At 37.0% G+C, this 126,169-nt stretch overlaps 3 protein-coding genes across 4 annotated transcripts; 1 reads left to right on the top strand and 2 right to left on the bottom strand.

Moving 5' to 3' along the window:
• Positions 1-1,196: 1,196 nt before the first annotated feature.
• On the bottom strand, positions 1,197-7,785 carry MPZ (myelin protein zero). The gene is given in 6 exon segments (XM_003769636.3): positions 1,197-2,712; positions 2,887-2,947; positions 3,138-3,273; positions 4,212-4,425; positions 4,832-4,998; positions 7,621-7,785. Coding segments are annotated over 6 exon segments (939 nt in total). The 5' UTR covers positions 7,688-7,785; the 3' UTR covers positions 1,197-2,418.
• Positions 7,786-15,211: 7,426 nt separating this feature from the next.
• SDHC (succinate dehydrogenase complex subunit C) lies at positions 15,212-71,206 on the top strand. The gene is made up of 6 exons (XM_003769637.4): positions 15,212-15,309; positions 40,929-40,985; positions 56,950-57,051; positions 59,106-59,167; positions 67,957-68,120; positions 70,336-71,206. The coding sequence occupies exons 1-6, from the start codon at positions 15,290-15,292 to the stop codon at positions 70,438-70,440; spliced, it is 510 nt and encodes a 169-aa protein (XP_003769685.1). The 5' UTR covers positions 15,212-15,289; the 3' UTR covers positions 70,441-71,206.
• Positions 71,207-75,787: 4,581 nt separating this feature from the next.
• CFAP126 (cilia and flagella associated protein 126) lies at positions 75,788-79,779 on the bottom strand. Of its 2 annotated transcripts, none has more exons than XM_031937401.1 (5): positions 79,626-79,779; positions 79,040-79,102; positions 78,742-78,822; positions 77,613-77,726; positions 75,788-76,280 (listed from the first exon to the last, which is right to left on the bottom strand). In XM_031937401.1, the coding sequence occupies exons 1-5, from the start codon at positions 79,650-79,652 to the stop codon at positions 75,885-75,887; spliced, it is 681 nt and encodes a 226-aa protein (XP_031793261.1). In that variant the 5' UTR covers positions 79,653-79,779; the 3' UTR covers positions 75,788-75,884. The 2 variants fall into 2 exon arrangements, with proteins under 2 accessions (XP_031793261.1, XP_003769704.1); XM_003769656.4 differs by having other exon boundaries at positions 77,550-77,726; positions 79,626-79,778.
• Between the last annotated feature and the right edge of the window lie 46,390 nt (positions 79,780-126,169).

The following is a 126,169-nucleotide window of genomic DNA, read 5'->3' as shown; positions in this document are numbered from 1 at the left end:
CCCTTCATTCAATTAACAAACATTTATTAAACACCTATTTTGGATCAAGCACTGTTTTAAGATTTACAAGGCACTTTATTGCACTATCTCACTTTATCCTCACAACAACACTAATGAGACAAGTACTAATGAATGATATTAGCCTCATTTCACATATGAGGAAAGTGAGCATCAAAGTGATTTGCTCAAGGTCACATAGCTAATAAATGTCAGGGACATTTATTCAAACTTAGATCTTACTGATTTCAAGCCCAACACAGGTCTGGACCAGTTAAATGCTTATTAAACATTTAACCCTTAATTAATTAAAAATTAGGAAGAGATACATTTATTGAAACAGAGCAAGAGAATATTTTTTAAAAACTGGTATACATACAGAGCCTTCACATGATTCTTTTTCATCCTAGCTGATCTATTGGACACTGTATATATTAGGGATGAAATCTGAATGTAAACTGTAATGATATATGTCTTCCACCATGTTTGAAGCCGAAATCCAGATGAGCTAAAAGAACGAATGGAATGAGAAACGCTTGGGCTTTATTATCCAATGGGAGAAGACTGTTCTGATATACAGAATTCAAGGCCACACAGCTGGGCTGCAGTGAAAGAAACCCATGTTTATGTTTTTGGTAACAAGGGGACTTAATGGACTAGATACTTTCAATTTCTCTGGCGTTATCCAATCGTATTGTCTCTCCCATCCTCAAAAGAGCAGTTTAGAATATAGAGTGATTTTAATTTTAAGGTAATTCAAAGGAATTTGTTTTAACAGAGTTTTGTGAGAACTATCATAATAAAGGAAGATGCTTTAAAATGTTTCAAGGCCAGCGTTGGGACTCACTGCTCTAAATGATTTTAATAACAAGAAGAAATTTCTCTACTTGTCAGTGCTAGCCAGGGAAAGGAAGTGAATTAAAAAAAAAAAAAAGATTTATTATGAGTAGGGGTGGGCCGTAATGACGTTAAGATTTTGGGGGAGATTAGTCGGGTTGTGTAAAATGGGATCATAAATTATCTGGAATGGGAAGACAGAAGTTTGAGATGCTCATGTGGGCAAGAAAGCCCCCTGTTGTCTGATTCTAGTTACTGCATCCTACTCAATGCTTGGAAAATGTCAGATGTATAGTTACCTCTTTTTTTCCCCTTTTTATCATTAAACTGTTCCATATGAAAATGATTTTAGAGAGACAGAGGACCTTACAATAGAGTCTTTAATAACAAAGGTGGAATGGCTATGAGAATTATAAAGGGGATGCGATATATGTCTGATACCTTCACTCCTTTCCAGCCTGAAACCCAGAAACCTTAACAGGGTCGTGAGCAGCTCTGAGGTCAGGCTTTCGGGGCAGGGGGGGGGAAGCTATCTGAGTTTATCTATCTTTTGGGATTAAGGGTGCGGGATTAGGGGACTGGGAGTAGGGTAGAGACTGGGGGTTGTTGCAGAGAGGGAATAAGAGGCAGACCCTACAACTTCTGGAAATGTCAGTGTTTATTAAACATTTAACACATTTGGGGCATCTTAGGGGAAATATACAGAATGTAGAAAAACTCTAGGCATTCATTTCCCTGTGGCTGGGAGTGCATCCTATCTCTCTTTCTTTTCTCTTTCCATTTTTGCTTCTGAGTTTAGTTTTTTAAACATTCCCCAAGGCCGTGGCTTGGCTCACACACCCTCCCTGCTCCCCCCACTTCCCCATTTCCCCTCGAGCCTTCTCCGACAGAAGTCCAGCCCCAGATCCTAGCTCCAAGGGGAAGAGGGAGGGGCACCCACCCTGGGAACCGAGGACCCGGCTTGGGCCAGCCCACGGATTGGCCTGGCTATCCCTGTGTGGACTGAGGATAGAGTGAGGAGGGGATTACACGGAACATCAGAAGCCTCATGACGTCATTTGTTCTCAGTCATGGGGGAGGGGGAAGATGGGGTACCCGAGAAGAGCAGGAGGGGTAGGCTGGATACAGATAAAAAATAGCAAATAGATTATTAAAAAAAACAACAACAGCAACAACAACAACAAAAAACCCTAAATCAGCTCCTAGGAAAGCTTAATCTAGGGTGTTAGCTAGGGACTGGCGATAGGGGACTAAAGAAGGGAGCTGGGTGATGGGTCTTGGAAAAGAGGGTAGAGGGAGAGGGGCAGGCTGAGCGGGAATGGGGGCCCCCCTCTTCTCAGCACCAAACACACAGCCATTATTAGGGTTGTAGGTAGTGGGGAGGGGCGGGCACTGCTGGACTCCCTGAGAGCCAGAGTTGGAGGTGGAGAGTGAGGTACCTGGGGACTATGGCTTGGAATGAAACTTACATCTTGGAGTGGGGTAGGGGAAGGAGAGGAGAGAGAGAGAAGATGGAGATGGGGGGCACTGGGCAGGGGTGAGGGGCCCTAGGCCCCCATATCCTGGCAGGGCCTGAGGGAGTGGTCACTTGTCTGAGTCCAGGCCCATCATGGTCTTGAGGGCATTCTTGAGGCTGGTTCTACTGGGGGACTTGACCGCAGGCCGGAGCTCAGTGCCCGGCTCATCCCCTCGGAGCTCCATCTCAATGACCACTACTTGGGAGCCTTTGGAGGGCTCTGCCCCCGGCCCCCGGCCCCCTGCCCGGCCGGCTAACCGCTATTTCTTATCTTTGCGAGACTCCCCAAGCCCCTTGGACTTCTTTTCACTAGCTGCTTTGGTGCTCCGGCTGTGGTCCAGCATGGCATACAGAACAGGTGTCTGCAATAGTATATATTAAACAGAAGTCAGTTCTTTCCACCCTCGCCCTTGCCCCTTTCCTTTCATTCGAGCGCAGGGGTTTCTTCCCCTCCCCATCTTTCTCTCTCTATGATCCCTTGCCCATCTCCTTCCTGACATCCCCTTGTCCCCAGAATCCTCAGAGCTTCCTCTGACCTGCCGGCCGCGTTTAGATGAATCCTTGCTGGATTTGTGCAGCTTTCCCTTCTCCATAGCACTGCAATGAAAAGGGTGTTGATGTCCAACAAGTCACAAGGGGAGGGCTAGACTGTGATATATGGGGCAGAGACGGATGGAGACAGGAGCCCCAGAGCTGCTGAGCTTTAATAAACCCATTCCCATTCCATAGACCGCCCTGTCCCACCTCGGAGGCCTTCCCTGATGTCCAGGGGTCCACTCCCCCTTACCTGAGCCTTCTCTGCAGGGCAGCTTGCCTCCTAAGCCAGCAGTATCGAATCAAATAGAAGAGGAGGACCAGCAGCAGCACCAGCCCCAGGACACCCCCAATCACAGCACCAAGAACCACCCCGTACCTAGTGGGCACTGAATAGAGAAGGAAGAGAGAAAAGGTTGGGAGGAGCAGGAGGATCTACTGCCTGCAGCCCTTGACTTCTGAGGCCTCCTTCCTATGGGTCATCAGAAAAATGTCAGAAAGATGTCTTACTTCCTCCATGACTGAGCGTGTTTTTGTAGTGTAAAAAAGCCAGGAGCCATCCCCTGATGCCTTGCACTACAACCTGGCAGATCCAACAAGAAGTTGACTTCTTTTCATGAATCTCTCGGATTTTTCTTCTCATAGCCCCATATGAGGTACTACTCACTTTCTAACTCCCCTCCCTCCTGTCCTCTGCACAGTTTCCAACTTTCCTCTCTCCAATATGTTCTCCATTTAGCTGCCCCAAATAAACTTTTATAATGCACCTATCTTGCTAAAAAAAATTTTAGGAACTCCCCATTGCCTTCAGTAAAAACTCCTCAACCTGGCTGTTAAATCTGAATCTTTCCAGCTTTCTTTCATACCAGTCCCCTCAGAAACTGTTCTAGCCCACCTTTCCCATTAGGTGTTCCTGAATGTAATGCTCTTGTTTTCTCTCTTCATAAACTGGGACAAAACATCTGCCAGGTCTAGGTGTCCCCTCGTGGATTTTCCAGAAGCTGCTTCCTCATACTTCCTCTTACCTCCTTGGCTTTTTTCAAGGATCATCTCATAAGCCAATTCCTTTCTGAAGCCTTCTTTGCCCCCTTCATCCTTCATTAGTATTTCCTTCCCTCAGTTTACTTATATTATACTTATATTAGAGCACAAACTCTTTGAGAACAGGGATGATGTTTTTGTTTTCATAATCCCATTGTCTAACAGTGCCTTTTACATATGTTTAGTACATAATTTATGTATTAACATACAGTTTAGTAAAAGTTCATTATTCATTCATTCTTCTCTTTCTTCCTCCATTCCCTCCCCATTCCCCATCCCCCCATACCTTTGTCAAAGACGTAAAGTGTGACCTGAGAAGTCTTGCCAACAATGTCAGGTGGGTTTTTCACATCACAGGTGAAGGTACCATTGTCACTGTAGTCTAGATTGTGGATGACAATAGAGCCATCTTTCCACCGAGGATCCCCAACCCATTGAATCCTCTCTTTGAAGGCACCAACTTCATCGATGTAAGGCTGGCCTTTGGCATAGTGGAAAATCTATGGTATGGAATTCAGATAGAAGTGGTTCTGAGGTTCTGGTGCCTGAGGGCAAGTGTGTGGGAGGGTCATTGCCAAGACTGTCTTTTCTCATCAATGACCTAGTCTGGCATAGGAAAAGGGCTGGAGCAGAGTGGGATGGAAAGAGAGTGGGAATAGGGAATAATGCCAGGAGTGTGGGCATTTAGTCACAATGGCATCCAGGGGATGGACTGCCATCTACCACCCACTGTTCCTAAAATATCTCTGTCCTATTAAAATTAGCATTAGGGCCCCTACATCTTTTACTTCAACCCAAATTCTGTTCCTTCCTGCCCTGTAGGTCCCTCTCCTCTGAGTCCTTTTAATAATCTATAAACCTTCCACTCTTCCTTTTTTATTTATTGTGTAGTATCCAGACCCTCACCGAGATGGCATCCCGGCCTCCTTCAGGTTGATAGCGCCAGGTGAAGGAGATATCCTCTGAGATCCATTCGCTGGACCAGAAGGAACAGTGCAGAGTCACCTTGGAGCCCACTTCGCCATGGACCTCCCTGTCCGTGTAAACCACAATAGCCTGGGCCGGGGACAACACTGAAAACACATGAGCCCCCTCCAGGTCAGAGCTGGCAGGGAACTATACCACACACACACGATCAAGACAAGGAACAATCAATAAGAGAACATGGGAAATCAATGACCCAGGGGGCCACCTGAGGATGGAAAGAGTCAGGCTTGAGGAAATAGGAATGGTGGAAATACAGATTATCTGTTCCTAAAGTCCTAAATAACTGAGATCTCAACTAGATAGATCTGCATAAGCTGTGTATCTGCCTGTGCTTTTCTTTATATACTGTGGGTCAAAAGAAATCAACACCCCAAATGAATCCTCTTCATGCCTTTCAAGAAATAAAGGATGAATTACGACAGCTTTCCCCTCTCACTGTCTAGAGAATCTTTCCTTCCTCACTCCACTTTTATTAAATCTAAACAGGAAAGAATAGCTAAAAAAACAATGACAGAATGTAATCTTTTCCTTGATGTGGGTTGTAGCCATATACCCTGGGTATGGACTTTGTAGGTAGGAACTTTCCAATATTCATCCACTCTGCTGCTTGAAATTCCAAACAGAGGGAATACAATGTGGCACCTTCTCTGCCTTTCCCAGGAGAACAATGTTTCTGGCCCTGAATCTTTTAGGGGGAGGGAGATATCTAGGGTGGACATATTGAACCCAGCTCCCCTCCTGTCCAGGGAACTAAGTTTTGACATGTAGACTAGCTAGGGTCCAGGATTGGAATCAACTTAGTCTTCCTTTGATTAGCCTTAGAGCTTTGGAATCTTGGGTAAAAAAAGATGAAATGGGGGACCATTCACTTTCTCTCACGATGAAATGGGGGACCATTCACTTTCTCTCACTTAGCCACCACCCAGCTGAGTAGGAACTTCTAGCCTAAAGAATATTTAATTAAGACAAAGATGTAGACATAGCCCTTGCTTCCCAGAGAACTCTCCTGAGATACTCAGCACCTCTTTTTCATCCACCTTTGTGGATATTGAAGCAAAAAAAAAAAAAAAAAAATTAACTGGAAGCCTCTTTTAGGTATTCTATCTTTGCTTTCCCCCTCCCTTAAAGCTCCCACTGGCCCTGTGCCCCCACCCAGGGCTGGCACAAGGGAAGTGCTGACAGGAACACTGTGTGTGGGCAGCACCCCAGGGGGTGATCGTGGCTGAAGGTCCCTTTGTTCCCTAGGCTGAATGGCGTGGGGTGGAGGTGGGGTGAGGGATTAACCAAGCAGACAGTGCTCTATTGTCTGGCTGAAATGAAGGGCCTGATCTGGTCTGGGCCTCCCACTCCTTTCCCCCATACCTAAGTGCTCTACCTCAGCACCCAGGAACATCCCAGATGGTCTCTCACCGTGGGGAAGTTCTTCCTCAGGTCCAAATTCTACCTCCCTTTTACCTGGCTAGACCCTAGTCCCTCTGCTTTGGGGATCTCTATCACTCAACAAGAGGATTGTTGTGAACAAAGCACTTGGTAAAACTTGGGAGCTTCAAGTCAACAAGTTACTATAGTCCCTGTCATCTCTGCAGCTCCCCACCCTCAGTTTTTTCTTCCCCCCCACCCTGAGGCAGTTGGGGTTAAGTGACCTGCCCAGGGTCACACAGCCAGGAAGTATTAAGTGTCTGAGGTCACATTTGAACTCAGGTCATCCTGACTTCAGGGCCGGTGCTCTATCCACTGTTGCCCTCTCAGCTTTTTCTTAAGGTGTTCCTCCATGTTCTGGGTTATGAGGCTCAGTGCAATCCACCTAAAACAGCTGGAGTTCAAGCCTCTGGGCTGATGTTCTGACTTGCCCCATTCCATTTTATTCACTTCTCCCCATCCTCCATCCTCTCCCTGGCTCTGGGCCCCCGAGAATCCTGCAGATAGTCCTTCCTTTACCCACCCACTACATGACATGCTAAGTTGGGGAGAGGAAGAGAAGGATGTCAGAATGCACATAAAGGAAGACAGTTGTAAAAGAACAGTCTAGCACCCCTTTCCCTCCCACCCAACCCTCCCAACACACACAGGCAAAGACAGGAGTTGTTCCTCGGAAGAAAGAACCTTGACAACTAATTAGTTTTAAGATCCCTCCCTCGGATCACACTTGACCTTTTCTCATGTATTCAGTTATCAGGAAACTTGTCAGTGTGCTGAGGGGTGGGGATTGGGTGTTGAGTGGGGCCTGGAAACCAGGTATCTTGATCTTGCTTCCACCCTCACCCTCCCTGACATCTGTCTTGGCAGGCTCTCAGCTACAGCTCTGAAAGCAGTCTCTTTTTCCCCATCTGGGTTTTAGCTCTCTATCAATATTCATAGATACCTGCTTTCTCCCTCCAGAATATGTCCCTTCATCCCTCCTCTGACTTACACCATGTTCTTGTTCTCTTGAAAATAGGGATGGTGTGAGCAAAAGAGAAAAAAATCTCTATCAACTTTCATAGAGACCTGCTTTCTCCCTCCAGAATATGTCCCTTCATCCACCCTGACTTATACCATGTTCTTGTTCTCTTGAAAATAGGGATGGTGTGAGCAAAAGGGAAATAAGGGATATGAAGGTATAAGGTAGGAAGGCTAGGAGATAATGGACAGTTCCCATATAATAATATGTTTAAATGTGCCTATAAATGTGTATCTAAAGGGGAGAAAGGGGGCAAATCTCCACTTACCCAAAAAGGAGAAGAGCAGCACATTCAGGACAGGAATTGGGATGGCTGGGGAATCCCCAGGAGCCATGGTTGGGCCTGGGGTTGGGGTTGGGCTTGGGCCCGGGATGCCAGAGGGCCTGGGAAAGTCCTGGGAAAAACAAGAAACTGAGCAGGGTCTCCTGGAACCCGCTTAAAATCCCCTGGGGATCTAGCCTGGGTGGGGGGGCTGGCCTGAGTCAGTGGCCAATTGCAGTATGGCATGTGCATTTGGGGGGTGGTGGGGAGGGAAAAAAGGAGGGGGGCAGAGCTTAGGGTGGAGAAGGAGCATTGTGTGCCCAGGGTTGGGAAGGAGGGCACATACTTCCCTACACAGACTGCTTTGTGTGAAATGGCCTCCCTGCTCCCCTAATTGGAATGTTAAGGGGGTGGTGGTGGTGGTGGTGGGGAAGTAGAAGTAGCAGCAGGGACAGGAATAGAGACACATGGCTCCCAGATGAAGAGGGGTAATAAGGCTCTAGGTCCTCAGGGAGCCCTTTGGAGGGACCTCTGCTTGGTCTTTGACCCGGGGATATATGTGTGAGTGCCTAAGAGAGTGAGGACATTTTTACCTAAAGATGTCTTAAGAAGAGGTCTTAATTTCTTGGGGACTTTTGCAGCCATACAGACCTCTGGAGATGACTAGGTTATTCGACTCATCCAAGTTGCTTCCAAGACAATCTTTCTGGGAAGAGGGATCTCTTGTCTGGGGAGCTCTCCTAGGGAGAAGCTCTTGCCTTCCTTCTGTTCCTCATGCCAGTCATTACTTTTAGCAAACATCAGTGCTGTTATATACTATCATTACTATCTGTTTTCTTCATTCTTGTTGGCCACGACTTTAGGGGTTCTAACTCCTTAAATCTCCCTTTATTCTCACCCCATCTGTAGCTAGGCAGGACTTCTATAGTGTCAGAGTATGTATGCATATATTGGATTTAACATATATTTCTACCATGTTTCATATATATTGGACTATTGTCATTTGGGGCGGGGGGGAGAGGGGAAATTGGAGCACAATTTTTTGCAAGGGCTAATGTTGAAGAATTGTCCACACATATGTTTTGAAAAATAAAAAGCTTTAATAAAGAAAAAAACAAACTAACAATCCTATGCTTTTAAGTATAAACAGGTAATACAGCTAGATCTTAGAAGATATCTCTCTTCTGCAGCTCTATATGTGTGTGTGTGTGTGTGTGTATGTGTGTGTGTGTGTATACACATACACCTTTCTCCACATTCAAATATGTCTGTAGCCCAGTTATGACCCATTTTACTGTTCAGTTTTCTATTTTCCATGACCCCATTTTGGGGTTTTCTTGGCAAAGGTACTGGAGCAGTTCACTAGATGTGACACAGATTCCCAGCTCTCTCTAGGTTCTCATTCTCTTTCCTTTGAGTGGGGTTGTTTGGATCACCCTACTTCTACCTGTCTCAGAGAATCTGGATTAAGGCTACTACTGGAGATTCCTGTGGGTAATCTTTTTATAGGCCATTCCACTAATTCTGTAGCTCATGAGCCTCCTCTGGGATAGTTTCCATTCAACAAATTAGCCACTAAGATTTAATTGATTTTTTAAAAATTTATTTTTAGGATAGGTCTCTCTACTTTATTCAAGTTAAAAAAATAGTATCACTGATAAGTTTGATCCCATGGGTGATCAGCATAAAAGTTTAGACCTTCTAAACCATATATAGTGTCCCTGGGAAGAGTTAACATACAAACAAGTCATTGGGTAGTATTACTTAGAAATAGCCAGGGCTATGGAACTATGGACTTCAGTATCTTTTTTTCTATCAAAGCAAATGAAATAATATTTGTAAAACACTTAGAACAATTTTTGGCACATAATAGGCACTTAAGAAATACTTATTCCTTTACCTTTTCTTGTTACCTCATCTCAGGAACTGTCAAAAGTTTTTTTGATGAGCATGGATTCTGTTAAACGGATACTTCTGCTACTAAGCAGAACTGATCTACACTGTATTTAATTAACACCTGGGCACAACATCTTGGATTGATCAATTCATTGGAGTCCCTCTCTGATACTCTGCTTCTAACTTTCACTCTGCTTAGCTTCTTCACAGCAGAAATTCATATTGGAGAACAGCTTACTACTAAAATAAGTAAAGACAAGTTTACTGTTAAAGAGCAACTGTCACTTTCAGCTTTTGATTTAGCTGATGCCTTAGGCCAAAGTTCTGTTAAGCTCTTTTAGGAAAAAGAAAAGACCATTATCTTAAAGTTGGCAAAAAGTTTTTCTCCTTTATCCTCCTCCTCCTTCTTTTCTTTCTTCTTCTCCTCCTCCTTTTTCTTTTTTTATTTCTTCTTCTTCTTCTTTTTTCCTCCTTCTGCTCTTTCTCCTCCTCCTCCTCCTCATCTTCCTCCTCCACCTCCGAAAATCAATAGAGAACAGAGCATATTCTCATACTCCTTATCATCAGTAAGTCATAAAACAAAGCAGTTTGCGCTATTCTTTATTTTTCTCAGCAGCTGGTGGCAGTAGAGAGTACTATAGCTTCTCATTGGCCAACCAATCTGCCTGACAACAAGTGACACTAAAGAAAATCTTTTATACTGTTCTGAAATCTGTTCTGAAATCTCTCATCTCTTTTCCCAAATCATTTTTTGTTTGTTTGTTTATTAAGTTTATTAAGTAATCATAGGATAATTTTAGTGTCCATATTTCCCTAGTTCTTACCTAAAACTTCTATATGTCTTCATATACAGATTACTAAAGCAGTCTGTGTTCTCTATTTGTTTTAATATTGTACAATTTGTCATTTGCAAATGAACAATTGTTGTGTTAGAACTCTGTATTAAATTTAATTCAATAACTGCTTTTCTTGGAACCTATGCCCCAAACAGTAAGGGTTACCAATAACATTTGCATAGACATATATATATATATATATATATATATATATATATATATATATATATATATATAATAGTATTTTGTTTTTCTTCCAGATACATGACAAGAAAATTTCTAGCATTTATTTTTACAAGATTTTGAGTTCCCAAAATTTTCCCCCTCTCTTTTCCTCCCCTCTTTACAATATACTTTTAAATTTAAGCTGCATTATTGTTTTCTCCATCACTTTCTTAAGTATAAACATTCAACAACATAATCAATCAAGACCTCATTTGTAGTGTTTTGCCTTTCTGAGGAGTAAATGCTCACACTGAAAATTTAACAGTTGGCTCTGGCTATCTAATACAGGTGGCTCCAGCATCTCTCTACTTATGTGCAAGCATAAATTTAAGGTTTTTGATGAGACAAATACATGATTGGAAAAAGATATGGACCAGTCATGTAAGAGTAAAAAATTATTAATGTACAGTTAGGGTACATTAGAAGGGTATTAGGGTACTAGAAATCATGAAATAATTAAAAAAGAAAAAAAGGACTTACAAAAAGACCTCTAATACCTTGGATAGCTCTTTTGTTGAGGATTTGTGAGAGAACATGGATGGATTATAATCTCTGAGGGAAATTGGGGGAATACCCACATTAATGAAATTCATTGACTTTTTTGAGCTATCATATTTCTATAAGAGACTTCATCATATTTTATGAAAATTACCTTGCCCATTTTCTTAACTTACAGCTTTTGAGGCATCTTGTGAAATTTTCAAGCTGAAATTCAATACTGTGAGATCATCAGAAATCTAGAAATCTCTCATATTTTGGGAAACATAGATGCATCTTAGTGTTATTCATTTTCTTCCCCTTGTATTCTCTTTTCTCTAGGTTTTCAGGATCTCTCTCTTCATTTTCATTTTATCTATCTGACCTATACTCCATTGTATCTTCATTCTCATCACACCTGCTAAGCATGGAAGTCCCATGCTATGGGACTTTGTCCTGGGTCCTCTTTTCTTCTCCCTCTATACTATGTCATTTAGTGATCTCATCTACTCCCATAGGTTCAATTATCATCTCTATGTTGATGATTCTCAAATGTTTTTATCCAGTCTTAACCTTTCTGCCGACCTTCAGTCTTGCAACTCTAACTGCCAGTTTGATATCTCAAATTGGATGTCCTATAGACATCTTAAAATCAGCATATCCAAAACCAAACTCATTGTTTTTCCTCAATCTCTTCTCCCTTCCAAACATCCCTGTAACTGTTGAGACCAGTTTTCAGGTTTGCATTTTAAGTGCCATCTTTCATTCCTCAATATCTCTTACCCTCCTTATCCAATAAGATGTCAAGGCCAGTCAATTTCATCTTTGCAGCATCTCTCCAATACTCCCCTCTTCTCTGACATGGTCATCACTTCAGTGTAAATCATCATCATCTTATGCCTGGGCTATCACAATAGCCTGCTGGTGGGTCTGCCTTTACTCTGTCCTCCATTCAACAACCAGAATGATTTTCCTAAAGCTTAAATCTGACCATGTCATCCTCCTACTCGGTAAGCTCCAGGGGCTCCCTGTTACTTCTAGGATCAAATACAACATTCTTTCTATAACATTCAAAGTCCTTCATAACCTAGTCCCTCTCCCCTCTTGCTTCTCTAGTATCCTTACAACATATTCATATTCTTCAATACAGAAATTAGCCTTCTTAATGTTCCTCAGAGAAGATGCTTTGCTGGGAAGGGGAGCTAAACCTTAAAAATATATTGTATTTTGGGACTGGTATTGTGAGATGTCTCAAAAGAATTTGTAGGCTTATTTGGAACTATGCTCAAAAAGTTATCAAACTGTGCATATCCTTTGATCCAGCAGTGTTTCTATTGTACTTGTGGCCCAAAGAGATTTTAAAGGAAGGAAAGGGACCCACATGTGCAAAAATGTTTGTGGCAGCCCTTTTCATAGTGGCAAGAAACTGGAAACTGAGGCCATCAGTTGGAGAATGGCTGAATAAGTTACGGTATATGGATGTTATGGAATATTATTGTTCTGTAAGAAACAATCAGGAGGATGATTTTTAGATAGGCCTGGAGAGATTTACATGAACTGATGCAAAATGAAGTGAGCAGAACCAGGAAATCATTGTACACAATAACATCATTATACGACGATCAATTCTGATGAATGTGACTCTTTCCAGCAATGAGATGATTGATGCCAGTTCCAATGATCTTGTGAGGAAGAGAACCATCCACACCCAGAGAGAGCTGTGGGAACTGAATGTGGATCAGAACATAACATTCTCTTTTTGTTGTTTGCTTGAATGTTGTTTTCTTACTCGTTTTCTTTCCTTTTTGATCTGATTTTTCTTGTGCAACAAGACAATTGTATAAATATGTTGACATATATTTTAACACATAACATATATTGGATTGCTTGCTATCTAGGGGAATTGATGGGAAGGAGGGGAAAATCTGAAACACAAGGCTATGCAAGGGTCGATATTGAAAATTATCTGTGTATATGTTTTGAAAATAAAAAAACTTTTTAAAAAATTTGTAGGCTTAGACCATTTCCAAATCAAAGAGACAAATGTTTTATTATTATACCATTGATGAGTGGACTAAGTTTCCAAAATGGAGTTAAACAAGAAACGGGTACCAATAGGTTCTTTTATAGGAAAAAAAAATTAACCTCTGGGGTTGACATCTACAGCTTGACTTGATTAGATACAATAACTATGGAGTCAAGATAATTTTGTCAATGCAAAGAATTCAACAAAGGCCCACTGCCACAAAGGCTCACTTAAAGTTAACAAAAGGCCCATTTATGGACAAGATAATTCTGTGACTGTTCCTCCCAGCTTGTCTTATAAAGTAGCTTGGCTTCAATTTATAAGAATTCAGACCGTCTTCTGTTAATGCTGCTCCCTATGGCCCACCCAGATATCAAAGACCTTTTATTCACTTTCATTCATCAGCTTCATCTATTGATATTTTCACTGACTCTTGCCCATGCCTGGAATACCTATCCTCACCTTTGTCTCCTGCTTCCCTTATTTCCTTCAAGTCCCTCAAGACTTCACTGACATCTTTATCTCTGGGTATTCAGACATACTGTCTCTGGCTGAGCTTTTAGGATTTATGGTCTCCCCCCCATCCTGACAGAAGTTTTCCTGCTCTTCTTACCCCTTTGTCTCTAGAGGGTATTTAAGAAATTGGTTTTCTTCTATTCAGGGCTGGAGGCTGGCTACTGGCTATGACAGTCTCCTCCAGCCCTGGGACCAACATGGATTCTTTGGTCCCAGTATATCTTTATCTGACTGAATAATTTGAGACAAGAATCCTGTCCAGTCAATTATACTCTCCAATTAATAAAATATTGAAAACTCTCTAATCTCTCTCCTGCCTCAGTTTCTCCGGCATTACATACTTGCTGTTTAGGGAAGAGGGTGTGGGAAAGGGAGAAGAAAAATTTGAAACACACGGTTTTGCAAGGGTGAATGTTGAAAACTGGATGTTTTGAAAATAAAAAATAAAGAAAAATTTAAAAAAAGAACTTTGTCTTAATTACTTTTAAGTGTTTTCCCCTACTAGTACAATGCTGTGTGGTTCAGAAATGGTGAGGGGTCACCATTTAATTAAAAAAAAAAAAAAGCTGGAGAGATCTCTAGAAGCAAAGCAAAGTTTAGTAGACATTCTCCTGAGAAGGCTGTCCCACCCATCGAGCAGATAAGGGAAGGGAGGAAGCACCATTGTTGGGGGCAAGGTCAGCACTTTTAATTGCAAATACCCCCACCACTGACCCTCATCCTCATTGGCTGAGAATCTCTCATTCTAAAGGAGGGAACTACCCAAGAAATTGAACTTGACTGATAAGTACCTAGTTGCCCATATTTGACTGAAACGGAGAGATACTGATGTCATAGGAGGATAACAAGAAGGGGACTTAAGTATGCCCTTAGGGGATAGCAGGGAGGGGGCTTATGTATGCCCTTGACCCAATCTTCAAAGTCCTTCTGGTCTATGCAAACTCTGAAGTAGATGAAGCCTTACTCGATTTTCACCGCTGTCCTGAGAGATCACGCCTCATCTCGCTCAGTGCTCTTCAGTAGGAATGAATGAACAGACGAACGGAGTAGTTTGGCACAGGGAAAGAGGAGGAAAGGAAGACCTGAGGGATTCTGCTGTAAAAAGCCCTGAATCCCAGGACCTAATTAGGTTTGCATCTGAGCAAGATCATTTGCTGCCTGAGCGGCCCTGGGCAAGTCATCTAACGATCATAGCTAGCACGTCTACAGCGCTTTACAAAGGTCCTCACGATGGCGGCGAGAAGGTGCCGCTAGGATCCCCATTTTACAGATGAGGAAACGGAGGCACCCTCGTTCTGACTGGCTCGGGTCTGAGGATGCACTGGAACTTAGATCTTCCTGACCACGCTCCTGCACGCTGCCCACCGGACCACCCAACATCTCCGTGAGCCTCAGTTTCCTCATTTGTAAAAAGGGCGGGTTGGATTAAGTGACTTTTAAGGCTTAAGGGTCTGGTTATTCAGACGGGAGGGAAAAGAAGGAAGGGTCGGTCCACAGCTGTTTTTTTAACGAGATGGCAGCTTTGGCTTGACCTCTGACCTATTCTAAGGGCGGCGATCCTGTTTGACAGTCCAGGAAGAAGGCGGCAGAGGTCACAAGAACCAGGGTCCCCCACGTGACCAAGGAACACCCTTAGTTCCCGAGCACCGTGACCGCGCAGCCGCGTTGGCGTCACTTCCGCCCACTCGAGATCCGCAAGATGGCTGCTTTGTTGTTGAGGTGACTTTAGGGTGGGAACTGGGAGCGGCGATTCCTGGGGTGGGAGAGGGGCGAGGGGATCATGAGGACCCGCCGGGAGCCGCGTCTCTGTCAGTGGGCCGGGGAGGGATCTGGGGCTTTGAGGCTTTCATTCTCTTTGGGCCGGGTCCTTACGGGGCGCGAAGGGCCCGGGTTATGCGCCGACCTTCCCCCGGTCCCCGCCAGCGCGCTCCCGCGAGGTTCAGAAGTCACCCGTCGCTTCCCCGCTGTCCGACAACCCGCCTGAAATTCGACACAAGTTCTGGGACGGAGTTCTCCTCCCTTGCCTCCTTAGTAATTATCCTCGTATTAGGCATAAGCGCACATACGTTATCCTGCCCGTGCCCCGGGTCAGCGACGTTAGCCAGGGAACTGTTTTGTTATGTTTGTCTCCCCACCGCAAGCATTTAAGAAATGTTGAATTTCGTGACGAGAGGGGCTAAGTCCCCAGTAACTGGTGAAAGCGCGGAGGCTTTTTGGTTTGTTTAGACAAGATAATGTGTAAATTCGAGGAGGGAAGGTGGTGGCAGTTAGGGGTGAAGGTCATGCTCTAGTTGGGAGAGGTTCAAGCGAGTGGGGGGTGGGGAAGGGAGACGGGGACAATACGAATTAAAAACATTTATTTAACTCGGTAAACATGTATTAAATGAGGTCGAGTTTAACTTTGAGAATTGCTGAGAATACCTGAATTCAACACAACTCTACTTTTTGAAAAGTTGGGGGGGGTGGATTTTTGCATTCTGCACCAAGGTGCGTGCTCATGAAGCGAGGAGGATGGATGGCATTGCCAAGTTTTGGGAAAGTATTGCTTTATTGGTGGAGTTTTGTTCAAGCTTTGATTTCCGCCCCCTCACCCCACCCCTTTTTTTTTTTTTTTTTTTTTTTTTTTTGAAGTAATCCAAGTTAAGTGACTTGCCTAGGATTTCACAGCTAGTGTTTTGAGGCTCTGTTTGAACTCCAAGCGCTCTACCTTGCTGCCTCTCAGAAAGTATTTCAACCATTACTTTAGTTCATGAAGTGTAAAAATAATCATTATGGTCTTTGATTTTTCCAAAGGAAGAAAAAATTCTCTTTCTCCCTTTTCCCCTCTAGAAAATGGCAAGGTGAGGTCTGCCAAAGCAGACTTGTGTGATGGGTCGTTTTAATTTTTTATTTGAGCTGTGTAGGAGTTACCTGCTGTGCCACGTTATTAATATGGAATTAGTATTTATTTACATTGTTACTGTTACACCAGGGAACTTTGGTGAAATTGACATGGGGCCTTAGTAACCCGGTCAGTAGGTGTATATCTTGGCCCTCCCTCCACGCAAAGGCTATTAGGTTACATTGTTTCCAGGCAGTTTGTTTTGGGGATTTCAGCCATAATTTAAAAGTTGAGGCATAATTTAAAAGATGGCAGTAGATATCTTCGGGTTGTGTCATCTACTTTATGCAGTCCAGGTACCGAGTAGAATTTACTCAGTGCCAATGAGTCGTTTTCTTTCATTTGACAATAAGCTTCGGGGTGACAAATATTATGTAAATCTTGTAAGTCAATGCAGACAGGATAGAAATAACTCAAAAGATTGGAATTTTAAGGTACAAAGAGTAACAGCTCAGGTGAAGAAGAAAAGAGTTTTCCAAAAATACAGATGGGATGCTCTGAAGTTCATTTGGCTTTACTAAAAAAATTAGATGTTTAAAAGTCAAATGATAAAAGTAAGATTAAGATAAAAGATAAAACTAAGAACAACAAAAAGGGTGGATGTTTTTCTTTTAGCTTTATTAGGGAAAAGAAGTCCAGATAAAAGATAGAATTAGGTTCTGTCTATAGGACAATGATTGTAGATTAGAAAAGGTAGAGTAGTTAAATTCATAATTTTGCTTTTATTTTCTTTGCCAAGGTAAATGATCATTTGACTACAGAGGATTGCAAAAATGATCAGTAGGTTTTTGAAATTCAGGATAAGGAAGATAGAGAATCTCTAGTTGTCTTTAATGAGTTCAAATTACCATATTTAGATAGGATGTGATCTCTTATGTGGCCTATATTGATTTCTGAAAAACTATGAGTTGTTACTGGGAAGGGTTCTGTAAAATTGGAGGATAAATGTCCTTTTTGAAACAGGCCAGAGAATGTACTGTAGGATAGTGAGCATAATTTCATTTCCTAGCAAAATTTTAGAATATATATTTTTACTGGGTTGATTAGTGAAAGAAAAGAGCATTACAAAGACTCAACAGGCTTTCTTAATTAAGAGAGGAATCTCCTTTGGAGAGAGTTATTTGAATTAAACAATAAGGTGAGAAACCAAATTGCAGAGATTTGGAAGAGATAGAGGAGAGAGGAAGTAGAGTCTTTCAAAGTGGATGACTTTTTTCTAGGAAATTGGCTGAGAAAAAATGAAGAGATATAGGATGATAGTTTGAGGGGATGGTAGAGTCTTTTTTTGTTTTAAAGGAAGAGGAAAATGCAGGAATATTTGAAGGCAGTAGGGAATTAAAAAAAAAAAAAGCAGGTCATGTCAGTAAAAACTTGTTTAAAAATAAAAGAACAGGTCATGCAATACTAACCTATTTTCCTTTTTTAACAGGGTTACTAGTAAGCAGATCTGGGGATTGACATAGATCTAGTTTGCCTAGATTTTAGTAGCTTTTGACAAAATCATGCTCTTCTTGAGGAAAAAGATGGAATAACTGTGGGATACATGAAAATGGTTAGGAAGATTTGGAACTGATTGAAAGGTTATACCTAAAAAGTAGTTATTGGTTTTGTACTATTTCTTTTATGAAATTCTTCAATAATAAATAAAACAAGAATCTCCATATATTGAGCAGGTTTTTTTTAAAGATAGTTTTTTATTTTTAAAATATATGCAAAGATAGTTTTCAACATTTACTTTTTTTATAGCTTTTTATTGACAAAACATATGCATGGGTAATTTTTCAACACTGACCCTTGCAAAAACTTCTGTCCCAACTTTTCTCCTCCTTCCCTCTTTCCCCTCTCCTAGATGGCAGGTAGTCCTATACATGTTAAACATGTCAAAGTATATTCAACATTTACTCTTGCAAAACCTTGTGTTCCAAATTTTCCTCCCTCCTTTCCCTATCCCCTTCCCTAGGCAGCAAGTAATCCAATATATGTTAAACATGTACAATTCTTCTATACATATTTCCCCATTTATTATGCTGCACAAGAAAAATTAGATCAAAAAGGGGAAAAAAGCAAGCAACAACAAAAAAAGTGAAAAAAACTATGTTGTGATCTAGGGCTACACAGTCCTCTCTCTCTGGATGCAGATGGCTCTTATCATCACAAGTCTATTGGAATTGGCCTGAATCATCTCATTGTTGAAAAGAGCCATATCCATCAGGATTGATCATCACATAATCTTCTTGCTGCCATGTACAATGATCTCCTGATTCTACTCATTTCACTTAGCATCAGTTCATAGAAGTCTCTCCCAGGCTCTCTGAAATCATTCTGCTGATTATTTCTTACAGAACAATAATATTCCATAAAATCCATATACCATAACTTATTCAGCTATTCTCCAATTGATGGGCATCCCCTCAGTTTCCAGTTCCTTGCCACTACAAAAAGATGCTACAAACATTTTTGCACATGTGGGTCCTTTTCCCCCCTTTTTTGTAATCTCCTTGGGATATAGGCCCAGTAGAGACACTGCTGGATCAAAGGGTTTGCACAGTTTGAGAGCATTTTGGGCATTGTTTCAAATTGCTCTCCAGAATGGTTGAATCAGTTCACAACTCCACCAACAATGTATTGGTGTCCCAGTTTTCCCACATCGCCTCCAATATTTATCATTATCTTTTCCTGTCATCTTAGCCAATCTGAGAGGTACAATAATACCTCATAGTTATCTTAATTTGTTTTTTTTTTTTTTTTTTTTTTTTTTTTTTTTTTTTTTTTTTTTTTTTTTTTGTGGAGGATGGGTTCACTCCCTGGAGGACCTCGGGGTCAGCCAGAGAAGGGATAAATTAAAGTCCTCCGTCTTTAGGGGGAGAAGTGAAAGAGGCAGCCAAGCAGAATCCTGGATTCGGGAGTCTGGAGTCACCAACTTCTCTCCTCCTCTTCCTGCCACCAACTGACTCTGACTCCCTCCTCCTCTAATCCTTACCTCTGATTATCTTAACACCAAACATTCAGCAAGCACCAATAGTGAGAAGAGCCATTTATCCAAATATATGCTAATAGTCATTGTCTCACATAGAATAGGTAATTAGTCGGAAGTGCTCAGTTGTCTGTTTCAAGCACACCTTTTTGGAGTTTCAGCCCTCTACATCTTGGGCTTTCTTTTGTTTTAGAACAGAGGTGGTCACGTCCTCCCCTTGACTTCTCAGGAAAGAGGGTGAAAGCACCAAAAAGGAGGTGATCACAAGCACATAGAAATAACGCACAGGCTATTAGTGATGACTGTCCCCATAGCCTGTACAGGCTCAATGTGGTGTAACAAAACCTGAATTGTACATGCAAGTAGTGATATAACAAATAATATGAATCAACATGGTGTTGTAAAAGATTTCCAGAAGTCCTAGAAGGAGGGTATGTAAATAACAATCACACATACGCCTCCTTCAGCAGCCAAGAGATAGTCCAAAACCAATCTATTGTCTGTTGTTTCAGGTGTCAGGGAGTCCAATGATCCCCACAAGTTTTTGAAGTCCTGTAACAGTCTATCATTTCTCAGAAAATCCAATGATTCCTACAGATTTTCAAGTCCTACAACAATCTTATGTCTCAGGGAATTCAATGATCCCTGAGGGTTTTGAAGTCCTACAATAGTTTTATCATGTCTTAGAGAATCCAATGATTCCTGAGAATTTTGAAGTCCAACAATTTTTGATGTCCATGGTCAAATGCCATAACTGCCACACTCTTTCAAGGTGAGCACAATCAGCAACGGAACCACCTGATGTTTCTTGGGTCTTCTCCTTTGTTTCAAGGATCTGCTCTGTCTCTCTCTGATGGACAAGGCGAATACAGCTTGTTGGCACCCATCTGATTCTTTTTCCAACTGTGGAGATAAAAGCAAACCCTCTTCCCCAAGCAGTTAACCTATCTGGTCCCTTCCATTCACCACTTTCTGGGTCTCTCCATATCACCTGGCGATTATCTAAAGATGGTGGAGCTGCTCACACTGGACACTGCCCTTCCGGTGGGTTATAGAACCTGTCTGCTGGAGCCAGTGCATCTTTGTCAAAAATCAAGAAGTTAATAGTATAAAGAGCTAGATTTAGAAGTTCTTTAGGGTTACCTGTGGCTCCCCCTTTCTTTTGTTTTTGGAGGAGCCTCTTAATGTCTCTGTTTTTCCTCTCTACTATTGCCTGTCATTGAGGATTAAAAGGTATGCCAGTGTTGTGTAAAATCTTGTACTGTGTGCAAAATGTTTAGAAGTATATGCAGGACCATTGTCTGTTTTTATTGCTTGTGGTATACCCATAATTGCAAATGCTTGTATGAGAAATTCAGTGACTACTCCAGGCTGTCTCTTTTGCTGCTGGTATTGCAAAAGTGAATCCTGAAAAGGTGTCTACCACAACATGGTTAAAAGATAGGTGACCAAAAGATTTATAATGGGTCACATCCATTTGCCAAATTTCAAACCATGAGGGTTCTTCTCTAGAGGCAGTGTAGGAGTGTGGAAAGGAATGCAAGCTGTACAGGCTTTTACTATGCTCCTAGCTTCCTCTCTTGTTATTCCAGATTGTAAATGTAAAGCTCAAGCAGCCTGATAATATTTAAAATGAGATTCTTGGGCCTCTTGGAATAAAGGAGTATTGGCCAGCATGGTTAGAAGGTTATCTGCCTTTGAATTACCATCAAAAATAGGACCTGGAAGTCCACTATGTGAGTGGACAAGAAAGATATAAATCTTACCTTGGATGCTTTCTCATTTGCTCTTAAAGTTCCTTAAAGAGCTGATATATATTGGAAGCTACAAATTTTATTTGGGCTGTGGCAATTCTTGGTACCACACCTACTAAATAGGCTGAATCAGATATTATATTTATATCTCTTGGGTAATAAGTAAGAGCAAGAATGATTGCATACAATTCCTTCTGCTGAGTGGACTGAAGGAGTTCTGACTACTCTCTTTGTAGTTAAGTCACAAGAGTGTACAGCGCAAATATTATGTTTGGATGCATCTGTAAAGATAGTTGGTCCTTTAAGAGGAACTTTAGAAACCTTTTCTTCAAGAATCCATTGCCAATTATGTAATAGTCTGGTTATCTTTAATGGAGTAAAATTTTGAGCTGTGGCCAATAAAATTTGCTGCTCTGGGATGGTTTCACAGCATTCATTAATTTGTGCATTAGTATAAAAGGTGTATATCTTGTCAGGTCTTATCGCAGATAATTGTACTGCTCACTTAATGGCCTTTAATAAAATTTTAGCTGCAGAATGACAGGGAAAGATAATGTGTAATGTTGGAGAGGATGTGGGAAAACAGGGACACTGATACATTGTTGGTGGAATTGTGAATACATCCAGCCATTCTGGAGAGCAATTTGGAACTATGCTCAAAAAGTTATCAAACTGTGCATCACCTTTGACCCAGCAGTATTACTACTGGGCTTATATCCCAAAGAGATTTTAAAGAAGGGAAAAAGACCTGTATGTACAAGAATGTTTGTGGCAGCCTTCTTTGTAGTGGCCAGAAACTGGAAACTGAGTGGATGCCCATCAATTGGAAAATGGCTGAATAAATTGTGGTATATGAATATTATAGAATGTTATTGTTCTGTAAGAAATGACCAACAGGATGATTTCAGAAAGGCCTCGAGAGACTTGGATGAACTGATGCTGAGTGAAACGAGCAGGACCAGGAGATCATTATATACTTCAGCAACAATACTATATGATGATCAATTCTGATGGACATGGCCCTCTTCAACAATGAGATGAACCAAATCAGTTCCAATACAGCAGTAATGAATTGAATCAGCTACACCCTGGGAAAGAACTCTGGGAGGTGACTATGAACCACTACATAGAATTCCCAATCCCTCTATTTTTGTTCACCTGCGTTTTTGATTTCCTTCACAGGCTAATTGTACACTATTTCAAAGTCCGATTCTTTTTGTACACCAAAATAACTGTTTGGACATGTATACATATATTGTATTTAACTTATAATTTAACATGTATTGGTCATCCTGCCATCTGGGGGAGAGGGGGGAAGGAGGGGAAAAATTGGAACAAACGGTTTGGCAATTGTCAATGCTGTAAAATTACTCATGCATATAACTTGTAAATAAAAAATAAGACTTTGTTGTAGTTGTGCTGGGAAGTTCACCCACTCTATCACACTGTCTCCTTGATGAAGGACTGCTGTGGGTGCCTCTTGTGTAGCAAAAAATGATATTTCCAAGGGTTTTTGAGTGATTCTTTGGACCACATTGGATAAAGCAAGTTCAACTTCTCTCAAAGCGTCTTGAGCTTCTTTTGTAAGCTGGCGTGGTAAATTTAAAGCACTGTCTCCCCTTAAAATGTCATATAATGGTTGCAATTGATTGGTAATCAAGCCTAACACTGGACACATCCATTCGATATCTCCTATCAATTTCTGAAAATCATTTAAGGTGTTCAGTTTCTCTGTTCTTAAGGAAAGTTTTTGTACTGTGAGCACCTTAGGATATACTTCATATCCTAAATATTGAAAAGGAGCATATCTTTGAATTTTTTCTGGAGCTATGTGCAATTTGTAGTCCCTTAATGTTTCCATGGTCTTTTGTAGACATGCTTCTAACATTTATTTGTTCCTCAGATGCAAATTCATGTAATGTAATAACATTACTTTTGGAAATGCTTTTCTTACTGGAGTAAGAGCAACAGCAACATACATTTGACACATAGTAGGGCTGTTTTTCATTCCCTGTGGCAAAACTGTCCATATCTTTTATAAGGCTTGGCTAAGTTAATGCTGGGCACTGAAAAGGCAAATCTTTTCATATCCTCCTTATCTAGAGGGATAGAATAGAAACAATCCTTAATGTCTGTAATCCAAAGAGGCCATTCTCTAGGCGAGAGATGGAAGTCCAGGTTGAAGAGTTCCTATAGTTTCTATTTACTTTTCTTAAATCAGTCAACATCCTCCATTTTCCAGATTTCTTTCTTCCAACAAATACTGTCCAACAGAATTCCAAGGACTTAGAGAAGGTTGTAAGTGTCCTTGGTCAAGTTGCTCCTGTACTATATGTAATAAGGCCTGAATTTTATTGCTACCTAAGGGCCACAGTTCTACCCACACTAGTATATCAGTTTTCCATTGAATAGGAACAGGTGAAAGTGTTGGCAGGCCTTCAATAGCAGCCCTGCCTAAAAAACCGAAGTACTCATTTTTAACTCTAATTGTTGTAAAATGTCTCTTCCCCACAGATTGATGGGGATTTTTTTCAACTATAAAAAAGAATAAAAACTCCTGTTTCACCTTCAAAAATCCATCTCAAAGGGGTAGCACTAACTTCAGCTGCTATTGATCCTCCTACGCCAGACATGTAGGTGTCTGCTTTAATCTTTGGCCAGTGACTGGGCCAGTTGGCACCTCTAATGACTGTACAATCTGCACCTGTGTCTACCAATCCTTCTAATGGTATGCCATTTATACAGATAGTGACCATAGGTCAGTCAGCTGTCACAACTGCTGTCCAGTATATTCCTGGATTTTGTTGTTTGGAGTCAGAATCTGGGTGACTATCACCAGATTGCTTATTAGGAGTCTGTATCAGTAAACTTGATGCTACTACTTCTCCTGGGTGATGTCATACATTGTCTACCTGTATTAGTGACTGGGATGTTATCTACACATTCCCCAGTTTCCCACATCAGTGTGTGGATGGACACTGTTTTGTAAGTACACTCAGGAGGTGAAATGGTCACACCTACTGTGCCTGGAGGCAAGGGATCCATCGGCTGGAGAGGAACAGATTTCACCTCCCCAGGGGGTATCTCAGGAGTCCCAGCTGCATACAACTCTATTCTCCCCAATTGTAATCTCTTTCTCCCATCAGGTTGCTTCCTGAATGGTTGGTTATGTATTCCCTTTCTCCCATCATATTGCTTCTTGGATGATTTAGCAAATAAAAGGAACTGAAAGAATGGTGTACCACTTGCTGGGATTTTGGTAGACAAAATTCAGGGGGAAGCTTAGAGAGGGAGCGATCACAGGCCTGGCAAATACTTCCATATGAATTTCATTTTTTCAATCCTTTGATTTTGATGTTACTGATTGGTTCTTGCCTCAGTTAAATAGAAACCAATTAAAGACCTTAGCTTAAAAAGGCCAAGGTCTCCCTCTATATCCAGGGCCTTCTCCAGTCATCTGATCTATGACTTGCCACTGGACCTAGTGACTCCAGAAGAAAAAATGAGGCTGTTGACTGCAACAGCCCTCCCTCCCTTAAATCCAATTAATTTACATATCACTTCATTACTTCCTTGCTGTCATAGTTCTCTTTCAGAATGAAGGACAAACGAGAAAGACATTGCTTTTTGCTAGCTCTTCATCATTGATTTGTTTGTTCTTGTCTGGCTTGTTATATGGGAAAGATGTTATACTTCCTATCTCTGTTGTCTTTGAATAGATTATTTAGGGTGATCTTCGGAACCAGAGCTCTTGGACTTGGGTCAAGCTACACTGATCACTGCTGTTCCCTAGGACTTTCAGGGTTCCTGCCTGGGACTTTCTGGTTGACCATTCTAGGAGTTTATTGGGGGAACCTCCACTTTTGCTGCCGGTGAAAGGCAGAATCATGCAAATCTACATGTAGCTTCTGCCCATCTCTGGTTGAATGTGGAGGCAGGCCACTGGTGGTGTTTTTGCTGGTATCTCCCTTCTTGACATTGGATTTCTGGCTGTTTTTTTGTGTAGTTCTCTGATAGAACATACTATAAATTGTTTACTATAGTTTCTTTTTGGATTTCTTAATAATTTTTCTGGTTTTTATTAAAGTAACTATATAGGAGCTGAATGGTTGTCCACTCAGTTGGCTAGAAGTTCATGGCTTTCAGTTCCAATTGTTTAATAATGAAGAGAATCCGTTAACACCCAAAGAGAGAACTATGGGAAATGAGTGTGGACCACAACATAGAATTTCCACTCTTTGTTATTGTTTGCTTGCATTTTTGTTTTCCTTCTCAGGTTTTTTACCTTTTTTATAGATCCAATTTTTCTTGTGTAGCAAGATAACTAAATATATAAATTTATGTATACATATATTGTATTTAACATATGTTAATGTATTTAACATGTATTAGACTACCTGCCATCTAGGAGAGAGACGAAGGAGGGGAAAAGTTGGGATAGAAAGTTTTGCAAGGGTCAATATTGAAAAATTATCCATGTATATGTTTTGTAAATAAAAAGCTATTTTTAAAAAGTTCATGTTTTTTTGGTATCCTGTTATCTTAATTTGTTAACTATCCCTTCTAGCTTTATAGGGATAAGAACAGAGACAGAGATTGGGCCTGTTATTCATGGGTAAAGAGAACTCATAGATGAAGAATCTCCCAACACTAATGCAGGCCTGCACTTTCTCTGCAATTAATAATCTTAAGACCGTTGCCTTGAAGTAGAAATGTAAAATTTGTAGCTAATAGGTTAAAATGTGATTGGGAAATGTTTATCAAAATAAATTAAAAATACAGTACAGTGTGGATAATATTATTTTGTGAGTTTCGGAATCAGTATAGAACATTTGGGATCAGTTTCTTTTTCTTTCTTTTTTTTTTAATAATTATAACTTTTTATTGACAGAACCCATGCCAGGGTAATTTTTTACAACATTATCCCTTGCACTCACTCCTGTTCCAACTTTTCCCCTCCCTCTACCCCCTCCCCCAGATGGCAAGCAGTCCTATACATGTTAAATATGTCATAGTATATCCTAGATACAATATATGTGTGCAGAACTGAATTGTTCTCTTGTTACACAGGAAGAATTGGATTCAGAAGGTAAAAATAACCCGGGAAGAAAAAAAAAATACAAATAGTTTACATTCATTTCCCAGTGTTCTTTCTTTGGGTGTAACTGCTTCTGTCCATCATTGATCAATTGAAACTGAATTAGATCTTCTCTTTGTCGAAGAAATCCACTTCCATCAGAATACATCCTCATACAGTATCATTGTTGAAGTATATAATAACCTCCTGGTTCTGCTCATTTCACTTAGCATCAGTTCATGTAAGTGTTTCCAAGCCTCTTTGTATTCATCCTACTGGTCATTTCTTTTTTTTTAAATAATTTTTTATTGACAGAACCTATGCCAGGATAATTTTTTACAACATTATCCCTTGCACTCACTTCTGTTCCGATTTTTCCCCTCCCTCCCTCCACCCTCTCCCCAAAGATGGCAAGCAGTCCTATACCGTTAAATAGATTATGGTAGATCTTGGATTAAATATATGTGTGCAGAACTGAACAGTTTTCTTGTTGCTCAGGAGAATTGGATTTAGAAGGTATAAATAACCTGGAAGAAGAACAAAATGCAAGCAGTTTACATTCATTTCTAGTGTTCTTTCTTTGGTGTGCTCTTCTGTCCATTCTTGATCAATTGAAACTAAAGTTAGATCTTGTCTATTTGAAGAAATCCACTTCCATCAGAATACATCCTCATACCTATCGCTGTTGAGGTAATATAATTTCCTAGTTCTGCTCATTTCGCTCTGCATCAGTTCATATAAGTTTCAATCCCTCTGTATTAGTCCTGCTGGTCATTTCTTTTTTTTTTTTTTTTTTATTATTTAATAGCCTTTTTATTTACATGATATATACATGGGTAATTTTACAGCATTAACAATTGCCAAACCTCTTTTCAATTTTTCACCTCTTACCCCCAGATGGCAGGATGACTAGTAGATGTTAAATATATTAAAATATAATTAGATACACAATAAGTATACCCGACCAAAACGTTATTTTGCTGAGAAAAAGAATCAGACTCTGAAATATTGTACAATTAGCTTGTAGAAGGAAATCAAAAATGCAGGTGTGCATAAATATAGGGATTAGAATTCAATGTAATGGTTTTAGTCATCTCCAGAGTTCTTTTTCTGGGCATAGCTAGTTCAGTTCATTACTGCTCCATTAGAAATGATTTGGTTGATCGTTTGCTGAGGATGGACAATCCATCCGAACTGGTCATCATATAGTATTGTTGTTGAAATATAATGATCTCTGGTCCTACTCATTTCACTCAGCATCAGTTTCATGTAAGTCTCTCAGGCCTTTCTGAAATTATCCTGTTAGTCATTTCTTACAGAACAGTAATATTCCATAATTTTCATATACCAAATTTATTCAACCATTCTCCAACTGATGGACATCCATTCAGTTTCCAGTTTTAGCCACTACAAAAGGGCTGCACAAACATTCGTGACATACAGGTCCCTTTCCCTTCTTTATAATCTCTTTGGGATATAATCCCAGTAGTAACAGCTGGATCAAAGGGTATGCACAGTTTGATAACTTTTTGAGCATAGTTCCAAACTACTCCTCCAAAATGGTTGGATTGTTCACAACTCCACAACAATGCATCAATGTCCCAGTTTTCCGCATCCCTCAACAATCATCATTATTTTTCCTGTCATCTTAGCCAATCTGACAGGTGTTGTGGTATCTTAGAGTTGTCTTTAATTTGCATTTCTCTGATTAATAATGACTTGGAGATCTTTTCATATGACTAGAAATAGTTTCAATTTCTTCATCTGAGAATTGTCTGTTCATATCCTTTGACCATTTTCAATTGGAGAATGGCGATTTTTATAAATTAGAGTTAATTCTCTATATATTTTGGAAATGAGGCCTTTATCAGAACCTTTGACTGTAAAAATATTTTCCCAGTTTATTGCTTCCCTTCTAATCTTGTCTGCATTAGTTTGAACAATTGGAGTGTTAAGCAAAATTGTCAATATGATTAGTGGGATGGACAAATTGCTGTAAAGCAGAAGGGAAGAGAGTGTATTATTGTGGAATTGTTGAGACTTAAAGGAGAGAAGCAGAGTTGGGATTGTCAAGTAATAATTGATGGTAAGAATTTTTCCACCAATGAAGAGGAAATTAGAGAAATAATAAGGAGTTATTTTGCTCAACTTTATGCCAATAAATTTGATAACCTAAGTGAAATGGATGACTACCTCCAAAAATACAGACTTCCCAGACTAACAGAGGAGAAGTAAATTGCTTGAATAGTCCCATTTCAGAAAAAAATAGAACAGGCAATTAAACAACTCCCTAAGAAAAAAATCCCCAGGACCAGATGGATTTACATCTGAATTTTACCAAACATTTAAAGAACAATTGGCCCCAATCTATATAAATTATTTGATAAAATAGGGAATGAAGGAGTCCTACCAAATTCCTTCTATGACACAGACATGGTACTGATACCTAAACCAGGTAGGCTGAAAACGAAGAAAATTATAGACCAGTCTCTCCAATGAATATTGATGCTAAAATCTAAATAAGATATTACAAAAAGACTAGAAAAATCATCTCAAGATAATACACTATGATCAAGTAGGTTTATACCAGGAATGCAGGGCTGGTTCAATATTAGGAAAACTATCAATATAATTGGCCATGTTAATACAAATTAACAAAACAATATGATCATCTCAATAGATGCAGAAAAAGCATTTGATAAATCCAACATCCATTCCTATTAAAAACACTTGAAGTATAGGAATAAATGGACTTTTCCTTAAAATAATCAGCACATCTATTTAAAACCATCAGTAACATCATATGTAATAAGACAAACTGCAACCATTCCCAATAAGATCTGGAAGTGAAACAAAGGTTGCCCACTATCACCATTACTATTTAATATTGTATTAAAACATAGCTATAGCAATAAGAGCTGAGAAAATTAAAGGAAAGGAAATACAATGAAAGCCAAATTATCCTCTTTCCGATGACATGATGTATACTTAGAACCCAGAATTCTGCTAAAAGTTATTAGAAATAATCCACAACTTAGCAAAGTTGCTGGTTATAAAAATAAACCCACATAAGTCATCAGCATTCTTATATATCACTAACAAAATCCAACAGTCAGAGTTACAAAGAAATTCATTTAAAGTAACTACTGATAATATAAAATATTTGGAATCATCTGCCAAGGGAAAATCAGAAACTTTATGAGCAAATTACAGACCACTTTTCACACAAATTAAGTCTGATCTAACCAATTGGAAAAATATTAAATGCTCTTGGATAAAGGGAGCAAATATAATAAAGATGACAATATTACCCTAAACTAATCTATTTATTTAGGCTATACCAATCAGACTCCCAAAAAACTATTTTAATGACCTAGAAAAATAACAACAAAGTTCATATGGAAAAACAAAAGGTCAAAATTTCAAGGAATTAATAAAAAAAAAATCAAATGATGGTGCTTATTACCAGATCTAAAACTATACTATAAGCAGATTACCAAAACTATTTGGTATTGGCTAAGGAATAGATTAGTTGATCAGTGGAATAGATTAGGTTCAAGGATAAAACAGTCAACAAATATAGCAACCTAGTCTTTGACAAACCAAAGATCCCACTTTTGGGATAAGAACTTACTGTTTGATAAAAATTGCTGGGAAAATTGAAACTAATATGGCAGAAACTAGGCATTGATCCATACTTAACGTACACCAAGATAAGGTCAAAATGGGTTCATGACCTAGGCATAAAGAATGAAATTATTAATAAATTAGAGGAACATAGGATAGTTTACCTCTCAGACCTGTGGAAGGGAAGGTCTTTATGACCAAAGAGAACTAGAGATCATTACTGATCACAAAATAGAAAATTTCGATTATACCAAAACTGAAAGTTTTGTACAAACAAAACTAATGCAGACAAGATTAGAAGGGAAGCAATAAACTGGGAAAATATTTTTACAGTCAAAGGTTCTGATAAAGGCCTCATTTCCAAAATATATAGAAATTAACTCTAATTTATAAAAATCAAGCCATTCTCAATTGAAAAATGGTCAAAGGATATGAACAGACAATCTCAGATGAAGAAATTGAAACTATTTCTAGTCATATGAAAAGATGCTCCAAGTCATTATTAATCAGAAATCAAATTAAGACAACTCTAAGATACCTACACACCTGTCAGATTGGCTAAGATGACAGGAAAAATAATGATGATTTTGGAGGGATGTGGGAAAACTGGGACATTGATTCATTGTTGGTGGAGTTTGAGAATCCAACCATTTTGGAGAAGTTTGGAACTATGCTCAAAAGTTATCAAACTGTGCATACCCTTTGATCCAGCAGTGTTACTACTGGGGATTATATCCCAAAGAGATTATAAAGAAGGAAAGGGACCTGTTGTGCCACGAATGTTGTGGCAGCCCTTTTGTAGTGGCTAGAAACTGAAACTGAATGGATGTCCATCAGTTGGAGAATGGCTAGAATAAATTGTGGTATATAAATTATGGAATATTACTGTTCTGTAAGAAATGACCAACAGGATGATTTCAGAAAGGCCTGGAGAGACTTAACCAGAACTGATGCTAATGAAATGGCAGGACAGGAGATCATTAATACTTCAACAACAATACTAGATGATGACCAGTCCTGATGGATCAGGCCATCCTCAAACAGGATCAACCAAATCATTTCTAGTGGACAGTAATGAACTGAACTAGCTATACCCAGAAAAGAACTCTGGAGATGACTAAAACCATTACATTGAATTCCCAGTCCCTATATTTATGCACACCTGCATCTTTGATTTCCAAGCTAATTGTACAATAATTCAGAGTCTGATTCTTTTTGTACAGCAAAATAATGTTTTGGTCATGTATACTTATTGTGTATCTAAGTTATATTTTAATATATTTAACATCTACTGGTCATCCTGCCATTTAGGGAGGGGTGGGGGTAAGAGTGAAAAAATTGGAACAAGAGGTTTGGCAATTGTTAATGCTGTAAAGTTACCCATGTATATATCCTGTAAATTAAAGGCTATTAAATAAAAAAAAAAAAAATAATCCACAACTTTAGCAAAGTTGCTGGTTATAAAATAAACCCACATAAGTCATCAGCATTCTTATATATCACTAACAAAATCCAACAGTCAGAGTTACAAAGAGAAATTCCTTTAAAGTAACTACTGATAATATAAATATTTAGGAATCTATCTGCCAAGGGAAAATCAGAAACTTTATGAGCAAAATTACAGACCACTTTTCACACAAATTAAGTCTGATCTAACCAATTGGAAAAATATTAAATGCTCTTGGATAGGGGAGCAAATATAATAAAGATGACAATATTACCTAAACTAATCTATTTATTTAGCGTATACCAATCAGACCCCAAAAAACTATTTTAATGACCTAGAAAAATAACAACAAAGTTCATATGGAAAAACAAAAGGTCAAAATTTCAAGGAATTAATGAAAAAAAATCAAATGATGGTTGGCTTAGCTGTACCAGATCTAAAATTATATTATAGAGCAGCAGTTACCAAAACTATTTGGTATTGGCTAAGGAATAGTTATTGATCAGTGGAATGATTAGGTTCAAGGGATAAAACAGTCAACAAATATAGCAACCTAGTCTTTGACAAACCCAAAGATCCCAGCTTTGGGATAAGAACTTACTGTTTGATAAAATTGCTGGGAAAATTGGAAACTAATATGGCAGAAACTAGGCATTGATCCATACTTAACGCCGTACACCAAGATAAGGTCAAAATGGGTTCATGACCTAGGCATAAAGAATGAAATTATTAATAAATTAGAGGAACATAGGATAGTTTACCTCTCAGACCTGCTGGTCATTTCTTACAGAACAATAATATTCCATAACATTCATATACCACAATTTACCCAACCATTCTCATTCCCATTGATGGGCATCCATTCATTTTCCAGTTTCTGGCCACTACAAACAGGGCTGCCACAAACATTTTGGCACAGGTCCCTTTTTCTTCTATAGTATCTCTTTGGGGTATAAGCCCAGTAGTAGCACTGCTGGATCAAAGGGTATGCACAGTTTGATAACTTTTTGGGCATAATTCCAGATTGCTCTCCAGAATGGTTGGATTAGTTTACAACTCCACCAACAATTCATCAGTGTCCAGTTTTTCCCACATCCCTCCAACATTCATCATTATTTTTCCTGTCATCTTAACCAATCTGACAGGGTGTGTAGTGGTATCTCAGAGTTGTCTTAATTTGCATTTCTTTGATCAATAGTGACTTGGAACACACTCATATGAGTGGAAATAGTTTCAATTTCTTCATCTGAAAATTGTCTGTTCATATCCTTTGACCATTTATCAATTGGAGAATGGCTTGATTTCTTATAAAGTCAATTCTCTATGTATTTTGGAAATGAGGCCTTTATCAGAACCTTTAACTGTGAAAATGTTTTCCCGGTTTGTTGCTTCCCTTCTAATCTTGTTTGCATTAGTTTTGTTTGTACAAAGGGTTTTTAACTGATATAATCAAAATTTTCTATTTTGTTATCAATAATGATCTCTAGTTCATCTTTGGTAACAAATTCCTTCCTCCTCCGTAAGTCTAAGAGGTAAACTATCCTATGTTCCTCTAATTTATTTATAATCTCGTTCTTTATGCCTAAATCATGGACCCGTTTTGATCTTGTCTTGGTATATGGTGTTAAGTGTGGATCCATGCCTAATTTCTGCCATACTAATTTCCAGTGTTGGGATTCAGAAGTTTGCCAGTGTTTGCTGATTCTACTTTTTTCCATTTTTAAATAGTTGCAATCTTGAACTTCCTATATTGATGGCACCTCTCCCATTTAGTATGAGCTTTCAAAGGTCACAAAGAGTGACTCAGCAGTCCTATCTGCTATTTCTTTTAGCATCTTGGGATATTTTGGGGGGGCCTGTTGATTTGTGGCCAGCTGGGTGCTTTCTTATGTCATTTTTTTTGGGGGGGTTCAACTGCTTATTAACCATTTTTGTCATCTTCATAATCAGATGATTATTCTCCCAGTAGATTAGAAACAGGTAGCAAAACAGAATAAATAATTCAAGTCATACTTTGTATTGTATTATCCCACTATCCTTTCTTCTAGACTCTCTACCTTCAACAGATTTTTTTTTTTAATTCCAAACCAAAAAAATATCTTTTTTGTTCTCAGCTCATATTGGGATTTAGTATTCTTGACACTATTCTTAGAGATTATTCGTTAAACTGTACTAATCCTCCATTATGATTGATGCTTCCATCATCAATAAATGTCTTTTAAAAAATCTTAATTTATAAGTTCTCTCTATATAAATATTGACCTCTTTAGATAGCATTTTAAAGAATTATTTGTGTAATAATAATAATAATAATAAAAAGAATATTTATTTGAAGACTTTCCAGTCCTTTCCTCTGCAACTTCCTCTGTAGAATTTTAGACCATTAAATCCTACCTGTGCTTTCTTTAAAAACTTTGGAATTCGTTTTTATCAAAAGCTATGATATATGTCAGAATACACACACACACACCCTAACTTTCCTCTCCTATATCAAGATGGAGTGGTCACATCTGCCCAAGGTTTCCATCTCTTTGATTTCAAGTAACTATTTTCTTCTGGCTAATATCAGATTCAGAACAGCACCTCATTGCTCTGTATCTAACTTTTGAAAGATAAAATTAGCAATTTAGGAATTTTTCAGCTCTTATGCTTTTAGAAAAATGAGTGATAGCTATTGCCCTTATAAATAAAATTTGTCCCACACTGTTATATATATCTGTTATAGATGTTTCCCCAATTCCTTGTCCATTTCTTTCTTCTATAGTATCCTTCCACATCAGTTTGTTTTGGGTTTTCCTCTGTTGACTGTCATCTAAATGTTCATTAAAGTGTTTGTTATTTTTTTGTCCCTGGATTTGTTCATGAATACCCCTTCTTCATTTGTAGCAGATCCCTTGTTTATGACACTTTTACTCCCTGACCCCCTTTAAATTTGTTGCCAAGCCCTGTTAATTTTACCTTTGTAACATTTCTCCTGACACTGGCGCTACGCTAGTGCTGGTTTTGAGCATTTTATACTTGTAGCAGTAGCACCAGTAATCTGTTGGGTTGGTGTCTCTTCTTCAGGTCTCATCATACTCCAGTCAGCTCCACTCAGTTGCCAAATTGATCTTCCTAAAGTGCAAGTCATTCTGTAAAAACAAAAACAAAAACAAAATTTATTTTTGATTCTGTATTTGGGGGCAGCTAAATCATACAGTGGATAGAACACCAGCCCAATATTAGCTGTGTGACCCTGGACAAATCACTTAACCCCTATTGCCTGCCCCCCTTCCCCCCAAAAGGAAGATTGGATCTGTAAAGTACAAATCATATAATTTCCCTATTCAATTAACTCCAGGGGTTCCTTATTACCTCCCTGGTACAAATATAAACTTATGTTTGTCTTTTAAAGCCTTCATAAAGTCTAGTACCTTCCTTCATTTCTAGTCTTCTTATACCCTATTTCCCTCCATATATTCTTTGATCCAATGTTACTGACCATTTTGCTCTCTTTTACAGACATTCCATATCCTAACTCTGGGCATTTTCATTGGAAGTCCCTTGCCTGTAAATTTTTCATTCTTCACCTCCACATCCTGGCTTCTTTCATGTCTCAGCTAAAATTCCACTTTCTACAAGCAGTATTTCCTGGTTTGTCCTACTGCTAAGGCTTTTCCCTGGACTATCTGTATATATCTTTTATCCTTTATATATCTTATTTGTACACAGCTGTTTGCCTATGGTCTTCTGCATTAAACTTTGAGTTCTTTGGGGATAGGAATGATTTTTACCTTTGTAGCCCCACTGCTTAATATTATGCCTGGCTCAAAGTGGGTACTTAAATTGTATCACAGATTAAGATTTCCCTTTGGTTTTTCAGATCTTTCCCTTTTTCTTTCTTCCTTTCTCTTTTTTTTTAATTGCTTCCTTCAACTTACAAGGAACAGTTTGATTCTCCTTAATAGCGTGATGAGTAGAGAAACATTCCTTCATCTCTTTAATCTGCCCTTTGAGATGTATAGTTGTTAATTGGACTCTATAGGTTACTTCAAAATTCATTTCTTGAAGGTAGATCCTTATATTTTTCTAGTTTTTGTGATGAGCTGATGGGGCATATTGCTGGATGGCCATCTATCTTCCCTGTATTGAATGTCTCCCATTATTTCTGCACATTCATGAATTACGCAATCTTTGCTTAACAAGAAATAGTTTCTAGGGCATAATGCTAACAGAAGCTGCCCTTAGCTGCCTTCTGTTTGAAAGTCCCAAGTAGGAATGTAATTAGGAGAAGGGCTTTATCTACTTAAATATAATTGCCTATATTTTCTCTCCTCTTCATATTAATCAACCTTAGGTATAACCCTGTACTTTTAACTACAGAGTTCTCATTTTGGTACATAGTATTTTCAAAACTAATTTTTTTTTTCCTGTAAAAAGATCTATAATGAATAGTTATAAAACTTATCAGTACTTTATAAATTTTTGACCCTTTTCATTTCTTGATCTCAGTATTTTTTCTTTTTTTAAAAATAATTTTATTGGCATCTTTTCTTTTTAATTGATTTACATTTCTTCCTATATTCCTCCCCTTCCTCAAGTTCTCTCCCTTATAACAAAGTTTTTTTTTTTTTAAAGAATAAGACCAAAAAATTTCAGCAAAACCAATCAACATATTTTTTAAAATCTGATGTCATATGAAGTTTCCACACTTATGGATTTGATCTCTGAAAAGAAGTTGGTGGGAAAGAGTCTTTTCATATCTGTTCTTTGGGGCCAGACTCATTCTTTATAATTTAACAATATCAATTCGTTGCTTTATAGTTGTTGTTCTCTCTGAGTATATTGTTGTAGTCAGTGTGCATGTTTTTTCTTTATTCTGTTTACTTCACTTTTCATTAGTTCAAAAAAGTCTTTCCATGTTTATCTGTTTATCTTTGAAATTTTAATAAAATACCAAATTTAATTTTAAAGGATTAAAAAAATTGTTTTTTCAATTAAGATGTACTTATTTTGTATTTTCCATTGAAGAGAAAAAAATAACAAAACTCTTGTAATGAATATGCATCAACAAGCAAAACCCATTACTACATTAGGCATGTCCAAAAATGTGTCTCATTCTGAAGCATTGAGTCTATCATTTCTTGGTTAGAGATTGGTAGCATGCTTCCTCATTGGTACTCAAGAATTGTATCAAAGTTTTAAAGTTTTCCAAATTTGTTTTTCTTTACAATGTTGTTGTTATTGCATAAATCATTTTTCTGGTTCTACTTACTTCACTTTATCAGTTCAAATAGGTATCAGTTTTCTGTGAAACCTTCCCATTCATCATTTTGTATTGCATAATAATATTCAGTTATATGCATATGCCATAGTTTGTTTAGTTTTTCTCTGATAGATAATCTTTTTTGTAATAAAAAGAGCTACTGCAAATATATTTGTATGTGAGTCCTTTTTCTCTTTTTTGTCCTTTTTGGGGCAAAAGCCAAGTTAAACATTTCTGATTCAAAGAGTATATGTTTTTTGGACCAGAGTTCTAGATTACCTTCCAGAACAGTCCAAGCTGTGTTTATGCAATTAGTTTTTCCTTAAACATAAGTAAAGATATATTACTTTTAATCTCAACAAATTTCATATTGTTAGATTTCTTCTACCATGTTAGCCTCTCTAGATCATTTTCTACTGATTCTGTTATCCGGAATTTTTCCTTCTCCCAAGATGGTATTATTTACAACCTTGGCAAGCATTACTTTTATGTCTTCAGCTTAAACATTAATAAACATGTTGACATATCAATCTATTTTAAGACACTTAAAGGTGTCATAGATAGTAGACTATCTCAGAAGTCAAAAAACAAGCAAGACTATAGGTGAAATCTTTGGCTGTTTATTCCTGAAAAATTTTTCCTTATAAGCAAATAACTGCTCTGACTAGTCCCGTCTATTATAGACACATGGCAGCATTGATCAGGTATGTATAACTGTTGGTGATTTGCATATGCATTTAGCTAAATATGCTTAATGTTACTGGCTAGCTATGTACACATGGTTGCCTGAATGGCTTCTACAGCAGCTTCTGAGTCCTTTGTGAACAGTATATCCCAAGGAGTCCCACTTAGGAAGGGTTGGAATGCTGTGAACACAACCTATATCCACAAGGAAGAAAGGACACAAAGGGACCGGGCCCAACAGACATGGGATGCCAAAGATTGCAAACTTCTACTAATTGCCTCCCCCCCCCCCAAATCTCACCACCTGACTAGGTTGGCTCCTGTTTTTATTGACTGAGAAGTGTTTGCTTGTTGACCTCAGAAGAGTAAGTTTCTCTGTATATATTTATTGCTCACATGGCAACCTGGGCCTATACATCGGCTGGCTCCAGATCTACATGGAACACAATTTTCAGCCTCATTTCAGTTTAGGATAGAGACTTGCTCCTGTGTATGTCACTGCTCTCTGAAAAATAAAGCTTAGGTCTCTGGCAGTAAAAAAGACAAAAAACATCACAAAAAATATATATTGACTAGGAAAGGTCCAAATATTGATGTGTACAGCCTGGCATTAGATAATCTATCTCCAGATTGGCAGATCCATTAGTTCTTTTCTTGCCAAACTTCAGCCTGGATCACTGTCACCATTTATTTCCTCTGTTCTGATTTATGAGCCACTCAAGGATGCTGGAGAGTTTTTACAACTTGGTTAACAGAATATATTACTTATTCATATTATTCAACTCTAAATGGATCCTTAATGCAGTTGTTCTTTTATTCCTTCCTAATTGATGCCATGTTTCACTATCCACAGAAGCTATTCTCAGTCTTCTCATCCTTCAAGGCCTTACACTTCTTTTGTTTTCTCTTCCCTCCCTACCCCCAAATCCTCCTGGCTTCATTCTCTTTAGTACTTTCTCATAGAATTTTTTTTTTTTATGGTACAACTCAGGCATCACCTTCAATATGGAGTTTTTTGCTGAGCCTTCACTCCTCCAAACTTCTAATGCCTTTATTGCCAAAGTACCTTGTATTTAACTACATTTTGTGTATGCATATATTTATTGATTTCATATTTATGTGATATGTATTTTCATATGTACTTGTCTTTCCCTTGAGAATATAAGTTCCTGGGAAGAAATATTATTTCATTCTTTGTTCTTGTATCTCTAGCACCTAGCATAGGACCAGGTACTTAGTGGATACTTGATAAATACTTGTTGATTAATTGCTTGGTAATCTGTAATTGAGGGGTAAAGTTGCTCAACCAGTAAGCAATCTTTCTAGTCATACCATTATGCAGCTTACAGTGAGTCATTTCAACCAAAAGATATCATGAGAGAAATATGGGCAGGGATTTGTATTTCATGTGAAAATTAGAGTTTGTGGGGTTTGTGTGACCAGTTGTTTCTGTAAGAGCCTTGTGGAAAGTTAACATTGCTATTTGTTTGGTGGAAACAATAGCACTAGACAGAGATAGCCATAGATTCCAACCCACATCTGCAAACTCTCACTGGGTGACTGAGTGACGAGGCCCAGCTTGGTGTGAGGAATGCGTGCCCTGCAACTTCAGAGTTACAGTTACTTCAATTGATATAAAAAGATTTGTTCCCACTTCTTTTTTCCTGAGAGTCTTTGGTGCATAATGTCATTGTTCACCTCTTGCCCTTAATGTTTGAGCAAAGTATCTTGTTTTTCAAATTCTAATGTTCCAAGAAAGTTAGGAAAATGTTGGTATATTAGATTTCATGGTGAAAAGGAAATAGGGCAGTGTCAACTATATTGGATAGTTTGGGAATCCTGTACTTTCTTCCCATTATTCATATTTCGTGCTTGGGCTTTGCATCATTCCCACCTTGAAGTACTTTTCAAAGATAGTTTATACTGGCCAGTATATTCACATCTTACTTAACAATATACAAACATGAAATAAATTTAAATTTATTACCTGGACATGTGATGATTTTATAGTTTTTCTCCTTGGCTCAATAATAACATTTCAGTTCAAGATTTGTTTTTCTCGTTTTGCATGTGAAGAAACAGACTCGGAGAATTAAGGTGACTTGTCTATGATCACTCATGTCATAAATACTTGTGTCCAGAGATAGCATGAGATAGTAGGTAGGATGCTGGGCTTGGTGTCAGGGAGATTTGATTTAAGTTCCCACTTCTGATATTTTACTAGCTCTGGTATCAAGAGCAAGTCAGTTTCCTTTTTTATAAAATGAAGAGAATGTACTTGATGACCTATATGGACCATTTGAGGTTTTAATCCATTATCTTATGATCTTTTTCCCCCCCTTTAAAATAGTTTTATTGATGCGCTTTTTTATTGCTGTCACTTATCACCAGAAATCCTTCTTTGTCTCTAATAATTATAGTTAAGCCAAACAAATGAACATATTTGACTATGTCAGTTAATGTATAACTCATTCTATACCTCTAGTCTACCAATAATCTGTCTAGAGGATAGGGTATATTTCACCATTAGTTTTCTGAATTCATGATTGATTATTGCATTTACAGATCAGAATAACCCCAGTACTAATCTGTGAATCTCAGAAATGATGAGTGTTCAAATAGAAAATTCACACTCCCTTATTCAAACATTTTTCTGTTTTGGTAGGAGAACTTGTTTACACATGTTCTTTTCTTCCCCATCCCAGTATTTTCCCAGATAGTCTTCGTATATCAATCAATAAGCATTATTATGTCAACAGGAATTTGACATTCCAAGTGCTTCAGTTTTTTCCTCAGAAACTTTTTTTTTTAATTACACCATTCCCTTCTTCAAGAACTTAAAAGTGCTTTCCTTAACTACATTTATTAATACTGTTCAAGGTCCTCCATTATTTCTACATGCATTCTTTATTCTCTCTTTTTCTCTCCTTCTGCCCTTCTCCCATTCTACTTCCATTTTTATCATATAGATTTTTATTGTTAATTTGTATGTATGTTGCATTAGTTCGACTCTCCCAACTTTCACTTAACAAACATGCATTTTGAATCAGGATTATGTTTTGAACATTAGGAGGAATGTAGTTTATGAATATTTGAAGGAATAAACTGCATCAATTAACATAGTATGTTTTTTTAATCCATAAGGTAAAGAAAAGAGATGGTAGATTGGAAATTTTTTGTGTTGATCATCTTTTGGTCCATCTAGTGTTAAATATTTTTATTTCTTACATTACTGCATTAGGTGCTGTATAGAAGAAGCATTTTATAAATATTTGTTGAAATTGAAATTTCACACTTACCTTGTTGGAGTCGAACTATTTCTTGCTATTTTGCATGTGTCCTGTGTGTATTGTTTTCCCCACTCAACATGTCCTCTTTTCTATATTACCTTATTTAAAACATACCACTTCAGTGAAGCATGATTAATATATGCAATCAGTCTTATTCCTTTACTTTCTGTCATAAGCATTCAGTTGTAGTTTTGTACATATAGATGTGTTTATAATTATTTTCTAATTATTTCATGTTATATTAAAACTTGAGTCTTCTGTTTTTTGTTATTGTTTTTTCATTTCTTCCCATTGCCATCTTAATGCTGTGTGTTCTGGAGTAAATCCTTTTGACCGATTGGTTATTTTTTATCTTGCAGATATGCTGGCCGGCATTGTCTCCGTGCTCATCTAAGCCCCAGGCTCTGTGTCAGAAAGTAAGTATTTGAATCTTGAAGAATTAAATAGTTATCAGAAGACTTTCATATAATCACAGAATTTTGAAATTGGATCAAATGACATAGGATATATCAGTAGTAACTATTATCAGGACTAAAGAAGCCATTTTGTCAAAACCTTATTGAACAAAAATTCATTTGAGAACATATCTAGCAAGTGGTCATTCAGCTTTTGCTTGAAGATATCCTCCATTGGGGAGAAACAAGCAATTTTCTGAGACTTTCTGGGGTAGTTCTGATTTTTAGGAAGTTTTTTTCTTACATGATGCCTAAATAATATTTTCACAATTTCCACCTATTTATCTTTGTTCTCTCTCTCTAGGACCACATTGTCTTGGGGCCTTTCATTAGGACCCAGATGATTGCCCATCTGGATGCTCTTTACCCTATCAATGTCTTTCCAAAAATGTGGCACCTTAAAACTGAGAGGTGTGATATGATATAGACTACATTGAGATCTGTTATCTCTAGTCCTGAATGCTTAGTCAATGCAATTTAATTAACACTGTTGAATCATTTATTTTGCACTCTACTAAAGCCCTCAGTTCTTTGTCATGAAAATTGCTTTACAGCTGTGTTTTCCCCTTGTGAAATGGATTTTTTTAAACCCAAGAATAAGACTTTACAATTATTCATATTTGGGAAGGATCTGTGATTTCCTCAGGTTAGGATATTCATCTATAGGAGCAAATAAAAATAAATCTTAGGGAGTTTCCTGAACTACAAGGTGTTAAGGGAGTTAAAAATTATGTCAGATAGGATTTGAATAAAGTTATACAACTCATACTGCCTGTGTATGCTCTTAAATTTCATTTTTACTAAATTTGACCTAATGTTTTAATCCTTTTAGATCTTAATTCTGTAATCTAGTGTGTTTGCTATTCTTCCTACCATTGCTACAAACAGTTTTGATAAGCACATTGTTTGTATCTTAATTGATGTTATTAATAATATTAAATGTAGTACAGTACCATGGCCAATCATTCCAGCATTTTATTAGGAATCATTTTGTAAATTGATATCAATGTATTGATAACTACTTCGATTTGAATTTTTTATTTGATTTGGTTTTTTTGGACCTAGACATTCATCCAGTTCTGAATTCACCCATTATTGTCTGACCCACATTTCTCCATTTAGGCCACAAGAGTAACATAAGAGACTTTGTCAAATGCTAATTAAATTAAATCTCTGTTATTTTCTTGATATGTCAGGCTAATAACCCTGTCAGAAAAGAAAAGGTAACTCTCGCAAGACTTGCTTATGAGTAAACCACATTCTGTTTGTAATAACTGAATCCTTTTCTAAGAATTGAAGTTGAGCTTACATCTAGGTTGTTGACTGTAACTCTTCCCTATTTTTGAAAATCTTGATGATGTTTGTCCTTTTAAAATCCTTTTCCAGTTTTCATTGATCTGAAAGATTATTGATAGTGGCATGATAGCCATATTTGCCAGTAATTTTTTTTAATAATAGTTTTTTATTTTCAAAATTTCAAAGATATTTTCAACATTTACCCTTGCAAAACCTTGTGTTCCAGATTTTTCTCCTTTCCCCCTCCAGACAGCAAGCAATCTAATATATTTAAAGATGTGCATTTCTTCTGTACATATTTCCACATTTATCATGCTTCACAGAAAAATTAGATTAAAAAAGAGAGAAATTAAAAGAACAAGCAAATAATAACAAAAAAGATGAAAAAACTATCTTGTGATCTACATTCAGTCCCCATAGTCCTCTTTCTCCATCAGACAGCTTTCTCCATCACAAGTCTATTGGAATTGGCCTGAATCACCTCATTGTTAAAAAGAGGCAGGTCCATCACAGTTGATCATCGCATAATCTTGTTGCAGTGTACAGTGTTCTCTTGGTTCTATTCCACTTAGTAGCATCAGATCATGTAAGTGTTTCCAGGTCTTTCTGTAATCATCCTGTTGATTATCTCTTATAGAACAATAATATTCCATTCATGTACCATAACTTATTTAGCTATTCCCCAACTGATTGGCATCCATTCAGTTTCCAGTTCCTTTCCACTCCAAACATTTTTGCACATGTGGGTCCTTTTCCCTTTTTTCTGATCTCTTTGGGATACAAGCCTATTAGAGTCATTGTTGGATCAAAGGGTTTGCACAGTTTGATAGCTCTTTGGGCATAGTTTCAAATTCCTCCCCAGAATGTTTGGATCAGTTCACAATTCCACCAACAATATATTAGTGTCCCAGTTCATTTTTTCCTGTCATTTTAGCCAATCTGAGAAGTGCGCAGTGGTTCTTCATAATTGTCTTAATTTGTATTTCTCTGATCAGTAGTGATTTAGAACATTTTTTCATATGACTAGAAAAGAAATGATTTTAATTTCTTCATCTGAAAATTGTCTGTTCATATCCTTTGACTATTTATCAGTTGGAGAATTTCAATACTGTGGGGCATTTTCTTTGACTGTCACTCATGCCGGTAATACTTTCCCCTTCTTCATTCCAAATACTTACCCCCCTGGCTTCTTTTAGGACACAGATAAAAAATCCTCTATCTATAGGAAATCTTCCCTAATCTCTTAATTCTAGCATTTTCCCTTTTTAAATTATTTCCTAATTATTTTAAATGTAACTTCCTTTGTATGTATTTGTGTGCATGTTGTCTCTCTGATCACTTTGTAAGCTCCTTGAGGACAGGACCTGTCTTTAACTTATTTTTCTACCCTATAATAGATACTTATTGGTTGATTTCATCTGGACCTAGTGATTTGAATTCATCAGAGGTATCCAGGTACTCTTTTAGTATCTCAATTATCTTGGATTTCAACTTTTTATTAATCATCTTAGTTTTTTTTCTAATGAGCAAAATTAAAAGTTTCTACTATATATGGTGTTATTGATTAATCTTTCTTAAACTTTGTTTGCTTGATTCTGGCATATTACTGTAACACTTTTGGTAACACTTTCACAGGTTACCTCCATTGAAATAGGCAGGGTTAGAATTATTATAATTTTCATTATCATTTCCATTTTATAGTTTTATCTATGGATAAATGGAGAATGGATAGTTAAATATCTTGCCTAAGTTATATACTTTATAAGTGATAAACTTAGGGAAAAAGCCAGATTTACTTGGGTTTAATCTAGTGCTGTTTTTACTAACCATACTTGCTTCTTATTCTAGTATGTTCTTTTATTCTTTTTATTCCTTTAGTGGCCACTTTGATGTTTAATTTTAGTCTTCTTATCCCTTTGTCCTGGACCTTCCACACTTGTTCTCTTAGAATACATTCCTTTTCTTTCTTTTTTAAAAAACAACATATTTTTATTGGTATCATTTATGTATTATCTACATTTTTCAATGTATTTGTTAACCCTGTCCTTCAAAAGAGCCTTCTCTAGCAATAGAAAACAAAAAAGGAAAAAAAAAATCGCTCAGTAAAAAAAGCCAACATATTGAAAAATGTTATCCATAGTGTACCATATCTTTAGTTCCCCACTTTTGTAAAGAAGAGAGGGAGAGATCTCATTCATTTTCTTGACTTCAGCTATGGACCTATATATCAAGGATCTCCAAATTTTCATTTCTATCTTTAATTTTTTATCCTGCTTAATTTTTATAGCTCCTGCTACATAAAGCTATAACTAGTTATTCTGGTGCTCTAATCAAGTAGCCTGAAAGGTGCCCCAATTTTTCTTTTTGGTTTTTTCCTTTTTCTTTTTTCTTTCCTTCCCCTACAATTTGTCTTAAGAGAAATTCATTTGTGGTTGGACAAATTTTCATCTCAAGACACATGCCCTATGGAGGGAGAGACTCTCTAGGATACTGCAACGGCTTCTTGAGGAATGGATGTGAGACATTCACCTGGATTATTGCTTGATAACCTCCTGCTAACAAAGTGCTAGGGGTGGCTGGGTAATATAGTGGATAGTGTGCCAGGCTTGCAATCAGGAAGATACATTTTTGTGTATTCAAGTCTAGCCTCAGACTCTTCTAGCAATGTAACCCTGGGACTTCTAGCAAAGTCCCTTAACTTTGTTTCCTCATCTGTAAAATGAGCTAGAGTAGGTGGCATACCATTTAAGGATCTTTATCAAGAAAACTCCCACTGTGTCATGAAGAGTCAAGCTCGACTGAAATAATTGAAGAACATCTAGGAGTTAAGCCTGAAGTATAAGGTGCTATTAGTATCTTAAAAGATAATAAAAGATGAAAGGAATTAGAGGAGGTAATGAGGAAATCAAATTATCACTCTTTGTAGATGATATGATAGTACACTTAGAGAACCCCAGAGAATCAACTAAAAAGCTATTAGAAATAATCCACAATTTTAGCAAAGTTGTAGGATACAAAATAAATCCACATAAATGATCAGCGTTCTTATGCATCACTAACAAAATCCAACAGCAAGAGATATAAAGAGAAATTCCATTTAAAATAACTGTTGATAATATAAAATAATTGGGAATTTATCTATCAAGGGAAAGTCAGGAACTATATGAGTAAAACTACAAAACCCTTTCCACACAAATAAAGTCAGAACTAAGCAATTGGAAAAATAGCATGTGCTTGTGGATAGAAAAGAGCAAATATAATAAAGATGACAATGCTCTCTAAACTAATCTATTTAGTGCTATACCAATCAAACTCCCAAGAAACTATTTTATTGAACTAGAAAAAATAGCAATAAAATTCATCTGGAAGAACAAAAGGTCAAGAATTTCAAAGAAATTCATGAAGAGAAAAGCAAATGAAGGTGGCCTAGCTGTGTCAGATCTAAAACTATATTATAAAGTAGCAGTCATCAAAACCATTTCGTATTGGCTAAGAAATAGACTGGTTGATCAGTGCAATAAGTAAGGTTCACAGAAGAAAATAGCCAGTGACTATAACAATTTAGGATTTGACAAACCCAAAGGCCCCACATTTTGGGATAAGAACTTGGTATTTGACAAAAACTGCTGGAAAAATTAGAAACTAGTATGGCAGAAACTAGGCACTGACCCACACCAAACACCATATACCAAGATAAGGTTGAAGTGGGTTCATGACCTAGGCACAAAGAATGAAATTATAAATAAATTAGAAGAACATAGGATAGTTTATCTTTCAGATTTGTGGAGGAGGAAGGAATTTGTGACCAAAGAAAAACTAGAGATTATTATTGATCATAAAATAGATAATTTTGATTATATTAAGTTAAAAAGTTTTTGTACAAACAAAACTAATGCAGACAAGATAAGAAGGGAAGCATAAACTGGGAAAACATTTTTATATCCAAAGGATCTGATAAAGGCCTCATTTCTAAAATAAATAGGAATTGACTCAAATTTATAATAATTCAAGCCACTCTCCAATTGATAAATGGTCAAAGCATATGAACAGATAATTTTCAGATGAAGAAATTGAAATTATTTATAGCTACATGAAAAGGTGCTCCAAATCATTATTGATGAGAGAAATGCAAATTAAGACAATTCATAGATACCACTACACACTTGTCAGATTGGCTTAAGATGACAGGAGCAGATAATGAAAAATGTTGGAGGGAATGTGGGAAAACAAACACTGATACATTGTTGGTGGAATTGTGAATGGATCCAACCATTTTGGAAAGCAATTTGGAACTATGCTCAAAAAGTTTCAAACTGTGCATACCCTTTGATCCAGCAATGTTATTACTGGCCTTATACCCCAAAGAGATCTTAAAGGAGGGAAAGGGACCTGTATGTGCAAAAATGTCTGTGGAAGTCCTTTTTGTGGTGGCAAAAAACTGGAAACACAATGGATGCCCCTCAATTGAAGAATGGCTGAGTAAATTGTGTTATATGAATGTTATGGAATATTATTGTTGTGTAAGAAATGACCAGCAGGATGATTTCAGAGAATTCTGGAGTTACGTGAACTGATGCTGAGTGAAATGAGCAGAACCAGAAGATCATTATACATGGCAACAAGAAGACTATATAGTGATCAGTTCTGATGGACGTGGCTCTTTTCAACAATGAGAGGATTCAGGCGAGATCCACTTGTGCAATGATGAAGAGAGCCATCTACACCCAGAGAGAGGACTGTGGGAACTGAGGGTGGATCACAACATAGCATTCTCACTATCTCTGTTATTTGCTTGCATTTTGTTTTCTTTCTCAGTTTTTCTTTTTCTTCCTTCTTGATCTGAGTTTTCTTGCACAATAAGATAATTGTATAAATATGTATACATATATTGCATCTAACATGTATTTCAACATATTTAATATGTATTGGACTACCTGCCAACTAGAGGAGGGGGTGGGGGTAAGGAGGGAGAAATTTGCAATAAAAGGTTATGCAAGATTCAGTGTTGGGAAAATTACCCATCATATTCTTTGTAAATAAAAAGCTTGAATAAAAAAAAAAAGTTTGGCACCTTAGGGCAAATACATCAGTCATTCTACCCTAATTATGACTCTCCTGCTATCTCCAGGATGTTGTCATTTGCTTAAATTCAGCATGTCAAGAACTAAAATCATTATCTCATCTTCTCCCCAAAGCAATACTTCTTCCCAACTATAATCACCTGCTATCAATTTACTATTATATTCTTAGTAATTTGTAATATTGGTATTATCTTTGACTTGTCATCCTCAAATCACATAATCTCTATGAATCTCAGTTTCCTCATTTACAGAGGCTGAATAATAATAATTTTCTTGCTCTTTTTGTTTTGAGGATTAAATGGTATAGTTGAATATGCTTTGAAAAGTGTAAAGCATTATATATATTATTTATGTGACAATGCTTGTTAATTGCCTGGTTTTGTATTCTCTCAAGTTTCATCCTTCATTTCTTCAACCATTTTTTGACCTTCTTCATATATATATGTGTATTGTTGTCGAATTAATCTTCTTAAAACATTGCTCTAAAGTTTATAGGGATGCTCTATTGGGGTCAAATTCAAATTCCTTTGTATGACATTCAATTGGACTTTATTTAACCTTATTTTCTTACTGCTTTCCATTCTACTCCTTAAAGCCAGGAAGACTTTATTTGTCTTGTTGCTTCTTTCCTCCTTGTATTTACTTATGTGGTTTCCTTAACTTAAGAGTGTACTTTGTCTTCTGAAACTATTTCTGTAATTTATTTTTAAGACTTAAGAATGAGGTTCAGCAATTCTTTGATTACCTTCATTCATTGGAGAGGTAGTATAGTACTTTTGATACTTGGATGACCAGGATTTATTTATTTGTCAACTCTGACACTGCCAAATATCATCATGGACAAGTCAGTTAATAACCTCTCGGCCTGTTTCCTCATCTGTAAAATGGGAATGATAATAACACTGCCTACTTTATAATGTGTTGTGGACTAAATTAGATTATATATATATATATATATATATATATATATATATATATATATATATAATGAAATATGCTTTGAAATTTTAAAGGATTATATAAAAGTCACTTACTATTCCATAATGATTATTCATTTATTTTAAATTTTTAGGTGATTGATTGATAGATAAATCAGTAGATCCTGCAACCAAGGAGCTTGCGTTTTAATGGGAGAAAGTAGATAATACATAAGAAAGAATTGATAAGTGGAGAATGGAAAAATAGAGACGTCTAGAGAGTTTGGAATGAGCATGACTGGCTTGAGTACTTTCTCAGATGAAAGTTCTGGATTGGAACTCAAACAATCAAAAGAGGGAACCAATAGAGGTAGAGGCACTTTCTAGAGTTAAGAAGGCTGCAGTGCATATCTATATGATTTCTGTGGTACTGTTACATTCTTGCTTATATCTTGGAACTGTACTTTACCATATAAATGTCTTTTCTCTCCTTCTAGAATTCTATAATAGAAATTCTTAAAGACTAGGGGGTAGAGGCCCGTGTTTCCTATGTCCAATATAGTATTAGGCATGCAAGCAATTAATTAGTACATTAATCCATATAATGAACAGATCTCAACTTAAACCTAGTGAAAAAAAGAAATTTGGAGCTATCAGGAATCATTAAGTTGGATCTGGTTCCTTATTTTTGAGACAAAAGTAAAAATATCTGGTAATGTGTGAATAGTAAGTCCAGCTGTTGTTACTTGCCTTTTTTAGGTCAGAGTCCTAGTATTGTCATAATGTAATAGGCAATATAAGGGAGTAGATAGGAAATAGAAGATATGAGTATGGAGACATTGGGAAGGTAGTGGTTAAATGTGAAGAGAACAAACAGAAAGGCAAGGGTAAAATTGGATTGTAGCCTGATGACTAAGTTCTGTAGCATCTGGAAGAGGGTATTTGGATTTGTTAGACTCGGCACCCCACATTTAACTGAGTTGGATTGGGAGATGTTAGGTGGGATCTCCCTGATGAAGAAATGTGTGATATGATTGTTTTAGAAAATTTTTTTTTCCATCTCTGAATATAGACTGTAAGTGGGTACTTGCCTCTGTGGACATCTGGAATAATTCATAACCAATTTCTAATTACTCTTGTTATTTTTAGAGAATATATTTTTTTTTTTCTTCCCTCCTCAGAAGTAGTGGTTTGGTCAATTCTCTGTAAAATGACAGGAGTCTTCACATTACCCCTTTTAGAACCTCCCTGAATAATGAGTTAGGAGATTATTCAAGGGCCCTCATCTTCAACTAATTTTTAGTTAATTATTATTTTTAATTCTAGTTAATAATTGTCCTTTAATAAAGTCTCATTTCTTCCATCTCTTTTTTGTATTTTGTGTTTGTCCACACACTATTGTATTTATTATCACATGTACACATACAGACTACATCTAAAGTGTTTTAGTTCTCCATCTGTCAGAAAATTGTAGGTTTTTTCTTAGCTGCTTCTTTTTCTGAGATATGGCAACCAGTTCCCTCATTGCTGTGATGAACAGTTTCTCACAGGATATCTTCTTATTGCATACATGGAGAAAATTATTGTTTAGACTAGCTTCATTAATAGCTTTCACTGCCATATTTCTCATTTGAGGCTTAACTTTTTACTTTAGGATTAGTGACAAGAGATTTTCACATTTTCTGCTCAAATGTCTTTAGGCTTACATAATGATTATATTTTTCATTGAGCAATGGCTCTTATTGCAGAATTATAGAATAAAAGGATTTCCTATTTGGAAGAGACTTTAGCAGCCAACCCATGGTCCAGCCCATGCCCTAAAAAGAAACCTCACACAAACATGTGACAAATAGTTATTTAACCTTTGCTTGAAGATCATCAGTGAAGAAGAATCCCTCTTTTTTCCTTTCTAATTTGGAATAGTTCCAATAGGAAATTTTTCTTTTAGGTCTAAATTTACTTTTTTGTAACTTTAAGTGCTTTTTCTGAATTGTGCCTTCCTGAGGCTTACATAGAACTAATCCTTCCATATAAAGGGTATTCCATAACCTTTGAGGTACTTGAATACAGCAGTTATACCTCCTGACTGTTCTTTTCTTCAGTTCTTTCAGATTATATTCATGTGGCAGTGATTTGAGATCTCTCATGATTCTTACTGTCCTCCTGTTTTCCTTAAAATGTGCCTAGAACTGAACATAATACTCCAATTGTAGTATGACCCAGGCAATCCAGCAAAACCATATCCCTCATAATAACCACACAATATTATACCTGCTGTTTTGTCTGCACCATTTGTAACACACCTTTGATGTTCTTTAAGCTTGTAGGTCATTAAAATAACTGCCTAACCATGCTTGATTCTTCTTAATGTAGGGTATTTAGGTTTTGCAGTGCAAAGAGCCCTGGACCTGGACTTGAGAAGATCTGAATTCAAATGTGTCCTGAGATACTTCCTAGCTGTGTGACTGAGCAAGTCATTTAATCTCTGTTTGCTTCAGTTTTCTCATGTGTAAAATGGGATAATAATAGCACCTATCTCCCAGGGTTATTTTGAAGATCAAATGAGATAATAATTGTAAAGTGCTTAGTAGGGTATCAGACACATAATGAGCTCTATATAAATAATAGCTATAATAATTATCATTACTTTTACTTCTCCTACTTGTGAAATTGGTCTCTCGAGTCCAAAGGCACAAAACTTCACATTAATCCTTGTTGAGTTTTAGATTTTCCTTGAGTTCTAATGAAGATCTTTTTTAGAGTCCATATCCCATTCTATATAGTTATCCCTTCTAAGTTTGTCTTATTTGTACATTTAACCAAGGTACTGATAAAAATGTTAATAAGCACAGATCTCTGAGACATATTACTGGATACTTCCTTCCAAGTGTTCAGCCATTTTTTAATCCAATCTCATCATCTCATCCAGGCCTCATCTTTTTGTCCCCAACAAAAAGTAGCATGAAATGCTTTATCTAAAATTTTGTTAACTAAAACTTAGTTAAACTGGGGCTGCTAGGTAGCACCGTGGATAGAGCATTAGCCCTGAAGTCCGGTGGACCTGAGTTCAAATCAGAACTCAGACACTTGACACTTAACTATCTGATCTTGAGCAACTCCAGTTCCCCCCCCCCCCCCCCCCCCCGCCAAAAGAACTTAAACTTCATCTCTTGGTCTTGCAGTTCTTTAACTCTATCAAAAAGGAAATACAATTTAGCATGACCTAATGTTTATATTATGCTGATTTTTTTTTTTTGTGATCACTTCTTTTTCTAAATATCCACTAACTTTGTATTTAATACTTTCTAGAATTTTTCCAGAGGTTGAGACCAAATATTGACTTGTAGTTTGCAGAATCTACTCATTCTTAGGGATTTCCTTTGGTTTATTAATACTTGTTTATCCATCTTTCAGGTTAAAAAAAAAATTAAAAGCTCCAGGATGTAATGAAATGAATAGAAAATGGCACTTGATGGCTTTTTTGCTTTCTTGAAGTATGTCAATGCCATGGACATTGTGAATTACGGAGGATTCTTGTAGTTGTGTTGACACACAGTAATGAAAAGATTAATTTTTCTGATATGTTTTTAAAAGAATATACCTACCCTAATATCCATCAGAAATGGGAGAAGGACATAGGGTGATTTGGGGTTGGTTGACTTATGTTCAAATAATGAGGAAGGAATTATATTCCTATCTTCTTTTTTTTTATATTTTTATATTTTAAAAAACTTTAAAGTGAAGGTCCTTGACCATATTGATGAACTTGGGTTTTTGTTTGTTAGTATTTTGAAAATTATTTTTCTTCTTAATCCTGTGTATTTTATTTTATCCATTTAAAAACATTTCACTACAAAGAGTTCTGTGAAACAAAGTTTAGACTCTTAAGATTAATTGATTCAAAGAATAATTGCAGGCATTGAATTATACAATAAAATTTTCAACTTTTTTTCATCCTATAAAAAACCTTTAATATGTCCTGCTACTACAGTCATCTATTTTACATAATTTGGCATTGAATTTTCAACATTTTGAAACTTTTAAACTCAAACTCTTAATCTCATCATGAAACCACATTTTTTGTCACATTAGCTATGACCTTTTCTAAGTCTAGCCTTGACTCCATCTTTTAAGTTTCTCCCATCTCTTGAATAATTTTATTAACCTTTCATGTTGCATGGTATAAACCCTTATTGTGATATTACATTTCTTTTGGGAATTTCTGTAGTTCTGGAACAATTTTGCTACTTTGTATATTTATTAGAGTTTATCATTCCTTTAGTTACACAAAAAAATCCCCTCCCTTCTCCCCCCTCACCCCCTGATTATTTGAATGACTTTTATTGTGTGATAAACTTATAAGATCTCACAGGATTTTTTGATTGTCGTCTTCTTTTTTTTTTTGCTAAGGCAATTGAGGTTAAATGACATGCCCAGAATTACAGTTAGGAAGTGTTAAATGCCTAAGACCAGATTGAACTCCTGACTTAAGGGCTGCTGCTCTATCCATTGCGCCAACTAGCTGCCCCACTTGGTCTTCTGATAACAGTTTTGGCATAGCCTTAAAAGAAAAACTGGTTTCAGTAGCAGAAATCATCTTTTTTCACGGGAAAATTATAAAAGACTCTCTCCTTGTCTCTCCCAAGTGATTTGTGAGCCCATGGCACTACTGATTACATAGGAACTTTTAACTAGTTCAGTTTCTGATTTGGGCTGGTTTGATCCTCCATTGGCCACCTGGTGGACAGTCTTCCTTTCTTTCCTCTTTTCCCTCTTCCTTCCTATTACCCACTTGAGTCCCTGTATCTCACTATATTGATGGTAGACTTAGTATGGACAGCTGATCAGCTTAGCCTACTGAAGCTCAGAGCTCCTGAGGTCAAGAGAGTCAATAGTCTCAGCCTTCATGGTGGCTGAACTCACAGGTGTGTACCACTGTTCTCTAGCTCATTCTCATTCTTCCCCCCCCCCCCCCCCCAATCTTTGGTATTATTTGGTATTATTAAGTTGTATATTATTACCTTGTTAGTGACAAAAATTTTTATTCATAGAAAAAATAAGAAACTGTTTTTAAAAGTCTTCTGTCTTCTTGTTCTTCTAGCTTAAGAAGCCTAGGTCATGATGTGGAGGAATCATTAGCAATTTTTCCAGTGGTCAGATCTCTTTAAAAGTCTTAGCTTGCTTGCCCTAGTTGGTAATTAGGTATTAGACAAATGAGATGATGTATATAATGATGCCTTTTGTACTGGAAAGCAATCTGCCAGAAATTATGCTTAGATCAATGTCTTACACCACTTTCTATAATAAATTTAATATAGATATATGACCTAATGTTAAATATTTTACCATTAAAAAATTAGAAAAGCAGACCATCTACTTTTTATAACAATGGGTAGAAGATATAGCATTGCTCAAACAAATTAAATCAAATAGAGATAATTTAAATTTTTTTTTTATTACCTGAAATTGAAAAGCTACTGCACAAATGAAATTAATGTATCTAGAATAAATAGGGAAGCATTGGAATCAGAGAAAAATCTTCATATTTCCCAGATAATGAAAACAATTAACATATTATGTAAAACAATATATATGTGTATATATATTATATGATATATGTGTGTATAGAATAGGAATTGGCAAGTTATAATTAAGGACCAAATTTGATCTGTTAACTGTTTTTCTATGCCCTATGAGCTAAAAATGTTTTCTTTTTTCTTTTTTTCTTTTTTTCTTTTTTTTTCATTTTAAAATACAAATCATTCTTAGCTTGCAAGCCATACAAAAACAGGTATGGATCCTATTTGGCCCCTTCAGCTGTTGTAGTTGGCCCACTCCCGGTATAGAAAACCATTTCCTTAGTGATTAACAGACCCCTACTTGGTCATATCCTCCCTGTGCCTGTGATTCTGAACTGCCTTCTATCATCATTCTAATTCTATTCCATCTCTCACTGCTCAGTCTTATTCCCAATCCCCCAGTAACTCTAAAACTATATTCCTTCCAAAGTTAGGATCCCGACTTCCAAATTGCAAACTTAGTCTCACTTACTGTAATCTAGCTCTTTCCTGAAAACAGAAGTTCCCTAGGTTCCCTTTCCAACATTGATTATACTTTTACTTATTCCTCTGACTCACTGGAGGTCCCTTGCTTCCCATTTCCTTGTCCTGTTTCTTTTTCTACCACTGTTACTGACTATTCTTTCTCTGAGATTTATTTAATCCTCATCATTGAATTGAATGAATCAATTCAATCCACATCCACTCAATCAAAAATCTGGTCATTACTGTCTGCCACCTGCCCTGCTAGGGCATTTCCCTTCCTACCTCAGTGACTTCTATGTCTGACTCAACTGTCTCTCCATCTCAGTTTCTTTACTCATACTTGGGGAACTTCAGTTTACATATTGATATTTCCTCAAATACCCCAACCTCTCAATTTCTTGACTTTGTTCTCATGACCTCCTCAGCCCCACTTCATTTACACAGAGATGATCATAACCTTGATTTTTCTATCAACCACAAAAGAACCACTTCCATGTACATAAACTTTCATTCTCTTACCTGATCACAATCTATTCATTCCACCTCTTCCTCTCCTTTGCAAGCCAGTGCCCTATTGTTTGACTACACCATGATCTTTAGTCTTTCAGACCCCTCTGTACTTTAATAACCCAGCTCTATTCTTCCCATCTTGATTTTTTTTCGATTTTTCATCCTTGCCCTCTGCAGTCTTTGACACTGTTAGTCATTTTCTCATTCTTACCTTGTACTTTCTGGGTTTCCATGACATTTTGTCTTGGTTCTCCCTTTATACTCATTCATTTAGTAATCTTATCAACTCCCATGGATTCAGTTGTCTTCTCTATGCTAATGATTCTCAGATGTATCTAGTCTTATCCTCTCTCCTAATCTCTATACTTAAATTTTTTAAGTGCCTCAAACTCAACATGTCTAAAACTGAACTCATCTTTTCCCCCTAAAGCCTCCTTTCTTTTTGATTTCTCTGTTACTGTAGGCCATTATTGTCCTCCCAGATACCCAGGCTATCAATCTAGGTGTCATTCTCTATTCCTCACTCTCTCCAACCTCCATATCTAATCTGTTGCCAAGGAGGGTAATGATTTTACCTTAGTTAATATCTCTAATGAATATTCTCTCTCTCTTTTTTTTTTTTTTTAAAGATAATCATTTTATTGATCATACTAGTAGTAATTCATTAAAAAGTCTCAGTATCATTCTCAATTGCCAAAGACCCCACATGGAATCCACTCAGTGCTTATAAACCCTTAGAAGAAGAGTATGTGTTCCTATCCCTTTCCTTTTCTGACATTGCCACATTAGGTCTTCAGACACTTCATGCCTTGGCTATTGCAGTAAACTGCTTGTTGGCTTGCTTGACAAAGCACTCTATTTTCTACTGGGCTGTCAAAGTAATTTTCCTAAAGTACAGATCTAGCCATATCTTTTCCCTATCCCAGCTCATTTAAACTCAAGTGGTTTTCTATCACCTTCAAGATTCTCTGTCATTCAAAGCTCTTTGTAAATTTGCCCCCTCAAGTTCATCTCTTCATCCCAGAAGTGAAGTTCTTCTCACATCCAGTGAATGGTTAATGGTGATAAAATATGGAAATCGTCAGTTTTAGAGAGGTTGTGGGAAAATAGATTGTTATTGTTGATGGAAATGTGAATTAGTATTTGTTACTTATTTTCCTCTCTGAAAACCAGCCCATAAAACAGAAGTGTTTTTTTAAGTTTAATAAAACTAATCAACACATTGAAAAGTCTGTCATCATCTGTATCCATATCCATAATCTGCGTGACCATTTTAGATAGCAATTTGGGATTATGCTAATAAAGTGACAGATATGTCCATACTCTTTGACCAGACATTCCCCTACTAGGCAATACCCCAAGGAAATTCCTGATAAGAAGTCCTCATATATCAAAATATTTATAACAGTATTTTTTGTAGTAGCAAAGAACTGGGAACTAAATAAAAGCCTAATCTGATGATTAGAGAAAGGCCAAACATTCTTTGGAACTGTGCTATAAGAAATGATGGATATAATGAATACAGAGGATAATGTAAGGCTTTTTATGGACTGATAAGCTTGGGGAAAGATAAATGGTGACTAAACTATGTAAAGTTAACAGCCAAAACAATAAAATAATTAAAAGTGAATGTCATCAAATTGCAAAAAAACAAGCTTGGCCCCAAGGAAGAAAGATGAGAAAATACCTCCTCCTACTCCTTTGTGGAGGTAGGAGGTCTCCTGGTGTGAAATATTGAATATATTTTCATATTGTTTTCAATGAATTGAATGGTTTTCCTGTTTTTTCTTTTTTTTCCCCTTTAAAAATTGTTATACGAGATGTTTCTTAATCATTTGGAATAGGAATACAGAGAATAGGAATAGGAATTTGGAATTTGGAATAGGAATACAGAGAAATTTTAGGCTACATAAAAACAATGCCACTAAAAATGTATTTTTTTGGAAAGTATAGCACTTTGTAAAACTTAAAATACTATATGTGTCAGCTGTTTTTATTATTATTTTGGTGCATTTGGTTGGGCTCTTGATTTATCTTAATACTTTTGTCCAGTTACCTGCTTCTATTTTTTTTCTAGTGCCATCCCTCTGGGAACAGCAGCTAAGGAAGAGATGGAACATTTCTGGAACAAGAACATAAATTCAAATCGTCCTTTGTCACCTCATATTACCATTTACAGGTAGGAGGGAATTCTAGAATAAATTCTTAAAGTATTGGATCAAAGGTCATGGAATTTATTGTTACTTCCTGCATCATAAACTATCTCAGAGCAAAACTATAGAAATTTCTTAAACCATAATTTTTTTTCTTGAACACAAATATGTGTTATATCCTCAGGCCTTTTCTAAAAGAAATGAAATTTACACTTTCCCCAGTTATAAAGATAACTCTATAACGACAATAATAATAATAACTTAATAATTATAATAAACTTCTTATAAGCTCTCAACTCTTGTTCTTCAACTGGACTTTCTTCCCTTGATTTTCAGGGTTTTGCTAAGTAAGCATGTTTTGACTGAGAACAGTTGTGATGATGGCCCTTGGGATAAGACTGAGGGTATGGTAAAAGAAGGAAGCATTTGAATTACTTGGTAATGAAATAGTTGTCCTCCCTTGGAAGTAGACAGCAACCTGGTATTTCTTTTTTTTTCTTTCCTTAGGATATTGACTCACTAGGCCCCCAAATCTCTCTTTAAAAAAAAAAAATCTGTTGACATATTTTGTTTTTGTCCTCTGTATTTCTCAGTATTTTTCACTTATTTTCCTCTTTGAAAACCAACCCATATAACAAAGAAAAATTTTTTTTAAGTTTAGCAAAACTAAACAACACATTGAAAAGTCTATCATCATCTGTATCCATATCCATAGTCTGCCAGCTCTGCAAATAAAGGACATGCCTTTTCACAAATGGTTCTTTTTGATCATTATAATTTCACAGCTTTCAGTTTTGATTGTTGTGTTGTCACAGAGAACCAGTCATATTCAAAACTTCATTTCTTCATTTTGAGGTCACCTCAATAAGTGGAATAAATTTATTCTTTTTCAATGAGGTGACAATCTCTGACAATGACTGATGTACTGTGGTTGGTTGAAGGCTGTGGAGGCAAAAAGAACTCAATCTTTAGGAGAGCTGCTTTTTTCTTTGCTGTTCCAGCAAGACTTCTAGGGCTGTTGCAGCCTCCTTATTAGCATTCTTGCCTGTGGAGCTGGCCATTCTTGAACCACCTCCACAAATACCTCAGCCCTTCAGATTTTCCTCAAGCCAGATTCCGGGAATAATTCTGGTTGGAGAAATAAGCCATTCTGCTCAAACAATATCAGGGTAATAGGTGACTGCAATTCCTATGTCTAAGATATCAGAAACTTTTTTCTACCTCAAAAATAATAGAAGTTGGCCTTGAGTAGAATGAGCTTTGAAAAATCACCCAGCGATCTTGAACCTACATGTGAAGTCCTTGAATTTCCCCACCCCAAACAGTTTGGTATATATAGAATGGCTTTAAGCTTGTGAGGTGCATCTGCTATTTACTGTTAGCTTCCATGGTTACAGGACCTTAGGCATCTCTATAAGTGAAGGAAATAACAGACTGTGGGGTGCTTCCATTTTCACCTGCCAGGCAAAGACTGCTGGTGTATTGAAAACCATATTTGTTAATTATTATAGTTTAGAAGAGGAACTTTGGGCAGTCAGTAATTTAAGACACTATTTGGGGTGCTTTAAGGGTTGGAGCTGGAAGTAACATCGTATATATTTTTCATTAGGATTAGGTGGCAAGTTGAGAAAAAGGACAATAATCTGTTCAAAATGAGCTAAGATGAAGACTTCGTTAAATTAATCCAGAACTGCCAAATACCAAAAACTATGGAGTTTTGAGGATGTTATCTATTGAATAGCAAGATTTAGATACCTTTCTAGAAAAGAAACATATTGATTAAATAACAATGAATTATTCATTATAGTGTAATGTTACATTTTGTAGGGGAATGACTTGGGATATCCATAAAAGATCAACTCACAAGCTAGGAAAGATTTCTTATATTCTCTATTACTTTAGTGCAAGAATTCAGAAAGTAGAAGGATACTAGGACACTAGAAACAAGTGAATTCATTTTTGATTAGTATTTAGAGAGAGAGCTATAAAAGATTTTATGCTTCCTTTTGCTAGGTGTTCTCAGTGTAATGGATTATCTTTTGAAGATTTTACTCATTGCCTTTTTTTTTTAAATTTGCAGTTGGTCTCTGCCTATGATGATGTCCATTACCCACCGAGGCACTGGTGTTGCCTTGAGTGCAGGTTTGTATTTGAATCCTGAAGATCCATGACTGTCCTCATAGCTTCTGCTTCTCTCCCTTTTGTGTGTCAGTATCCTTATTCAGAAAGAATGGTGAGCCTCTTTGACCCTGTTATTAAATGTACTTAGTTATTCTCTGGGCTTATTATATAGCATTTAACAAACTGCTTTGACACTTAAACATTAATGCTTTTGTATTATGGAATATTCTTAAGATCATAGAGTTTTGAATAATAAAAAACCTGAGGAAGTCGTCTAATCTAACCTACATTTTACAGGTGAAGAAATTGAGGCCAGAAAGGTAAAGGGACTTGCCCCCCAAACCACTCAGTCTCAGTGGCAGAGCTAGGGTTTGAACCTTAGCCTTGACTCCAAAGTCAGCACTTTCTCTTTGCATCATGTTTCCCTACTCAAGAAAAGTAGGGATAGAAGCAGATAGAAGAGATGTGGTATCAAGCGACAGGGTCTCCAATCATAGAGTGATTTGGGGAACTTAAATGTCCCTCTGAGGCACTCATTGATTTTATGCACTCAGCCAGGGCCATCTTAGAGCAAAGATGATATTTCTTATGTGTCTGGAAGAGGAATGGGCTTTGGCGACAGATGTAAACTGAGAAGTGGTGGGATGCCTTTGAGGAGGTATGGGTTGTCTACAGAAAGCTTTTTAGTCAGAAGACTGCTGCAGTGAGGTTCTGGCAGCTATTCAGGCTAATCTTCCAAGATCTTTACTGACAATATAAATGACTTTGTGACTTTGAACAGCATGCATATATCCTTCCTTTTCCTATTGCTATATCCTTGTTGTTACTTTAGCACTTTTGGCCATCACCTATATATTACAAAGAGGGTTGCTTTTCTGCCTCATCGGGAGGAAGAAAAAACAGGAGCATTGGTGCAGCTGTTGCCTCCCTTGAAATAATAATAGCTTCTTCTCTTAAGGATCTTTAGCCTGGCAGCAGGGCTCCATTCCTTACCTATCACATCAGGCATCATTATCAGCCTGAAAGGCTTCAGCCCAGTCTGCTTTGAGCAGAACAGATGGGCTCTCTAGGAGTCCTTGGGTTCAGCATGCAGCACTTTCTCGACTCTTCTCTTGATCTGGAAATCTTCTTTTTGGTGCCAGACAAAGCTATCAAGGGGCTGGACAGGACTGTTTCTCATGTTGGTTGTAGGTGAAACTGAAGGGGACTGTATAGCCACTCCTTCTGCTTTCCATTGCAGCCTTCAGGGTAATTTCAGGATTACTTCAGCCTCCCCGTTTAAAATTCTTCATTGAAGTGCTGGCTAACTTCTCTGGTGGCTACAGCCTGTGCCAAAGGAGTAGCTGCCAAACTATTCAAAGAAGTAAATATTAAAACTACCTGCTGAGACTGACATTCTCCCAGCTGCCACATGTATCAAGTGAGCACAGTATTTTATGTTAGTAAAGTTTGGGTCGAAGGCATATATTCCTCCCCTTCCCCCCTAATTAGTAGCTATAGCCTAAATAGAAATATTCACTCAGTTCTGATAAGATGTTTGATTTTCCAAGAAGCCCTGTAATTCTTTGTATTAAAGAGTATTTGGACTTTTGGTATAGTCAAAGACTTGATATTAACATCTCTTTTCTGTGGACTTGGATTCTCATCCTAGAACACTCATATTGAACCAACAGTCTAAGTTTGAAGATTCAAGTACCTTATCTTAATGCCTTATTCTGACTAAATTAGAATCACAGATTTTATAATTTGATGCTTCCAATTAGCATATGGGTACATTTCAGTAGAATAGTATCTCTTGCTTCTCTCCTCACTGTCTACTGTGCCAAATAGACTTTTGGCTAAACTTTGGCGGGATCTTTTTCTTGTTCTTATCACATTCTATTTTTGTATCTTCCTTGTTTATGTATATGTTGTAAGCTGAGAATAGAAGATAAGGGTATAGAACTTTTTTCTGGGTGTGACACTTCAGTTTACAGTTCTATGGTTTGTGAGATTATTTGGAAATCTTAGTTATTTTAGAAAGTATTCTACTTGTACCCTTCAAAAAAGTGATTGGAAATATCTGTAAAAATCTTTTCCCATTTCGTGACTGCCAAGTTTTCGTTTTCTTGTACCAGTAAAATGTGATAGGCTGGAAACTTAATTTGGCATAGAAAATATAGGTGACCTGTACTCTGAGAGTGATTGATTGGCACTAGAATGACTAGTGGGATTAATGAGATTGATGTTGACAATACTTTAGTGGAGTGAATAGATTATTCTTTGGAAAGCATTGCCTATTTTGGTGCATACCATTTCAATTGTCAGTAGTGTATGAAAAAGCTTGGAGGAGATGGTCTTGACAGAACTGAAAACTTTTGGAAATGGCTTGGGGACTTAATAACATTTGGGGGGGGGGTGCTTTGTAATTCTTGAAATGTCAGTAAACTGCATTGGAATCAGAGGTAGCTGATCCATCCTAGCAGTTCATTGATGCCCTGTTTCCTATAGTGATTACCTGGGACAGTTACAACAGCTTTAGTTTCCTAATTTTAATCATTTAAACACCAAACGAATCTCTTTTTAACATGGCAATTTAAGATTCAGTACTCAAATGGGATCTATCTGAGTGAGACTGGAAAGAGTGTTTTTATACATACTCTGTCCTTCTCAAGAAAAGGGAATTTTTATGTGTTATTTTCAGTCCTTGAAGTCAAGTTTGGACACTGAACTGATCAAAGTTCTATGTCTTTTGCTGTTATTTATCTTTATATTATTCTAGTTATTATGAAAACTGTTCTTTGAATTCTGTTCCTTTAATTCTTCATCAATTCACACAAACCTTCTTAATGTTATTGTAAATTTTTTTTTTTGGCTGAGACAATTGGGGTTAAGTGTCTGAGACCAGATTTGAATTCAGATCCTCCTAACTTCAGGGCTGGTGCTCTATCCACTGCACCACCTAACTGCCCCCTGTTATTAGAATTCTTAATTATGATGCAGTAATAATCAATTAGGTTCTTATACTGAATTTTGTTCATCCATTTCCCAGTTGATAAGCACCCACTTTTTTTTTTTTTTTTTTTTTTTTTTTTTTTTTTTTTTGCTACTACAAAGAGCTTTGCTACCATTATTTTGGATATATAGGCCATTCCGTTGTTGTTGTTACATGCCCATTTGTGGCATCTTTGGGTCAATGGGTCTGTACAGTTTAGCAAAGTTTCTAGTATAATTTTGAATAATTTTACAGGATTGTTGGATTAATTTAAAACTCCACCAAGAGTGTATTAGGTGTGTATCTCTCTCTCTCCTCTTAGCCCCTTCCCACATTTACTATTTTCTCTCTCATCATCTGTGCCAATCCAGATGTAAGATAATAGTTTAAGAATTGTTTTAATGTGTAATTTTCTTATTAGTGATTTGGCACATTTCTTCATTTTGATGACATATTTTTTCTTTTGAGAACTACATATTTGTATTCTTTTAGATATTTCTTAGGGTAATCAGAAAAGTAGTAAAGAGGACTTGACCCTCATTTTTTTATAAAATTTTTCTTTTTGAGGGATCAAGCTTTGCTTTATCACCTTTGTTTGAATTAAAGATTATGTTTCTTTTTCTCCTCTTGTCCTCTTTTAGAGAACATCATGGATAGGGTCAAATAAGAGATAGCCAGATATTATGATTTTGTTGTTGTTAAGCATATGTAAAGGGATGGGGATGGGGGGGTGGGGAAGACCTTGGGAACACATCTACCTAATAAGGGGCTTTTCGTTAAAAACTAAAGATTTCATTCTTGTAATATCTTGATTTTGACACTCCAGACTCTGGTCATCTTTTTAAAAATTTGATTAGAAAGATGCTGTGATAAAATGTTCTGAAAAATTTTGAGATGGAAACTTTCTTCTAAATTAAGTAGTTCATTGGCAAAATCCCCTAGAATCTGAGGAGGTAGAGTATGAAGAAGCAGTAGTCTAAGTTTTAGGTATCTTGACTTAGGTCACATGGACTAGTAGTGTTATGCTTGATGAAACTAAGGTAAACTTTTGGGGCTCTGAGCTCCTAACACCTAGAGCTACAGTCTATCTAGGAAATACTGTTCTGAGTAGGTGGGACTATTTAATCTCAGACTCTTTATCTTGGCAAAAGCACTGAAAAAGTCAGTAGAAAGACTTGTGGCTGAACAGATCCTATTTTTATCCTTATCTTTATTTATTATCTATTATGTCTCTTCCCCCATTGATAAGTTGGGAATGTTTATATCTATCCATTTCATTTCTTTGAGAACCTAGATCAAAATGGCTTTGTATCTGAGCACAAAATACCTGAATGGCTTTTTAAAAAATGATTGCTAAAGCACTCCTTTAAAATAATTATGGTTGGTTTTTAAATAGTTAGTTCCAAAAAGTGAAAGAACTCCTGGGAGCGACCATTCCTTCAGTCTCACAGATAAGGAAGCTAAGACGCAAAGAAGATGCTAGTAGAACTTAGTACCAAGACTAAGATGACCTTAGCTGTGTTAGGGATTTAATACTTGCCTTTTATCTGATTTCCTGAGTAAGAAATCTTATTGCTCAATACTCTGCTCCATCTTTGGCAGCCTCCATGAGAAAAAATATTGGCTTGTACACTGGAAAACTATATGGGGGTGAGGAGTGAAGAATGTGAGATAGATATAAGATGGGATATGGGATGAGAATTAGGGTTTGGAAGGTTTTCCATGGCTGGTTTTTTTTCCCTCTCATTCTTAGAACTTATATGTGTAGAATTGGCAGAATTGGTCTTTCTGCATCAGAGCCTAGGAAATTATCTGGTTTCCTTTACTCTTAAAGTTTCTTATGTCAGAAGCAGAGTTGAATTGACTTTAAATCTCAATCATGTAGAAGGAACTAAAAGCAATATAATTATACTTTTATGTATATGTTTTATATGCGTATGTATCTCAAATATTAATACTGTTTATATGACTTTAAAAAGCCAATAATATAACAAGGACAAGTTATAGGATATCTGTTGTTCGTTCTTTTTTTTTTTTTTTTTGCTAAGGCAATTGGGGTTAAGTAACTTGCCCAGGGTCACATAGCTGGAAAGTGTTACGTGGCTGAGGCCAAATTTGAACTTGGGTCCTCCTGTCTTCAAGACTGCTGCTCTATTCACTGCACCCTCTAGCTGCCCCTCTGATGTTCATTCTAATTGAAAATCCATAGACCTTTTTTGCGTCATTGAAAAGCTTATTTGATGTTGAAGTATTGCTTGTATGTAATTCTTATCAGAGAATTGCTCTTGTATCCAGATTGGTGTTCTCTGGCACAGATTTGTACAGCTAGTTACCTCAGACTCCAGAGCCTGTCGTGTGCCAAAGATGCAGTTTGATTGATTTAAGGCCAAGTATTTCATAGTGCTTCACATTGTCTGAATGGATTCATTAGGTTATTGTGTGGCTAGGTTCTTATAGATTTTCCGAAGACCCTTGCAGGACTCAGTTGGTGGTTTCAGGTGTACTTGTAAAAAGAGGTATCTTTGTTAACACAGTTTTTTTTTTTTTTTTTTTTTTTTTTTTTTTAGTTTAATTTAATAGCCTTTTATTTACAGGATATATATGGGTAACTTTACAGCATTAACAATTGCCAAACCTCTTGTTCCAATTTTTCACCTCTTACCCCCCCACCCCCTCCCCTAAATGGCAGGATGACCAGTAGATGTTAAATATATTAAAATATAACTTAGATACATAATAAGTATACATGACCAAAACATTATTTTGCTGTACAAAAAGAATCAGACTCTGAATTATTGTACAATTAGCTTGTGAAGGAAATCAAAAATGCAGGTGTGCATAAATATAGGGATTGGGAATTCAATGTAATGGTTTTTAGTCATCTCCCAGAGTTCTTTTTCTGGGTATAGCTGGTTCAGTTCATTACTGCTCCATTAGAAATGATTTGGTTGATCTTGTTGCTGAGGATGGCCTGATCCATCAGAACTGGTCATCATCTAGTATTGTTGTTGAAGTATATAATGATCTCCTGGTCCTGCTCATTTCACTCAGCATCAGTTCGTGTAAGTCTCTCCAGGCCTTTCTGAAATCATCCTGTTGGTCATTTCTTACAGAACAGTAATATTCCATAATTTTCATATACCACATTTTATTCAGCCATTCTCCAACTGATGGACATCCATTCAGTTTCCAGTTTCTAGCCACTACAAAAAGGGCTGCCACAAACATTCGTGCACATACAGGTCCCTTTCCCTTCTTTATAATCTCTTTGGGATATAATCCCAGTAGTAACACTGCTGGATCAAAGGGTATGCACAGTTTGATAACTTTTTGAGCATAGTTCCAAACTACTCTCCAAAATGGTTGGATTCGTTCACAACTCCACCAACAATGAATCAATGTCCCAGTTTTCCCACATCCCCTCCAACAATCATCATTATTTTTTCCTGTCATCTTAGCCAATCTGACAGGTGTGTAGTGGTATCTTAGAGTTGTCTTAATTTGCATTTCTCTGATTAATAATGACTTGGAGCATCTTTTCATATGACTAGAAATAGTTTCAATTTCTTCATCTGAGAATTGTCTGTTCATATCCTTTGACCATTTTTCAATTGGAGAATGGCTTGATTTTTTATAAATTAGAGTTAATTCTCTATATATTTTGGAAATGAGGCCTTTATCAGAACCTTTGACTGTAAAAATATTTTCCCAGTTTATTGCTTCCCTTCTAATCTTGTCTGCATTAGTTTTGTTTGTACAAAAACTTTTCAGTTTGGTATAATCGAAATTTTCTATTTTGTGATCAGTAATGATCTCTAGTTCTGCTTTGGTCATAAAGACCTTCCCCTTCCACAGGTCTGAGATGTAAACTATCCTATGTTCCTCTAATTTATTAATGATTTCATTCTTTATGCCTAGGTCATGAACCCATTTTGACCTTATCTTGGTGTACGGCGGTTAACACAGTTTTTTACCATGCTTGTAAATAAATCCCATTAGGGCAAAGTTGGCCAAGCAACTGAGTCGAAATCTTTGTGAGAAATCTAGTCTAATGGAGCTTGGTGGTAGGAGGGGATGCCTGGGTAGAATTCCTGGATCAAATTCCCTGCTTTAACTAAATTGAATATTTGAATGCTAAAGTTAGACATAAATATGACTTTTATGTAAATACATAAATGTGTTTGTGTGTATATACACACATACATACACTCTTCTGTACATATTATATCTATATTATATATTGGGTAAGCAGTTGTATAATTATTTAGTTTACATGATACTACAGCTTTCTCTTAGATTGTGGGAAGTACCAGGATATCTTTGATTTATCTTTGTATTTCCCCCCAATTTCTAACATAGTTCCTTATATGATTTGCACAAAATAACTGTTGAATTAATGGTGACTATCAGTGCTGTGAATCCATTTACTTGGTACTTAGGGATTTAGCTGTCCTAGAGCTTCCATTAACATGAAAATAATTCCCTTAATCCATGATATTGGGTTGAGATTTCTGAAAGGGTAGAGAATGAGTTGTGTGTACTGATGAGAATGGTGGAATTAGGTAGAAAATGAAAATTTTTTTTTCTCACTTGTCCCCAGATTGTGCCAAATGGAGAGGATGGCTTGAATTATCCCTAGATTTTTTAGGATAGCTGCTAATATGTGAAATTTTTGATATGATAAAATTATACATAATAGCTATATGGCATTGATTGTTAGGCAGACATGGAAAAAGGAAATGCCCTTGGACTGGACTAGTGTTAGAAAATTTCTTTGAAGAGGAACTTCATCTCCCCTTTATAATTATAAAGTTTAAAGACATTTTTTCCCCCCAAGCATAACTGATTTATTTTCCTTTAAAATTTCTAAGAGGTGTAGTGGTATAGTGGCTAGAGTGCTGGAGACCTAAATTCAAATGCCATCTCTGTAATATAGCTCTTCCATGACCCTGAAGAGTCATTTAACTTCTCAGTGTTTTAGATAGCCTTCTAGAGTTAGAAATTGTACAGGAGCTTCAACCTACATTAGGAGAGGGAGTTTCCTCATCCAGGAATTCCCTATGCCATTGAAATTACAGGTTCCATCTTTTCTTTTTTTGGCCTAGTTATTGACTCTTCTTTTCTGGATCTCTCTGTTCAATCTATTCACACTTTCCTAGACTCCCTTGAAATGTATCTGTTATGATAGAGATAAAGACTAGACATTTAGAGATTTATCAGTTTCTATTTTCTTTCCAGAAAGGTTGAACTCAAACAGATGATTAATCTTTAAAGATTGAGTGCCCATTTGAGTATGTCACAACTTTCTTCTAAGAAAGTCTTATGTTTAGCTTACCTTTTTCCTGACTTGATTCTGATCATTTTCTCTTGAAATGGGTATAAAGTGGGTATAAAGAATTTTCAGGTGCTGTAATTCATACCTTTGTTCTGGGTAATAAATCTAACTTCTTTTCCTGTGTGGGATATAAAGCAAATGTAGACCTCTCAAGATACAAATTCAGGAAATATTTCTTACTCTGTACTATGCCCTAGAAATAGTAAGTTTAAAAAAAATTGGCCACCCCTTTGAACAGTTTAAATTCTTCTGTGCAGATACACGTCTACAGATAAGTAACAATAATTTAATATGGGAGAGAGTATTTATTAACAGTTTGAATAGAGAGGGAGAGATGAATAGTCTTCCAGAGAAAATGGCATCTGAACTGAGCCTTGAATCCAGATTCTGGGAGTTAGAGATGAAGCAGTTACATTGCATCATAAATGTTTGAGAAATCAAATTGAAGTTGTACTGGGTAGAACTGGCAAGAAATGATGGAGTGCTTGACTTTCTCCCCAGGAGTATCCCTTTTTGGATTGGCAGCTCTGTTGCTTCCTGGAAGTTTTGAGTCTCACTTGCAACTTGTGAAGGCCCTGGGCCTAGGATCAAGTCTGATCTACACAGCTAAGTTTGCTCTTGTCTTCCCGCTTATGTACCACACCTGGAATGGAATCCGGCACTTGGTAAGTTTGTTTGGTCAAAAAGTCTGAAGGGAGGGAGGGAAATGCTGCCTATGTTAGAGGAGACGTTTGACTTGATCTTGTCCATTTTCCTCAGATGAGTAAGTGGAGGTACATACAGAGAATTTAAGTGACCTGTTGGAGGTCTCATAGCTAATATATAGAAGAGCCTGGGATTTGGGCCAAGTCTTCTGACTCCAAATCCAGTATTGCTTCTATGTCACACTGCCTTTCTTTAAAAGGGAAAGCCTGGTTTTGAGTGGTAACATAATTGTTCTGGGCTTTGCTAGACACTTTAGGTTTTAACAATGGGTCTCGTTAAAACCTAAACTTTTAATGTTTTGGGGAATAGTTTCAGCACAGTTCAGAATTAGTGTCGTTAGTCTTGCTTATGGAAAGATTCAGGCCCAAAGTCTATATAGTACTGTTGCTTCTGAATGGATCATTCTTGCTATTTTCACAAGTAGCTCACTTATTAATATTTACTCTTTTGTTGAAATCTTTAGTTCTTTCTTCTCTTTGTCGTAAGACAAATGTAGTCCCCATTATTTCTTACTCTGTATTAGTGTGATACTTCCTCTCTCTCTAAGACTGATTTTGTCTTGGTTCAAACCTCAGGAAGCTCTCACAGCAGAACCCTAAGGACAGCTGTTTTATGGTAAAATTTCAGTCAGCCCAGAGGGAAATTTGGTAAAATTAGAAAAGTGAGAGACTAAAAGGTCTCTTGTCGGATTGTGTCCATCAGCCTGTCCTGGAGCTCTCAACTTCTTGATTCAAAATGGTTTGCACTTCCCTTAGGGAGACCATTTCTGCTAATGACATGTTTTCTCCCTGGGTCAGTTTTCTAACAAAACTCAGCTGATCAGCCTTCTGTACACAGCCTAGGGGCGGCCAGGGTTTGCAGATTTCCTCCTTTGGTCATAATGTGTGGGGGCTGAAGAAAACCAAAGCTCACTTTTTGTCCTTGTTCCTGCTTGTGAAAATCTCTGTAGAGGAGAGGAGCCAAGAGCCTAAGGGCTTTGCTTAAGCCTTTTAAAATCTTTTCTTATTCTTGTTTTTGTCAGGTCCTAAACTGAGGTTGGGACTGGATTTTCCTTTACTACCTCGCTGCCTCACAGGCCATGGGCCCTACTAGTACATTTGTGTGAATGCTGTCCTGTCACTCTCTTCTTGTTTCCTTTATCTGAGTTCTTTCCAACTGTTCTTTATTGAAGGATCTCTTAATCATTTAGTGAGTGGACCATGCCTGCCATCCTTGAAGAACACCAGTCCATATACTCTGGGTCTTCTTATCACCAATCTATGTTTTCATGCAAATGAGAAGTTCTCTTGTGGTCTGGCACAGAGTTGTTCAGCTTGGATCCTTAAAGTTGGCCCCTGTGGGTTTTCAGGTGGCTTGCTAAAGGGTGGGTAGGTTTCCAGTCATTCTGGGAGATGAGAAATGAGTTCTACTGCCTTTCTGGGTTCATGGCGTGGTCGTATGGCAATGTATGGGATGTTAAGGGAGGACCAGCACTTCTGGTGTGAGGGCCCAGCAGGCCCTTTTCAGGGTGCTTATCTGCCTTTGGTGTGTTGGCCTGGTTCACTCGATTCATTTATGGCTCCAAGAAGCTGTAGCACGTCTGCAGTGGCCATCTTAGCAGGTGGGCAAAACCAAGTTGAGCAGAAGTAATAAACCTCATACTAATTGTGAGTTAGGGGGATGGAGACTTTCCCTGGTGAAATGGGCAGATGAGAACAGGTTTTCTGTTGGCCTTGAAGGCAGCTTAACAGTGGAGTGCCTGGAGCTTGGTCAGAAATCAAAGATGCCAAGGTCATTCATTACATCCTGGGCCATTGCCAGTTGTCTTGGCTTTTGCCTTGCCACTGGACTTAGCTGACTCTGGAAGAGAGGGAGGCTGATGACTTTGTGCAACTCTGCCTCCTTAAATCCAGTTCTCGGGAGAGTCAAGATATTACCCAATGATGTCATCGACCTTCGAAAACGAAGGACAAAGAACAATGGTCAGGATCCTACTTGCCTAAGATTACCATTTTGGCTTCTATTTGCCTAGCTTGACCACATTTTGTTACAGAAATCATTGTTGCTAGTTGATATTTTAATGTGGCCAGTTGTAAAATTTTTGATTTACTAACCTTTTTGATTTGTTTTTTAAATTATTATCTTACTGATCCTCTTGATTGCTTAGTGTTTTTCTTCTTTTCTTTTTCTTTATAGATGTGGGACCTAGGGAAGGGCCTGAAGATTCCTCAGCTCTACCAATCTGGAGTAGCTGTCTTGGTTCTCACTGTGTTGTCCTCTGTGGGACTAGCAGCCATGTGAAGGGATAATATATCTCCATCTCCTCCAATGAAGGATCAAGTTTGCCTTCTTCCTTTCCTTCAGCCACCCATTCCCTCAGACCAGAGCAGAACCATTCTATTTGTCTTAGATTTCAGTATTTTTGAAGGAGGAGTCCTTCAAAAGTGTGGGTCATAAGTATTGGAACTGTGGGAGGAGTTCCAAAACTCTCCTCCCTAGAGAAAACTGCATGATAAGACTCCCAAACTCTTCCTCTTCTCCTCTGCCTGCCCTCCTACCCCTCCGACTACCTTTCTTGCTGTGGTTTTATCCTCTTTCCTCAGGCCTACTCACCCTCTTTCCCCATTTGACTTTGACTTGTGCTAAGGGTCAATTATTGGCTACCCCATCCTGAAGCAGTAAAAACAATGGTAGTTCTGTGGCCTCTGCCTTTGGGTTGGGGAGAAAGGCTTTGAGTGCCAATGGCCGTGGGTTGCTGGCTTAAAGGACAAGGCTGCCCATTGGAAATGGCCCAGAGTCCTAAACCACCCACACTTTGAGAGAAAAGGGAACCAGCCTATCTGGGTGGGAGAAGGAAGGGAGGGTGAGTTGGCTCCCTGGAGGCTGCTGATGCTCTGTAGGGAGAGGGTAGACAGTTCTGGCTCAGGAAAGGATTCAGAAGATTCTCAGTCAACACCTTGGGAAATCTTTCTTTTCATGGCACTTGAAAAACAAACCTCTTAATTTCATATTTTCCAATAAAATTTCATGTGACATCTTATTCTGTAATTAAATTAAAATCACTCACCCTGTCTGTTTCTTTCTTTGAGATCTTGAGGTAAAGAATAAGGGCTAAAAGTAACAATGTTTCCACCCTCCAGTCAGAAAAGCATTTCTGTGTAGTTTCACATTAAATGAAAAGGGTACAACGTAACATTAAATCTCATGCAGCATGCAGCTCCAGATATGGAAGGGGAAAGGAAAAGAATCCTGGTTTATCAGGCCTTCATACACTATTGACAACTAATTGTATGTTATTCCTCATATTGATTTTTTTTTTGTTTGTTTTTTATTAAAGCTTTTTGTTTACGAAGCATATGCATGGGTAATTTTTCCAACACTGACCCTTGCAAAACCTTCTGTTCCAAATTTCCCCCTCACCCCCTTTTCCCCACCCCCTCCCCAGCTGGCAGGTAGTCCAATACATATTAAATATGTTGAAATACATGTTAGATCCAATATATCTATACATATTTATACAATTATTTTGTTGCACAAGAAAAATCAGATCAAGAAGGAAGAAAAAGAAAAACTGAGAACAAAAACAAAATGCAAGCAAACAATATGGGTCTTTCTCTGGGTATTGATAATTCTCTTCATCACTGTACAAGTGGAACTGGTTTGAATTATCTCGGTGTTGAAAAGAACCATGTCCACCAGAATTGATCATTTTATAGTCTTCTTATTGCCATGTATAATGAGCTCCTGTATCCCTCATAATAAGAAAAGGACCAGGGAGTGGAGAGCTGAAATCACAGAACACAAACTTGGGAGAAGAGAGGAGAAACTGAAAATCTTGATGGGAATTTATAATGGTGAAATTTTCACCTTATTATCTCTGAAATTAGGCTCCTGTAGTCCTATTTCCCTGAATTTTGAATATTTCTGAATGATTGTTTTACATGTAATTAGGAAATGTTTCATATAATTTCATTTAAAAAAATTTTAACTACCAAATCCTTTCCCTCCCTCCTGTGTCTTCCCTCTCCTTGAGAAGGCAATTTGATAGCAAATATACATGTGAAATCAAGCAAAATATATTTCTATATTAGACATGTTGCAAAAGAAAAAACAGACAAAAAATAAGTGTTTTTTTAAAAAGGTATACTTCAACTTGTATTCAAAGTTCATCAGTTCTCTTTCTGGTGATGGATAGCATTTTCAATATGTGTCCTTTGGAATTGTCTTGATCAGAGTGCCAAGCCATTCATACTTAATCAACCTTCCAATATTGTTGTTATTGTATGGATTGTTCTCCTGGTTCTCACTTCACTATAGTTCATATAAGTGTTCCCAGGTTTTTCTGAAACCATTCTACTCATTTCTTACAGCACAGTAGTATTCCATCACAATCATATACCACAACTTGTTCAGCCATTCCTCAATTAATGGGTAGCCCCTCAATTTGCAATTCTTTGCCACCAAAGAAAAACCTGCTTGTATTTTTGTACAAATAGGTCCTCTCCCTCCCCCCTCTTTTTGTTCTCTTTAATTCCCTGTAGTGTGAGAAGACTTTTTCTGATGACCAGTACCAGCTCATGGGTAAGCTTCACCCACGATATCTTTCCAAGGGAGATTGAAGCTACTAGCCAGATAGAACATTGAAGTTAAATAGATTATGTCATTTAGTCTAGTGTATACATAATGCTTAATATTTGATAGGGCTTCAAACATGGCTATTACATGATATGTTTGAAATGATAACAGTAAAATTCTGTGCCCTCAGCATTTTTAGTTTTAATTTCTTGTGTTTACTCCTGAAAAGTCTTTCATGGATCATTCTAGCCAGGAGATTATGAGAAGCCATAGTATCTCATAAGCTATAGTATATATATATCAGCCAGACTATCATGGCAGAATAGGGAAGGCAACTTTGCCCTCTAGCCTGAGCTATCAACTAGTGCCCTTGGCTCTTGTGGAATTTAATTTTCCATTTGATTGAAATGTCTCCATACAACTATGAAGAAAAGGTAGTTTGGAAGTGAATGTAGTTTCTGTGACAGCCCATGTGCACTACTAATAGCATCTTGTTGATGAGAAAAGCCGAATGCCTACATTTGAGATCATAGATTCATTGCATTATTTAATTCAAGAGTTGTGAATTGGTTAGCTTGTTATTCTATATCTCCCCTTTTACTTAAAATTTTCATAAGCAGTCAGTATTTGCATTATTTTATACTGACTTCAGTATTGCTGTCACTTTTTCTCTGTGTGTCCCATCTAAATCCTTGATTGAAATTCTGCAAGAACAGACTGTGTTCTTACTATCTTTGCCAGTCATTTATTTTTTTATGATAGCTTTTTATTTTTCAAAATACATGCAAAGATAATTTTCAACATTCATCTTTGCAAAACCTTATGGTCCAAATTTTTCTCCTCCCCTAAACAAGTAATCCAATATAGGTTAAACATGTGCAATTCTTTTAAACATATTTCCACATTTATGCTGCACAACAAAAATCAGATTAGAAAGGGAAAAAAAAGTAAACAAAAAAAGGTGAAAATACTATGTTGTGATCCACATTTAGTCCCTATATTCCTTTCTCTAGATGCAGATAGCTCCATCACAAGTCTATTGGAACTGGCCTGAATCGCCTCCTTGTTGAAAAGAGCCAAGTCCTTCACAGTTGATCATCACATAATCTTGTTAATCATAACATAATCTTGGTGGAGTTGTGAATGGATCTGACCAGTCTGCAGAGCAATTTGGAACTATGCTCAAAAAGTTATCAAACTGTGCAAAGCCTTTGATCCAACAATGTTACTACTGGGCTTATATCCCAAAGAGATCTTAAAGGAGGGAAAAGGACCTGTATGTGCAAGAATGTTTGTGGCAGCCCTTTTTGTACTGGCCAGAAACTGGAAACTGAGTGGATGCCCATCAGTCAGAGAATGGCTGAATAAATTATGGCATATGAATGTTATGGAATATTATTGTTCTGTAAGAAACAACTAGCAGGATGAATACAGAAAGGTCTGGAGAGAATTATGTTTATTGATGCTAAGTGAAAAGAGCAGAACCAGAAGATCATTGTACACTTCAATAAGATTATACGATGATCATTTCTGATGGACGTGACTCTCTTCAATCAATGACATGATTCAAACCAATTCCACTTGATGAAGAGAGCCATCTGCACCCAGAGAGAGGACTGTGGGAACTGAATGTGGACCACAACATAGCATTCTTGCTCTCTCTGTTGTTTGCTTACATTCTTGTTTTCCTTCTCAGATTTTTTTCTTTCTTTCTAGAGCCGACTTTTTTTATTATAGCTTTTTATTTACAAGATATATGCAAGGGTAATTTTTCAGCATTGACAATTGCAAGACCTTTTGTTCCAATTTTTCCCCTCACCCCTTCTCCTAGATAGCAGGTTGACCAATACATGTTAAGTATGTTGAAGTATAAGTTAAATACAATATATATATATACATGTCCAAATAATTATTTTGCTGTACAAAAAGAATCGAACTTTGAAATAGTGTACAATTAGACTGTGAAGATAATAAAAAATGCAGGCAGACAAAAATAGAGGGATTGGGAATTCTATGTAATGGTTCATAGTCATCTCAGAGTTCTTTCGCAGATGTAGCTGGTTCAGTTTGGTCTATTGGAACTGATTTGGTTCATCTCATTGTTAAAGAGGACCAGGTCCATCAGAATTGTAGATCCAACTTTTCTTGTGTAGCAAGGTAACTATAAAATTATATATATATATATATATATATATATATATATATAGGATTCAACATGGACTACTTGCCATCCAGGGGAAGGGGTAGGGAGAAGAAGAGGAGAAATTGCAACAGAAGGTTTTGAAAGGATCAGTGTTGAAAAATTACCCATGTATATGTCTTGTAAATAAAAAGCTACAAAAAAAATTCATCCTAATCATTTCTTATAAAACAGTAATATTCCATAATATTCATATACCATAGCTTAGCCATTCTCCAATGGATAGGCAGCCATTCAGTTTCCAGTTCCTTGTTAGTACAAACATTTTTGTACATATAAATTCTTTTCCCTTTTTCATGATATCTTTGGGATATATGCCCAATAGACTCATTGTTGGATCAAAGGTATGCAGAATTTGATAGCTCTTTGGGCATAGTTCCAAATTGCTCTCCAGAATCCACCAACAATGCATTAGTATCCTAGTTTTCCCACATCCTCTCTGACATCATTTTATCCTGTCATCTTAGCCAATCTGAGAAGCAATATAGTGGTACCTCAAAATTGTCTCAATTTGCATTTCTCTAATAAGCGATTTAGAGCATTTTTTCATATGACTAATAATTTTCCCAGTGATTTAGTTACAAATGTATGTCACCAGTATTTTAATGGTATTAAATCACTTCTTGCCCTGACGCCACATTTTTGGCTGTCAAGTTTGCCTTCTCAGACCTCAGGACCCTGTACAAGGCCAGTGTGGTTAATTTGTTGTGAGGTGGTTTTGTTTTTTAATTCTCGAGCAGCTGGACTTCTCTGTCCCTCTGGAAATTTGAGTTTTCCTAGCCTGGCCCAGCTAAAGCTAAAGTTCTGTGCCCCTGAGGCTCCTTCCTTCCTCCCACCTGTATTGGAAATGGCAAATATAGAAGGATGAGACAATTCCGATCAAAAGAAAACTTAACATTTTATTTGTTTAAATTTCCCTTTATCCAAACCCCATATAAACCTATTTGACATTCCTCAAGAAGAATTAGGTTTATTCTGTTATCTTCTTGGTACTTAATGGAGCTGGTGCTCCTTTCTCCTGCTGGGGTTCCTCATTTTCTATATTCCTCTCTTGAATTTCCTGGTCCTCAGGCTCATTACTACTGGAGTAGGCCTCTGGAGTCAAGGATCTTTTGGGTGCGATCTTTGCAGGGCTGCAGCAACAACAAGTACAATAGCATGAGCAGATTTGATTTGGTGGTGGATGTGGGGCTGGGGAGGCATTGGAGAGGCTTCTTGAGGGTGGGGGGGTTGGGACTGGAGATTTTGCGGCTGGAGAATTTGCAGCTGGAGAGGAAGGTGGAGTCTCTTGTACAGCTTTTGGAGTAGCAGTCTTCTCCTGGGGCTTTGGGGTGTTACGGTTTCCACGTGGTCCTGAATCTTGGGGCTGTGGGATGACAACAGTTTGGATCAGATTTATTTTCTAAGCAATTTTGGCCCTTTGTGACCCACCCTCCTTGGAAATTAGACCAGCCCCACTTAAGAATTCAGCCACCTTGTTGCAGCCTCCCCTTGGCTTATCAAATCTACTGAACATTTCCACCTAAAAAACACTACCTTTCAAATTCAGTCTACCTAATGTCAAAATCATCTTAGACAAGTTTATTGCTGTCTTCTATATCAACAATATGATCATCTACTCACCTTGGCTAAGAATATTAAGATTTGAATTGGATCTTGGATATCATCTAGTACTGTTACCCCTTCATTTTACAGGTGAATAAACAGGTCCAAAGAAGCTAAATGATCTGTCCAAGTTTAGCAAGGTAATAAATGGCAGAATTAGGACTTGGCTCAGGTCTTCAAATCCTGCTTCTTTCTATTTTTCACATCATTTCCATGATCAATTCTATTTTTGGACCTTATTTAAAGGTCACAACAGCTAGTAAGTGGCAGAATCAGGACTTGGACTAGTCTTAAAAAGTTAGTTTCTGCTTCCACAATGTCTCTCATTTTTTACAATCACTATTTTGGGACCTCAGAAACTCTCACAATAGCCGCTTTTCCTATTTCTTGTTTTTCCTCAATCCTTCACATGGCTGCCAGATTCATATTTCTAATATATAGCCTTGAATATTGTCTTTCTCAAAAATCTTCAGTGACTCTTTGCCTACAGAATAAAGCCAAATGACTTCTTTTTGCATTCAGCAACCTCCACAACCAAAACTACCTTTCTAGTCTTTTTTTCTCTCACATAATCCCATTTTATACATGTAACACCAAATAAATTGGACTACGGGAAGTTCCCTGAAACATTATCCTAGGCCTGGAGCCCTCCCTCCATATCTACTAAAATATCTAATCCTCAATGCCCCAGCTCACTGCTTGTGAAGCTCTTAGAGGATTGCTCTCTACTGTGAACTCATAGCACTTTTTATCTCACATTTATCTTACAGTTGTATATTAACAGTTATTGTGCAAATGTCTCATCTCCCCTTCTAAGCTAAGCTTCTGTAAGGCAGGAATCCAGCTTTATATTCACATCTCAGTTCCTTTATAAAGCACGGTGACAGCTTTGTGGAATTGAATTTGGAACTGGGCAATAGATGGCTTAAGCCCAGGAATAGAATGAAGCAAAGTTATCTAAAAGCTCCCCCTGCTGGGCCCAAGCATCTAAAAGAAGGATGGGTCAAGAAGAATCAGGGTATATAAATACATGGCCTCGGATTTCTGGACATAGTCCATTGGAGGCATTGAGCAGATCAGGGTTTTTCTGCACCCAGTTTAATAGTCGGTTGGCAGCAGCAGTGGAACGAGCAGTCAAGTTTATTCGAGCTGGTGGTATCTGCAGAGGCATTTGCCAAGTGCCCATGAATGTGCCCCAGGGATTGGCCTGCAAGAAAATGCACAAGGTTAGCCATTTACTGTACCCTACACTCAGGGGCTTTCCTCTGACACTCCTTTCCCCACTTGCCTCCTCCATGTTTTAGCACTAGAAACCCTGGGTTAATTATTCCAAGACTGATGATGAAACATACTACCTGCCTCCTTACAGGTAATGGACTTGATGCAGGATGAGACATTTTTTTGACATGGCTTATATAAGAATCTGTTTTTCTTGACAGTGCATATTTTTTAACAAGGATTTTGTTTTTTACTTTACCCCTGTTGGGGGGGGGGGGGAGGGAGTAAGGAAGGATGGAGAGAAATACTTATTTTTATATTTTTTAATTTTTAAAGAAAAAAGAAACCTTAGTTTCACCATAGGTTAAACATCATATATAATACATACACATTAGCGGAATCTTGCAATCACTAATTCCTGCTTGCCTTTTGTATCTAGTGGCTAAAGTTTAAATTTGAAGTGATTCAACATTTTTGAGAGAATTATCCACTATCCACAATCACTAGTTCCTGCTTGCCTCTTATATGTAGGAGCTAAAGTTTAAATTTGAAGGGATTCAACATTTTTGAGAAAATTATCCACACTATTCACAATCACTAGTTCCTGCTTGCCTCTTGTATGTAGTGGCTAAAGTTTAAATTTGAAGTGATTCAACATTTTTGAGAGAATTATCCACTATCCACAATCACTAGTTCCTGCTTGCCTTTTGTATCTAGTGGCTAAAGTTTAAATTTGAAGTGATTCAAGATATTTGAGAGAACTATACACTATAACCTAAATCACATTTTTTAACTACACCTTAACTTCTTAGTGATTTTCCATTTTCTTTAGCCCTAATGGTCTATAAAGGTCGCTTTGGATGGTAGCCATGATTCTTTTGTTCCGAGGAATTAATTGAGGAGTTGGGGAGCACTTATTTTACTGTGTAATTGGAACAAAACTTGTCCTCAAGGTGGTAACTTGGGTAGGATAAAAGCCATTCCTCAGGAATAAAGTACCGTACCTTGGAACGAGGAACTGAAGGTAGCAGATGACCACGATCATTAGCGATGATCTGAGTGTAGCCTTCATGGGCTTCAGGTTGCTAGAGAAAACACCATGATAGTCAAAGTAGAAAGTGGAAGAAATGAAAACTGTCTAGAAGAATTCACCAGCATTAAAGGTGAGGAAAAACTTGGAAGATACATGAAAAGGGATGAACAATCTTGGGAAAAGGAATGAAGGGGTGATGAGGCTAGGTATAAATTCATTCACTGGGGTAGAAATGGGGAGGGGGAGAAGAGCAAGAACAGGTCAGGTACCTTTGTGGTGCCTTTGGCTATGCACCAGTTCCGAAGATAGTTTGAGTCAAAGGCATTTTCAAACTGGAAAAACAAAAGTTTCTTGAGGACATGAACTGTCTGACTTCTGAATTTGTAATTCCATCCCTAGCCCTTAATGTTGGTTAATTTAGTTGGAGTAGTACCCTGTGCCCAGAAAACACAAAGTACAGAAGCAAAAAGCCCCACCCATCTCGGCTTATAACAGGGATCCATTCTTAGAAATTAAGTAACTCCTTCATTTTGCAACCAAGTAGTTAGCTGAGGAATAAAACAAGAAGCATGCCCAGGATCACAGTTTGTAACAGAGCTGGGCCTAGAGCCCAGGCCTTTACACTCCCCCAATTCCTCCCGATTCCCCTTAAACTGCAGGGAGAAACCCCCTGTCTGTCGTGTAGTTTACACCCTCGGCCCTGAGGATGCTTTCCCAGCTTGCCTTCTGACACCCACTGAGACAGCAGCTAGATGGGAGTCCATCTGTTGGGATATCTTGGGGAAGAAGCCTAAGAGGAGAATCAGATTCCCATTAGGTTATGAAGAAACCGGGAAGCAAAAGAAGGGGAGTTACCTGATTAGCGCTGTAGTTAGAAGCCATGATCCTACAGTTGCTCTTGTTTACATCTGTAACCTAGCAACCCCAGCTGGCTGGCCTACTCCCACCAACCAGTGGAAATTGTCCTTACCTTCCCCCTCAACTGTCCAATTCCTTAGCTCCCATCCCCCCCTATTTCCCCTGCTCCTCCCCCTACTTCCCCCCAAGAATTAGAGGCACTCAAACTTATTAGACAAGGAGAACATAGCATGAACACAAACCCCGCCTTGGACTAATTTTTTTATGTGTGTTTGGGTTTAACAGTTTTCATGCTGTGAATCTGCCTTGCTCTTTTTAAGCCAGTTGTTCCTCTTGTCTGTTTTCTCTAGTGCCAGAGTGCTCACATAATGAGGCTTAATTGGACCTGTCACCAACTTTCTGTAACTTCTGTAGTTTTTCCTTCTGCTACTTCTTGCTCTTTTATGCTCATAATCTTCTTTCGTCTTAAATAATGTCACCCTCGTGCCAGTCTAGCAACTTCATGGGTAATCTCAAGGAAAAGATATACATGCGTCTATGGAAAGATTTGGAGTCTCGTTTGAAAAATCTCCTGCCCATATTAGTCAATGATTATTCTGTTGGGTGGGAGTGAGACAGTCAATAAAATGCTGGGCCTGGAATTGGGAAACCTGAGTTTCAAATGTAACCTCAGACAAACTTAATAGCTATGTAATCCTGCACAAGTCACTTTATCCCTGCCTGTTGGAAGTCTGGAAAAGGAAGCCGATCCAGCTTCTTCAAGAAAACCCCAACGGACAATACGGCCTACAGGGTTGTGAAGAGTTGGACACATCTGAGCAACAATAATCTGTATGAGAGGCAGCAAGGCTGGGTGAATGGAGAGCTCACTTTAAAGGCAGGGAATCTGACTGTGGCTGACTGGGTGCTTAGTCACTTAGCCTCTCTCTCAGGCAATCCCCGAGATTGGGGCTTGCAGTGCCCAATTGCATAAAGGGAGTTCGCTATACCAATTAAATTATGGGTCCAGTCCCTGTTTCTACTATTCTATATACTATATATATTATACCACTATAGCTTTAATTGATTGGATCAATGTGTTCTTTTTTCTTTCATCCCCCCGATGATTCCCTTTCTCTCCATTTTCACAGATATGGCCCCATAACAGCCAGGTTAACCAATGTTAGCATGCCGGGAAGCATTCTAATCCTGTGTTCTCGTTTATACCAGATAATAGATCTGGAAGCAAGAGCAGTATCATATCTCGCTTCTCATTGATCTCTATCTTGAAATCCCTGAAAAGGAAGGAGATTGCCTAACACATATCTGAAGTGGGATTCTCCCACTACTATAGAAGAAAACTGAGGAGCCTTTGTGGGAGCAGCTTTTACTGCAATCTGGAGGCAGTGGGAGAAATACAGCCCCCAATTCCCATCTCTACCCCCCAGAAGGCCTTGATTACCTGTCCAGAATAATCTTGAATAAATTTCATTTAGACATGTAGATTTTGTACAAGGAGCTTTCTCCTTTTCCTTTTCCTTTTCCCCCAGTGTACCACAAGATCCCTCATTCTAAGTCAGTTGCTCCTCTTTGTCATCCCTAGTACCAAATCCTTTGCAAGAGGGGGCTTAATTAAGTTCCTCAGCTTATTGTAATCTTATTTTTCTTTCTACTCCTTCTTGCCATTTAATGCTCACAATCTTATTCTGTCCTCTTAGACAAGATTTGTGTCAATGAAATTATACTTTTAAACTGATGTTGGCCTTGATGGTCACTTCTCCTTGGCAAAAGATTCACTTCTTGCTGTGAAGGTGGTTTTTAGGCTCTTTTGACTTCCTTCTTGTAATGATTCATTTATATACACTAAAGTTGACTCATATATTCTTTTGCTTTCACTCAGTTGAAGATTCCCTCTTTCTCAAATAATATTAATATGTAAATATTTTTCTTTCATCCATTTCTAAGCTTTAAGCATCAAGATTTTGTTCAGGGAGACAGTTAGGTGGAGCAGTGGATAGAGCACCAGTCCTGAAGTCAGGAGGACCCGAGTCCTCAGACACTTAACACTTCCTGGGCAAGTCACTTAACCCCAATTGCCTCAGGGGAAAAAAAAGATTTTGTTCAGGTCCCTTTGCAGATACTTCATTTTAATGCCATATATTCTTTTTATGCTTTCTTCTAACTGGTATTCATTTTTAAATTTGTCATAAAAAGAATTGATAGTCTGCACATAGACAGCTAATTTGGAAATGGTACCCATATTGGTAAATAGACATTTCATGTCTGTTAAGATATACTCAGTTTAATTTTTTTTGTATGATATAATTCACTACTTACCTCATTCAGTTTCCAAATTCTCTTCTTGAAGAAAATATCCATGATATATGGGTGTTTTCTTTTTTAACCTATTAGCCTCTTTCATTTCTTCATCCTGAGTCTTATATTCTAATATGCCTACCTAAGTCCTTTAAATCATCAAGAATTTTCTATCTCCTCCTCTGCCTGAGATGTAAAAACATATGCTACATATATCTTCATGATGGTCTTTTGCAAATACTTCTCATAAAAGCACTGCAATAAGAGGTTATCCTAAGAAATTGTCTTTTTTTTTTTTTTGAGACATAATAAAAACAACCCTGCCAACTCCTTTATTTGATATTTGAAGGATAACCTGTGAGCCATTTTTCCATTTAGCTATAATTTTGTCTTATAGTTTCATTTAAAGGAAGGATGTCTATATTGATCTGATTTAGTAATATGTTCGTACATTGCTCATTGAAGAATTCCAACAGTCACAGTGTTTATGGGCCATCTAAAAATAATGGTTCTCTGTCCCAATTTATTTCTTCCACATTACTATGAAAAAAGAAAGGAGTAGCAGTAGTCCTTCCTGTTCTCGCTGATAACCTAGTTTCTCATGATTACCATTCCTAGGGAGCAAGGGGGGGGGGGAGATACACACACACACACACACACACACACACACACACACACAATATGAGCAAACCAGCTCCAGAACAGGAAACTGCTCAACAAGATTTTTTTACCCTTTAAAAAACTGCTTTCTTTTCCCTGCTGATCATGGAGAGACTTTTTTTTTCTCTGTAGACCATACAGGTCACTGGAAATGACCAGCTACTGTGATATGACCCAAGACTTTTGCCCTAAGAACTGTGGCAACTTGCAAGCAGTCATAGTCCAGGACTTGCTCTTCCAATGAATGAGGGCCCAGGAGGGCAGCTCCAAGCATAGTTAGCTCTCTCCAAATCCCCAGTGTCCCAGAGACAAAGTGGACTCTTAGATCGATATTAAGGAAACAAGTCCTGGAAAGTCTGAGTTAAAAGGTTTTTTTTTTTTTTTTCCTTTTTAAATTTCATTTGACGATGGGATGAAAGAAACACAGCCTTCTCTCACTTTTCCATTGCTTTCTGTGTGGTAAAGTTTTTTACCTTTCCAAGGATGGTCACAGATTAGATCTTGCACTATCATTAGAGATTGTAGGAGAGAGTTTTGGGAGGTGAATGGCAAGTACTTAAAAACCTATGCATTTTATTATTTTATTACTATGATTAAGAAGTCATCTTGTCATCAGAAGGTCTATTCCTTATGTAGTAACATCAATAGGGAAGGTTGATACTAAGCTAGGAAATTTTCCAGACAAACAGGGTAGGGAGTGATTCATAAATATTTCTATGTTTTAATAATCCAGAGTATATGATGCCCTAAATTCATTCAGAATCCATTGATGAGAAGATTTTTCTTTGCTTAACTCTTTGAAGTTAGATGTACATCAAAAGTTGTCAGTGGAAAGGATGGCTACTGGAGGCTAGAATAGAACACTACCTACTGGAAAGAATTATGAACTGTACTTCCTTGCTGGTTAACGGTTATTATTTTTCATCCCTTTTACAGACTTAAAAAACTCAAGTCAAGTATGTTAGGCTACTATTGAGGCACTTCAAGTGTCACCTGGGATTCCTACCAACTGCATACGGATTGATTAATTATTAAATGTACCAGACAATGCTTAAAGAGATGGCTCTTAAAGTCAGGAAGACCTGCTACATACTGCCAGAGTGACCCTGGAAAAACTACTAAAATTTCTTAGAGTGCCAAGCAACTGTTTTAGATTTTTACTTTTAAATCACAGGTGCTATGCATATATACCTAGAAGGTGTTCCTTACTGGTAGCTCCCTGAACAAATAGTGGTCCAGTTAAAAATCAAAAAAACATACTGGGCCCTGTGTCGGATAGCAGGAATAACCTCCCCCCCCCCCCCAAAAAAAAAGCACTTCTTGCCTTCAAATACTTACATTATACCAATATTGACATATATAAACTCATGACCAAACATCCATCCAACTCCAGATTGGCTGGGGGAGAAGAGAGTAGTGGGGAGATACATAACTAATAGAGGAATATACTTTGCTTAATAATCCATGTGTTGGAACTGAAAGTAGAATTTGATTTAAAAATAACATGATATGGGGGCAGCTTGTTAGTTCAGTGGATAGAGCACCAGCCCTTAAGTCAGGAGGACCTGAGTTCAAAATCTGGCCTCAGACACTTAACACTTTCTGGTTGTGTGACCCTGAGCAAGTCACTTAACCCCAATTACCTCCGCAAAAACAAACAAAAACAACATAAAACATCTTAGGTGGTACAGTGTGTAGGAAACTATTTACTAGAGTAAATTCTATTTACTGAGTTCAAATCCTATCTCAGACATTAGCCAAGTCATTTAATGTTTACTACAGTTTCCTCATCTGTAAAATGGGGAGAGCATTATCTCCCAGGGTTCTTATGAAGATCAAGTGAAAATTTTTGCTTTGCCAGTCTTAAAGCATGATATAAATGCTAATTATTGTTATTATATAAGTGTATATATAAGTTATATACAAAATAAATACCAGCAAGCTTTGGAAAGGGAGACCCTAGTAGCTGGGGGGCATGAGAAAAAACCTCATGTATGAGATAAACTAGAGATTCTAAGGGGTAAAGATCTGGAGGGTGTGCATTCTAGGCACAATAGGGCAGAGGACAGCCTGTGAAAAAGGTATATAGGAGGGTGATGAAGTGTTGTGTATAAAGAACAGCAAGATGTTTCATTTTGCTAGTTTGGAGAGTAGCATATGAGAAGGCTGGAGCTAGGCAGTAACTGGCTTTAAATGTCAAAAGTAACCTGTCTTAATCTTCAGGAAAGATGAAATTATTGAGCAGGGGACACTTGCTTTAGAAATATCACTTTAGTATCTTTGTGGAGGATAGAATAGAGAGGATAGACTTGAGTCAGGGAGACCAATTAAAGATTTATTCCAGACAAGAGGTGATAAAGACCTGAATTAGTATAGATGACTGAAAGAATGGTGAAATTCTGGCCAGAAAGAAAATTTCAGAAGTGGTGTGGGTCTGATTAGATATGTTGGATGTTGTATTTGATATCAACTGGATATTGGGATCAAAATAGGCTGTATGGTAATATGGAACTGGAACGTGATAAAAATGCTAAATCCAGAGAGCTCTGGGAATCATAGAGATGATCTCTGAATTAATAAGAACTGATGAGATCATAGAACAAGAGACACCCAGGACAAGCCTTGAGGGTATACGCATAGGAGGCAAAAGATATGTGAAGATTCAGCAAAATAAACCAAAAAGAGACAGGTAGGAAGAGACCCAAGAGAGAGCGGTTGTCATGAAAACACCAAAAGGAGAAATTATTCAGGAGGAAAGAGTGGGAGACTGTGAAATTCTGTAGAGAAATAAAGGATGGGAATTGAGACAGGGCCATTGAATCCAATCATTTTGAGAAATCACTGGGCTTTTTAAAGGAAACAGGTTCAATTGAATAATTAAGTTGAAAGCCAGATTGTGAGGAGTTAAGTCACAGGGGTGGGAAATCTTTTTTTCTGCCATTTGGATATTTATAACATCATTCACAGGCCATACAAAATTATCAACTTAAAAACTCAAGCAGTGGGAGATTGTTGAATCTACCTCTCAGCTCATCATTGCCTGTGGTTGCTTTGGCAGGGCCAGACCAAATTATTTCAAGGACCTTATATGGCCTTATCTGGCCTTTTGGACAGACATTCTCTACTCCTGGATAAAAGTTAAAGGAAAGGAGAGGGAGTGAAAACAGTGGGAAGAGAGAATTAAAATGGAAAATGCTTAAAGAGATGGTAGGATCAAGTCGGAGGTGTTTTTTTTGGTAAATAAACAGCTGGGTGTATTTGTAGGCAGCTAGAAGGGAACTTAGATAAATAGACTAAAGAGTAGCTACCAAAAGGCCATCCCTTTATCAGAGACTAGAATAAAACAGATTGTCAAGGGCTTTTGAAAGCTCAGAATCAGGAAAGACTCATCTTCATGAGTTAAAATCTGATCTCAGACACTTAGTAGCTATGTGACTCTCTTCCAAAGCAGAGTGAAATTAGTGACTTTACATAGCTTTCCTTGACTTAAATCCATGGTCACCCAACTGGCCACTTCCTCCTTTCTTCCCTCCTTGTCTTCCTCCCTCTTTCCTTTCTTCTCTTTTTCTGGTAAGCCTTTTGTTTAAGTGGACTTTTGATTTCTGTCCCATCCCAGACAGATATCTCTGGAGACTCATTTTTACTGTATCCAGTCAGAAAGCCAAGTTATGATGTCAATCCCCCAAGATTATATTTCCCCTATAAAAGATCTGCTCATAATATAGAACCTTACTACTTCTTTTTAGGATGCCAAGTCTTTTAGGGTTAACCTGCCAGTCAATAGTGTGCTCTTTGTTATAGCTAACTCTTTTTTAGGGTACTAAACTCCTTTTGGGGGTTAGCCTGCCAATCATTGGTATAATCCCTTTTCTCCCTCCCCCCCAACCCTTTTTTGTGGTTGGTCTGCTAAATTTCTCTGAATTTAGCCCACCAATCAATGACACACTCCTTATTATATCTAAATTCCTTTAGGTTTAGCCCTCCATGAGTACACTCCCACATCATGGTGTCTTTCCCTTAATGGCTTTTCTCCTTGTTACTACAAGGGAACTTGTTTTTTCCCTTGTTAATTACTAAACTCCCCTTTTCTTTCTAAAAACTGTTATGTACTTAGTTTGCTCTTAACAACATAATAAAAAATTTTCCCCTTGGTCTGCAGGGTGTCTAAACCTACAAATTCTTTTGAACTGACATGAGATACAGGTCCATAACCCCTCTATGCTTTCTGGGGATCACTCTGTACTCAGTCATTTTAGTGGCCGGGTATGGGAAGAATCGGATTATTCCAGCATCCTTAACATTTTGGTGTCCCTGTGTGGGGATAGAACTGTCCCTGTAACTAGAACAGAACGATTCCTTAAAATCCCAATTGCTCTGGCTCTCCAAGATGGATGCTAGACCCACTTAGTCCGGGTTTGGGCCCTGATGGCCCAGAGTGAGTGTAAATAGCAACTGTTGCTATTTTGGCCAGAAATCCTGAAGCTCTTCGCCAGAGTGATTTTATTTTTGTTTTGAAGACATTCTTTGCCTCATTTCTTACTTACTCTTCATTACTGAATGGGCATTGCCTCAGGCTAACAAACCCAGAAAATGCCTTAACTTAAAAAGGCCCTGCATCCAGTGCCATCTCCAGTTGTCTTGATCTATATCTTGCCCCTGGACCCAGATGGCTCCAGAGAAGAAAATGAGATTGGTTCACAGCCCTCCCTCACTTGCATCCAATTTACTTGCAAGTCATAGCATCACTTTCTTAATGTCATGGCCCTTCCTCTTCAAGAATGAAAAACAATTGTGCAATCCTGGACTTAAACATATTTACTTCACTTTCCTTATCTGCAAATTGGGCTGGAGAGGAAAATGGCAAACCATTCCAGTGTGTTTAAGCAAGAAAATTCCACTCAGGCTCACAACTGAAAATGGCAGCATAACAACAAGGGGAAGAGATGAGTAGGCAAATAGAAAAGTCAGTCATTTTATGGGAATAGGAAGGGATCCGCCATTTTTGTATAGGTAAGACTACTCTGGGATCCACTTTTGTATTGGGTTATCATTTTTCCTCCAGTTGCTTCCTTGGCCCTCTCTTCTGTGGGCAGTTTCCTTTCTGACTGCCCTGTGATGAAGTTGCAATAACCACTATCTGACAATCCAAACCAGTATACCGACAACTGTTAGTGCTTCATTTTAATGTTTTAGAGAAACTCTAGTGAGGGTGTTTGGGCTCCGGAGTGTTGGACCCCAAGATATAGCAAATGTATTTTTTCTGTTCTGGGAGGTTGTTAAAAAAAAAAAAAAAAGCCATAACTTTTCTTTTTTCTTCAAATATGAGTCTGAAAGCCAGCAGAATTGGAAACACAATAAACAGACTCTCCTTCCTCCAGAGTTTTTCCTAATTATCTACCAATGTATTCGAACATAACTTAATCAAACACTGGTACATACAGTTTATCATTTTTTTTGGAAAGAACATTTCTACAAGATGAAATTATAGCTTATTGTGGGGCAACAAGTTTTACACATTCACAAATAGACTCCCTTCCCTTCTTTTTCCCCTCCCTCTCTCCAGAGTTCCCCCTTCAATTTTTTAAAAAATAAAAACAAACCCCCCAAACTACAACTTTCTGGACATAGAAAAGAAAGGGGCGGAGGAAGAAGAAAGTCCTTTTATGTTCAGTCTTTTAACCATCTTTTACAAATGAACTACATAATTTAGAGCTAAATAGAGATACATAAAAAATTTATTGAAATGGTCAGAATAAGATTGCAATTTTATTGTAACTTTATTAATCTTTTTTTAAAACAAGGTTTGGTGTTTTTTTTCCCCCTTTGAAAGCATAAGAAACATGACCAGTCACACAACAATAATATCCAAAGTAGGACACACAGCAGCCAAAAAGGTTGTTAGGTCAGTTGACATCATGGAAACATGGCTGATTTGAATTCTTCTTCTTCCCCTCCCCCCAGTAATATATAGAGAAACATAAAGTAAATAAAAAATCCAAACAGAAGTATTTTTAAGGAAAAAAAAAAAAAAAGCAGGGTCTTAGTCATGTAGATTCTGATGTTTTTTTTTTCCCTCTTGTAAAGTTTTTGTGGTCAGTTTTATTTATCTTTAAATGTTATTTCTACTGATAAAATTATATCTGTTTCTAATACTGAACAATTTGATGGTCCAAAGATGACAAAACTTTCTTTTCTGAATCATCAATAGGTATGGTAGTAAAACCCTGAGAAACAGTCATTAGACCATTCACTGATGTTGCTTTCCAAGAAGGTAGCTGTGGACATTGATCTGGCGTTCTCTAGGCTTTTAGGTTTAGGGTTCTTAGGGGGAGGGGGGAAACAGGAAGAGAATGGTCAAGAAGATGATAGTGGTTTGACCTGCTTAATGCATGTTTCTTCCTGTCTCTTGGAAAGGATGTCTTGGTGTTTCAATTAGGCTGGCTTGTATCTTCTATAGTACCATTGCTTAGGACTTAGGGTTTTTTTTGTTTTTTTTTTTACCTTTCTTTGTCAATGCTATATTTAGTACAGCGACACATAGTAAGCATTTAATAAATTCTTGTTGACTGGCTGATTCTCAATCTCTTGTGGCAGCCTCTTCATTTTCTGCATCTTCAGCTCTTTCCATCCTCCTGATTCTCATTTTCACAAATCACTGCTCCAGTTTTATAGAGTGAAATATTACTGTAATGGTTCACATTGATTTTTCTTCCTTTGATTTTTATCTCATGTTACTTTTTTCCTGACCTTCTCTACAATAAACATTCTCTCTTGACCCTAAAGTATCACCAGCAATTGATTTGAAGTAGACAGAAAGAGAGATATTTCTCTTGGGAAATGGAAAGTCTAGAAACATTTGCTTTCTCAGTCCCTGAAAGAGGAAACTTGGGAGTGTAATAGGACTAAACGTGCCCTCGGGGCACATGTCCTCTGGCTTCTTTCTAAAAAGCATAAGATTGTAGGCTCCTAAGTGATCCCAGACTGAGGAGATAGCAGTGCTGTGTCTCAGAGGACTGAGCCAGGAGGACCGTTATCCAGTAAGCTTAAAAGAAGAAACAATTTTCACTGATGTTCCAGGATCACAAGATTTTGAGCTTAAAGCATCTGATTCAATCTATTTATGTTATAGATAAAGAAAGGAAACTACATAGAAATGAAATGATTTGTTCAAGGTCAGACAAATCTTAGTGGTCAGAACTAGAATTTGTACTCAAGTACATTATTTGTACTCACATAGCACTCTGTCCAATGTTTTTTCGTTATGCACACCATGCTTGGTCTTTGCTTTCCTTCCAGGAGTCTGACATGTGCATAACCTACCAATTTTAAGTCCATTTTTCCAGGTCATTTTATCTTCATTAAATGACTTTCTATTTCTATTCTGTTTCTCTCTGGCATTCTCTGTAAATTTTTGGCATTCAGCAAATCATTGTCTTACTAACTTACTTACTAACCATTGTCCGGCAAACTCAATTGTTAGAAAACTAATTATTAATGAGTTCTATTGTATTATAGTTTAATTCTCCATTTTTTTTCCTTCTGAACCAGGGCTCCCCCTTGTGAATAAAGGGAAAAATACATCCTTTTTTGTTCAAATAAAGAAATCTCAGGCTTGATCTTGAAATGTTTTACTTCCATTAAATGCAATAACATGGTTCAGAGAAATGTTGGGGAGGAGGTGGTGAAAGATAATGAGCATTTAAATAGCAAAAAGTCAAGAACACAGTTAAGTTTGGGGGAGGAGGTAAAGAGAGTTTTTAGGGACAAGAAATTTTACTAAATTGTTTTTGGGGCAGGAATTTCAGCTTGAAGTTGGTTGATAATGATAAGGAAATTATGCCAAGAAAGGGATAAACTGTAGTGAGTTATCAGCGACAAGATGTTGAACATAGGTTTTTGACTAAAGAGCCAGTGGCAAACCAGCATTCCTATTTTATTGTTCCATCATGTCTAAGTTTCTGTGATCCCATTGGGGATTTTCTCAGCAAAGAGCCCAGAATAATTTGCCATTTCCTTCCCCAGTCCATTTTATAGATGAGGAAACTGCAGCAAACAGGATTAAATGACTTGCCCAGCTATCTGAGGTCAGATTTGAACTCAGGAATAGGAGTCTTCTTGGCTTTAGGCCTAACATTCTATCCACTGTACCACCTAGCAGCTCTCCTATCTTAGAGTGATTTTGTATTTTATCTTATAACTTCCAGGATAAAACAGAAAATCCTCAAACTGTTATTTAAAGCACTTTATAATATAGCTGTAACCCTAGCCTTCTTTCTTGGGCTTTTCTCACATTATTAATTCAGGAACATTTTAAACAGAGCATATCTTTTCATTTCATTGTGTAATAAGGATGATCTGATCAATGAAAATCCAAGCCTTGAAGAATGAGTAGATATTCCCTACCTGGTTTAAGTTCTTAGACCAGAAATCTTTCACCTTTTTGTGTTATGTTATGGATCCTTTGACAACCCAGTAAAGTCCACATGCTCCTAGTCAGAATAAGGTTTTATTGCCTATAATTGTTCTTTAATTTTTTTTTTTTAATTTAAGTAGACCTGGATTTTGCTTGCTTTGTTACAAAATCTTTGTGGATAGTAGTAGATTCAAGGACTCTCCATCATGATGGAGAGAAATGCCAACTTTTCTCAAAGCTCCAGAGAAAATTATATCTAAGATTAATTCCTAAGAACTCCATGAAGGGAACAAAACATTTCCAGGGATGGGGACTAGGAGATTCTTTTTAGCCATATGTATTCTCTAAATGTGTACCTCACTAAGAGCATACTTAAGTTTAAACCAACTGTCCTCAGGAACCTGATGTATGCAAGGGAAGAATGTGTGCCAAATTTGGAGAAAATCTTATGCCAACTGTTCTTGTCATATTTTCTTATGGATTAATTATCTGATGCTTGTGCTAATTTTGACCTGACAGTGCCAAGAAAAGAGAGGCTCCCTATCAGTCAGCATCACATCATCCATATGTGGAACCAATGGTTTCAGCAAATGGAGAGATTTTGAAGGCTCCCTTAGGTAAGTTCCCTTACCTTGGCACTATACTTTCCAGGGATGTACTTATAGATGATGAGTTTTTAATATACTTTGGGAAGGTCTGAAGGAAAGTAACCAGCATAGTATTCCAATGCCATTTCAGGAAATGGAACTGCTTTCATTTGAATTGTCTCAGAAAGATTCTGAAGATCACCCAGCAAGATAAGGTACCAATTCCCCAAGTCCTCTCTTGAGTTGAATTGTCAAGTATTCAAACTCTGCTACAGAAAGCACAACTCTGATGGGCTGGCCATTTTATTTGAATGCCAAATGTATGACTGTGTAAAAGACTAATTTATGGGGAAATCACACAAGGCAAGCTCTCACATGAAGATCAGAAGAAATAATACAAGGCTTTCTCTGACGAACTTTGAAATCAATTGTGAGACATGAGAGACATTAACACAGGACTACCCAGCATGATGTGCCCACATCAAAGAAAGTGTTGTGCTCTATGAGCAAAACAGCATTGCAGTAGCTCAAAAGAAACATAAGATGTACAAACTCCAAAAGTTCAAATAGACTATTTGTACCTAACCTGTGGTAGAGCCTTCAAGCTCATATTGGCTGATTGTGGCTGATCAGCTACAGTGATCACATGGTACCTTGATCTTGACATAGAAATATAATTTTGGTCCTCTTCAAGCATGAAGGAAAATAACATCTTCTTAGTAAATTCTTTTTCTAAAAATTAATGGACTTCAACTGATTAATTGATAATAAGATATTCTGGGGGGCTCAGTAGTGATAGTACTAGAACTCTTAATCCCTCAGTTATTTCGACAACTCTGAGGGGATAATAGTAATCATTATCTTCTGGGGACTTAAATTTCCAGTTGGTAGAGCAGACCCAAATAGCTCTGGGATTGATGTAGAGAACTGAAACCCTCTACTAGGGCAGGTCAGCTTTTGCTCTTCAACTTATACAGCTTTAAGAGGATTATCTAGTGGCACTGAAAGGTTAGAGAATTTGCCCAATGTCGTATAGTCAGTATGTGAGATTTGAATCTAAGTGTTTCTGACTCAGAGGTTAGCTCTCTATCCACTATACCATCCTGCTGCTTCCATGACAAACTTATAGAACAAAAAGTTTGATACATTAAAATAAGGATTCTTACATTTCTATGTCACAGACCCCTTTCCAGTCTAGTTAAGTCTGTTGCTCTCATTACAGATTAGTGTTTTAAAAGGCACAGAATACATAGGATTACCAAGGAAGCCCATTATATTGAAACAGTTATAAAAATGTGTTAAGCAATGAAATGTTCAAGGCAATTTTAGTAGACTCCCAAGTCTATAGAAAGTAACATCAAGGGAACTATGGAGACTGACTATAGATCAAAGCATGGTATTTTTTTTTTTTTTTTGCTTGTTTTTTTCTTTCTTATGGTTTTTTTTCCTTTTGATCTTATTTTTCTTGCATATGGATATGTATGATGAATATGGAATATGGATTATGATGAATATGGAAATATATTTAGAAGAATTACACATGTTTAACCATTATGGGATTGCTTGCTCTCTTGGGGGAGAAAGGGAGAGGAAGGGAGAAAAATCTGGAACACAAGATTTTGCAAAGGTAAAAGTTGAAAACTATCTTTGCATGCATTTGGAAAAATAAAACACTTTTTAAAAATCTGTTAACAAATTCATGGAAATCAGGTAAAAAAAAAAAAAAACAAAAAAAAACCCCTGTTATAGAACATGAGAATCTCCTATGTTATCACTAATTGATCCATAAATGACTGACACAACTTTCTGGGCTAATATCTTATCCTTCTTATGAAAATGCCTTTCTCCAGTCCCATTCCCCTCATCCTTTGAGTAATTTTTATTTCAAAAGCAGCCCACTCCATTGGCCCTTCTTTATGTAAGATGTAGGCAACCTGACTATATTTTATTAAAACCATTTATTTCTGTTCTAATCCTAGTGCTGGCTCAATCCACTTCCTGAGATTGATAAGTCAATTTACTTTCCCTACCAAGAAAGATTTCAGTCCTTTACAGATTTACAAGACCACATAAAATAATATACATAGGATTCCTGTCATAGTAAAACTACACCTTCACCTTCCCCATTGTTGTCAAAGGAGCTGTTAGAATATTAACTGTAAACCTCACTCAGCTGAAGCCCTTGAAGACAAATGGCAATGGGGAATGGAATGAACATGTTTCTTAGAACTGGAGGTACTAGAGGATGCTGATTCATTGGGAGAAGTCCAGATTTCCCAGGAGACTATGTTCCTTCTGATATATGGGGAGAGAATATGAGACGGGATCTGGGAAGGACTGAGTAAGGGGATATTTGAGAAATTAGTGACAGAATAGAGTATTTTAGGAGTCCTGATATATTCTTGAAGCCCCAGGACCAAGAAAAGATGACTGTTGAGTGTGAAAAGATGCATCTATGTATCATTCTACCATGAGAAATAATGCTTTAATATGCCAAGCTTGTATGGAATTTAACCCTGTCAGATGGTTCAACATCAGAAACTGATATGATTTTTATCAATGGAAATGACATTTAAGAAGAAGCATTCACATTTACTTTGCCATTGTACTCTAAGGGTCATGGGATTTTTCCATCTAATTCTCAATTGAAATCTTCCTTATATATTTTCTCTTTCATCAGAATGTGAGGTTATCAGGAGAAGTCTGTATTTGTATCCCCAACACTTAGCACAGTTATTTGCACATAGTAAGCACTTAATAAAATTCATTTATTCATTCATTCATTTTTAGCTCCTGACAGATTCTGCCATTAGCCACTGCTATTCTGTTTCCTTTGCCAATAGGATGTCCCAAATCTTTTGGCTTTTCGAAGTTTGCAAGGTCTTTTCCTGGTCATTGTGGAAGGTGAGGTGAAGGAGGGAAGGAGATTTCTCTTCCTCCCCTACCAATGCCCTCTCAGGAGGTTGGCTGAAGCTTCTCTACTACTAAGATGGCTTGCTGCTGGAAGACTAGATTCTGAAACAGCTTGCTATTTTTAATCTAAACCCACAGAACACAATGGACTCTTCATTCAATTTTAACGTACTTCCTGTGTGCTTATTTTATTACGTTCAATAGCTAAAAACACTCTTTCTTCCCACCTTGATTCCTGTTGATTCAATGGAAAAGTCTGCATCTTTTTCACACTTAGTTTATACCTCTGATTGACTGACTTCTGTATTGATTAGTGTGGGGACCCCCATCCTTACAATTTGCTTTCCCAAAGAGCCTCCCTTATAATAAACATGATCAAAGCCCTCTATGTCCAAGTTTCTGTCTTTCTCTTCCTCCCCCCCTTTTATTTTGAGAAACTTTCACTTGAAGACATATGCCTAGTCTAGGAAGGAGCAGAATTTTATGATTCTCTTTACTTGCTTTTGGAAAGAATAGAGACATTTATATTAGGCACAAGCTGTATGTTTACACACAAATGCATGTTTTAACAGCTTTCTGTAGAAATTAACAGTGTCTTTATTTATTCTTAGGGAATTATCCAGTATCTTAACTGAGGAGTCTTTCTTCCCCCTCCACCTTCTGCTGCTTTGTTATGCTGAAGTAGCTGTTTTTGGATTTTAGTGAACAAAGAAAGGGCCTGCTTTCTGACCAAAATCACCTCAGTGTAGAATTGGTAAAGTGAATAGATTATTCTGCAAAAATACCACATTGCAACCTCAGGAGATAGCACCTCCCACAGAGGTGTTGCTATGGAAATTGGGTGGGTGGGTGGGAAAAGTAGATATGTCATCACATGGGCATTATACAGAGTTCCCCAAGTTTCAAATGTTTTTTGACCTTGAAGAAACTTTCCATGGAAAAGCCATGTGGAGGCTCAGAAAATGGGGAAGTGTAATAGCTATACACAAGTCCTTCTAGGGCTGTAGCTGTTCCAAGTCTGCTGCTTCTGGCAGGTCCAGCAGGGAGCTTGGAATGGGTGCATTAGCCACTTGTGAAAGCAGAAAAGAAAGCAAGCAAAACTCAAGAGTAGAAGTTGATTGGGAAAGCAAAGCCCAGATCGCAGCTCTTTCTCCTTGAAATATGGCTGTAGAAGTTATTGCCTGACCATTTTTCTTTTTGCTTTATCCTGTGGATCTGAAAGGAGGAGGGGAAGAGAGAATGGAGTTAACCCTTCCCACCCCCCAACATTCTCTCTATCTGTGCAATTGTATTGAAGCCCCTTGTGTACTTTGTTTTAATGATTTGATTTTATGCTATTTTATAATGCTGTTAAAGCATACCACTATTAAATATGATTTCTGTCCAAATATAAGTACATTATTTGGGATTGAGAAAGATGAAGTTTATCCCAGGAGAAATGATTTTCTCCAGATCAGGATGGGGTGGGGTAGAACCATTAAGGAAGACAATTTATAAACTGTTTATAAACGGGAGAAGCTTCACCAGGAAACAGGCTTGTGAACAGAGAGTTGTGACTGTGTCCAAGTGATGCCTCTGGCAAATAAAACCTTGTCTGGCACGAACTCCCCGTAAACCCACACAAGGTCCCCAAATGACTATTCCATTACAATATAAACTAAATTCTTTCAAAACAATTTCCCTTACTTTTCTGATGGGCCTTCACCTTACTTAGGTAGCCATCCGGACATAATGCCATCTTAAGACAGATTTCCCTGCCAAGAAGAAAAGCACTGAGTGGCTAGAGCTGACTCCTTGCCTTCAAGCACATGTCTTCCCATGGAGTAATATGGTGTTCAGGAGACTCCGCTGGTTAAGGTTTTCCTAATAGGAGTATAAAGTTATAATTGGTGGGAAAGCAATTTTATTTTTATTTTAAACCTCATAGTTCATGTAACTCACAGTTCTAGTGTAAGGCTAGGTCCTTGGCTCCAGTTCCTGGTTGGTCCAGAAAATCCTTCTCCTCAGTGCCTCAAAAACTTGCTAGGACTTCTGACAAGGGTAGTTTCTCCTTCAGGAGGAGGAACTCCTATGCTGCTCTGAAGGATCTACCATCTTTAGGGTAACTCCTGTTGGGGTTAAGGGACTTTGTGCTCTTAGGTGCATTTCTAGACCCAAGTCCTCCATCTGTTGGCAGCCCTTTGGTATGTCTCTTTCCAAGGGTGGATCCCAGATTCTCTGTAACTATGAATCATGGGATCATAGATCTAGAGCTGGAAGAGATCTTAAGGACCATCATACCCAAATGCTTTCATTTTCCAGAAAAGGAAACTCAAGAGTGGTTAAGTGACTTGCTTACCTATAACTCATATAAACTAAATAATGCCAGAGGTGAGAGTGGGCTACACGAAGCTGATACTTATGAACAGGTCCAGGAATACTGAAGGAAATGTATACATCCCATCCAAAGACCATAGGGCAACACGAGCAATATTTGGATTTTGTAGAGAGAGGGGTCTTCAGGGTCAGAGCAAAGACTTCACACCTTAAATTTGTTAACAAGCAGTTAACCTTTCCCAAGCTCCTCCAGAGCATACTTTCTAACATTAGTTATCTGTACAGTGGTATTCAATGAGAGGATCTAAGTAATAATTGCTGCTTAAAATGGATTTGGATCACTTACAATGACTGCATCAAGTGACTTAATTGTATCGTGTCATGGCTTACGGTGGAGATTGGTCTGGTCCTTTAAACAAAGCAGGGTGCTGAGTCATTCACTCAGACAATGGATTAATTGCCAGCAGCTGGGGGCAGTGCCAGTTTAAAAAAAAAAAAAAAAAAAGCTGGACTGTGACTCCACTCATTGTAGCTGTAATTATATAACTTCAGGTGTCATCTATATGTCTATATCCTTAGAAATCCTCATGCCTACACTTAACTATTTTAGTTGTACCACTCTCCTTCCTACCCCTCCACCCCCAAGAAGCATAATCTCAGATAGAGGGGGTTATGGATGCCTTCAGACATGGGCTAAAGGCTAGAGGGTATCATCCACTGATAAATCAATAAATATTTATTAAGCACCTACTATGTGCCAGGTCATGAGAAAGATTTCTGGGACCTCTTGTTCAGCAAAACCAGAGAACTTTGAATCTAAGATAAATCTGAACAATTTCACAGATTTTGTCAAAAGCTCACTTGTTCTTCAGGTCCTGAAAAAAATATTCACAGCATCCTGCAGTTACTTTACTGACCCATTCCTATATTGTCATCCCCATCCCTGCTCTCTGATTCCATTCTACATTTCCCCTCCTAGATAGGGCTTTCATCTGCTGGGTGGTCCAGAAGAAGGGCCAAGTGTATGTCCCTCACAGATAGAATTTACCTCGGAGATAAATTCATGATAAAATTATTCTTTCCCTAATGCTGTTTTGATGAATATATAGATTTGGGGCAATAAATTCTGATTAATAGCCTCATGCTTTTTTTTTTCTTCCAGTGTGTGTGTGTACAAGATGAGCAATATAGATATAATATATAGACAGAATATCCATTTCATTTATATGAAATGGGTAATTTATTTATACATATATATTTGTAGATAGATAGAAAGATGATAGATAGACACATACATAAATACAGGTCATTAAAGAAATTAGCTAAAGACTGGACTGATATTGAATTACAGGACCTTAGGAACTGAATGGAAGCCAGTCCAATTTATACCTGAAGATCTCTCCATAATATACCACTGGAGGTAGATGATTTCAAATAAAAGGGAACTCACTACTACCTAAGCCAGCTCGTTGAACTTTTGGAAAATTTTGATTGTTAGAAAATATTTCCTTATTTAGAGAAAGTTTATTTCTCTGATCCCTCCCTCCCCCATCTATTATTTCTAGCTCTGCCTTCAGGGGCCAAATGGAATAATTATGATCTTCCAAATGGCAGATCTTCAGATACTTGAAAAAGAACTTGGCATTCCTGCTAAATCTTTTCTTCTCCAGAGCAAATATCCCCCATTACTTCCATCAATATTCATATGACAGGTTTTTTTTTTTAAAATAATAGCTTTTATTTTCAAAATATATGCAAAAATAGTTTTCAACTTTCACTCTTACAAAACCTTGTGTTCCAAATTTTTCTCTCTTCCTTCTCCCTACTCTCTCACCTAGACAGCAAGTAATCCAATATATGTTATACTACATACAATTCTTCTATACATGTTTCCACATTTATCATGCTGTGCAAGAAAAATGAGATCAAATAGGGGAAAAAAATGAGAAAGAAAACAAAAAGTAAGCAAACACCACCAAAAATGGTGAAAATACTATGTTGTGATCCACATTCAATTCCCATAATCCTTTTTCTGAATGCAATATGACAGTTTTGTGAACATTCTGATCTCTCCTCTCTGGAAGTGATAAGAATTCTAGTTTATCAATATTTTACCTAAAATGTTAAGCCCAGGATTGAATATATTCCAATAGATAATGGCTTTACAGGACAGAGTATAGTGGGACTATTATCTTCCTTGATTTAGATACTATACTTCCCCATTGGCATATGAGAGGTATAGGTAAGATCACTAGACTCATTGGTATACCTGAGTTTTCATCCCAGAACCAATACTTTTGAGCTGAATGTCTGTGCATAAATCTCTTCATTTTGTGAGTTGAATTACATTACTTCTGTGTTCTTTCTCCACTCTGAGATTCTATGATTTTATAATACACCCTAATAACTGTGTGAGCTTTTTTGGTTTCCATGTCATATTAGTGACTTATTTTGAACTTGAATCTAAAAATCTCTCAAATCCTTTTTATATAAACTATTTTTTGAGACATATTTTCCCCATCATACACTTCTTTGGTTGATTGTTTGAACCAAAATATAGGCCTTTATATTTATTCCTATGAAGTTTTATCTTCCATTGAGCTTCATTCTAGCTTATTAAGATCTCTTTGTCTCCTGATTGGTTGAATATCCCTTCCAGCTTCAGGTTATTTAGAAATTTTATAAGTATGCCATTAATGCCTTCATACAAGACATTGATTTTTTTTAAAAGCACCAAGAAGAATCCATTAGAGACCATTCTCCAAGTTGAGGGAGAAAGGAGTTCTCACCTTTGCAGATTCTTTACCCCTGCCAAGTTTGATTTGTAGGCCATTAGACTATGCATGAAGGCTAGAAATACTGAAGCAATTCAAACTAGATTATAAATGATTGAAAAGTCTGATTTTTCATTCCTTTTAGAAGGGATAGCTTTCTGGGCAGGGGAATGCCAAGAAATGTATTTGGAAATAAAGGTGATGTAAAACAAAAGATACAAATAAAAAATTCATAAAAAGATTGATTGGGCTCAGTCAAATTATGCAAGGTCAGTTCTGTACTTTAGATACAAATATGTGCCAGAATATATTCAACAAAGCATACCTACAGGGAATACTTCCTCTCTCTCCCTCTTCAATGGTATGTCCTAGATATACATGCAGCTAGCTAACTCTTGTTCAGGGAGCAATTAATCAATACTATCATTATTTCTGGAAAGAATATTCCAACTGACTTCCCTATGGCTCCAGTCAACATTCCTGTAATTTTCCAAACCAAAATACTCTTCCTTGACCACCATTGCTTTATCAATTGTCTCCTTTTTCTAGAATGTAAAGTCCTGAAAACCTGAAACTGTTCTGCTTTGTCTGAGTGATCCTGAACCCTTCATTATCATGGTTCAAACCTCTTTTTCCATCTTTCATAGAATACAAACTTCCACTCTAACAATAACACAAACTTCCCACTGTATTTTCTAGAATTCCTGCCCCATAAGTAAAAAATACATTTCTTCTTAAATCGTTCCACTCTTGCTCCCTCCATCTTGCACTCACTGAAACCTGACTTCTCTCAAGAAATAAAGTTTTCTTGATTATTCTTTCCAGAACTGATTGTACTTTCACTCATTACTCACCAGCCTGATCCCATTTCAGTGTGTGATGATTAAAAAAGGTTCAAGAAACATAATTTCTGGGTAATTTAATCACTTTATTAATAAGGTCAAAATGTTTATTAATAAAAGTGTGGTTATTTGGCTATATCTCTTAGACTAAAAGACAATCATGGTGGGAAGGCTCACAGTTTATATATGTTCAAAGACTTGGTGTTCCACAAGATAGGAATCCACCCTGATTGGTTAACAATTAATGAGAGAATGAATATTACAATGAAGAATTGGACCTGAATCATCCCATTTCTAAGTACCCCCCAGCCTTGAGCAATCTGTTCAAAGAACGTGTGCCCTATTTAAGCCTGAGCAGGACACAATGGCTACTCTATTTGAGTGAAGTGTGAACAAGAAAGTCCAATTTCATTATTAGCAAAATATTTCTAGAAACAAATGTTCAAAATCAGGACATTAGAAAAAATGGGGGACCTTTAGATCTCCACAAATCCTTGGTTATTACTAATAATTTCTCTCAAATGATTATGATGGGAGAGCTAGGATATCTCTTGTTCTTCATTGCCACTTTTAGACTCTCTCTACCATTATCATTCAGTAATGAATCTCTCTTCTCTATTGAAGCTGACTTAATCTATATTTATTATCCAATCAAGATTCTGATAGCTGTAGTCTACAGATTTCCAGGTCACTCTCCTTCTTTCCTAAATGAGTTCATTGTCTGGCTTACAATCTTTTCTCTCTTACTAGGGTAGTCCAAAATAAAGATAGTTTAGAACTTAAAACATAACCTCAAAAGGGGAAAGAGACTTAAAAAACTTGTAGAAAAAAAAAGAAAAAAAGTTAAGATTATTGACCACAGAGAACTTCCCCCTCTTTTCCCCATTCTTCATTTTACATTATTCACAGACCCTTTACTATTATCTCCTCCTTTATCCTGTTTTAAATGAAGAGAGAGATTATCTCTTTGCCAAGGCAAATCTCTCTACATGCACAAATGATGCCATTCCACCTTGTCTTTTCCAGAGGATTGACCCCTTTATTATTCCCAGTGTCTTAGTTCTCAGTTATCTTTATTCTCTGTTTACTGACTGCTTTCCTACTGCCTACGAATATGTCTATGTGTTACCTGTTCTTTTTTAAAATTTATTTTTAACACACATTGCTTTATGAATCATGTTGGGAGAGAAAAATCATAGCAAAAGGGAAAAGCCATGGGAGAGATTAAAAAAAAAAAAAAACAGAAAAAAAAGTGAATATAGCATGTGTTGATTTACATTGTCTCCTTAGTTCTTTTTTCTTGATGCATATGACATTTTCTGTCTGTTACCTGTAAAAAACTCCCTTACTTGTTCTATCTCCACTAGCTTCCCATATGTCTCCTTCCTTTTATGATGGAATTCCTTGAGATCTCCATTTACTTCCTCCTCATTCACTTTTTAATTATCTACAGTCTAACATCTAATGAAACTATTCCCTCTGAAGTTACTAATGATCCTTTAACTGCCAAATCTAAATAGTTTTTTTCTCAATCTTCCTCATTTTTGATATCTCTGTTGTCTTTAACACTGTTAATCACCCTCTTTTCCTTAATATTTTCTTCTCTCAAGCTTTTTGTGACTGCTCTCTTCTGGTTTATCAGTCTGACCAATCTTTCTCTGTTCTCCTTTATTGGATCTCTGCTGTTCCCCAAAGCTTTGTTCTGGATTCTCTTCTCTTTCTAAACTATTTTATATGGTGATCTCATCAGCTCCATTTTTTCAATTATTCCTATGCAGTTGATTTTCAGAATTACTTTTTTAGCTTTAACTTCTTTCTCAAATTCCAGTCTCATATTTTGAAGAATACAAACTGGATGTCCTATAGTCACCAATATGTCCAAATTAGACACCAAATGTCTTTCCCTACAAATCCTCCTCTTTTCTTAATTTCCCCATCATTGTAGAGAGTACTACTACTTTTCTCACCACCCAGGCTGAAACTTAGGTGTCACCTTATGAGATAGACACTAATTTAATTCAGTTAAGGGATGAAGGAGATGGATGATTGTCCTTTGATGGGTCAATATTCTGATCACACTTTTTATCTAAACAAGATACACTTTGTTAAGTTTCTATTATATTTCTGTTGTGTCATCTGATCTATTTCACCTTTTCAGGAGAGTTTCACAAGGAATCTCAAAAGGACTTGAACGAGATGAGGTGAGATCGTTCAAGACAGTTGTGAAAATCGAGTAAGGCTTTATCTATTTCAAAGTTTAAGTAGGCCTGAAGGACTTTAAGCATCAAGTCAAGGGCATACTTAAGTTCCCTTCCTGCTATCCCCTAAAGGCATATTTAAGTCCCTTTGTTATCCTCCTATGACATCAGTGTCTTTCTGTTTAGGTCAAACATGGGCAACTATGTACTTATTGGTCAAGTTCAATTTCTTGGGTAGTTCCCGAGTGTAGAATGTAAGATCCTCAGCCAATGAGGATGAGGGTCAGTGGTGGGAGGGGGTATTTGCGTTAGGGATAAAAAATGTTGACCCTGCCCCCTACGGCGGTTCCTCAGCCGGGTGGGACCCCCGATTCTTGAGAAATCCTATAATAAACTTTGCTTTGCTTCCCAGCTTCTTTTATTAAATGCTGTCTGAACCACACAGACTCTAAAGAAAAATATTATCTTTCATTATTTCTAAAAAAATTTAAAAGGATATTTTAAATATTTTAACGTATTTAATAGTTATTTCATCTTCATCTTGTCGCTACATTATCTTAAAAACTCCTTCAAGTGCTATGTTTTTTGGCAAGCCAGAGCAAAGGTTGGGTTCCTCCTGTTCATTGTGTGGTCATCCTTTTGAAATAATGAATAAAGAAACCCAGAAATGTCTGAGGAATTCAGGAACTTCAGACCTCTCAAACTCACAAAGGTGCTCCCAAGACTTGAAATATCTATCTCATAGTTACTGTTTGGGCAAAGAAACACAATACAAAAGAGGAAGCCAAGTACCGAATAGTTACTTGGGAAGTCCAAAAGAGACGAAGATAGAGTGGATGGGGAGGAAAGAGACAGAGAGAGAAACAGCCAGATAGCCAGATTGGCAGGCAGTCAAACAGCCAGCCAACCAGGGAGATGGGTAAGAGAGAGGTAGGAGACCGAAACAGAAAAGAGATAGAGAGGGGAAAAAAGTCTTTCCTTTTTAAATGAAGTAGCACATCTTTCCCACAGTCAGACACATAGAAAGAGTGGAGGTGGAAAACCAAGTAGCTTCCTAGGGTTTGCTTCATTAGTACAGAATGCTGAGCCAGAACATACCTGGCCCACCAGAAATAACTCAGAATCATACAGATAGGAAAGAAAGGTGGAACTCACTTGTTGCTGTGATATCACACTGTGATTATAACTGAAATACCATTTCAAGATGCCATGATTATAATGTAACTTATTCTCTTCCCCTGTCAGGAAGAAGCTATAATTCTATTATAAGATACTTTCCAGACTATGTAGGAAGAAACTTTTTATCAACCCCCACTGTCCATCCCCCAGTTCTGACTATCTTTAAATAACCTTTGAGATACTGATTAACATGTGTTTAGAAAGGTCTGGGGCCTGTTCTGTCAAGTGCATTCCATCTGGCACCTGACTCCTCCCTCTGAATTCCCACCTTTACTTCTTTAGTCTCCCTGAGAAAAACTCCCAAGGCTTTATTTTCCCTATTTTAAAGACCTGTTTATGACGATCTTTGCTAAATTCTCTTCAGGACTAAGCCCACTTTGAGGTCTCTCTCTCTCTCTCTCTCTCTCTCTCTCTCTCTTTGTGTCTCTGTCTGTCTCTCTCATACACACACACACACATACACACACACACCTCTTCCCTTACATCAAATCTAAACACCTCCACAACTTTCATCCATTTCTTCTAGTTCTGCCTCTGGATCCAAGCATATGGAGATGAAGGTATTGCAGATCCCTATCTAAAAGACTCTAAATGGGGCAGCTAGTCAGTACAATGGCCGGAGTACCAGCTTGAAGCCAGAAGGACCTGAGTTTAAATTTGACCTCAGACACTTAGGACTTCCCAGCTGTGTGATCCTGGGCAAGTCACTTAATCCCAATTGCCTCAGCAAAAAGGAAAAAAAAATACTTTAAAGATGAGGTTTACTTCTGTGGCTGGGGTTTTATATAGTGGGTCAGACAGGGGTCTAAAGAAGTAATAATCTTTAGAACCAACTATAATTTACCAAAAGGTTTAAAGTATGGATATATAACAAAGACACACTCCTCCTAGAACCTCCTGATCCCAATATGTAGCAGGTTTAGGGCTCTAGGGTTTGATCACAGTCATAAGTCACAAACTTCTCTCTATTATTTAATTCATTACCATATATTTAATGTATTAATTTGGAGTTCTACAGTGATTTAGTGGTATATTGGATAATTTATTTCCCATCAATAAATTTGCAATCACTTCTCATCAACTTATTATCTTAAGTGCCTACCCTAATTGATCCAATATTAATTATTCAATGAACAAAGAAATATCTTTTTCTGTTAATAATTACTCTTATTTATCTATATTTAAATGACTAAATTCAAATAAGTATTAATGAATGGAATCATAACTATTTTCTTATTAATAATGAGTTATCTGTCTTCACTTAAATGACTGAATATATAATTATTAACAAACAGACTCTACAATATAAAGATATATTATTTATAATCTTTTGTACATGTACATACACAATTTACAATATTTTGACTCTGATCAATATCATTACTTATGTTAAAATTGTATCTTGTTCTGATTCTTCTTGACTACCACTTCACTTTTTCTAGTTAGTATTTACAAATAGCCAATATAGTAAATTTATAAGTAGCCAATATAAAGTAACAATAACAAAATGTAAGATTATAAAAGGAGAAGCTAAAAATCACTACAAACTGTTCCATGGATGAAAGCATAATTTACCTACTGTATAATATTAACTCAAAATCATATCCTGAGACTATGGGATAATTCCAGGGAAACCATTAGGCTTTGGTGTCTCTTTTTTTCTTCTCAATAGTATTTTATTTTCCCAATATATGGAAAGATAGTTTTTGATATTCATTTTTATAAGATTTTGTCTTTCAAATTTGCTTTCCCTCCTTCCCTTACCTCTCCTCTCCTCTCCTCAAAACAGCAGGCAATCTGATACAAGTTATATACAAACATACATACATATATATCCACATATGTGAATATATATATATATATACACAGAGAGACATATATACAGATGTTTGTATATATACATATAACATATTTCCATATTTGTTGTTGTGTTGTGCAAGAAAAATCAGACCAAAAGAGAAAAACCATGAAAAAGCAAAAGCAAATAAACAAACAAAAAAAGGGCAAAAATATTATGTTTCAATCCATATTCAGTCTCCATAGTTTTCTTTCTCTGGACATGGATGACATTTTCCATCCCTATTTTGGGATTTAATCCAATACTAGAATTCTCTTGAATCATCTCACTGTTGAATATCACATAATCTTTTTTGTTTTGTTTTGTTTTTGTTTTTTCTTTTTCTTTTTCTTTTTTTTTTGAACATCATATAGTTTTGCTGTGTATAGTGTTCTGTTTCTGCTCTCTTCACTTCGCATTAGTTCATGTAAGTCTTATCAAGCTTTTCTGAAGGCAGCCTGCTCATCATTTCTTATAAAACAATACTATTCCATTACACTTATCTAACAGCTTATTCAGCCACTCCCTTATTAATGGGTATTCACTCAATTTTCAGTTCCTATGGGCTTTAATGTCTTTGTCATAGGACCTCAGATAAACTCCAGACATGTACAATAATAAGATTAGCAGAATACCAGATGTTGCTTGATAACTTTGATATGGTGTGGATATGTTAATGAACTAATCTCAAGGTGCCATAAATAAGAGTTAATTGGTCTCCCACCAAAATCTATAAAAATGAGACCTCAGACTTCTGTCCCCTGAGCACTCTTATACCTCCATCTGAATCTATGTTGCTGAATGCTCCCAGCTCCAATCTATCATACAAGCGACTCTGCGTACATTCTTTCTCCCTGTTCTCTTCCCCAGCATGCCTGCCTTACTCCACCCTCTCATGCACATCCCCACTAGGTCTGCTTCTGTGCCTTCTCTCTATCATTTGCCCTTGCACCCCCTGTGCCTTATTGAAATGTGATTGAACTTTTGGCCCTCAACACTCCTATACATGCTATACAGATTCAAAAGTAATTGGGAAAAATTTAACATAAATAATATGTAGTTTTCCAAATCAATATGTAATCCACAGGAATCCTTATATACAGTTCAATGACTCCTATTTTTATTTGAGTTTAATACCACTAAGCCACAACATACTTAAGGGAAAAGTTTATGAGAACCTCCCCTTCCAAAAGAGAAGAAAAGGACTTTCAACAAAAAGAATTCTAGTAGATGTGAGTTACTGTGATTCTTTTCTTCATTGGAGTGTAAGCTTCATGAAGGCAGGAACTATCTTTCTTTTTGCTTGTTGTATTCCCAGTGTTTAATAAAATGGCACATAATAATTACTTAACAAATATATTGTTTAATAAATGTTCACTGTTGACTTTTCACTAAAATAAACTGTAAAGCTGTCTCAGTGCCTAGCTAAGGAAATAGAAATAGGAAGTACCTCAGATCATAGGCTTCTGATTATTGTTCATTAAGAACTTAATAGTGCTTCATGTTGGTGGAACTGTGAGCTGATCCAACCATTTTGGAAAGCAATTTGGAATTATGCCCAAAGAATTACAAAACTATGTATACTCTCTGACCCAGCAATACCTCTACTAAGTATGTTTCCCAAGGTGGTCAGATAAAAAAGAAAAGAGCCTATATGTTCTAAAATATTTATGGTAGTTCTCTTTCTGGTGACAAAGAATTGGAAACTGAGGGGGTGCTCATCAGTTGGGAATGACTGGACAAGTTGTTGAATAAAATTGTGTTAAAAAACTATGAAATGATGAGTTCAATTGTTTTAGAAACTTGCATGAAATAATTGAATGAAATGAGCAGAATCAAGAGAACTGTTATATACAGTAACAGCCATATTATTTGAAGAACAACTTTGAATGAATATGTTATTTTATTTCTCAACTACAAAGGAAGTCTCAGAAAGGAGTGATTTCTTCCATCCAATAATGAAGTATAGATCGCTCCCTAAGGAGACTCAGGTTTATGGGGAGACATGTTAGGTACTGATAATTATCACTTTATCTTCTATTGATAAATGTCTCAGGTTTAAGGATTACTGATGGTTCACCTTCTAAAAAGAACATCTTCTACCTTCCTGCACAGAATAAACATAGAACTGTGCCAGCTTTGCCTGGGAAATAGGCCCCCAGAATCACCTGACCTTGGGGGGAACTAAAATTTGCAGAATCTACAGAAAGAAGATAGAGATAATTTTCAGTTAGAGGCATTTGCAATACATATTTTGTAGAAAAAAAAAAGAGGGAAGAGAAAGGAAAAAAAAAAGTGCAATTTCATTGAGTTATATTTGTGCCATGTAATGTATTTCTGCTTCAGAAATTAATGATTACAATAAAAAGTTATTTTCTCTCCCTCATAAAATAAACTGCTCATTTATATCTATGTTGAAATGTATTTTTATCGCTTTTATTTTTATTTTATTTATGCTAAGTTAATATTTAAAATTGTGGATTGAATGACCTTAAGTAACAGGAATGCATAGCTGGCAAATAATTTGGGGACTCATTTGAAACAAAACTTTCTAATTGATTTGATGCTTTTTTAAAAAAATATTTTATTATAGTCTTTTTATTTACAAAACATATGCATGGGTAATTTTTCAACCTTGACCCTTGAAAAACTTTCTGTTCCAAATTTTCTCCTTTCTCCCATCCTCTTCCCTAGATGACAGGTAGTCCAATACATGTTAAATATGTTAAAATATATGTTAAAGCCAATATATGTATACATATTTATATAGTTATCCTGATGAACAAGAAAAATAGGATCAAGAAAAAAAAAAAAAAAAACCTGAGAAAGAAAACAAAATGAAACAACAGAAAGAATGAAAATGATATGTTGTGATCCTCACTCTGTTACCATGGTTCTCTCGCTGGGTGTGAATGCTCTCTCCATCACTGAACAAATGGAACTGATTTGTTTCATCTCATTGTTGAAGAGGGCCACATCCATCAGAATTGATCCTCATATAGTATTGTTGTTGAAATATATAATGATTTCCTGGTCCTGCTCATTTCACTCAGCATCAGTTCATGTAAGTCTCTCCAGGCCTTTCTGTATTCATCCTGCTGGTCATTTCTTACAGAACAATAATATTCCATAACATTCATATACATAATTTATTCAGCCATTCTCCAATTGATGGGCATCCACTCAGTTTCCAGTTTCTTGCCATACAAAAAGAGCTGCCACAAACACTTTTGCACATGTGGGTCTCTTTCCCTTCTTTAGTATCTCTTTGGGATATAAACCCAGTAGTAGCACTGCTGGGTCAAAGGATATGCACAGTTTGATAACTTTTTGAGGATAGTTCCAAATTGCTCTCCAGAATGGCTGGATGTATCACAATTCCACCAACAATGTATCAGTGTCCCAATTTTCCCACATCCCCTCCAACATTCCTCATTATCTTTTCCTGTCATTTTAGCCAATCTGACAGGGATTTATTTCTCTAAAGACCATTCTTGTAATTGTATCACTTAAACAAGGGACTAACCTTTGTCCAGGTATGAAAAGTATCATTGCCCTTCTTTTTGTTTCTATTAAAGAATTACCACAGCTAAGAAACAGTATCAGCAGCAAATCATCATAACAAAAGAATGAAAATGAGTCTGGGACTCATATTTAGCTGGTACCCTTGAAGTCACCCACCCTTTTGAATTGCCCAGTAAAAATTTCTCTTGTGATTTTTTGAGACCCATAATAGATTCCCTTAAGTAATCAAATACTCTCTACAACCATTTCAACAGTGGTCTGACCATCCTAACTATTGGAAATTGCTGCAAGTTATAAAAATCATAGATCAGATTGATTGTTGAAGGGCTTAGAATGTCTGAGGAGAAACTGGATCCCAAGGTCCACATCAAAGAAAACCTTTTTTGTTTCCATCCTCAGGAATTTCTGCAAGATTAGAGAAGCAAAGGTGAAATTACTGAGGAACAAATACAAGAATTGTCCATCTGTGCTGTTGAATTGCAAGACTCAGGAGAGACCTATCAGGTGTTGGTGGACAAACTCTACGGCCCAGCACGTGGAATATTAGGGAGGATGAGTCTCATTGCAAATTTTCTAACTCCCATGTCAGGCACCATTTGAGTTAGTCATTCCAAGGGATTTAATTGTGTCTAATCTACATGACTGTCCATTGTGAACACAACTACCATCCTGCTATAATATGCCTACTTACTAACTCTTGAGCAATTGCATGCGGTTTGGTAGTTGAGTATGTAATTTAATGGGACTTCTAGTTGGAAGACTGGTGTCAATGAAATATGGAGGGAAATGTTATTGTAATACATATGCATGTAGACCCAACACTTTCTTTTCTTTGTGATCCATATTTATGTAAGTGCTCATCCAGCTTCCTCATTATTACTAAGCTAAGTGGAACAGTTTGGTGGACTCTCTCACTAGAATTATGATGGCTATATCTGGAAGTCTTCAAGTTGCTCCAAGTGTCTATGAAATGAAAAATGTGGAATATAAAATATTGGATTCCTCTGAGCTCAACTCATAGCCTCTCACTCCCAGCTACCACAGGTTGCTCCATCTGCTAACTACCATACCCAACTCATAGACTCAGTAGTCTGCTGTTCATATATATCTGGCAAATGGACTAGTGGGTCCCTTTCCCCATTAGTAAGATGCAATGCACAATATGTATTAAATTGTGTCGACCTTTTGGTCATTTCTGTATGAAGGCAACAAGAGTCTACTATCAAGGAGGTGATGAAATATATACTATCCATTGGAATTTTCCCTGGACCTGAGGTTCATCTTTTCCTGGGCTAGCCTAGGAGAAGGGTTCGAGGAGCTACACTAATTTTGGAAGCTATATCTGTTATTCCAGTTTGTGGGATGTATTATCATTTGAATGCCCTCCCTTATCCTTTGAATGTGCCAAATAGAAGGGCCTATTGCCTCTGACTTTGACCTATTGTTTAATTCTATTTGTAAGGTACTGTGCCTTTGTTATATGAACAGTCTGGTTGCAGAAGAACATTTATGTGTGGAATACTGATGAAATCTGCTTGAGAGAAATACAGCTCCCCAGATAAAAATGCTTGAAAAGAGCAACAAACTGTACTGAGGATTTGAAAGAAAACCTCCTCTTCTGATAAATGTACTGAGAAAACCTTTGGGAAGGCAGAATACTGAGGTAATAATAGCTGCAGAACATTGTGGTCCTCCAGCTCATTTACATATGACTGTTTTTCAGAGTTCTGAAGGTTATAAATGAGAAACTGTAAATCAAATAGCTGTGTACTAATTAATGAATATATGAGGATTGTGGGGAGTTTGAGTTTCATGGGTTGATAATAATGAGGAAGTCTGAATCAAGGCACTGGAAACCATAGGAGGCAAGTAACTACCAAATGTAGACACCAAAGAGGAAGCTAAGCCCAGAAGAACATCGGGACTTGTGGGAGAATCTTCTTATAAAAGAAAAAAAGACACAAGTTGATAGGAAATAACTGACAAGCAGGTTCTACAGTTGTTTTGCTGATTGGAAGAGTTATTGCTTGGTTAATAGATGATTGGCTGGAGAAAGCAAAGCAAGCTGACTAAAGCCAGAGAAGCTCTAGGGCTGCTGGAAGATTAGTGAAGGTAGTTGAATCTTGCTGCTACATAGTCTGGATTTATTGACTTCTAAAGCTAACTCGCTAGAACTTGAGAGGAAAAACCTTTCAAGGGTGCCTGTGTTGATCTTTACAATCCTTTGTAGCTAAAGATAGGAAAGAAGAAGGGAAAAGACTGATTTTATAGTTATTTTGAGCTATGATGATTTTTTAATTATTATTATTATAGCTTTTTATTGACAAAACATATGCATAGGTAATTTTCCAACACTGAACCTTGCAAAAACTCCTGTTCCAAATTTTCCTCTCCTTTCCTCCACCCCCTCCCCTAGATGGCCAGTAGTCCCATATAGGTTAAATATGTTAAAATTTATGTTAAATACAATATATGTATACATATTTATACAGTTATCTTGTTGCATAAGAAAAATTGGATTTAGAAAGAAGGTAAAAATAACCTGGGGAGAAAAACAAAAATGCAAGCAAACAATAACAGAAATAATGTAAATGCTATGTTATGGTCCATACTCATTTCCCAGTGTTCTTTCTCTGGGTGTAGCTGGTTCTGTACAGTACTGATCAATTGGAAGTGAATTGGATCCTCTCATTGTTGAATATAGTTACTTACATCAGAACTGATCATTGTATAGTATTGTTGAAGTATACAATGATCTCCTGGTCCTGCTCATTTCACTTGGCATCAGTTAATGTAAGTCTCTCCAGGACTCTCTGAAATCATCCTGCTGGTCACTTCTTACAGAACAATAATATTCCATGACATTCATATACTACAATTTATTCAGCCATTCTCCAATTGATGGGCATCCACTCAGTTTCCAGTTTCTAGCTACTACAAACAGGGCTGCCACAAACACATTTGCATATAAAGGTCCCTCTCCCTTCTTTAAGATCTCTTTGGGATATAAGCCCTGTAGAAACACTGCTGGATCAGAGGGTATGCACAGTTGGATAACTTTTTGAGCATAGTTCCAAATTGCTCTCCAGAATGGTTGGATCTGTTCATAGTACCACCAACAATGCATCACTGTCCCAGTTTTCCCACATCTGCTCCAATATTCATCATTATCTTTTCCTGTCATCTTAGTCAATCTGAGAGCTGTATAGTGGTATCTCAGAGTTGTCTTAATTTGCATTTCTCTGATCAATAATGATTTGGAACACCTTTTCATATGAGTAGAAATAATTTCAATTTCATCATCCAAAAATTATCTGTTCATATCCTTTGACCATTTATCAATTGGAAAATGGCTTGATTTCTTATAAATTAGAATCAATTCTCTATATATTTTGGAAATGAATATGATGATATATTTTGCTAAAAGAACATATTTCTTTCTTTCTTTATCTATCTACCTACTTATTAATTTATTATTGCTTTCAATATCAATTTTTATAAGATTTTGAGTTTCATCGCTCCATCCCTTACTTCTCCCCTTCCCAAGACAACAAGCAATCTGATATAGCTATACATGTACATCATTTTAAACATATTTCCATATTAATCATTTTGTGAAATCAGAACAAAAGAGAAAGAAAAAGCAAAGAAACAAACACACAAAAAACCAGTATGCTTTGATCTGCATTCAGTTTTCTCTCTGGATCCAGATGGCATTTTCCATCCCAAGTCTATTGGAATTTTCTTGGATCAATTTATTGCTAAGAGCCAAGTCTGTCATAGTTGATCATTATACAATTCTATTCTTACTGTATGCAGTATTCTCCTGGTTCTGTTCAATTCACTCAGCATCAATTCATGTAAGTCTTTCTAGGCTTGTTGAAATCAGCTGAAATAAGTGGGAAAAGGGAGAGTGTGTGTAAGAAATGTTTGAACACTACAGTGTCCTGAGAGTAACAAAGTAGTTTTGTCTGTCAGGAGAGTTGAGGATCAGACTAGGAACACATGGTAGAGAAGTTGTTTTGTCTTAGATCTGTGCAGCAGACTGTTCTCTAATGAGACCATCAAGGCTTATTCTCCCGCGCTATGAGAGCAGGTAAAGGGCAAGAGAGAAAAAGGGAGGAAGAGAAAAGGGAGTGGGGATAAGTAGGTAGAGAGACAGAGACAGAGAGAGAGATAAAGATAGAGATAGAGAGACAGAGAAGAAGGAAGAGACAAAGATGAAAAAGAAACATAGAGAGGAAAGGGAGAGAAAACAAAAAGGAGAGACAGAGATAGTAAGAGCTGGGGTTTGAGTACCACATGTGAAATATATTTTAGCATCAGCAAAGGATCCCATAGGATCCTTTGCAGAAAGATGATCATAGAAGAATTGTACATGTTTAACATATATTGGATTACTTGTTGTCTAGGGGAGGGGGAGGAAGAGAGGGAGAAAAATTTGGAATATAAGATTTTACAATAGTGAATGTTGAAAATTATCTTAGTGTGTATTTTGAAAATAAAAAGCTATTTTTTTAAATCTACAAGACAGAAATGAACAGACCTTCCCTTAATGTAATTAATGGTAATAATAGCTAACATGTATATAGCATTCACTATATGCCAGGAACAACAAAAACACTACAATTATCTTATTTGATCCTCACAACAACCCTGGGGGATAGGTAGTATTATTATATTCCTATTTTATAACTGAATAAGCTGAGATAAACAGAGGCCAAATAATTTACCTAAGATCACACAGCTAATAAGCATTTGAGGCTAGATTTGAACTTAAGTCTACCTGACTCCAGGCCATCAATCCATTCACTGGATCATTTTGTTGCCCCTCTAAATTATACCTACCTAAATCCAAGAAGAAACACTGCTAGTAATGAAGAAAAAAATTAAAGGTTTTTCCAATAAGATCAGGGATGATGTAAAAACATCATTCTAACTATTGCTATTTAACATGATACTTGAAATGTTAGTTATATTCATAAGAAAGAAACATTGGAGATATAAGCATAAGCAAGTGAAAACAAAACTATTGCTTTTTGGAGATGATATGATGAATTATTTAGAAAACTTTAATGAGCCAACAAAAATTAATTGAAATAATAAATTCAGCAAAATTGTAGTATATAATCATTAGTATTGCCATATGTTACTGGCAAAATCCAGGAGGAAGAGCTAGAAAGCTAAGTTGCATTCAAAATAACTACAGAATCTATGAAACCTCACCTTTCTGTTATATACAGCTTCCTTTTCTTTGTAATGTGTAAAAAAATCCAACCTTTAGCTTTTAAAACTAACTTTCTAATCAATTTTTTACTGTCATTCTATTCTCTAATTTTTCAAAAACATGCTTCAATGATTCTTTTTTTCTTTCTTTCTTTGATTTTCTTTTTCTTTTCTTTTTTTTTTTTGCTCTGTTATCCTAATTCATCTTATACTCTTCCATATTCTTCCCCACACTGGCTGTGTACAAAAATCAATGTCTTATTCTGACTCATGAATCTATTACTTCTCTGTCAAAAAGCAGGTAGAATGTTCAGCATTAATATTCTGGAATCATGGTTGGTTCTTGAACTGATTATAGTATATTGTTAGGTGGAAATAGTACATCCAAACTCATTCTTACTCAAGTCACTCATGTATCTTTCATGAAAAAATTGTGATGTTCAATCTTAACTCCAATGCTTTATTTACTCTATTATCCATTAGACCTCCATCTATATGACCTGGCTCCTGCAGAAGATATCTTGCTTGGTTTAATAATGTTCTGCCGTTTTGAGAAAGTTATATGCAATTTGAGCATTTATTAACCCAATAAAATAAAAATTTTATTTCTTTTATCCCTTAAATCTCTCTCACATATTATCCAATTATTGCTTGAAGTTCAGACCAATGGGAGAGTTTAGGATATCCTAAAGGATGGGGACCTTGGTAAACTCTCCCATTGGTCTGAACTTCAAGCAATAATTGGATAATATGTGAGAGAGATTTGAGGGATAAAAGAAATAAAATTTTAATTTGTATGGATTCCTAGAAGATTGACTTTGGGTTTGGCTGATGGTCTATAATCTAAAGAGAAGTAGGCAATGAAAGGCTCTCAACTTTGGTTATCAGAATTATTAAATGAATTTTGTTGATAATTTTGGCAGCATATACTTGTTTATGAAGCATGTTTCTGCCCATCAGAAGCATTCTATTCTCTCTGTTGAAGTGAAGGTTTATGTCTTACAGAAGTAGCAGATTGAAGACTGGGTTCATCAGGAATTTGGACATGGAATCCATGATGCTATATTGTTGTGGATTCAGGAATATGCAATCCCCTTAATCAAAGCTGATGTAACCAGTTCTGCCTAACAATGCTCTTCATGTTAGTCAGAACATGATATCTACCTATGGCAGATCAGTTTAATATACTTCTCAACACTCTTCTGATTGGCAAAATTAGCTGTATTGGTCCTTTTCCTTTATGTAAGGCCAAATTTCCCCTCACATTTGCCATTGGACTCTGATAATTCTGGAGGAGATAGTGAAGTTGATACCTTTGCACAGCCATTTCTGGCTCACTAAAATCCAATTCACTTTCAAGTCAAGACATCACCCTCCTAATTCTATTGGTCCTTTTTGAAAATGAAGCATGAACAACAAATAGCAACAAATAACATATTCAGAATATGGAATATCAGTGCCAGTTAAGTGCATCATTGTTGTACCTATTATCAAGACTTTTACAGAAATATAAAAAATAAATTTTAAAAGATTTTGTAGAATACATTTTCTTTTCCATATAATTTTTGGTCTCCCTCTGATAGGGGATCCCAATTTACTGCAAAGAAAACCTAGGATTGATCCCATTATCATTATATTCGCTGGGTTCCAATCTTTAATACCTTCCCAAGGCAGCTGGTATATTGGAACAATGGAAAGAATGTTTAAAATAACAGCTTCATCATGGCACGCTGATTACTGGGTTTGTGTGTCTATCAGAGGCTGTCTTTGATCAATCACTTCTACTCTAAGAGGGAAAACTGTCTACTCCTAAAATTTCTTGGATCTTTCCTTGAGAAAAACTAACCTGACCAGGATGTACTATTTTTGGATATAGTCCCAAAAGATCCTCTTCAGCCCTTCATTATTTTGTCTTCTCTGTGGATTGCTTAGACCTTGATGTTTTTGCTCCTCTTAGAAGATCCATGCAACTCATGGAAATTAGCTAAGTCATTCTTAATTTTCTTGTTCTTGTTTTCTCAGGATGTTTGGACAGCTCCTTCATAGAAAAGCTTGGGAGATCTAGTGGAAAAAAGGTATCCTTAGAAAACATCCACCATAACTCCTACAGCCACAAACCATTTGTAAGGTCCACCTGGAGATGAGGGAAAGTGTCTGGAGGAAAAATACCCTCCCTAGCTGAATAAGGGGATTGGGGCAAGATAAGGGAAAGTATCTGAGGGGAAAATATCCTCCCTAGCTGAACAAGGGGATTGGGGCAAGATAAGGAAAAGTGTCTGGGGGGAAATATCCTCCCTAGCTGAACAAGGGATTAGGGCAAGCTGGGTAAAAGAAAGGTTAGACAGATGATAGTTGAAAGAGAGACTTCTTTGTTGAGTCTCCATCCCATCTCAACTGCCATGAGTGCTCAGTGCATTTCTTGTTAGAATCTCTCTGAAGGAGAGTCAGTAATGTGTACTGGTTCTCATGCCTATTGTATCTTTTATTAAGTGTGAATGAGTTTTCCCTGATAGAACTAGAAAAGCTGCGGGCCCTTGGCTGGATGAATGTTGGTCATGTTCCAGCTGGCATATAAAAACCTAAACCTACCAGTGCTGAGGTCAGTTGAGACAGCTGAGGTACATTTGGGGTAGGGAGCAGTGAAAGAAAACCATGGGAAGAGAAATGACATAGGGCATCAACTGTGGTTTTCACTTACATACAAGGAATTGTGCTAGTTAGTGATCGTTTTGAGACTCTCCTGTATGGCACTGGAGAAGAAAGAAAAGGGGAAATCAATGGTTAAGCTTCTTCAGGACCTCAGGGAGCTGTTCTGGTTTAGTGATATGGACAATGTGTTCAAAAAATATCCCAGGAAATTTGCCAAGGATGATGAATTTTTAAAAGAGGAGCATATGAGGGTAATGGAAAACTCTCTGACAGAGACCCAGATACCAGAGCATGCACAATTTGCTCTGCCTCCTACCCAAACCATGTGCAGTCTTAACAAGACTGCCTCAGAACCCCGTCCCATACCCCTCCCAAGAGAAAGTATGCACGTATCCCATGACTCTCCTGTTTATTATGTAATGATGAAAAGCCTTTTCATCTGTTACTGAACCAGAAAAGAGTGTGGATACATAAGAATGGAACAGACAGACTCTCTCACACTCTCTCTCTTTCCTAGTGGCAAAAGAGGCAAGAACCTTGTGTTAGGCGTAGTTGGGTTATGCAGTAGGTAGAGCGCTGGGCCTGTCCAGTTCAAATATGGCCTCAAACACCTGCTAACTGCGACCCTGAGCAAATCACTTGTAATGGAGTTCAGCCGCGGGCTTGATCCCTGCACCCAGCCCCAGTGCCAGGAGGATCCAAACTCTAAACAGTAGAAACTTGCTTGGCTGCTATAGCAGTGGTATGGCACTCTGTACTAATGGGCAAGAGAACTGAGAAATAGCGGGAATAGGACACAGTGCCTTGTGATGAGAAGGTGAGGCATCCGGTTGGGGTCAATTCTATCCCCTTTGAACTCACTCCAGACTAAGAACTAGCATCCTACAATGAATTGTAAATTGCCTAGTGTGGGAGCAGGAAAAGCAATCTATATATAATAGAGAAGATTAGTTTCAAGTGCAATAATACCCTTCCTTATACTATGTATATGAAAATGCCTGTTTTATTTGAGATTTGTTAAGCTCATGAGACAGATTGAGTGAAGAATCTCATAAGAATGTGGTCTCATTTATGCCCTAATTATAACTTGAAGCTTTGCATTAACAAAATGTGCTTTAGCCAAAAGCCAGAGGTATTTGTTTATTTAAGGTAAACATACATTTCCCTCCTGTGCATTCTGACCTTTTCACTACCTTAGTATTAAGTTCTTAATTTGGTAAAGAGTGTGTTATTAGCTAGTATTCTTAGTCTCTGGGTAGATTTTTAGTTAGTCTCTGAGTAGATATCCAAGTTTAGAGTGTGAGCCTGGACTCCCCAGTCAATACTCTTTACTTTCTTGTAAAATCATAATAAATTCTTTTTGCTTTTCTATCTTAAGAGTGTCTGATTTCAATTTGTTTGGGATTGTCATTGTCTCCACACACACACACACACCCCCCCAAAAAAAAGAGAGAAAGAATTTACCCATCAAGCCAGTACAAAAATAAAAGTAAACAAGAATAACAAGCCTTTGCAGCACCAAATATTGTGGACCAAATCTAGATATGGCTTAGTCAATCTAGTTCAAGGTCTTTTATATTCAAGGTCTTTCTTCTCAAAAATGAGCAATCGGGAAATGTTCAACCAACTACTGTGTGAACAGAAGCAGGAAGTACAGTTCCCATAAATCTACTTTTAAAAAATCCCTAAAGATGACATTGAGTCCTAATGAGAAACTACCGTAAATGGCTCTTCTTCCATCCCAGAACTGCACAAAAAGTCATCTAGAAGCCCAAGACAATAAGAAAGAGCATTATGCTAATGCAGGCCAAAAAGAGGGAAGCATCCCAGTATGACTAATGTCAAAGAAAAAAAAAATTTTTATTGTACTCTGTGTTTTAGACACATCTTCCAGAAATAACTCAACATTAACAAAAATTAAATTTTTTACATTAGTGAGAAATATCCAAACTAATATATAGTAATTCTGAATCTCAGGACCTTGGATATCTCTCTGTCCCAAAACAGTTTAAGGTAACATTTTTAGGAACCTTTTACAAGAAGTTATCAAAATGTATTTTGGTTTAACATTCTATTCCATCTCATTAGGACTATAGGAGCTTAGTCTTCTTTTAAAACTATTAAATTACTTCCTCGACTGAAATTCCTGAAGTTTTATAATGAAAAATGCTAGCACATTCAGAGGGTGGTAGACTCAAGGTGCAGAAAGAAGTATACATTTTTGGATACAGACACCATGTAGATTTGTTTTGTTTGTAACAAACGATACCAGTTTGTTACAAGGGTTTTCTTTTCTATTTTTAATTGGGGGAGGGTTTATCTAGGGCACCTAGGTGTTGAAGTATTTCAGACATTTACTAGCTAAACACTTCACTCTGCCTCAGTTTCTTCATCTGTAAAATGAGCTGAAGGGAATGGCAAATCACTTTATTGTCTTTGCCAAGAAAACCCCAAATGGGGTCACAAAGAGTCAGACACAACTGGACAAAAGAAAGGGTTTATTAAAAGTTATGCCAAAAATGGAATGCCATTGAAAATCTTTTTGAAATGCATAGGAAAAAAAAGAAGGCAGTTCATAATGAAGCAGGGCAGTTTTGAAAGCAATTACGGGGTCTTTGTTATATACTTTTTAAAAGAAAGTTGTATGAAATGGAGATTTATGATTTCATATACAATCTTCATATTGCATTTCTCTGTACATAGTGATACTAATTTTTGGTGTTTAAGTTGAAGTTTAAAAAATTAAAGTAAAATGCAACAGACTTTCATAAACCATAAAAATCCACTTAAAATTACTTTAATTATTGAAGTTGAAAAGTATATAATGTAAGAATTTTTTTTTTTCAAAAAGGATAAAAATATATTTCCTGTTCTACAATCACTAAATTAGAAACCAAAGGATTTGACAGGCAGGCAGTTTGGGAAAAGACTCCCTTCTTTTCAACTTTCTCTGACCCAAGCTAATCCTTTTATAATTTAAAAGATTAGATGTGTGAAGTACTAAGTGGAGATGCACTGAAGAGGACTCTATGTGGGCACAACAAATGGAATAGCTCCACCCCCTCCTTCAGCCAGCAGAAGCTCCCCCCATTTAAAATCTAAGGGAGGCTATAGAAGAGAAAGAAATTGTTTGCCTAGTTAGGCACCCCTAACTCTCAAGGGATGTTTTTCATTTCATGTTAAGACAATCACTAAAGAAATTGTTGAGAGGGAGGGCGCCTCAATTTTATTGTTTGTTAACACCTTGTACCACATTTCCTCAAACTCAATGTATTTGACTCAGAACCCTCATCCCAAGAGGCCTGGAAATTGCAATGCTCCCCCAAACTTCTGGCCTTGTTTCCAGCCCAGTCCCATTCCAAATATTAAAGAGATCAACATCTGTGAAGATGCAATTGGTTCTTGTCACCAAAGTCCTTGGCATTTTCTAGTAATTCAGCATCAGACATGGATGTGGTCTTATTAGTGCAAAAACATTAAAATAGATGCTTTAACACACACTTTAATGCTAATACCTGATGGTCATGGAGACTTTACTTTTGACTTATAGTTGAAAATTCCTATAATATGCTATTAGAATGTGAGTTCCCATTGAGCAAGGCTGTCTTGTTTTATTTATATTTCCAATGCTTAGCAGAACAGTGTTTTACAAAGAATAAGTACTTTTTCATTTATTCATTCATATATTTACATTAAAGTTTCATCATCTATGATTAAATCCTGTACCTAAATCAACTAAGTTGAGAGAGATGAGAATCATATACATATAAGCTGAAGTTTACATTATCATGGAAATCTATTAATATTTATCATTGCACTGATTTCATACATGTTTAATTTATGAACCAGCTTTTACTTTTAGACATTTGCCATGTAATATGTCTTGAGTATGAGATCTGTGATCACTAGAGAGCTTTCTAGAATTTGAGATTTTAGAAAAATATGTTTGGATACATCTCAGTTGATTTGATGGGGAATATAAAGTATTTATTGGGAGGAGCTGGGGCATGGAGTATAAGGTTTTTTCATTGACCTAATCACAGAAAATGAATTTGATAAAGTAATACTAATCTAATTATAAACTTGTGATCATGACAGGTGATCCCTTCATGGTGCAAATGTATGATTTGAGTGAATCCCACAACCTGAAGAATGAATGCTAGGCCTTGCCTCTGAGTGAGGTTTTAATCATCTGGTTAACTTAATTCAAGAAAGAGCTTTCTAGAGAGGATCCAAGATCTTGAGAAAAAATAGAGAAGAGAACTATAGAAAGGGTAGCTTCAAGATCGGGAGCCAAGACAATTATTGTAAAGAAAGAGAGCAGGCTAAATCACTTTTGATCAGAGAAATGCAAATTAAGACAACTCTGAGATGTACTATACACCTCTGAGATTGGATGACAGAAAAAAATAATGAAGAATGTTGGAGGGGATGTGGGAAAACTGGGACATTGTTGGTGGAATTATGAAGGGATCCAACCATTCTGGAGAACAGTTTGGAACTATGCTCAAAAAGTTATCAACCTGTGCATTCCCTTTGACCCAGCAGTATTTTTACTGGGCTTATATCTCAAAGAGATCTTAAAGGAGGGAAAGGGACCCACATGTGCAAAAATGTTTGTGGCAGCCCTTTTCATAGTGGCAAGAAACTGAAAACGGAGTGGATGACCATCAATTGGAGAATGGCTGAATAAATTGTGGTATATGAAAATTATGGAATATTACTGTTCTGTAAGAAATGACCAACAGGATGATTTCAGAAAGGCCTGGAGAGACTTACACGAACTGATGCTGAGTGAAATGAGCAGGACCAGGAGATCATTATATACTTCAACAACAATCTTAGATGATGACCAGTTCTGATGGATCAGGCCATCCTCAGCAACGAGATCAACCAAATCATTTCTAATGGAGCAGTAATGAACTGAACTAGCTATGCCCAGAAAAAGAACTCTGGGAGATGACTAAAAACCATTACATTGAATTCCCAATCCCTATATTTATGCACACCTGCATTTTTGATTTCCTTCACAAGCTAATTGTACAATAATTCAGAGTCTGATTCTTTTTGTACAGCAAAATAATGTTTTGGTCATGTATACTTATTGTGTATCTAAGTTATATTTTAATATATTTAACATCTACTGGTCATCCTGCCATTTAGGGGAGGGGGTGGGGGGGGTAAGAGGTGAAAAATTGGAACAAGAGGTTTGGCAATTGTTAATGCTGTAAAGTTACCCATGTATATATCCTGCAAATAAAAGGCTATTAAATTTAAAAAAAAAAAAAAATGACCAGCAGGATGATTTCAGAAAGGCCTGGAATGACTTGCATTAACTGACGCTGAGTGAAATAAGCAGAACCAGGAGATCATCATACACAGCAACAGCAATATTATACGATGATCAATTCTGATGGACATGACTCCAACAATGAGATGATTGAGGTCACTTCTAATGATCTTGTGATGAAGAGAGTCATCTAGACCCAGAGAGAAGACTGTGGGAAATGAATGTGGAACCACAACATAGCATTCTCACTCTTTTTGTTGTTGTTCACTAATATTTTATTTTCTTACTCATTTTCTTTCCTTTTTGATCTGATTTTTCGTGTACAACAAGAGAATTGTATAAATATGTTTACACATATTGTATTTAACATATATTTTAACATGTATAACATATATTGAATTGTTTGCCATCTAGGGGAGGGGATGGGGAAAAGGAAGGGAAAAATCTGAAACACAAGGCTATGCAAGGGTCAATGTTGAAAAATCATCTGTGCATATATTTTGAAAATTAAAAAACAAAAAGAAAGAGAGCAGGATTATGGAAGGGAGGGGCCTGAAACTCTCTTGTGAAGCTTATGATAGTTATTTTGGATCTCTTTTCTCCCCTGGAAGTCCAAAGCCTTTCCTTGCGCCAGGGAAAGTATTTATTAACCTTTATTTATTTTGTTTTTACAAACTGTTAATCATGGGACTTTGCTAATCTATATGCATTTATTAATTTTTTTTATTTTAGTTTTTAAAAAAGTGGGAAATACTCCCAGAGAAGAGGAATATAGATTTAACTTTGATGTGTTTTGTTAGGTGCAAGAATCTGGAAGAATCACTTTTTAAAGTTGTATTACAGTTCCTTTAATATATTTCCCAGAGAAGAAAAAGATTTTATACCAGGAAGCCATGTCAGAAATAGAGTAAAGGGAGGAATAAATGGTTAGACAATAGTGCCCATAGTCCAATCTGACCATTATTAAACATATATGATCATATTTTATATTATATAGTATTATATGTTTGACTCTGAATAATGGATAAAAGTAAATCTATCAACTCTGATTATCACAATTCCTTAAAAGAAATTAGCTCAGATAAAATAATCATCATGGGAGATCCCAAAAGATTGCAACAATTTGCATCAGCCCAAACTCAGTCATTCAACAAGGGTTTATTAAACATTAAATTAAAAATTAATGCAAAGGTGTAAAAGATAAGCAAAAAATATGGTCACTGCCCACAAGGAGCTCACTTCTATTAAATGATTTAAAAAAAAAAAAAACAATTTGGCTGGCATATCAATGACTCCCTCTACCCCTGAGAAATTTGGGAAAGCTAAAACTCCCACAGTTAACCCCTTTAATCTTTTGCTGGATTGGCCTAATTAGAATTAAGTTTCTCATATCCCTACTCCTCATTATTTATTCCTTATTAGGCAATTTAGAAAATGCTCTCTCTTTACTGGCCCCACTCTATCTTGAAAGGTTATTGGGGAGATATTGTTGAGATGTGTATCAAGTGCTTAGCACATGGTAAATGTGGCTTAAATTCTTATCTTCCCTTGATCTGTAGCAATTGTTGTCCTTCCTTACAAGTAACAATAAAGTTTATTTTAAAATTACCTTTGCCTTTGTTGCTCTTTCTAAGGACTTCTTTGCAAGATACATTCTAATGACAGCAATGTGACAAAGAAATGTAACAGCTGACAATAGTATAGGTTTATTGTATATGCTCACTTAGAAAAAAATATTGACAGAGCATCTCTCAAAACAATTAAAAATATTGGAGGAATAAAAGAGACTGTGGAAAGCTTGATGAGACCTCCCTCGAGAGTTTCCAGATAAAGGTGAAAGAAGAACAAGAAATATATGCAAAATGAGACTTTGCTTTAGCAAAGTATTTTTTTACTTTTAAACTTTTATGGACAATAGTATTACAGACAATGGAACCACCATATTTGGACTATATGATACAATGTACCCTATGATAATGTGGAAGTTGTTCTGAAAATGTTGAGACTAGAAACAATGATTGAACTATATCAAATATGCCATGGAAGAAATCTATAATAGCAGCAACATAACTTCAAAGGTAACATAGGGATGAACTTTCAAATTGAAGAAGATGCCAAAAGAAGAAAAAAATCCTTCACAGGGGCTATTATTATCACCCAAAACAAAGACAAAAAAGAAAAAGAAACAACTCAACCATTAGCTCACATTTCAGCTCTAAGGTAGGGGAAAGAACAGGAATTTAACCATATAATGAATACCTCCCATTCCAATGATTGCATAAAACTCATTCTAAAGTAACATTAACAAAACACCTAGGTATGGACCAACGTTTATGTCATACTTTTCTAAAATGTTGCTTAGTTTTCCTGACCTGTTTTTTTGCCCTATTTTGATCTTTGTTATAAAGGATTGGAGGAAGGAAAGAAAATATAGATGATTTTAAAATGATAATAATATAATTTCCCTTCCCCCCCCCCCAAATGCACCCAGTTTTGTAGTCTATAGTTTAAAAAAACAGTTAACGAAGCTGCAGAAGTTTCACAGGACAAGTAGAAAACAATAAATATTGGTGAGCCCCTGGTTACAAAGGAAGAAAAAAGGAGGCACCTATTTGGGGATGCAAAACCCAAAATGGAATAAAGAGGTATACATTAATGATTTCAAAAAGATTGATTTGAGACAATAAAGCTTTATGAATCGTGATGGGAGAGAAAAATCAGAACAAAAGGGAAAAACCATAGGAGAGAAAAAAAACCCAAACAAACAGAAAAAAGAGGTGAACATAGAATGTGTTGATTTACACATCTTAGTGTTCTTTTTCTCCTTAGTTCTTTTTTGTTGATGCAGATGACATTTTCTATCCAAAATCTATTGGATCATTGAATCACTAAGAAGAACCAAGTCTGTCATAGTCGATCAACTCACATTCTTTGTTATTGGTTCTGTTTTACATGTATAATCGATATCAACTTGCTTGCCTTCTCAAGGAGAGGGGAGGGAGAAAATGTGAAACTCAAAATTTTAAAAATAAATATTAATATTATTTTTGCATGTAATTGGGAAATATTTGATAATTTTTTTAAAAAGAGCATTACATTAGAAAAAGTACAGGTACCCTGAGAATGATGATGAGAAGCTTTGGGGGGACATTGATAATGCAAAGGGAAGAGCCTACAGTCACTAGTCCGAGGCAAGGAGGCTGTTCAAGGTTCCTACGATGGCTCCCAAACCAAGGGCTTCGGCCATGATGCCACAATAGAGCTAATGTTAATAGGACTATATGAAATATATCAGAGTGAGAAGAACTCATGTAGAAAAATAATTTTTATGCGACTCAGAGTAGTACTTTGTGGGCCCCCACTCCTAAAACTATTATCTCTAATCGTTTTTTAATAGCGCAATTAGCCCAAAGAAAAGGCAAAATTAGAGCAATAACTTTAAAATACTTCTCTCCCCTATAATTGGAAAAATAGGCATAAACCTGAGTACTCAAATAATGAGGTACACATATAAAGAATCCCCAAATGAATAAATGAAAAATATTTCTTAAGCGCGTACTATATATCAGGAAATACTCTGGGGATAAAAATACAAGCAAGAAATATGTCCTGTCTTCCAACACTTCAGTATGTATCCCTTCCTTGCCTTACTGCATTCTATTCAACCGACACCCCTATATCGTAAATCCTATAGCAGCCTCCTCTCGCCACGTAAATCCTTCCGGCCTCCGCCTGAAATGAACGTGTCTCGGGCCGGGTTTGCGGGTTCGCAACCCTTTCTTCATCTCGCTTTAGCGTGGCGAGTCTTTCACTGACCCATCATCCAGTCCAGAAACC

The sequence above is a fragment of the Sarcophilus harrisii genome, chromosome 4 (assembly GCF_902635505.1).
Source record: "Sarcophilus harrisii chromosome 4, mSarHar1.11, whole genome shotgun sequence".
Lineage (NCBI taxonomy): Eukaryota > Metazoa > Chordata > Mammalia > Dasyuromorphia > Dasyuridae > Sarcophilus > Sarcophilus harrisii.
This window is presented reverse-complemented; position numbering and strand designations above follow the sequence as displayed.

Excerpts from the sequence above, each read along its gene's own strand:
- SDHC (XM_003769637.4), top strand. The coding sequence starts at position 15,290 with ATGGCTGCTTTGTTGTTGAG. Across the intron at positions 15,310-40,928 it reads ATGGCTGCTTTGTTGTTGAG|ATATGCTGGCCGGCATTGTC; the intron begins GTGACTTTAGGG and ends TTTATCTTGCAG. Across the intron at positions 40,986-56,949 it reads CCCAGGCTCTGTGTCAGAAA|TGCCATCCCTCTGGGAACAG; the intron begins GTAAGTATTTGA and ends TTTTTTTTCTAG.
- CFAP126 (XM_003769656.4), bottom strand. The coding sequence starts at position 79,652 with ATGGCTTCTAACTACAGCGCTAATCAG. Across the intron at positions 79,103-79,625 it reads CTAACTACAGCGCTAATCAG|TTTGAAAATGCCTTTGACTC; the intron begins GTAACTCCCCTT and ends TTGTTTTTCCAG. Across the intron at positions 76,281-77,549 it reads GTCCAGAAATCCGAGGCCAT|CCCCAAGATTCAGGACCACG; the intron begins GTATTTATATAC and ends GTCATCCCACAG.